The sequence below is a fragment of the Peromyscus eremicus genome, chromosome 10, assembly GCF_949786415.1.
Source record: "Peromyscus eremicus chromosome 10, PerEre_H2_v1, whole genome shotgun sequence".
Taxonomy (NCBI): domain Eukaryota; kingdom Metazoa; phylum Chordata; class Mammalia; order Rodentia; family Cricetidae; genus Peromyscus; species Peromyscus eremicus.
The window spans coordinates 38,283,132-38,427,310 of NC_081426.1; the positions used below are offsets into that span (position 1 = coordinate 38,283,132).

The 144,179-nt window shown below is 42.1% G+C and overlaps 1 protein-coding gene and 1 pseudogene across 1 annotated transcript; one reads left to right on the forward strand and one right to left on the reverse strand.

The window, feature by feature from the left end:
* Positions 1 to 18,847: 18,847 nt before the first annotated feature.
* Positions 18,848 to 70,278, reverse strand: Tapt1 (transmembrane anterior posterior transformation 1). Its single transcript, XM_059275838.1, is given in 15 exon segments — positions 18,848 to 19,562; positions 21,142 to 21,302; positions 25,222 to 25,298; positions 27,236 to 27,256; positions 27,259 to 27,309; positions 27,654 to 27,713; positions 29,173 to 29,282; positions 31,868 to 31,948; positions 36,914 to 36,983; positions 37,153 to 37,250; positions 38,359 to 38,494; positions 39,221 to 39,383; positions 48,458 to 48,576; positions 61,896 to 62,026; positions 70,089 to 70,278. Coding segments are annotated over 15 exon segments (1,698 nt in total). The 3' UTR covers positions 18,848 to 19,332.
* Positions 70,279 to 90,390: 20,112 nt separating this feature from the next.
* LOC131920390 (peptidyl-prolyl cis-trans isomerase A-like) lies at positions 90,391 to 90,864 on the forward strand (annotated as a pseudogene).
* The last annotated feature ends 53,315 nt before the right edge of the window (positions 90,865 to 144,179 follow it).

A 144,179-nucleotide genomic window follows, 5' to 3' on the forward strand; every position in this document is an offset into this window, starting at 1 on the left:
TTTCACCAAAATCTTTGCATCCAGATTGGCCTCTTCAGGAGGTAAATATTCAGCTTCTAGAGATTGAAACTTTACCTCAGATAGATTGAGTGAATAGGACTAGAAGGACAGACAGGAAAATTAAAGCTATACCTGTCTGACATAGCAATGAACTTAATGGGGGTGTGATTTGTTGCAGCAATGGAAAATACAGATTAACATTCCTCCAGCCTCAGAAACAAACTATAAAATAAAGAATACTGCTGAGAAAATTATTAAAAGGTATTATCAACAACAGTCACAGACTGATTTTTTACAAAGATTGACTTCAGCTCTATATAGAATAGTATCAGATACAGATGTCAGACAGACAAATATTAATTGAATCTTTGGCTTTTGAAAATGTTAATTCAGAATGTAAAAGGGTGATTTGTAGTGATATTTTATTTGTGCTGAAATGTGATATTTTATTTGTATATTAATAAAGTTTGCTTGGAGATCAGAGGTCATAGCGAGCCATAAACAGAAGTCAGGCAGTGGTGGTACATGCCCTTAATCAGATCACATGGCAGGCAGAGTCACTGTGTGTTCAAGGATACAGCCAAGTGTGGTGACACACACCTTTAATCCCAGTACCAACCATACAGACCTGGAGGTCTGTATAGACAGGCAATGACAAGGAAGTGATGTGGCTGGGCTTAGAGCCAATGAGAAGGCAGAACAGCAAGGCAATAAAAGCACAAGTTAGACAGGAAGAAGCTCTCTCTTGGGAAGCTATGGCGGGGTGGTAAGCTAAGGTTAGTCAGTGGCTATTCGCTATTTCTCTGATCTCTTTGGCTATTGCCCCTGTATTTGGCTCTGTGTTTCTTATTTAATATGACTGTTTAGAAATTCGTCTACAGTGATTAGGCCTTTAAAGACAAAATCTGCACCAATAGATGAATGGATTAAAAATATGGATGATATTGGATCTCATACTTATGCTGATAGTTAGATAGCAGGGCACAACAGCTGTTGGTCTTTCAAAGGTACCAATAGCCCTACCTTTAAAATGATTAACTGACAAACCTGTGTGGGTAGAACAGTGGATTTTGACATCAGAAAAATTTGCAGGCACTGGAATAGCTGATACAGGAAGGAGCAGCTAAATGTTCAACATATTGAAGAATTGACCAGTCCTTGGAATTCTACATTTGTTATTAAAAAGAAATCTGGAAAATTGAGAATGGTAATAGATCTGAGAGCTATTAATAAGGTGATCCAGCCAATGAGCTCTTTATAGTCTGGAATTCCCTTGCCTTTTTTTTTTTTATTACCAAAGGGGTGGTATAATGTTGTGATTGATTTAAAAGACTGATTTTATACTATACCTTTACAAGAATAGGATAGAGAAAAATTTTCCTTTACAGTGTCCACGTATAATAATTATTAACCTGTTAGAAGATACCAGTGGAGGGTCTTGCCACAAGGAATGTCAAACAGCCCCAACTTGTATCACTATTTTGTACAACTGCCATTAGAAATAATTCATAAACAGTTTCCTCAACCTATAATTTACCATTATATGGGTAATACCTTACTGGCTTATTCAGAAACAGATACCTTAGAAAAAAATGTTTAATAAAGAGATTTTTGCCTTGCTAGGATTATAAATTGCTTCTGAAAAAATACAAAGAGGATATTTTATTAATTGCCTAGGATATAAGATAAGTTTACAGAAAATTCAACAACAGAAAGTACAAATCAGCAGATATCAATAATGAACTCGTAATGATTTTCCAAAATTGTTGGGAGATATTAACTGGCTATGGCCCATAATAGGATTAACCACTTAAGAACAAGTAATGTATTTCAAACCTACAAGGTGCTAAGGAGTTGAATAGTCTAAGAAAATTATCAGCCAAGGCAGAGAGAGAATTGGCTCTGGTAGAAAAGAAATTAGAGGTTGCACATGTGGATTGCTTGGATTCAGAGCTTGTATTTAGGTTATTTAACCTTCTATGCATTCTCCCATAGAAATTCTAATCCACAGAGAATATGTTATCTTAGAATGTATATTTTTACCACACAAACAGAGTAAAAAGTTAAAGACCCATGTAGAACAAGTTTCTGAAGTGATTCTGAAAGGAAAATTGAGACTTGGCCTGTTAACAGGAATAGACTCAACAGAAATTGTAGTACCTTTTATTAATGCATAAATTGCCTGTTATGGGCAGAAAATGAACATTTGCAAAGAGTTTGCAATAATTTTTTTTTGTAAATATTAGCAACAATTAGCAAGAGACATCAGTTTATGGAAAGAACTAATTGGATTCTCCCTCATATAATAAAGGAGACACAAATTTCTGAACACCCTACATTCCATACTGAAGCAAATAAATCAGGAAAGGCAGTTTATAAGTCAGGAAAAAAAATACAGTGCCTCAAATCCTTTATAATTTAGCTCAAAAATCAGCATTATATGCTGTTCTTATGGTATTATTAGATTTTTCCAGAATCTCTTAATGTGGTTACTGACTTTCAATATGCAGAAAAAATTGTTTTACACATTGAAACCATTGAATTTATTCCAGATGATTCAAAATTAATTTTTTATTAATTCAATTACAATTAATCAGAAATATAAATCATCCATTGTATATAACACATATCAGATCCCATATACCAGGTCCTCTAGCACAGGTAATAATGAAATTTACCAGCTATTGGTAGCAAATGTGCTGGAAGCCTCAGAATTTCATAAGAAACACCATGTTAATAGCAAAGGTTTGAAAAAAGACTTTTCTATCACTTGGCAACAAGCCAATGAAATTATAAAAAAATGTACTACTTGTTTTTGTATAACCAAACTCCGTTACCTGCAGGAAGTAACCCAAAAGGTACTCCAAGAAATTAAATTTGGCAAATGGGTGTGTTTCATTTTGCAGAGTTTGGAAAATTAAAATACATGCACCATACCATAGATACATATTCAGGATTTCAATGGCCAACTGCTTTCAGTTCTGAAAAGGCTGATTCTACAATTATACATTTATTAGAAGTCATAGTCATTATGAGGATACCCATACAAATTAAGCCTAACAATGCTCTACCATGTGTTTCTAGTAAAATGAAACAGGTTTTTTTTTTTTTTTTGCATATTACAGGTATACCACACAATCCTACAGGATAAGTAGTTATAGAAAGATCTAATTGAATTTTAAAAGATATGCTTAATAAATAGAAAGGGGTAATAAAGAACTCAAAAGATAGATTACATAGTGCTGTATAAACTTTAAAGGTTTTAAGTACTAATGAAAAAAGAATGACAGCTGCAGAGAGACATTGGATAGCAGAAAAAAACTGCTGAATTAAATCAGTCTATATATTTTAAAGGTGTGTTGACCTTAGAATGTAAACCATGATGTGTCTTAGGTTGGGGAAGAAGTTTTTCTTTTTTTTCCACAGAAGAAAAGCTATGGAGACCATCAACATTGATAAAGATTAGATTTGAACAGGAGAAACCTCCTGATTAAGGAGAGGTGATAGTTCATCAAATATCTTGGTCATTCCAATCCAAACTAACTTATAAGACTAACAAATGCCTTTCATTTGATCAGTTATGAAAAAAAAATAGGAACTCTCCAAAGTTAGGGTTGGGGCAGGGTTTTGTTTTTGCTTGTCCAGAGAATAAAAGCATCTAGTTAAAGGAATCCAGAGACCACTGGACAAATGAGACATCTGAAGAAGAAGGATGAATCATCAAGAGAAAATGTCCCAAGAAAAAGAGGAAATTGGCCTAATGGTTTAGCCCACCTCCAACAGAGTAGCATTTTATAAATCTTCCCAAATATTTGTGTTTGTTGTTCTCTACAAACATAAATGGCAATTTTTTTTAATGGTCCCAATTCAATTAAAGGTCAAAGTTGGCTTTGGAATTGGAGCATGGCTGTCTCCTTCTCTAAATCTAAGCATGCTTGTTAAAGAAAAACCCAAAATATCTGTATCATGTCAGAAGCGTTACCTGGTATGGAACAGAAGAAAATCAAAATTAAGGGGTAATTCTATTGCCACTAATTTCATAATCCTTTGGTTTTATTTTGACTCTTTAAAATTTTTATTAAAAATATAAATATTACCTCAAAATCTATAAAATTATTATATATATGTACACACATATATGTATATATATGTACACACATACACACACACACACACACACACATATATATATATATATATATATATATATATATATATATATATATATACTTTCTATCAGGATACTAGTAGCCATACAGAGTACTAACTAATTCTAGAAATAAGCTTTATCTAGCTTCCTGTATATGTTTTGGGTTTGAGTCTGAAGCAGGTAACTAGGAACTAAGTTTGTGTGATCTGGATGTACTTAATAGATTGTGGTCCTTTAACCTTTCAGCTATCCACTGTATATGACTTTTAAAATGTTTAAGTTTTCTGCAGTGATCTGTGACCATTTCTAACAGCTACCTTTGAAGTCTCCGAAAAGATGATGGGCCTCTGCAACAAAAAATCCATACAGACTGTGATAATGCCATCAAACTGACAAATACCACCCAAAGATCAATTTCAGACTACAAACTGCTCAAGACAACTTCAAAATGGTTAGCTAAGATTGTTCAGCCTCATAGACTACTCCAGCCAGGACTTCAGAAAAGCCCTGTGCTGTGGGATGTATGGCAAATGTGTTGCTAATTAATCAATAAAACACTGATTGGCCGTTGGCTAGGCAGGAAGTATAGGCAGGGCAAGGAGGAGAATAAAGCTGGGAAGTGGAAGTCTGAGTCAGAGAGACACTGCCAGCCACCACCATGACAAACAGCATGTGAAGATGCCGGTAAGCCACGAGCCATGTGGCAAGGTATAGATTAAAGGAAATGGATTAATTTAAGCTCTAAGAACAGTTAGCAAGAAGCCTGCCACAGCCATACAGTTTGTAACCAATATAAGTCTCTGTGTTTACTTGGTCAGGTCTGAGTGGCTGTGGGACTGGCAGGTGAGAGAGATTTGCCCTGACTGTGGGCCAGGCAGGAAAACTCTAGCTACAGCCCTGCATTTTCCATCATACAAAGACTGAACAACAAATGATACAGCTAGCTCTCCCAGGACTTGACCATTATCTCAATTTTCTCAGGGTCTCCTAAAGATGTCACCCCCAGACAACAGGAAGTAATTTTAAGAACACAACACCAGCATTCCAAAGAGGTGGGATGGGTGGTTTTGGTTGTTCAGTGGGTTATGGACTTTTGCCACTGTTGGGGGATTTAGTTGCAAGTTGTTATTGGTCATGGTCACAGAGGAAACTGAATAAAGGAGGTTGTATTACAATATTTCTTTCTTTCTTCCTTTTCCTTTCCTCTATCCTTCTTTCTCTCCTATCTAGAAAAAAAAGAAGAGGTAGGGAGGAAATATAGCAATGATAGGATAAAAAGGTAAATTGTTGAATCTACTAAAAAACAACTACTAGTCTCAAATATTTTACATTGGTATGGATTTTTGTATATTAATACAAATTTAAGATTATTTTTGTTACAACATACTATATGTATGTTTTTACTCTTGTTTAAGGTATTATACTTATTCTGTTCATTTAAAATTGTAAAGTTCTAGTCCTTGAAAGCTATTATTACAAACTGTTTAGTATAATTAAGAAATGCACATTAGTAGTTAGTCATCTATAACAATCAAACTTGTAGTCATGTTAGGTATGTTTTCAAGGTTAAACAAATATATTTTAGATAGGTGATCTTCAAACACTTCAGAGATCTATACAATATGGCATCTAAAATGTTTTAATAACATAAGGCTTTTGATGACAGTGAGACACAATGCTCCTAGTAGCACCAATCTGCTTCAGAGATGATGATAGGCATCAAATAACCTCCATATGAAGTTTACTTTCAGTGTAGCAAAGATAGCCACTGGGCAAGAAAATGCCATTGCCTCAACTGCTGACAGTATGCTGTCCTAATTGGACAAGCAGGACACAAAAGAAGGAGATGAACAAACTTTGCAAAGACAAGGTAGGCTAGTCCTTCAAAATTCCTGATTCACGTAAAAGTCTCTCAGCTATTCCAGGCCCATAGGCCAAAGGTGGATGCTCCAATGATGCAGAGGAACCTTGGGTTAACGGTCAAGGCAGCCAGCTGTCTCTGTCATTTCTGTAGTTTTGGAAGTTGTTTGCTTTGTACTTCCTATTTTCTTGGGTAATATTTTATCCTTCTCCAGTCTCTGATGGGGGTGAAGACTAAATTAGTTATAGTTTTACAGTTTTCCTTGTTACAAAATTCAGAAAAGAAATTTACAAAAGAGATGTAAAGTTTATAAAGGTTGAGAAACATAAAAGCTTAAGTTGTTTATCTAAGAGAATGTCTCAATGCCTAAAAGGATATTTTTAGGCTGGTAATACAAGTTATGATAGAAAGTGGTTTAGTGTAAAATTTTGAGCTAACCAAGATAGGATAGAGAATAGAGTACTTCCCCAGAATGTGCCAAATACTAATGGACTGGACATTGTAAATGTAATACTTATCTGATAATTGTTCTTATTGTATATAGTTTTACTGTACTAGAGTTAAAAGATTTCCTCTTTATTTAGACAAAAAGGAGAAAATGTTGTGGGATATTTGATTGCACTATGAACCTCCAAGATTGTATTAATAAAATCAACCTTGGATCAGGGGGCTGAGCCAGTGAGTAGTTGACAAGAATTAGCCTTAGAGAGAGTATGGAGGACCCAGCAATATGGATAGGGAGACACAGGAAGGAGCAGGTATTTAGAGATTCAGGTTTTGTTTGTTTGTTTGTTTGTTTCAAGACAGGGTTTCTCTGTGTAGTTTTGGTGCTTATCTGGATCTCACTCTCAGGCTAGTCTTGAACTCACAGAGATCCACCTGGCTCTGCCTCCCGAGTGCTGGGATTAAAGGTGTGTGCCACGACCGCCTGCCCGAGATTCAGGGTAAAAAACCCTGTTTTGGACAGTGTGGAGAGGCTTGCTCTCTTGTTGTGTCTCTGGTTAAAAAGGAAGGTCAGCTGGTTGCTTCTCAGCTTCTCTGATCTGACTCTTGAATCTTTATTGTTAAGTAGCACAACTTAGATAAAAACAATATTTGGCGACCACGGCCATGGCCTGGCTGGTGATGGCTCCAGGACTCTCATTAGAACCATTGTGAGGATGGGACACAGAAACCTGGTAGAGTATTGCTCCAAAGGAGTCTGGAAGATGCTGGCAAAGACAGCAGTTTCTCTACTCATGGGAGACTAAGCAAAGTCCCTCTTGGGGTGAGGATGCATGGCCATTTCACCTAACTCTTGTGTCTCAGGTCTAGTGGGGCAGCAACAGTGGAGGGAAATGAGAGGTGAGTACAACATTCAATGAGGCTGGGTTCAGGTCACTAACGTCTCAGTGAACCATGGTCATATTTTGGGAGTGTCATCAAAGTGATCCAGTTTCTACATGGCACAGTTGCTCCGAGCAATGTGGGGACACAGGCAGGTGGATGACTTTCAACAGAACTTTAGGGAGCAGCTTTGGTGACTGTGGTTAGGTAGACACCTAACTCATCCTACCAAGAAAAAGAAAGCCAGTGAGCTGCAGTGGAATGTATCTGAAGAAACCTGTGAGTCCTGGTAGAGAACCTGGAGTGGGCCAGCTTCCAACCTGTGGTTGTTAGAAGGCTGAATTCCAGGAGGGTGGGCCTCCAGGAATGGAGAAGCACCCTGTCTCAGGCTAATGCTCCCTGATGGGCCTCTGTCGCTTTGCTCTTGTTTTCTGAAGGTGTGTGTTGGCATATGTGTTCCTATGGGTATGCATGTTCATGAGCACAGAGGTCAGGGGTCAACGCTGGATGTCTTTCTTAATATCTCCTCTTTTTTTAAAAAAAATCTTTTTTAATATCTTACTTTTTTTTTTCTTTTTTGGTTTTTCGAGACAAGAGTTTCTCTGTGTAGCTCTGGCTGTCCTGGATCTCACTCTGTAGACTGGCCTCGAATTCATAAAGATCCACCTCTGCCTCTGCCTCCTTGAGTGCTGGGATTAAAGGCATATGTCACCACCGCCCAGCCCCACCTTACTTTCGAGCCAGGGTCTTTCACAGAATCTGAATCCCATCAATTTATCTAGACTGGCTGGCCAGCAAGTCTAGAGTCTCCTGTCTCTACTACCTCCTAAATGCTGAGATTACATGAAAATTCCCGTGTCCAGCTTTCATGTGGCTGCTGGGGATGGAACTCAGGTCCCCATGCTTGGGTCGCAAGCACTTCAGCAACTGAGTGCTCCCCCTAGCCCCTTCATAGCCCTTGGGTTCGTTTCTGAGACAGGATCTCACATAGCTCAAGCTGCCCTTGAATTTACTCTGTAAGCAAAGATAGCCTTGAATTCTTCATCCTCCTGCCCCTACCTCCCTGCAGGATTTCAGGGCGATTGACAGGGCTTTCCTGCAGCAGCCCAAGGCCCACTGTGGAGGGCAGGGCCTAACCAGTTTTCCAGTCGCATCTTCAGACACTCCAGAGTGCAGCTGGCCTGGCACTGGACATGCAGCTGGCCTGCCTTTACTCATAGCACCTTCACAGATGCACACACTGCCGCCTTCTGCTGTTTCCTGTCTCTTCCTGATAGCTGCCTCCCTTAGAGTCTTTGCTAATGGTCCCTGGTGACATTTAGGGCCAACATGTTCCAGGTGGATTATGCTTGGGATAAGTGAACGTTTTCTGAACTATGAGATATACTCCATTACCAAAATATGAAATCAATTTAGCGTATTAAGGCCAGCATTGAAAAACTATAACAGAAAACAATTAAATAAGAGTAAAGGCAAGTGTTCTATCTTGGTTTACTTCTTTCTAGATATAATCACGCATGTATACTCGGGCTTTCAATGAAAATCTTATTTCTTATTATGGATTTCAGTCCACATTCTTAAAAAATGTTGCTTTAGTCAATCACGGGTCTGAGGTCCAATTTCCCAGCTTCACTAATTAAGGTTGCCATAGGATTTCTAGCTAGTGTGAGCAATGTTTCCAGCTGCAGAGAAAGCATCTGGGGAGCTGCTGCCTTCCTGATTAGAGGACAGACATGGAAGGAGCATGTCATCTGCTTCTTCCTGCTTTCCTGTCTTTAACACAAGTGTGATGCTTTGAAATGCAGCAGCCACCTTGAGACCAACAGGGGAAAATGGACTTGACCCTGTCAGCTCTGTACCCAGCATTGCCAGACAGCCATGCTGCTGAAGGGTCTCACCATGTGAAACACACGGCCCCAACTGGCCCCTTGCTAAAAACTGCTGGTGTTTGCTCACCTACCACTTGTGGTTGTGTGAGAATTCAGTTTTAAATGCTTCCCCACCCACCCAGGGTTTAGCCCAGTGTGTCCCTGCCCTAGACACACCCTCACACTTACTCTCTCTATGTTTGAAGGTTCTTCTGTCATGACTCTGTACCCACAGTCATACTGACATATTTGATTTATCTTTGTAGCTCCTAATCACTTCCCATAAAAACACAGAGTTCAGTGGGAGTCTCTAAACTCTGAGGCAAGTTATTAAGTGGGTGGGGAAGGGCAGAGAATGACAAAATGGGAGAATCCTCACGTTAGCTAACTCGTTAGGTATGGGAGCATCTATGCTCACTGTGAAAGCAGAGAAAGCAAGGTTTAATATAGCCAGGGAGTCCTCCAGTACTTTCCATTTTTGCTTCCCCAGAATTCTTTTTTTAATCCTCTTCCTTAATCCAGAGCTCTTGCATATGATTTGCTCTTTTCCACCCAGGCAGTCTGTCTCATAGACATGTCACATGAGAGATGCTTCATGAATCCACTTTGAAGCTTCCTCCCAAAGCCCTTGAATTTAACATGTTAAAACCTTTTCCTTTTCCTTTTTTTTTTTTTTTTTTGTAAGTAGCTTATTTCAAGAGTACACATTCAAGAGGGCCTAGCCTATGTTGGGTGGGACAAGTAATTTCTACCTCTGTGAATTCATTTCGATGCCCTAAGAGTTGGGTTGAACCTTCATCATTTTTTGTTTTTGTTTTTGTTTTTGTTTTTTGAGACAGGGTTTCTCTGTGTAGCTTTGCGCCTTTTCCTGAACTCACTTGGTAGCCCAGGCTGGCCTTGAACTCACAGAGATCGGCCTGGCTCTGCCTCCCGAGTGCTGGGATTAAAGGCGTGTGCCACCACCGCCCGGCTCATCATTTTTTTTTTAAATGATCAAGAAAAATGTTAACACCAAAAGAAAAATGTACAGTATGAAGATGGGGGCTAGAGAGACGGCTCTACAGTTAAGAGCATTTTGCTGTTCTTGTAGAGGACCAGAGTTTGGTTTGCAGCACCCACATTATACCTCCAAATCTGGTTCTGACACCCTCTTCCGCCTCAGCAGACACCTGTGTACACGTGCTTATACATGCACACACTCATACACACAAATAAAAACCATAAAAATCTTTTTAAAAAAGTATAATAACACTATTTTTTTCCCTTCCCCGTATAATGACACTATTAAGTGAGGTACAAGAAATTAAAAAGTATCTACTATACATATCACATACATTAAAATATTTAAGCATACCGCTCGAGCCAGGTCTCCTGTTCCCAAGGCTGCTGAGAATGTGGCCTCCAGGCATGCTCAGACCCTTGCTGCTTGTGTCGGAACTTCCTGGTAGAAGGAATTCCAGATCCAGGAAAGGACTCCAAGGAAATAATCAGACAAATGTCCAAAGTAAAGGAACGCTTCAAACAAATTATGATCTGGCCGTACATGGAATTCCACACTGTTGAAATTCGACACAGCTGTTGAAAATATTTTAAATTATTGACATGGATGAATGCTCACCACATGTAAAATAAGGGGAACATACTCTACGCCGGCATATATGATAGGCTCCTGTTGAGATGTATTTACATGTGGACACCTGGACCTGTTTCTGATAGTTTAAATGTAATTGGCCCCCATAATCTCATAGGGGGTGGCACTATTAGAAGGTAAGGCTTTGTTGGAGTGGGTATGGCCTTGTTGGAGGAAGTGTGTCACTGTGTGGGTGGGCTTTGAGGTTTCCTATGCTCAGGATACTGCCAGTGTCTCAGTTGACTTCTTGTTGCCTGCAAGATGTAGGACTCTTAGCTACGTCCGCGTGTATGCTGACATGCTCCCCACCATGATGATGACGGACTGAACCTCTGAACTGTAAACGAGTCACTTTAATTAAACGTTTTTCCTTTTTAAGAGTTGCCATGGTCACGTTGTCTTTTCACAGCAATAGAAACCCTAATTAAGGCACTGTTCATGTATTACCAGTAGCAGTTGGAAGGAACAGATGCTAAGCTAGATGGTGAAGCTATAGGTATTCTTTTCACTGTCTCCACATTTCTTATGTATTTATTTGTGTGTGTGTGTGTGTGTGTGTGTGTGTGTGTGTGTGTGTGTGCAGGTGAGTGCAGGTGCCTATAGAGGCCAGGAGAGGGCATCAGATCCCCCAGAACTGGAGGTACAGATGGTTGTGAGCCACCTGACATGTGTGCTCAGAACCAAACTTGGGTCCTTCGGTCCTCTGGTAGACCAACAGATACTTTTAACAACGGAACTATCTATTCACCCTATTTTTTTTAATGGTCTTAGGTCTTTTCTATAGTAAATCAGTATTACTTGAGGATCTAAACTAATAACCCTTTAGAATGTTTGATATTTGCTTGAGTTAGAAGGGGCTTGCTCTCTGCACATCTTCCCAGCATGGAGACAGCAGTGCTGAGCATATTCTGCCCATGAACCAGATGCTCTTGATAGTAAGCAGTACCAGGCTCTTATGGGGCTCCTCCTGCCCAGGCCTGACTTAGCACCTATTGGAAATCCATGGCCTCAGCTGATGTGGACATTATTATCATCAGCCCTATTGTACACAGCCTGCAGTGTCAATGAGAAGTCAAGGAGAGACCACTTGAAAAACACTAGACATCACATAAATCCATGCTGTTCTGCCCCCTACTTAATGACTCCTTCAAGAGAAAAAAAGATACTTCAATTGCATAAGCAAGGTAACCAGAACAATCCATTCCTAATCCAACTCTAAAAATAACACTTTGCAAAGCCTATCTATGGAGAATTTGAATCATGTGAGAATCTGGAAAATGTAAACTGACAGGAGAGTATAAGGAACAGAAAACCACTTATCTGGGCATACTTTTGTTGGACAATGATTTGTGTGTGCTGGGGACAGTTCTCACACAGACTCTTGCCCAGGGCTGTCCTAAGGTGGTCTGTAGCCCACTCTGTAAGCAGACAGACCCTGTGAAATCTTGGCCCCCTACCTCTGTGGTTTAGTTGAAAAAAGGGTGTTCTTTGCCTCAGCTTCCACATCTGCAAAATGGGAGATTTGCAGAGACATAGTGCAGATCGAATGAGGGAATGCATTAAAAGAGCTTTGCATGGTGGCTTGTGGTAGAAGTTCAGTAAGTATTGGTTTAAACATCATTGTCAATACTACAAGACAAAGTTAGCTGGCAACTGATCAGAGGAACTGAGGAGACATTCACTTGGGGGAAGAGGTTGAATGAATGCCTTGTTAGAGCCACTTTAAAGGTGAACTTCCATCAGCTCAAAGCTGACATCATCTCTAAGCTTATGTTTGAATGCAAAATGAATCATGTTTTTATAGCCATTATGATTGCGAGGGAAGGGGTTGGGGATTTAGCTCAGTGGTAGAGCGCTTGCCTAGCAAGCACAAGGCCCTGGGTTCACTCCTCAGCTCCGGGGGGGGGGGGGAAGATGATTGCGAGGGAAGGAAGACTACATTCTTTTGTGTTCTTCAATACCATATGGTGCTATACTCTGACTCTTTCTTTTTGTTTTTTCGAGACAGGGTTTCTCTGTGTAGTTTTGGTGCCTGTCCTGGATCTCGCTTTGTAGACCAGGCTGGCCTCGAACTCACAGAGATCCACCTGGCTCTGCGTCCCAAGTGCTGGGATTAAAGGGATGCACCACCACCGCCCAGCAATATACTCTGACTCTTAAACATCCCTCAAAGGCCTGTGTCAAAGCTTTGGTCCCCAGCTGGTGCTGTTGAGGGGACCTGCAGAATGCGCGGCTTTGTGGGAGGTGCTGAGTATTTTGGAGACAGGTCCCAGAAAGGGATTGTGAGACTCACATACCCTGCTCTCTGGATTTTTGCTCTCTGGTTGTTAGGTAAGCAACAGGGACAATTGACCATGGACTGGAACATGTATAATTGAAGCCAAAGTAAACCTTTGCATGTACGACTGAGGTAAATAATGGTAGTCAGTTGCCCATGCTGGGTGGAGTCTGAACTGGCACAGCTTTATATCATCTCACCAAGGCTTTAGGAACCTGTCCTGCCCCACAGGAGAGAGCTTAGCTCATTATAGTGCTCTGCATGGGGTTCACAGACCAATGTCCCCTTCCTTGATCTCATAGAAATGTTTGTCTTCCACCTAGGGCCCATGATCAAGGCCAGTCTGACTCTGGGAGTCACTCCTGCAGAGCGACAGATTTGAAGAGGGTTCATCACGTGATCATCCAATGAGAAAGAAAATCAGCTTTGCCTACCAGCTGGTGTCAGCACTAAAGCAAATGAACCAAGTCTGGGTTCAGAATCCTCTGTCTAGGTCTGGATCACCAAAGGATATTGGAAGGTACCTTCAGGACAGTCTGGAGTCTTGGCACTGCCCTAACGTGACCCCAGGTCTGTGTGAGCCCATTGCATTCCACACAGTTAACTCTCGAGCCTCCCTGATCCCATGGCAGCTGAACTAGGTCCCTGGACCAACCGTATCTTAAGCTTCTCTGGTTCTTACTCTGGTGTGAATAGCCCCAATGGCCTCCTAACAGGATCTCCTTTCCCCAATTCTTCTCTTGCTGATGGCACAGGTCAGGACTGCAGCAAGGGCCTTAATGTTCTGCTCTGCTACCTGTGTGGTGGGCACACGTGACTCTTCCTTTCTAGGTTGTTTCTAGTGGTAGGACAGGACAACAGCATGCACTCCATAGGGGGATGAAAATGAATTAAATGGTGTGGAAGACAAGTACAGCACTGTGCCTTTACACAAAAACTCTAAAAGCTATTAGGTACCAGTCCTTCAGGAGGCCAGCAGCCTGCCTTGAACAGATTAATCTGATAACAATGCTCTATAATTTACAAAGTAGCCTCTTCACCTACCCTATGTATAACAACCCAGCTTAAAATCCCACATGAGCCCCCCTCTCCCCATCCTGCACCTGGGGTCAGGTGCAGGATCCTCAGCAAGGCATTAAGAGCTCTCAAGTCCTGTCTCCATCTGGAGTGTCCTCTTTGTGCTCTCAGCAGAGGCTGGCTCTCAACAGGCACAGTGTGTGTGTGTGTGTGTGTGTGTGTGTGTGTAGGGACTGAGGCTGTCGTGCAGACGTACTGTGTGCTCTTCCTCCTCCAGTGATAACTGCCTCGCCCCACCCCCCTTACCCTAAGTCCTATTCTTTCAAGCACCCTAAGTGCACATCTGGCTCCTTTTTAGTTCTCCCAACAAATACTTCTCGCCACCTCGGTCAGAAGATGAGTGTGCTAGGGCTGCAGCACTCTATGTGGCAGAGCCTGTCTGAAGAAGGTGGTCTCCTGTGACCAGTGCCTGTGTGACAGGAACACTTGCTACTGTGTGCATTTAGCTCGTACCTCCCACACCCACTAAACTACTACACCCACCTCCCCACCCCTGTGAGCATACAGCATAACTTTTTCATTTTCGTGCCTCAAAGGGACTGGGAAATTGATGCCTATGTGTTTTCTTGTCTGCATTTCCCTGTTCTGGTTAACTGTAACGTGGCACGCATCTCTGATCTTCCCAGTATTTACTTTCCTGTGAAGATATAGTTAAAACAGGAATATACTTATTCAGAATAATAGCTGTTTACAAATTTGCTGTCCACTTTGCACCTTGATCACTCTGCAAGTTTGTTCTGCATTTTCCTAATCTAATTCCTTAAAAAAGATGTCAGCTAGCTGGCTAGCTCCATGAGAGAGCCTACCTCAATGAATTAAGTGGACATCAGCTTCAGCCTTCCACACAGATGCATACCAGCACACATGTGCACTCCTACACAGAACACCCACATGCACATGCGTGCACACCACACACAGACACAGATAGCCAGGTGTACCCTCAAAACTGTTTGGTTTCCTTAGTACTAGATGAGATTGTATGTTCAAAGCAAAACTCTACAGATTGATGCCCACTTTTCTTTTTCATGACTTCAGCTACATCTCAAGTGTGGCCTCACCAGACAGCAGAAAGTCCTGCCTCTCACTACCCTGCTCATAGTTCCTTTTCTTATTGAACTTTAGAGCAGTCATGGCCTGCTTGCTCAGCAACCCCTGGGCATTCAGTTCCATACCTGTGAAGCAAATGTTTGGGGATCACTAAAACCTCCTCAGTGCGCCCACTTCTTATGAGGAATTCCTCCCCATCACTGACACTCTTTCCCTGCTTAGGTGTTTTACTGGAAAACACTAAGCCAGTGGCTCTCAACCTGTGGGTCACGAGCCCTTTGAGGGTCAAACGACCCTTTCACAGGGGTCACATATCAGATATCCTGCACATCAGATATTTACATTATGATTGATAACAGCAGCAAAATTAGTTATGAAGAAGCAACAAAAATAATTTTATGGTTGGGGGTCACCACAACATGAGAAGCTGTATTAAAGGGTTGAAGCATTAGGAAGGTTGAGAACCACTGCTCTAAACCGTCCCGGATGTCTGAGGCATTTAATGAATACCACATACCACATTGAACTGTACCACAGAGCTAACTTCAACAAACACTGGAATGGTATCCTTGACCTTGAGATTTTCACTGCTCTTTTGGCTCATTAATTTTCTTTCTACTTCTTGCAGTTAGGCTGTACTTACGAGCAGCTTTTCTGAACTTTATTCTGTGTGCATGGGCATGCTTCTGTATATGTAAGGCAGAGAACAACTTGTGCAAGTTGTTTCTCTTCTTCCATAAAGTGGGTTCTAGGATCGAACTCATGTTGTCGGACTTGGCGGCAAGTGCCTTTGCTTTCTGAGCCCTCTTGCTGGTTCTTTATAAGCAAACCCTTACACACTTTTCTGAGATAAGGGGCAAAAAATACCTGCTCAATAACAAGGCATGCAGGGCATCATCTCTGAAAATGTAGGGAGTAATGAACCTTACTGTTTCCGTTACTGACAACTCACAGTGAACAGGGGACCTGCAGGGAGTGTTTCAGGAGCCTGAGTTTCAGAGATAAGTCTGACTCTTACTTCCTGTTATCTAATGCTGTCTTAACAGATCTTCTTGGACTTGTGGCAGCACAGACCTGCCCATCCCAGGCTGAGAACAGAGGCCTTTCCTGAGCTTGTTTCCCTTTCAAGACAGCCTGATTTTTCTAAGCTGATCAGCAATTTTGCTTTTCAGAGGCATCCTGGGCCTCAGTTCCTTCATCATGACCCTGCCACTCTGGGGTGTGGTGCAACATACCTACGGTTGGGGCCAGCCATCCACTTCGCTGGGTACCAGCTGGCAGGAAGGGGACAGAGGTGAAGGGGACTCGCAGCACTGTGTGTGTCGACCTGAAAATGACATATTCCCTTCTCCTGCATCTGCCTTTGGCGCTTGGGCTCATACCATGAAGCTTGGCTAGTCCTCTGCACAGCATGCAGGAAGGCCAGGTTCTGGCAAGTTAACTAGCAGTATGTGGTGAAAAATCATTTCCTTTCTCTCTCTCTCTCTCTCTCTCTCTCTCTCTCTCTCTCTCTCTCTCTCTCTCAGCTCTGGGAAACTGCCATCAGATGACCTTAAGTAGAAGGAACAGGGAAAGAGCAGCTTGATGCCACAACGTCAACTTTGCTATCCTTGGCTGCCATAAACCTGACAGGGCACTTGGTCACTGGCCAGCTGTGGCCAGCAGACATGTAAAAAAAAAAAAAAAAAAGAAACCCACACATATCTGAGACATATGAAAATACAGTAATTTGAAACAACCGTGAACTTATCTCTGTTGAGCTAACAGATGTGGCAGGGCAGCTGCTAACAGATGTGGCAGGGCAGATGCTGAGGAGTCAGTTCTAACATGCTTCTTTCAAATGCCTGCACAAGACCACACAGGGAGCCAGGGTAAATTCATCAATAGTGTCTACAGGAAAAGCTAAAATGGGTCTGACATATGTCGCACCTTAACTAGACTATTTAAAAACCAAAGTACCGTCTTGAATGTGATTCTCATATAAGACAAGTACATACTGACACTGTGACATCAAGATCCCTGTTAAATGCAAACATCGTCATGTAGAAAGATACTAAATGGTCTATGATCAACATGCAGGCTATTCTTGCAAAAATAAAATCGCAACTTTTTTTTCTTTTATCATTTAGGACAAGAGTAACTAAACATAATTAACACAGCCCTAGTATTTGTAAACTAGAAATAAGTTTTGCACAATGAGACATCTATTCCATCAAATATAATAGTAATTGTTACTAAAAGAAATTCATTGACCTTTTTAAAAAAGATTACAAAATTGAATTTATTGAGTTTCACACAAGATGCACTTATAAAATTAGTACTGAATGCCGTTAGGACAGAAGTGAGTGTTATCCCCACTCCCACCAGCATCTGCAAAGGAAATGCATTCTTCAGAAAACAACACAGAAACAGAAAATTCAAGCGGAACTGAGGAGACATCTAGGCCATGTTCTTGTTCTGAGAGGGCTGAGTCTGGCAAAGCTTTCTCCACACTGCTCCTAGCTGAAATGGACACTTTCTTGTTGGTAAAAAGAATAGTTTAAAAACGGGGCCCCAGTGAAACAAACATACACCAAAGAATGAACATGTTCATTTTAAACTTAAAACTGCTTCCTGGTTTCACAAGGCATATACATCATTTCCAACAGCTATCTTTAGATTCTGTTAGTGCAAATCATTAGAAACTCTCCTTTATTTCAAGTGCATAAGCCAAAGCATCAAAACTAGTTTTACATTTATCCAGGATACAGGAAAACCATCTAAAACTTGCCATCTGTGCCCGAAATGTTTGAATAAGAGCCGAGTTTCATAAGTGATACAGCAAGGGAAATCATCTTCCAGATAGTTCAGAAATCAGATACGGTCAATTTTCTTTTAAGAGAAGTGCAGAAAAGGTTCTCAAGATAAAAATGGGGTGGTGAGAACTTGCCCCTGGATGCCACCAACTAGTAATGAAGCAGGAACAGCATCTTTATCTCAAAGAAAAACCCCGAAGCACCCTTTGGTTGCTATTCCCAGTATCCAACTGTAGTATCCTCTTGTGTCTGAAACACCCTTTTACCGTCATGGAGGGCCTCTCCCAGCAAAGGCACCCACTGTCCCTTTCCCACACAGAACACAGAGCAATGGAAGGACATGTGCAGTCTACAAGCCCGGCAAGGTGACGCTGCTCAACCCGCTGTGAACACTTTAAAACGGCTACTCAAAACAGAACAAAAACCAACAAACCAGCCTGTCGATGGCAACCACTTTGATTTTGTGTATCAACAGCTTTTCAACAATTCAACACCAAATCTACTGACTTGTAATAACTGATGCAGCTTTAAAGTGAAACTGGAGAAAATGTCTACAGTTGACATTGCTCTGTGCTCTCACTGTAACTGCCTTTTACTGGGTCACTGCCATTAAGAACCACACAGTTCACACTGCTGAGAGTAACTGAGAGAGCAGGAAGCATTTCTCAGTGACACATGACCTTCATGAAGGAAGAGAATGAAAGGGCCGAGAGCTGTGTTTCCTCTAAGATGCTGTTAGTCATCACGTGTTTAAGTAGCCTTTTATTTTGCTTAGTTTAGATGTATTGCCAAGTATGACTCTGGTGGTAAGAACATTTATCTGGACTTATATTTAATAATTTTTTTAATGCTTTGGCAGATGGGAGTCAAGTTTGGAAAGAGTTTGTGAAAACTGTATGAGACTAGAAAGGTATTCATGGTAAAAGCTTCACAGTTTCCCAGGTATGTCCTTATACTGAAGAGGCTTGGAGGAAAATCCAACATTCTGGAAGCCCAGGCTGACAACGCATAGGAACTCTTGCAGTGCTCTGGCTGGGTGCCGGAAGTGCCGCTGCTGTTGGCCAAGCAGGAGGAAATGTTCACCCTCCACCAGCATCCCAGAGTCAAGGCCAGAGGCCGGCGCTGTCCCATGGTCTGCCCTGACAGGCCACAGTACTGGAGGAAAGATACTAAGATTTGCTTGCCATTAATAATTTAAGTTTTTAAATAAATATTTAAGTGCCATTTTTAGCAAGTGTGTCTTGGCGGACCAGCATCTGTGGTCCCAGGGCCCGGCATCTTCACCTCATTGGCCACAAACTCAGTCAATCCGGTTCCCACAGATTGTGAACCTGTCTATCTCTAGCAAATCTTTCTTTGAGGATCTGTGTTTTAATTCAGAATTTTCCTGTGTTATGTCCTTCTCATCGCCATCTGGGGTTGTCAGAAACTGATCAGAATTGCTGGTCACAAGTAAGGGTATGACGTTTTCTTTCTGATGAACAGGCTGGCTGGTGATGGAAGTGGACAGGTTTTCTTCCGTGGAAAGGCCTGTGGGAAAGCAGATCCACTGGATTAGGAAACCATTTCCCTTTGGTTACAGTAAATACTTATCAAACACCATGTTTTCAGGGGTGATGAAAAGTATCCATTCTTTCCTCTTAGATAAAACAAATGAAAACTAAAAGCATACTTGTGTACACTGTAATTTACAATAAAATTCAGGGGCTAGTCATACTCTGTTCATCCAAAATTTTACTCACCCTCATAGGTAATACTACCACTTGATTCTGGAAAGATCCTCTCTCTATCTTCACAGTTCCCTCTTACATGCCCACAAACCATGGCTTGAGTGGAAAACAGCCCTTGCTCTGCACTCAGGACTCCCTCCGGAAGGGCTAAGTAGACTTGAAGGTGCTCCATCTCCTGTCTGTACACTTCAGCTAGTCTCAGACCACCTGCAGGAAGCCCACTTCTGAAGGAAGGCCCCAGCCCAGGAATCTAGGAGGCTGGCTTTGGAGGCAGCTGAGTGAGACTAGGACCCACTGACCTCTGAGTTATAAATTCACTCCCTTCCCCTTTCCTTCTCCATTTCCTGCCCCAAGGTGCTGGGGCCTGGACCCAGGGCTTCATGCTTGCTAGGTTAAATGCTCAACCACTGAGCTAACATCCTCAACTCCATTCAACACCCCCCCCCCCCATTTGATCTTTTTAAGGAAGCTTTAAACCAGAGTGAGCTTTACATAAACTGCCACTAAGATGCAACCTGATGATTCTGCCACGTGTGCAGTCCTGCTGAGACCCTGCAGTCTTCTGTGACTCTGAGAAGGTGAAGAGCTAACACTGTCTTCAGTGTTGACTTCTACCCTCTTCAGGGCCTCACTTCAACAACCTCCTGAATCATCTCTAGCTTGTAGTCTCTTGATCTCTAGGGCATCCTTCACAGACACTCCTCTTACATGCATGTAACCTGCGTGTGACCTGCCATGACCCTTCATCCGATGGCCATCCTCCATTAGACCGGCTCCACATTTACTAACTTCTTCATGTAAGTCAGAGGACACATGCTGATGCACTTTTGATCTTTCGCATCACGAAGAACAAACAGCACTCACACGTTCTTACAGTGACTGCCATCTAAAACCTTAGCTCCCACTTTAGCTTCTGAGAAGACCCACAGGAGCATGACCTGGGTTCAGACCCTGGAGCAGCTGGTCTCCTTTGCTCTGTCTGGAACAAGCTTTACCATCTCCAGCATAGCTGGGCCCTGTCAGGATGCACTGGCCTCCTCTCCCTTTCAAGTCTAAGGCAATGACCTCTGGAGAGTGACAGGCCCCTGGGTTCTGGGGAGGGACATCAGTCCTGTTATTCTTCCAACACCGAAGTCCTTTCACTGACTGTGTGTGCAGCGCTTCCTGTCCCTGACAGCACTCACTGCGGCCTGACACACACTCTACTTACTGTTCTTCCTCTCCTCCCAACAGTCCAGATGCGCTTCTGTCCTAGAACAGAACTCTTCAAGGACCCAACAGTGAGGCAGAATGAAGCGCATCTCTAAGCATCATTTCACCATGGCTGAGTACTGATTTACTAGGAAGAATTCAGAAGATGAACTCTGGAGCAAACATACCTTGAGAGGACTTGCACTTGCTCTGGGATTTACTGGAGGGTTTCCCGGGAGTGCTAGCTGGGGGAGGATTAAATAGCTTCTCTTCCATTTTGGCTTCCTTCACATATTGACATGACTTCCCCAACAGCACAATGCTATTAAGTATTTTCAGGGAGATCAACCTTAGACAGAGAACAGAGTTGTGGGAATTCATGTAAACCAATGTGAGCCGACCTCTTAGCCTGCTTCTGAGATGCAGGCCAGGGTGAGGGGATAGTCCCAGGAGTCAGAGGACCTGTGCTGGTGGAACCTGAGTTCCCTGCACAAAGCTTGAGTTTCCCAAGGTTCTTTATCCAGAGGAAGACTTCTGATATGTTCTAATTCATGAGAAACTCTATCAGCCAGCAGCTTTCCTAGTATAGATAATCCAACATGTATTCTTTTACCATAAAACAGGTAGATGCAGATGAGCAAGAAAGAAAAGACAATTTCTAATTCCCTATGTGGTATCCAGTATATTATCAGCCATTTGCTCTATGTACATCGTCTGTATCTTCTTACTCTGCAGAAATGGGGTCTATTTACAAGGTTGTGGTGGAGCCAAAGTGGGAGCAAGAAGAGGAATCTGGGCTCAGTGTGTGAGTAGAGTCCTTTATGGACCCAGGCAAGATCCTCCACAACTGATCAGAAAGGAGAGGACTGGGAGAGCTCAGGGCCATGCTCAGCACAGGAAAGTTAAGTCTGTTCCTTATTACTCTGCTGTTGTTACATACGTAACCCCCCCCCCCCCCACACACACACACATTATATATATACTGTACAAATGTTCTTCCAAGTCCGTTAATGTTCCTATGTGATCTCAAGAACGCTTTGTGGTATGGGCTACAGAACAAAACTCATTTGTAATAGCTCCCATTTCTGGATATCTGGATTATTTCTAACATTTTGCTTCTATTAAAAAGTTTGTAATTGGCAAAATGATTTAGAGATCGCAGCACCCATTCATATCTTCTCACATACTGTGGGCTGTGACTGACAGCTTTAGCATGAGTGAACAAGTAGGTTGCTGTTTTTGTGTCTGAGATGAAACACTGTCAGTAACACGGAATTACAAGCCAGTGAGAATCACCAGCGGCTTAACATGTGAGTCAACATGTAAAATGGATGAGGATTCCTGTCTGGTCCTCAGGCCTTTCACACAGGGTTTCAGAACACGGCACAGATGGTCCCACAGGCCCACAGGAGCGAATCCACTGCCAGTTGTGGGGCTCCCCGCACCATTCCCTCACTCCTTCCTTCCTTCCTCGCTTCTGTGGTTCTGCCTAAGAGAATCCAAACTCACCAAAGTAATCCCCGATTCCAGATTCCAATCACCCTTTTCTCAGGCCCTCATCTCTCCACTCCTAAATGTTCCCTCTGCCACAAGCTTCTGTCATGGTAAGTGACTGTTCTATTCCCTTCTCTGCTGAAGCCCAGGTTCTCGAAGCACACTTGAAGCCGTTCCTGTGTATTTCCTGTACAAGCCATGTGCATGCAGCGGACAAGTGCAACCCTCCAGTACTAGCACTTGCATTGCAGCCTTGCAGCTTTTCCTGGCAGGCACTGCTTCCTGACTCACTGTTCCTGCTGCACTCGGCCCGTCCGTCCTCCACACAGGAGTTGAAGGGCTCTTCCAAAAAGCCCTCTGGGAGAATCTGGAGCTATCTCCCTGTCAGCGACCTTCTTACAGCCCACCCTCTAGGCTTATTTATACCCTGTATTCCCTGGGTCAACCAGGCTTTCTGCTCACAACTGAAGCAGTCCTCCCGTCCCTCTCCAGCTCTCCCACTCACCCACAGTTTTGCTCACTATGCTTACTACAACTATCTCTTCAGAATGTGTCTCCTGTCAGTCCCTTTGCACACTACAATTTTAGTGACACTGGGGGACAGAATTTGTCTGTCTTTTTTTTGGCTGACCCTTAGAACAGCATGAACCCTGGCAGCCAAGATTGCTGAATGGATGAGGAAGATGTGCTGGTCACATCTTCCCTCCACAGCTGACAAGCACACATCAAAACTGAGTTCTGATGACTTTGCCCAAAGGGAAATCTGGGAAACCCAGAGCTGAGCTGGCTTATGTGGGTGCATGGGCACAAGTGCTGGAGAATGCCATCTGTGGGACAGTACAGCCTGAGCACTCGAGAGGAAAAGGTTGTGGGCAGATAAGCAGAGCAGGAATGATTTCGGACCTAACTTCCCACAGAGTCTGGTTTCCAAAGACATCTGTGATGGCCCAGGTTCATGTCTGAGTGTTCTGTATATCCTCCTGGTCCCGTGTAATACCTGGCATGTGACGGGTTTTCAAGTATGCTATATTCAAGTCTACTTTCCTGATTTATGATCAAACTATGAGAGCAATTAGCTTTAAACAAAGATGGGCACAAGTAGGAACAGGAAACTATGCTAAGAACACCAACGGCAGGGTGTGGGAACCTGCACTACAAAGAAACATGATTTTTTTCTATTTTTAAGAAATATTTTAGTATCTATTGTTATGCAGTCTAAGTACAAAGAAATCTCCTTAAATATTAATCCTCAAAAATAGTATAAAGTTTAAAGTCTTGACATCGTCTTCAGTGTGCAGTTGAACACCTTTGGCATATTAGTAAAAGAAAAGAAGAGAGAGAGAAAAGGCCAGTGTGATTATGGTCAAAGGAAGAAACAGCTCAGGGAAAATATGGAAAAAAAGATGGGAAGAGTCCAGAACATGAAAATAAAAGTCAATTTTCTAGGCTAGAAATCTTAACTCTTACCTGGAAAAGAAAGTATACAGTAAAATTTCTAATATTGTATAATTTCATGTAAAAAACTTAATGTCAAATAACTTAAGAGAGCTGGGTATGGTGGCACGTTGTCAGTAATCCCAGAACTCAGGAGCAGAGGAAGGAGAAACAGGAGTTCACAACCAGCCTTTGGTAAGTAGCGAGCTCAAGGCCAGCCTGGGCTAAGTGAGATCCTGTCTCAAGAACAACAAAAAAGTGTGTTCTGGAGACATAGTTCAGTTAGCAGAGCATATACTTAGCATGCACAAAGCCCTGAACTCAATGTCCAGCACAGCATAAACCAAGTATGGTGGTACACACCTTCAATCACAGCACTCAATCAGAGTTATTTCTGGTGTCACTGCAATTAGTCACCTCACCCAGACACAGCTCTGAAGGAGGAGGGCTAAGACAGGCACTGGGAAGCACTTACAATGAGTGAGGGATCTTAAGTGTAGCCCACAGGAGTGACCATGTCTGAGCTGTTTGGACAGTCTTGGGTACCTGTCATGTTCCAGGCAGTATGTGGATACCGTCACATGCCAGGTATTACATGGGACCAGGAGGATATACAAAACACTCAGACATGAAGCTGGGCCATCACAGATGTCTTTGGAAACCAGACTCTGTGGGAAGTTAGGGCCGAAATCATTCCTGCTCTGCTTATCTGCCCACAACCTTTTCCTCTCGAGTGCTCAGGCTGTACTGTGCCACAGGTGGCATTCTCCAACACTTGTGCCCATGCACCCACATAAGCCAGCTCAGCTCTGGGTTTCCCAGATTTCCCTTTGGGCAAAGTCATCAGAACTCAGGTGGGCTATTTTAGTTCACTTCTTGAAAAATCAAACAGTGGCAAAATAACATTTGACATCATCATTTTCTTATTACCATTTATGATTAGTATAAACTCAACTGTTTACCTCCTGCCTGTGTTTCCCAACCAGAAATGTAAGCTAGTTGGGATCAACAAATTCACAGAAGATTCAGTTGGCATTATTAGGTGGATGTGACACATGCCCAGTGTGCTGAATATTAAGCTTGGCAAGCACACAGAAAAATTAAAGGTGTTTCTAAATATGAAAAAATGAATGCGATGAAAGACTTTCCTCCAAAATAAAGTATGGGTGGAATATAAATCTTGAACAAAAAGACCTTATTGTAAACTTTTGGTTAACAATTCAAACTTAAGCACATAGAAGAGGAGAAATATTTTTGGGTGCAATTAGCTTCTATTACATCTTGCAGTTATACACACTTTACTGTAAAGTCAAAACATAATCAAGAACAGTCAATCTTACCCAAAATAGAAGAGTATGACACAGGCATAGGACAGGATTCCTTGCACTTTAATTGAGCTTGTTACAACTCTGATGAGCTAGCCAGAACAAACCAAAACACAAAAACACACAGACAAAACACAACCATAGAGTTATTAGTTAATATTTAAAAATATTTTTTTCTTCCTTACTTTAACATTTTAGAGTATACTTGCATCTAAGTCCAGGAGGCTGGGTCTAGACTTTCCAGTTCATTGCCGATCTGCCGGCTTGGGTTGGCACAGGCAGACCCAGCGCGCAGGCAGCTGCCACAGACTCTCAGAAGTCTGCTGTGGCCTACTTCACCGATGGGGCTTTACTTACATCTAGCAGAGGTGCAGAAACTCAACCTACAAGGTCTGTCTGGAGGAAGCTCATCTAGTTGTTGCTAGAGATAATCCTGGTTGGGCATTTTCTTCACTTTTCTGTCACTGTTCAAACTCTTTAAGAACCCCCAATAACTTGCAGGGAACATAGAGCAAAGGCAGACTTACGTTGTTTAAGAAACTAAGCACACAATCACTCAAAAGCCATGTGGCTCTGTCTCTTTGGTTAGTCATGGCTAACACCTAGCTTCTTATGAAAGGGAAACCTAGACACAGAAGTATTATCCCTAGAAGCCTGTGGAATGAATCTGGTGGGAGCAGCTGAGAGGAAACATTTACACATTACAGGTCCAGGTCCTGGGAGCAGCCATGAAAATGAAGCAGTGATAACTGGCCTCACCCAGTGATGTCAAGATTCTATCGTGATGCCTTAAATAGAATTCAAATGCTACACACGAAAAGAACAACAGAAATGAGACATGGGATGGGCTGTCACATGTCCAATCTAGTTTCACTGTGAGAAAAGCACCATGGAGCCCTCACCTGTGCCACGGCCTCTAGCAGAGAAAGGGTTGCTACTACCATTCAACTAACCCCTTTATTAAAAAACAGCTGCACAATCTAGATTTACCCTCAGGACTGAATATATCATGTTTCTTTTTTTTTTTTTTTTTTTTTTTTTTTGGTTTTTCGAGACAGGGTTTCTCTGTGTAGCTTTGCGCCTTTCCTGGAACTCACTTGCTTGGTAGCCCAGGCTGGCCTCGAACTCACAGAGATCCGCCTGGCTCTGCCTCCCGAGTGCTGGGATTAAAGGCGTGCGCCACCACCGCCCGGCTATATCATGTTTCTAATACCAGGAAATACACATAGAAAAATTCAACATGCTATTTTTTTCAATTTCTTTAACTTTTACTAAATAACCTTTAAAATCTGAGTTTCTCCGAAATTCGTTTTTCTGAAGTAAAAGAATTTTGTATTACTATATCATAAGCAATTAAAACCATAACATGTTTAGGGTATGGTTATCTGTTAAGCTGTTGAAATTTAACATGAAACCTGTCATCACCCACCATCTAAAAACGTGGGGTAAAATCTAAATACAGCTGCTACGACTTCCAGCTTTCTTGTACATCTGTCAGCTGACCTGCACACAGCTGCTTTCAGGTCATGTTCTGATGCTGGATCCAGGAGTGTAGAAGGGGTAAGCACACTGCAGGGCTCAGCCCTGCTCACCACTCACTACGCATTCTGCGTTTATTTCCTCAGCATATGTTCCCAGCACTGGATTGATGGCATCTAGCACCTCACTATCAAAGTGCCCGCTAGAAACAGGACGAGCTATGCAGTCACCTCCGTGCTCCAGCAGACACAGCAACGCCCACCTCCGGGTGTATCCATTAGAGAGAAAATTCTTTACTCAATGGATAAGCAAAAGAATAACCTCATTGTTAGGAAAGCTATTTGGATAAGCAGTCCCCATGATGTCACTTTTCTGCTGATAGCTCAAAATCCAAAGGAATAATGAATTTAGAATTTAAGACAAACTTCTTTTGGGTTAATTACCATTTTTTGAAATACAAAGACCTGTTGAAACAGACTTACTGATAATACATACTGATGTTTTATGATGATGGCCATCTCATTATGAAAACAGAAAAGCATGAACTTACTAAGACAGCTAGCGGGAGAGGAGAGGAATAAATCCCATTCTCCGTGCTACCGAGTCACTGTAGTCTGTATATGCCTGCAGAGAAAGGAGAAAAGGACTCACTCAGTTTAATTAGCATCTAGAAAGTACAATTCACTCATCAGCAAAAGCTCTGAACAGGTGTGGTATGAACTGAAGAGAACGCAGCACCTGCCCCATAACTGAGCAGAAGGATGCAGGAACCTAAGTGGTCACCACACATTTCAAATAAGAAGTTATATCATTGCTACAATGTTGCAGAAACATACAGCATTTAATGTTATTGCTGTATAAATATTTAATGTCTAGAAAAAGACAAGTTCAAGTCTATAGTTTTATCTGTAGTACATTTAACCACTGGGGAGTTAATTTCGGACAACACCTTTAAATGAAATGCTCACATTTTTCTGTCGGCTGCTGACAAGGTCAAATGCAAGGCTGGCTCTATACTCACTGTAGACCTGAAGGCAAAAAAAAAAAAAAAAAAAAAAAAAAAAGAAAAGGTAAGATGCAGTCTACAACATACACACAGTGGAAAGGTTTAGGCTTTGTAGATAAAAATGCTTCCTACCTGAGGGGCAGCTACCCACCAACCCCACAGTTCCCCAGAGTTTTCTTGAGTGAGAGTAGCAGGAAATATTAGATAGAAGGATTTAGAATAAGAAGATAAACAGATAGAAAATACAGGATAGCCTCCAAGAAGGCCTGGAACCTATTCCAACGAGCCCTGACTGTCTCTGCCCTAAGGTATTTATAGAAACGCCAAGTGGTGGAGCAAAAGACCTCCCCGTAGCACAGCCAAGTGCAGACCATCTCAGACACCAGCACTCAGGCCCGTGGTCCAATCATCCTCTCTATGCAGACCTGCTGGGTAAAGCCACGAGGAACCCGAGAACGGGCTCCCACACCTACTTACTCAGGGAAAGATGCTAATGAGCAACAAGACATCTACAGCTTGAGGAATACGGTCAGCTTCCCTGCTACATTTTAAAGGTTTTGCTCTAAAGAGGAATAACAGCCAATGACTACAGTTCCCAGAGTTTGGACTTTAGAGAGAAGTGGCCATTTTAAGCAGCACTCTATCGAAAAAATAATTCTGGAATTTTGAGTGCACAGTTAAGTATTATAACCATGTATTTAACCACAACAATAACACCTTTCCAAAAAAAGATGCTGATAGTGAGTGAGACAGAAATGGGCTGGACCTTATCAGAGCCATTGTAGCAGCCTCTAGGGAGCGTGACAATTGTATTCCCACTAAAAATGGCATGAACTACCTGAATCAAACCTTTAATTTTAATTTCAGGTACTGAGAAAATACCCTATAAAAAAGAGAATCATCTGTATTGACAAAGCCAAGAGAGAAAATGGTGAATTCAGTTTTGATTTCTGCTTTGCTGAAAGGACAGAAACATGCTTCAAGCATTTAGAAAACCAGAAACAGGATTTTGCAACTGGTACTGCATTCACTTTTGAGCTGAATAAATAAGTTGTCAAATATGATTGTCAAAAATATAACTCAAGAAAATCAAGGAAGCTGCTGAGCCAATTCTCTCTGTTTGGAACTAAGGCTGAGGCTCTGACATGACGTTCTCCACCTCCATGTACCTGTGTACTGATTTATAGCCGCAGAGCTATTTCTAAAGGTACTAGAGAAAATGGTTACAACATAAGCAAATCCCCCAAAGCTTCCTCAAGTGAGTTCACAAGTAAAATGTACAGCTGGTCTCCTAGGACTTAGGTACCTGATTATATTCACAGAAAAAAACAAAACCCAATTTCTAAATAGGAAATATTTTGATGGTTCTATTTTAAAATAGATCCAGTATGATTTTAATAATAAATACAATAAACCAAAGGTTACCTTATGATAATAATGAGTCAAGGAAACACTAAATAGGAATTGCTAGAAATACATACATCTGCAGTGATGTCATTGAATTTGGTGATAAAGGCGTGCTTTACAATATCCACAGCAATTTCTGACGCGATCACCATACAGACATCGGGAAACAACACCCAGAGATGATCTATAAAGCAGGTAAGAAACAGACAATTAGACTTCTTCATAGAAACAGAACCTGTACCTCAAGCTCCTAGCAGCCTGGAACCTCCAACAGGGCACACTCCAGTATTTTCAATGAATGACGGAGAACTAGCATTCTATTAATCATAACCTTCACTGCCAGAGTAACGTTTTACCAAGTTAAAGGATAATTAATGTTTATCCAGTGTCCTAGCACCACTTCACATGCAGGCCAGCATCCAGAGGCCCTTCCTATGAGGAAACCACACACTGGAGAGATGACTAGGTAAGTGGGTCCTTAGAACACCTAGTGGATGTGTTGAAGCCCTTTCCTCCCTGATCACCATGGCTTAAAGAGCTGGTTGTTTTATTTCACAGCACATAGACATAACTTACTATATCTGCTTATTTTAGTACTACACAACTGATAAACCCATCCACAGGCATCCTCCCCAGGCCCCAAACAAGAACCGAAGAAGTGCAAAGCAAAGATGTTTGGAGATGCTGGCTGGGGCTTACAGAAACTCAGCATGGACTACTGGAGGGCAGGGTTGCCTACATGGACAACAGAGGGAAGCTTTTCTGAGTCTAGCAACTCGCTGAAGCTATGAGACTCCTAGGACTCTTAATACCAAATGCTGCCATCTCCTGCTATGCTCCTGGGCAAATTTTCTAAGTATCTAAGTCCTAGTTTCCTCATCTACAAAATGAGACTAATAGAATGTTTACATTTCATTACTGTAAGATTTAACTGAGATACTGGAATGCAGCAATGTGCTTTCCATACAAAATAGTATTTTTGCTGTTAGGTACCCTGGGCACAAAGGGAAAGCAATTATAAAACAAAACCGAAGTATGAAAGCACAATGTCCAAACCAGTGAAAGCATCAAAGCATGGTGTTCCCTTGTCACTGCACAGTGGTGGGAAAGGAGGTTTAAGGTATGATTATGGGAATTCACACATCCAGTTCTCAGACAGATCGATCGGGCCTTCCTTTGGCATAACAATTCTGTTCCTTTGGGACTAATTCCGTCTGGGCTCCTGGGGCCAGCCACACATGCCCACTCTGTCTTTTGTGGAAACTGTTAGCTGATCTTGTCAACACTATGCACCAAAAGCATCCAGGTAGGGGCCAGAGAAATGGCTCAGTGGTTAAAGGAACTTGCTGCCAAGCCTGACCACTTGAGTTCATGCCCCAGAGCTACCACTGTGGAAGGAGTGACGTGATTGTCCCAAGTTGTTATCTAACCTCTGCATGAGTGTGCAAGTGAGCATGTGTATCCACAGGCACGAGTTAGGACATGTGCACACACACATGAGTGTAAAGCTAATATTTTTGAAAGCACGTAGATAACGCGAAGTCAGGTGTGTAGCATGAGGGGCTTTCCCACCAGAGGTCAAGTGGCCTTTGGATCTATTCAGATTAGAGCTGTTAAGATCTACAATTTGGCCATACAGGTTCTGTAAGAAAGTAACCCCTGGAAATGTATTTCCAAACTCAGTATCACTTTATGTGTGGTTCTAATTCTTCAAATATCCCTGAAAACAAGCCACAAGTCAAGGTAGCAAGAGGCTTCAGAGGCTTAGGACATCCACAATGTTGGAAGTCACACAAGAACTATGAAACATTGTCTGTTCCATTAAGAACGAACTGTACATTAATAAAAAGCCTGCAAATGACCTGAGCTATCAGAACAAATTCTGTGCTACAGTCACCTCCTACCCCATCAGCTTGCAAGTTCTGCAAACTCCTCAGCACTTTGACAGCTGTCCTGGGCTGAGCCATTTGCCTGGGACGCAGCATAGCAGTGCCTGGCTGCTAACTGAACAGGTGAACATTTGTAGAATTCTGACAACTTCTTGTCAGCCAGATTCAGGAATGAATATAAGCAACACAATTTATTGACTTTTATTCTATTTCTAAAATTTACCCTCATAAAAAACATGGTAAATGTGAGGAAGAGCAAAGGCTCTAACCTAATGGGAACCAGAGTAACCACAATAGCTACAGCTCCAAGAGGGCCCTGAGCTGCTGCACTTGGAGTATGCTTAGCCACATGAACATCTGCAGAGACACAGGTCTTATGAGAAATGACAGCATCCAACTCCACAGAGTATGATACATCCATTCCCCCGGAAGAGCCATTTCAAATACACAAACATCAGTACAGATAGGCACTTCAGCACTGACTTTACTCCATGTGAGTAAAGTTTTTTAAGTTTTTTGAAAACTAAAAAAGATATGGTTTCTCTGTGTAGTCCTGCTGTCCTAGAACTTGCTCTGTAGACCAGGCTGGCCTCAAACTCGGAGATCTGCCTGCCTCTGTGTCCCAAGTACTGGGATTAAAGGCACATGGCACCACTACCCAGCCTTGATTTGTCTTAAGAGTAAACTTAGCCAGGCGGTGGTGGCACACGCCTTTAATCCCAGCACTTGGGAGGCAGAGACAAGTGGATCTCTGAGTTCAAGGCTAGCCTGGTCTACAGAGCTAGTTCCAAACTCTGTCTCAAAAAAGAAAAAACAACAACAAAAACAAAAAAAAAGAGTAAATTTAAAGGACACCATATTTGATTCAAGAGGCACTTACCTGGATTCCAAGAAAACTGTTCCATGTTTCTTAAGCACACTATTAGCAAAAGCACATAATTTGTGAATCGTTCCTTAATATCTTAAAAAAAAAGGGAGAGAATTGAACATTAAGTGCTAAAATGTATTAAATAGGGAAATAATTAAATAATTCTATTAAAACATCTGTAAAAAAATAGTGACTTTTGGAACCCATGGGGTTCCCTTTTAGATACCAAAATTCACAGTGCTCAGGTCTCTCATACCACACACTGCACTATCTATCTGTACATAACCTATCACCTTCTGTCATATGCTCTAAGTCATCTTTGTATCTTAAGTTGTATCAAATACAATGTACATAGTTGTTATGATGCATTATGTAGGGAGTGGTGACAAGGAAAGTCTTCACATGTTCAATGAGGATGTGACTTTGGTTTAGAATATTTCCTATAGCCATAGAGGACTCATAGCTAACTCTGTGTGTGTGTGTGCGCGCGTACACATATACTCATGCATGCAAGCCATTACTTCGTTTCCAATATATTACCAGTATGGGATTTAAAAAAATTAAAATGTTCAAACTGGGTCATTAAATGCCTCCAACAGTCTTTGGGAATATATGACAAGTGTTTTCATTTTTATAGAAGAATAAAAATAAAATAGAATCATAGAGTAAAATACAAGACTTTGTTCTCCCTTTCTGTAGGAGACCATGGTAAATGAAGACCACATGAGAATAGGAAGAAGCAAAGTGCTAGAGAGGCCCACAGAAATCCACAAAGATACCCCCACAACAGACAGCTGGCAATGGTCGAGAGACAGTCCGAACTGACCTACTCTGGTGATGGGATGGCCAAACACTCTAATTGTCATGCTAGAAACCTCATCCAACTACTGAGGGATCTGGATGCAGAGATCCATGACTAGGCCCCGGGTGGATCTCTGGGAGTCCAATTAGCGAGAATGAGGAGGGTTTGTATGAGTGAGAATTGTTGAGACCAAGGTTGGATAAAGCACAGAGACAAATAGCCAAACGTACGGAAACACATGAAATATGAACCAATGGCTGAGGGGTCACCAACTGGATCAGGCCCTCTGAGTGGGTGAGACAGTTGATTGGCCTGATCTGTTTGGGAGGCATCCAGGCAGTGGGACTGGGTCCTGTGCTCATTGCATGAGTCGGCTGTTTGAAACCTGGGGCCTATGCAGGGTCCCTTGGCTCGGCCTAGGAGGAGGGGACTGGACCTACCTGGACTGAGTCTACCAGGTTGATCTCAGTCTGTGGGGAAGGCTTTGCCCTGGAGGAGATGGGAATGGGGGGTGGACTGGGGGGAAGGTGAAGGGGGTGGGAGGGGGGAGAACAAGGGAATCTATGGCTGATATGTAGAACTGAATTGTATTGCAAAATAAAAATTAAAAAAAAAATACAAGACTTTGGGTAAAATAAATTTGTGTGCTTCCAGGAAATATCTAACCTGGTAACAAATGTGTATGTAATTTCTTACTTAAGAGAATACTTGCATTGTAATAGCGTTGCTTGGTGGTAGCCAGAGGATTTCTTTTGTGTGTGTGTTTATAAAGAATTAGGTTTCATAGTGGTGTTTGCCCTAAGTTAATAACTGGTTGATTAATTGGAATGAATTTAATGAAAATAAAGAACTGACTTCTTGTCAGAGACAATTTATATATTTAATTTTTTTCAGCTGTTTTCTTCTTAGGAGCCCAAGATACCACGTAGTCAAGAAATAAGTACCTGTGACAGTGAGTGTGTACTATGCATGTGTCTGTGTAAGCCTGGGCGCTGTGGCTAGAAACTGTCACTCACGTAGCACAGCTTCCATCCCACCTGACTGTGACACTGCCTGATCGGAACCCTGCACCACCACGTCACCTCACTGTCCTCTGTGGGACCGTTCTTCTTCTCCATTCCCCACTGCTGTTGATCCACACCACGACTGGATTTCCCTCCATTGCAAATCCTCTCAGGTGAGCTACCTTTACTGTCTGTGCCTTCCCCAAATTCTTAAACTCTTCCAGTCAGAGCCCGTACCTTCGTTCCAGAGCCGCCAAGCTTCTCACTTGTGGGTCTGAACTGACCTTTAACCCTTGAGCTCAGTGGACACACATGCTGTGCAATCCATGACACCAGAGTGTGAATTCTTACACAATACCAGTTGCAAGGTATAGATAGCAATGAGTTTTGAGGTTCAGAGTACAGATACACCCCCTGTGAAATGCATAACAGAACTGGAAAAGCATATGCGGGGTTTTCAAGTGCTCATTCTGACTAGCTCACAACACAGTGCATACTCTTTCGGATGATTTCACGGGGATGTAACTTAAAGTCTGTCCTAGCATAGTTCTTAGCCAAATCAGTTCAAAGGGAGGAAATACTCTCTGTGCTTCCTTAGAGGTGGATCTGAATTCATGGGGGTGCTTTTCTTAATGGACCTTTAACTGGAATTCTATACAGTTATTCACAGATCTGTCTCTGTATGTATGTTAAATTCTTTCTAACTTTCCCTAACAAAGTTAACAAAGCAATGTACTCATTTTAACTGTCCCACTAAGAATGGCTGTATAAGACAAACTTGGTTCTCAACCCAGTTATCTGGAAGGAAACTGAGCATATCATTTGAAGCAAGCCAAGCAGACTTCTGAGCAAATGGAGTCCGAGCAAGAGCAGTATTTAGGCTTGTATCCACTCTCGCCCATAGAAGCTGTGACACACAACCCCCATAGCCATTTCAGCTGGGAGAGCACCTAGGGGAGGGGAAAACTCTCTTCAGGGGCTCTTGAAGAAAACAGTTCAGAAAACAGGTGATTCAAACTATGAGAAAATGAATAAAAACCAACCATTTGACGGATAAATACAAGCTTATAATATGAAAAATGGAGATTTTAATATTATGTAAAGTTGACAAGATAAAAATTTTTATTTCAAAAATCTACCAACCTAAGTATGTAAATGAAACTATGGAATATTAAAATGAAGTTTTATTCTGGTACTTCCTACTTTTTTTTACATTTTAATGTTTTACATACATCTTGAAGCCAAGGCTTTATTTACTTAAACTGTGAGCTTTACTAAAACATAACTCAAATCTTTAAAAAGTTTTTTTCATAGTAAAGCAAAATCTCATATAAATGACGCTGTGGCTCAGAGCTTTCAGATTCATCATGGACAGCCTCACAGAATTGTCTAGACCTTATTCATTTTCCATTTGTTCTTCTTATTCCTTGAAAAGTTCTCAAATCTACAATTCTAAACCGTTTGCTTTAATTTATTCATACATCATCATTTTTGTCATGAATTTCCATACAATGAAATGCACAGATCTTGAGTACATAGGTTGGAAATGTCTGGTGCCATTTTAACTAGAAATGGAAGAGTTCTACCATCAAGAAAGTTCCTCTGACCCTTCCTCCAGTTATGTTCCATTCCCAACAAGTAACCACTCTCCTTTCTGTCATCATAAATTAATTCTGTCTGATCGCAGACCTCAGACAAACGAAATTCAATCGTACTTTCTGAGGCTGGTGTTTGTTGCTGTGATGTACACAGCAGGATATATCAGTAATTCATTTTCCCCTTCATTTTAACTTGTTTGGTGTTGTGTGAATGTGTTGATGTCTGGACAGTGTATGTGGGGGCCACAAGTGTTGTTCCTCAGGATCCATACACCTCTCTTTTGACAGGACTTTCACTGTGCTGGGGGTCACTGAGTAGGTCAGGTTGGCTGCTAGCAGCCTCGGGGAGGGGTGTGCTACCACACCCAGCTTTATATGTGTTCTCACAATAAAGCTGGGTATTCAGGCTTGGGCGGCAAAGCACTTTAGCAACCAGGCTACTTCCCCAGCCTCCGTTTTCCTTTATTTGCTGAGCAGTATTACATGGCTTATACGTACGACCATTTATTTATGTTCCTGTTCATCCTGGGTTGTTTCCACTTCGGGGCTACTCTGAGTAGAGCTGCCACAATAACTCCCAGTGCTGAATTACAGGGTAGTAAACGCCAAAAAAGAGGCTACCCCAAAGCTTTCCAGAGTAGTTGCAATGTTCATACTGAAACTCACCACCAAAGCACAGAGAGCTAGTTAGTCCCTATCTTCCCAATTTGGCACTGTCAGCCTACAAGAGCATTCTGGTGGCCATGCAGTGATGTCTCATTTGATTTTCCTTTGCATTTCCCTAGTGATACTTTCCCTAATGATGCTAGGCACCTGCGTGTGAACGTACTGGCCATTCATATTTTCATTTTCTAGATCCAAGTCTTTTGCTATTCTAAATCAGATCACTCTTTTATAATTAATTGGCAGAATTTGCAACACATATTCAGGGATGATAAAGTCCTTTTTCAGATACATATATAACCTCAACTTTTTTCTTTTAACATAACTCTGATCTGCCTTTTCATTTTTTAAAAATGCTTTTCCTTCATTTTCATTTTGTGTGTATAAGTGTTTTACCTGCAAGTATGTCTGTGCTCCAGATACTTGCAGTACCCATGGAGACCAGAAGGGGCGTTAGATCTTCTGGGGCTGGAGTTACAGACACAGGTCTTCTCAGAGAGCAGCCAATGCTCTTAAGCTGTGTGAGCCATCTCTCCAGTCCTTGCCTTTTCATTTTTAATCAGCATATATGTATTTTTTTAATTTTGAAATTCAACTTATATATTGTCCTTATGGTTAGTAATTTTTTTGTGTAGTCTCTAAAAATGTTCCCCTATACAAAACTTGTGGATATAGTCTCCTACATTTTATTTTAGAAATTTTAAGATGTAGCATTTATGCTAATGGCAACAAACAGTTTTGAATTAACTTTTTTGGAGGAGGACAGGGGTCAAAGTTCTTTCATTTAATATTTATCCAGATGTTACCACTACTAGGTGAAAAATATCTCAGTAAATACTGATCTGTTTTAGAAACCACAATTTTTAAACCTTTAAAAAATGTTTTAAAATACAATTACTTTTCATTAAGATGTTATTCAACATTTGTTTATGGTAATGAGTCACCTTCAATGAATGTTAATTAGAGCCACAATCAGAATCTGACTACTTACCACTATTTGACATCTGAAAGAGATTGTTCTTTTCAAACTTCTTGAAAACACTTCCTTTAATTTCAACAAACTGAAATAGCAACAGAAATACCATCTTCGTCACTTTAACAGTTGTAAAAATTAATCTCTCCACAAAAAGCTTCTTAGGATAAGAGGAAACAAAGACTCTTTGTACATGCACAATATCAGTGTGACCGCCCTTCCTAAACTAACAATACAAAGTACAATTTTGCACTTACATTGTTGGACATCATGATGGTAAGCAGCGACTTGTTGTGAGAGTTAAAAGCCACATTGAGAGTCGTTGCTTGAACCATTATGAGAATTGCATGTAGAACTAAGAGTAAGTCAAGGAAAAAACTTGTTTTCAGAAAATTATTAACACAATATCAAAAATGGGAGAAATGATCTCATTTTTCTAGATCAAATCTGATTGACAAATATTTTCTTATTGTCACAATTTTCCTATTATCTATTTGATACAGATTTGGTAAGACATATGGACACCACGGGAAACAAGCAGAAGCAGAGGGAAATCTGTACATCCATTATTTAGAACTGAACCACTGGCACCTAGCACAATGCTTAAGAATTAAGCCCTCAAAAAGGTGCTGAATAAATTGAAGAAATTATGGTGAATGATGAAAGGAAAGAGTAAGATACACACATTCTGCATTATGATAATTCAAAGTTTTAAAAGTGAACACAAAAGTTAGTACAGAGTTGTTTTTCTTTGGTTACTCAAGTGATACAGAAGATTAAAATGGTAAAAAATGTCTCAGGTTGTTCTTCACGTCATGTAGAATTATATCCTATTGCCCACAGAATAATTTACCTTTGTTCCACTAAAATGGAACAAGCTCTGTCCCACTTTGTTCCCAAGTATTAATTTCTTCAATGTATCAGTGACGGTAAGGAAAAGATATGACAGAGTCCTGTGAATGAGTCCTGCTTTCATAGATATGCACATGTATGTAAACCTATGTGAGTGTAAACACAAGTATGCACACATGCACAGGCGCGCGCGCACACGCACGCGCACACACACACACACACACACACACGTTAGAAAGTACCTGTTCTCCAAAAGAAAAACTTGAAGCAAGAGACACATATGTGCACACAGACACACAAACACAATCTCCAAAACTGTATCATGCAAATTGCAACCTGAAAAAAACCTTGAGAGTCATACAGCTATGAATATTAACTACAGGCAGACATCAAAGTTTCCTTATAATCAATCAATCACAAGGAAAAGTAGTTGTGCATCCAGAAGGCCTTAAACTAATTTACAATGGATATTACAACCAATTTTTCAAAAGAAACCAGGAATTTCATTTTAATCTGCACACATACAGCATTTCATGCAGGAACAGGTAAACAAATAAAATAGGGCAGAATCACACAGGTGGCTGGAATGTTCACCACGTCTACAAGGATACAGACATAGAGAACAGCCATGAAAAAGTGAGGGATGACTCCGATGTGTGCTCTTTTTCTTTCTTTAGGCTCGGTGGCTGTCCAGTAGAGAGCATCTAAGATATCTTGTCCAAATGAAGAGAACAGACGATCGGCTACCTGCAGAGAGAAATAGCAGACACGTTTCCTAACTGCTCAGTTGAGTATTTCACCAGCCACCAGATGAAAAGCAAATATTGAACCTGATTTTACGATTCTGGAAGGGAAGCTGAAGAGGAGCAAAGCTTATAACTTCCTCCACTTACTCCTGGCTTATGCTGAGTACTCCATACATATGTGGAATCACAATTGGCTTAGTCAAATTAGCCATTTGTAAAAAACAAAAACAAACAAAAACCAAAACAAAACCAAAACTTTAAAAAATTGGGAAATTTGAAATAAAAAGTTCAAAACAATTTATGTTTAGTAAAGCAAGAACATAATTAACAGTCACTCAGACTCTTTAAAGTTCTTATAAGAAACAAAAAGCCAATAGGTAAGTGGGTTTGCAATAGATCTGCAATTTGATAGTGTATGTTCTCAGAACTGTGCAGGCAGTGGGAAGCTTTCCTCTAATTGGAGGAAACACCCATCTTTGAGGAGCTGCTCCCTTCAAGCATGATCCAGGACCAGTGGTTCAGGCGTCACCTCAATAAAAGCTTAGCTCCCAAGCCCCACTAAATCTGCACTGTCCCAAGATCCTCCAGTGAATGACGCCCCTTTCCCAGAAGCTACAGCAAACCTTCTTTGCCCACTTCCTCTATACTGTTAGACTTGACATCTTGAGGACTGGCCAGTCTGCAGGCAGCAGGACCAGAGCGAGCATGCAGGAGCAAGTGGCCTTACCTCTAGCATGTTGTAGATGATATAGAGCTTGATGACAGACTGCCCTCTTATCAGGTGGTACATCATGGAGTAGTCAACATAGTGCATCATAAAATAGCAGATTATCAAAATGACACCCTTCAAAATGTCACACACCTGTGCAGGCTGAAGCAAACGTCTGTCCCTGAAACACACAATGGAAACAGGGTTTTTACTCTTGGTGTTTTCAAAGCAAGTCATCTTTACTGGACAAACGACAGCATCCCAAGGTCACAGTGAAAATCAGCTGACGTTATAAATCTTAAAGAAGTGGATGAGGACTGAAGAGAGCAGACAGGCACCTGCTGCTGCTGGTACTTTAAAGCAGCAGCTCTCCGGGGGAGGCAACCTCACCGTACTTGTGACCGCTGGATCAGCCTGCACAGTCCAATGGGTGTTTTGTGCAAACCAATCTGCACCTTGTCCACAGTAGTCAGCAACAGCCCTGGCTGGCTACACAGAGAGTCTGAGGCCAATGCTGGGATTACAGCCATGCCTAGCTAGCTCCGGATTGTTCACAGTGGTTCGAAGGACCTCACATCTTTACCATAATGTAGGCGCCTCCCTGAACACATCCTATAATTTTTCCGGCCCATTCTTGACAAATTTCTCCTCTTTTTCAACTACATGCTAGCACAATGTACATGTCTCCTAAGTAAAAATGCATCTGCTTTATAAATCCTAAAATTTTAGGTGTAAAGTTGTATCACTTGATATTTTGGAGAGAAACAGCCAATGTGGCCTCTGTAGGGTTGTGTCAATTTACACTTCAATGCTAGCAGCATATTGAGAAGCCTGTGGTCTATGAGCTCCAAAACAACTCATGACCAACTTCTGAATTTTTGCCAGTTGCCCTGGTGAAAAACAGAACCCAATATAGTTCCAGTGTTACTTTACCTGAGGAGTAGAGTTGGTACCAGGTGAAGATCAAAACTTGCTCATGCTAATGAAGTGCTCTGCCACTGAACCATACCTCCATTTAAAATAATCTTAAACAATATTTTGAGACAAGTCTCATTAAGGTGTCCTGCAAGGCCTTGAACTTGCAATCTTCCTGCCCTGGCCTCCTAAACAGCTTGAATTATAAGCCTATGCTATCAGGTCTTGCTTTGAATGACTCATTTATATATTTAAGATTTATTTAAATTTCCAGTGAATCCTTTCCTCATCTTCTTTTCTTCTTTCTCTCCCCCTCCTCCTTTTTTGTACTGGTTTGAAGGACAATCTTTTACTGTAGAAGTTAGTTCTTTGTAAGATGACTTGAATTTTTCATAATTAAAAAATGAGTCGATCCTTCCTTCTGAGACCCAGATCTTAAAAATTAAGCCTAAGTTAAGGAAGGAACAACAAGATGGAGAAAACAAACAGGAAAGAAATTTAGGATTCCCCTTTACTGGACCTAACAGTCTCATGACAAGAATGAGTACATTTGAGTCCGCTGCAGGCTGACTCCTCTGGATCAAGGTTCAGACTTCTGTTTGGGCAGATTTCACCTGCAGCATACTCAACTGTAAGGAGCAAGTGCTTGCTTTAGGAGCTGTGGCCTCTTCATCTTCACCAACAGTGACGACTCTAAGCAACAGTGTGAGCTGAACTCATTTGCTCCTGGGCCCCTGACCTCTGAGCCACACACCGACCTCTTGGGAGTTTCTTGGCTATGTATTCTGCTCAGCTCTTCTCAGCCTGTCCATGAGCAGGGCTTTTCCAAAAGAACACACGAGTCTCTTAAACTGTTTCTGTAACTAGGATGCAGCACTGGCTCTGAAAGCAGCTGTCACAGACTGCATTTCCTGGGTTACCAGTAAGTTTGGACACAATATGGGACACTGCAGGTATGAAACAGACACATCCAGGAAGGGTTCTAAGCAGATAAGAAGACATTCTAGTGATCCTACATGGAGACAGACCTGGCTTTGTTAGTCGGATCACAGGTCCTCCAACAGATGTAGAAGTCTGACGGATTTTTCTTTGCAGCTCAGGTTAGAGCTCTGGGCAGAAATACACCGAGCACACAATCACCACCGTTACTTCTATCCCAAGTTTCCTTTCTCCAATGCTGATCTTCCCTCCTACAAAGATTGTGGCCTCATTCTCATGGGAAGCAGGGTATATTTTATCTTCAGCTTCTCACATACCCAACTTAGAGCACAGTTCTCTGCCAAGGACTAACTGATAATCCAGGAGATTTCATGCCCCACTCCACACAAGGCTAGGACTGGGAGCAGTGATTCTTCTGTCAAGAGCAAACACATTTCTACTTCAAATATCAAGAGGAGACATGGTGAACAGTCCTGCCTTCCTGGCCTATGGGTGGTTGTTGCTCCACTGACGGCCAGGGAACATACTGAGAGGCATCAATGCAGGCATGGCTCTTAACAACCACTGACTTTTGAGACTTTAAAAATGATCCTGCAAACTGATACAAATCAGCAATTCATTTCTACTTGTCAGTAAACTTATATAATTTATCATTTGGAAAAGTTATCGTGTTAAGAAACAAACACACCTCTCATTTTATTAATTTATAAAATACACAATAAGAAGAAAACAGGACAAAAGACACTGCACTGGTTCCTCAGCTATCTGTCACTGCCTGCCCTGGTGAACTCCTCCACTTCTAACTTAACTGCCTACCCTGGTGAACTCCTCCACTGCTAACTTAACTGCCTGCCCTGGTGAACTCCTCCACTGCTAACTTAACTGCCTGCCCTGGTGAACTCCTCCACTGCTAACTTAACTGCCTGCCCTGGTGAACTCCTCCACTGCTAACTTAACTGCCTGCCCTGGTGAACTCCTCCACTGCTAACTTAACTGCCTGCCCTGGTGAACTCCTCCACTGCTAACTTAACTGCCTGCCCTGGTGAACTCCTCCACTGCTAACTTAACTGCCTGCCCTGGTGATTGCAGGTTTTCAAAATTAAGGACTGCTACTCCAACACAACATAAAACTTGTTTCTCAGTCCCTGGAAACAAGGATCTTCTTTCCACATGTGCCTGTTAATAAAAAAGGAAAGCAGCAAAAACAAAACAAACCACTCCTCAAGTGGCATCTTACAAGATGCCTGTATGCATGACAGCTTCTCCAAGATCTAACCTCACAAATGAGTTTATCTAATTAAAACAACTTGAACCAATCACAGCATTTGCTCCTCTCTACCAGGATATTTTTAGACAACTATCAGTAAGCATTACAAACTCCATAAGAAGCTTATCTATAATGCTGCCAATCAATCTGGAATGGGCATCTGAATAATCTTTCAGGCTGATGTTCCAGTTACGATGGCTGTTAAAGAGCAGTTATGGGCAGCTCCTTTAGCAAATGCTGGAAATCTCAAGAGCATGCTGCACAAAGTAAAAAACAAAACAAAACAAAAAAATCACACTAATCTAATTTACCTTTGAATAATAGTTTGATTACATGTCATGGCATGACAAGATTAAATAAGATACCCAATAGAAATTAAAATAAAAATATTTAACACAATTTAAAAGATATTCAAGTTAAAACACCTATACAGAAAATAGATTCCCTGCATTCTGAAATTTCACCTTTTAATTCCTACAAATAATTCCACTATACTTTTGCAGTTACTACAAATGACAATTTCATGTAATACATTTTACATCTCTGAGCTGTTTAAAGTCTCATAGATCCATGGAAGTAGAATTTTATGGCAGAGAATGATGCTCACTGGGAGGCATCCTCACCCTTGATAGATATCTGCTATGAAAGTGAAACTGGTACCAGCAAGATCAAGAAGGAAGAGGCAATCATAAACCCAGCCCCCGGAGCCCTGCTGCCCAGTTCATTTCAAGCCATGGACAGAGGCCAGGTGTCGGCATGACTCACTTCACTGTAAAACACGTGTGTAACTGAAAGGGGAGAAGGACAAGTACTACTGAGATTTAAAACACTATGTATTTCATGTGGTTCACATTTTTTAAAAGAGAAGTCCCTTTATAATCTTAAAGTAAACTAGAATAAAGTACTAAAATCAAGATGCTTTCCTAACCTTGGAAACTGAATATTTTTGAAGTTTGACTGACACACAGCAAAAAAATAATCTCGTAGCATTTTATACTTGATGGCTAACATCTTTTCCTGTACCTTAAATTAATTATATTAGAATGAAGTAGCTGATTTATGAAGCTGTTTGTGTTTGGAATAACACAAAATAAAAAGGGTGCTTCTAGGAACAAGTGGCTGGGCTGAGCCCTGGGGCAAGGACTGAGGTGTTTGCTGCCACAGAGACCCACAGAGTCATTAGAGATAGGTGACAGGTGATTTTCATGGATGACAGTGTGGTCAAACACTGTGAGGATGTGTGGATAAAACTTAAGACCCAGTGAGGATGCTCCTGAAGTTAGGAATCACATTCCCTCAGTGCTTCCATCCTCAGATGGTTCTGTGGCCTGTGCTGGTGCTTTTGCTTTTGTGCGGAGGTTAATTTGGCCAAGAGTATAGAAGGAAAATCAGGGTTTACTCACCACAAGGAGTCCCTGTGCCACCACACTCCATCCTATAAAGGAAGTGAAAGTGCTCCTCCCTTCGGTCTGATTTACAAGAGAGAAAGAAAGAGAGAGGTTGTAATGTTGCTACGCTACTTAGAGCGTCATGCTGAAGAACATGGGGCGACAAAACCTGATGTTATGAAAGCTTTCTTGTAACAGTACACTGCTCTCCACTGGTGAACCACACCATCAGCCCTGGTAAGAGGGAATAATGGACGTACTTGTTTCCCCAACAAAGATACCAAGAGCTCTCCATACATGCTCTTGTGGTGGCATTAGTTACTCAGGCCAGAGTAAAGGCTTAATTTTGTATGGAAAGAGAAAAGCCTATTTATGCTGCACATATAATGTTAATTTGAGCACAACTATGTTGAATATGGTAAGGCACATAGAGGAAAGCCAACAGGTGAAGAAACTCAAGAATTTGAAATCCATAGTTCTTTTGGGAGATAAGAACTCTCCTATGGGGTCAACTCTCAAAAGAAAAGATACTCTCCTTTCCTAAAAGAAGAAAAAAAGAAGTCAATGAAGCCTTCAATAAGAGTCATGTCTAAAACAAAGACAAGGGATCAGAAAATTTGTTTGCCTGAATTTTATTAACTCTAATTGTAAAAGAAAAACACCCTCATATTCTCAAATCTAGTCAACTCATTTATCGCTGTATAACGTTCTGCAGAGTTTCCTTTACTAATAGCTGTCAGTTCTGGGCTCTAGATTTGACCATTTTCCTCTGCAATCTCATTCAACATTTAACTTAGTGTGACAAAATTCTAAAGCACAATATAATGGAAATTTTAGGAAGAGACAGTATTCCCACAGATACTCCATAAATTATACATATATTTGGTATTTTTAACGTATTTCACAAACTTGGAATATGTTAAACTTAGAAAGATAGTATTTGATAAGCCCAGATAACTCACATAATGTATCCTAACCCAATTCTGTTTCTATATCTTCAGTCACTGAAAACACACATCATCCTAATCTCTAAACTGAAGCTATCTTACCCTATCTAGGAAAGGAGAAAACTTGCTTCTCATGACCCCAGATGCATCTCTCTCTCTCTCATTCAACACTGGGTAGCAGTGGGTTAAGACTGTTAATTCATCAGAAGCAGATTCAACCAAGTCTTTCTAAGATCACTGAGAAGTGGTATAAACTTTCCACAGGAGCAGGGCAGCATCCTTTACAAGCAGCACACCCCACCGTAGACTCACAATAACACCCCAACAACATCCCCCAATGAACACAATTTTAACTGGTTGAGAGTTGGCAAAGCAGTCAAAAGGAAGGCTGAGTTACTGAACAGGCTACAAAATCTTCCTGGTTCTCACCCCTTGTTAAAGGCAATGCCTCTGTTCACTCAATTGTTATCAGTGGCAACAAAAACCCAAACCTCAAACCAAAGCCAAAAACCACATCAAGATAGCAGAAGATCTAGGAATGGGCTGAAAGCAGAAACTCTGGGTGAGGGCATCCTTTGCTTTAAAGTCTCTCACAGATGCTGACCAGCGAGAACTGCAGGCAGAGGAGGAGGAAACACTCACTCAAGGTAGCAATGTCAAAAGACATTGTCCAGCTATAGACTATTCTTGCCATGTTTGGATTTAATTAACAAACACAGCTTTCTTCTATTTTTAGAAAAAAATTAACAAAGAGACTAGGAAGATATTTTTTGACAAAATATCGAAACGGAAGAGATGAGAATGATAACAGCTGTGAACAAGCATCCAATCAACGTCTCTGTAGGTTTCCAGTCAGACTGAAGGAAAGAGCACTTTTTGTTTGCTGAAAAAGATGGAACATGAGACAGCTATAGGCAAAGCAAATGAAATAATCTTTAACAGAAGTACAGATATTGGAAGGGAGGCTGCAAGATAGAAAAATTTGGCTATTTCTAAATAATTCTGTAAAAATAAAATGTATTTGGGTATTCTAGGAATACTTGAAAGGTCATAGGCATAATATTAATGATAGTTATGTTCAGAGTCACTTTTCCCAGTATAATATGTTTTCAGTTCCATGCTTTAAAAAAATCAACAGAGACATTATTTTCACTGTTCAGAGAAAATAAACTGTGGCTCACACTACTCTAAACACACATTGTTTAACTCATATATAAAATATTGAAGGTACTAAGACATTTAAAGCAGTGCTTCTTCATATTTTCTGTGATCTTGCCTGCTCATATAGAAGTTTCAAGATGGCTAAAATTCTGCTACACAATTTTAACTGTATTTTTGTGTATCATTTATCATATAAATATGAGTGATAGCATGAAATGTAACTCTTCAGTTAACCTACACTGCAGACGGAGTATTAGAAATTGTTTATAATAGGCTGCCCCCTACAGTTCTCTTAGCTATAAAACCACGGAAAGAGAAAGTACTTTTTAAATGTGACTCAAGTTAATTTAGGCTGAAAAATGCTTCAAACTAAAATTTAAAGCTATCATTATGTGCCGAAAAACTTATACTACTATAAAAAGGCTGACTATAGGAAGCACCAATCACTTATGTGAAACAAACTCAAGTAGATGATTTAAGAATTCCCATTTGCTACATCACCTCTTACTATCCAGAACGGAAAGGCTATGCTAGATGCTACTTACATGTCCTGCTTCCCCAACTGCCAGAGAAACACAGAAATGACTTTGAGCAGAAAACAGTGTTAGATGCCTGAAGAACAAGGTATGTCTTCAAATAAGATGAGTTTCACCCTCGAGAGACTCTTGAGAACACTGACATGCCATTATCAGGCAGTGTACTTACATCACCCATGTGCTACCCACATAGAAAGGGAGGAACCAATCCACAAGAAAGAGTTGCTAGGTTATAAACTCTTTTAATGTGTCATCCAAGTGTGCCAACAGCTGACCAGAACATGCCATGGGTAGAATATGAACCTGTTTAACACTGCTGATCAAGGAATAAATAAGAAGTAATCTCACTCACAAAGTCCATGGGAAACCCCTGCAAGTTATTTTATGTCAGGTTGTTGCATTGGATTAATCTAATTTCCCTGTATCCACCCTCTTTATTCAGCCACACATGAAGATTTGCAATTGGTAGCATTTTATAGATTTTTTTTTTCCTTCAGAGAAGGTAGCTAATATGCCATGATCTCATCAAGCTCTCAATAGAAACCAGCAAATGAAGGTGAGGCTGTGAACAGTGAAGACCGTGCCACAAGGGTCTTCAAAGGCTTACTAATGAGAATAAGCATCCTTGAAAACTCTCCTCCAAGTAAAAGGAAATACTTGATAGATCCTAAACTGGTTCTTAAACTCCTCAGACAATCTCATCAAGTTAACTTATGGCTAATAAAGCGTGTGACATAATTCATATCATTCTGGAAGATGAGAAAGATTATAGACACAAAACAATAACTTCTATAGCACTGAGGTAAGCTGAACTCTTACAATGGTTTTATTCTCTGCAACCTTGTTAAGAGTAATTTTTACTCCTTTCACAACCTGATCATTATATTATTTCTATTTACATTAGAAGCATTTCTTCCTTATCAAAATGGATTAAGGATCATTCAAAAGGACTATATTTATTATTATTATTATTAAGTATAGGCTCATTTTCTACTTCAAAAGAAACTTCTTTGTGACTTAGTCTTTTAAACAAAAGTTACTGTTTTGACTATGTACTAGTAATTTCTTAACTCAACTTTGGTGGTTAAATTGTAATCCCAAGTATTATGCTCCATTAAATATTCACTATAATTAAATGGAGCTTCACAAATCATTGTCCATTTCAGCATTTTAAAATTTCAAACTGAAAGAGATTATTTTTAAAGTTACAAAGGTGACACTTGGTAGACTCTGCTAAAGCTAAGCAGTGATTTGTAAAGGATGACCTCACAGTAGAGTGGAGGCATGCTGTTTGGCTGTCAAGAAGGAAAACTATAAAACCAGACTTCCTACTCTCCTGAAGAACAAAAGCACCCAAGCTTCACACAGGCTCAACAGTCCACCTTTCTGTTTGGTGGAGCAGAAGTGAAAGCAACTGGCATTTACTCCTGGATGCTGTAGGCAGGCCCTCTGCTGGCATGCTTTCTCTATCTCCAGGTTTCTGGGGGCAGGTACTGAGCTCTCAATATCATCTTTGGACAGCTGGGAAACAACCTTAGCGGAGGCAGGCACTCACCATAACCCACTAGCGATCCAAGTTGGTTTGGGCTGCCTTGTCTTTCCTATCCGAGTGATGGCATCATAGAGTTCTCTACTGCCATCAACCCAGAGTCTGTGAGTAAGGATTCAAAGGGCACTAACACAGTGATTCTCAAGTGAACTAGAGGAGGAGGCCTGCAGTAAGGGCTCCTTAGGGGATTCTGATAGCCACCTCCCCAGACTAGAACCTGGACCTTTCTCTGATGAAGCCCAGGAGGCCTCATAACCCACATTCGGGAGGGTTAAGAACATGGCCAGTCAGTCTCTACTTGTAGTCCCGTTTCTCTTCTGCTCACCCACACAGCCCTCCACCTTAGTGTCAGTTTACTGGCTAAAGCAGTTCTAGTTCAAAATCTCTGGAAAAGAAGACATATATAATATTATATAATATAAATTGAACAGATAAGCAGTGTTTAAAGACCTGTGAATGAAACTATATGAGTCATCTTTATTCTAACAACCCTACAAGTTCTAAAAGTAAAGAAATTGTTTGCACACTAAAAATAGTAAAGAGCTAAACTTACCGTAGGCCATAGCAAGGCAGAGTGAAGAGCCTGAACAGCGCCAGGAAGACTCTTAAAGGAAGCAGGGTGAACACATACAGAAAGGCATCGAGGCACAGGAAGATTCCAAAAAACATGAGCTACATTGACAAAGGAGAGAAGGAAAAAAAGAGAGAAATATTCTTTAGTTGTAGATACAAAATTCAAACATTCAGGCTGTCTAAACTTTATGAAAAATTAATTCCTGATTATTTGGTTTAAGAAATAGCACAATGTTAGGCCCCAGTTGCCGGCCAGCAGGGAAAACTCCTGCAGGAAGCAACCTCACCCCCCCCCCCCCAAATCCCCCATCGGACCCTGCAATCTATCAGTTCCACACCCTGCCCCAATACCCATCTGCCTGTGACCCAAGTAACTGCCTGAGACACGGAAACCTAACTGCCAGCTCTCACCGGACCAAGAGGTGAGTGACTCTTCTCCCACCCCGAGAGTCCTGCCTCTAGGACCCAGGCCCTGGGACATGCTTTCATGACTCTTCTTAGTTCTCAGTTTACCGTCCACAGGAGCCAACTACTCAAAAGATGAGATGCTCAGACTCAACTGATGTGACTTTCTGGTTCTTCTTAAAATATTAGAGAGACTAAAGTCTTTCAGACAAGCTTCCTCCCTTTAGCCTTATTCTTCCCCGTTTGTCCATCAGGAGACTGGATAGCTACAGTTTTAATTTGAACAGTTTTTGTAAACTGGTTACTAAGTTTAGCATAATCTTGAATGCATGGATAGCTCCTGTACTTGGAAGGCCTTATTCTGACTAACTGCAGAAAATAGTTACTAATTTTTTAACCTCTCCCCTGTTTCTTATGGATTTATACTTTCTATTTTCACCCATTAAATTTAGCACAATACTTCCTAAGGGGAGGGTGAGGTCTTTTTGTAGCTTGAAGTAACTGAACCTAGTTTACCAAACTCTGCTTCTCAAACAGTGGTGACTTTCTGTATGCCTGACATACAAACATGGTCCGATGAATATGCTCTCACCACAAAAGTCTTCATAACTTCAGACAATAAACTGTCCGGCCTGCATGCGTTATTTAAATTCACCCTGCCATAAGCGGACGTTTCTCACAAAACTCATGAGAAAGTTCTAACTTCCAGGCATAGGATCTTTAAAGAGGTGATTCAAGTGAAAAGGTCGTTAGGACAGGTCCTGATCCAACATGACTGCTACTCTGGAGATGCCAGTTGTGTGCCTTAGCCTTTAATGGCTGAGGTAGCTCTCCAGCCCAGAGTGGGAATTGGGACACAGAAACAGAGAAATGACCATGTGAGGACCTTTGGAGAAGGTAGCTGCCCACAAGCCAAGGAGAAAGGCTGCAGGAGACACTAACTCTGTTGACTCCTCGTGTCAGGCTTCTCCTTCTGCATCCCTGTTGCTTAACTTATGCTTAACTTAACCAATGGGAATACTTTGTCATGGTAGTCTCGGCCAACAAATATATACATATTTAAATGAAAGTCAATATTTTATTAATTTTGACAAAATCCAAGAAATAAATACATTATCTATACTCCAGATTTCTTAATCTGAATATACAGCTTTCTTCAACAATCTAGACTCATGAACAATGAAAGCACAATGTTAACCTAAGTCATGTAGAAGTCTACCGTTTTAAGTCTTCCCTCTAGGAGAGTCACTCAGATGCCGTTACTGGTGTAAAGTGCTGGTTTTCATTCATGTTTTCGAGTTATGCAAAGGAGTACTACTGACTGAGTAGTGGTCCTTATTTATGACTCTCCTGCCCTTGAGAAGTCTTTCCTATCTGCAGATTCCAAGAAGAATGTCGGGTATGTCTACACAAGACACACAAAACACTAAGGAGTGTGTGCCTGTCTCATGAGCTCATGCTGAAATGAAGATGATATTCTTTCAGCCAACAGCCCTGAAATTGTGAATGTAGGTATGTAACATGCCCAGCCCAGTGGGCACAAAAACACCAGGAAGCTGAATGTGACTTTTAACTATCAGCAAGAGTAGCAGTCATGTTGGTGCAGGGCTAACCCAGCTGCTTGTGCAGGCGTAGGAAAGGTCTAATGGCCAAACCACCTTGGAGAGGTTTAGAAAAAGCCCTTAAATAACTTGTGAGGAGATGAGCATGTGCCACACATACAACATGAATTGGGCAGAAGACATGGCCTGGCATAAGGAGTAGGAAGAAAGCCTTCAGGGCCATGAGGAGGAGAAGAAGAAAACTCCTTTAGCAGCTGAGCAGATTTTGTGTTAGTAGCATCTATGGTGCATAGCAGTAGCAAAAGTCCAAAGGCCTGCCTTTCACATTGCCAAGTCTGTGCCTTAAACCAAATGGCTTGTCAATATCCTTCTTACACTGTGTAGGTCTTATACCTGGACCAACGGATCTGGCAAAAGATCTCATCACAAAAATAGAGGAGAACATGTGGCTGCAATTTAAAGCCATTTCAGCTGAGGATAAATGTCCACAAATGTGAGAATACAAAATGCAAAGGAAAAGCAACACAAAGCCCTTCAGCTTGGAAAGGCAGAAATAGAACAGTCCTTACCACTCTGGCATTACATTTTCTCCTAAGCAGCATTCTTCTATATTCGTTACAAATGTAAAGAAACTAGAAAGATGAGTGGAGCTGAGCCTAGCCCTGTCCCTCATCCACTTCATGGACACAGCGTCTCCGGCTGCTCTGGTCTCCTGCCAGTGTCTGCAGCGTTCCAGGCAAGCGTTGGTGTTCAGCTCCTGAGGAAATGATCACCTCTGCTTGACGTATTCGGAAGCCATGGATGTGAGGGCCGAATGCTGGCCCAAGGATGTGCATCCGCAAGGGAACTAGCAAGTCTGTCTAGTCAGATCAAAGGTCCTGTTCTTGCTGCTTCAAGCAATTCAAGCAGAGTTTCCACTATTTTTACTAGTCTTATGGGTTAGGTTGGGTTTTCTTTTGGCTAACTAACCTTGCAATCTGTTTACTATCTTTAAAAAACACAAGAATTTAATGAATCTCATATTGTGACTGGCTGCTAGCTTTAAAATATGTTATAAAAGTTTGAGAACACATCAACATAAATAATATGTACTTTCAAATCTTAGTGTGGTATCTCGGGCAGGCAGGTAATTTTTATTTCCTTTTTATTTAGACTAACTATAAATTACTTAGCCATTCATAAGTAACTGTGAATGAATTCCTTCTCCACATACAAGGTATGACTGTAAAGTAATGAATGACACCAGTGACATATGCAGCTTTTTTTCGGAGACACAAACATCTCCTGCCTTCCTTGAACAATTCATCCAAATTTCAAAACAAATGCAATGCTGTGACCACCACAAAACCAGCAGTGATTTTTTTTTTTCCTTGTTCTTTTGAGACAGGGCTTCCTCTGCGTATCCCTGGCTGTCCTGTCCTGGAACTCGCTTTGTAGACCAGGCTAGCCTCGAACTCAGAGAAATCCGCCTGCCTCTGCCTCCAAAGTGCTGGGATTAAAGGTGTACAGCACCACGGCCAGGCCTCCAGCAGTGGTTTTGAATATGCCTTTAGGTCACAGTCTGTCAGAACAGTGGATTGTCACAGGATGTACATCAAATTCTTGATCCTTGTCACTTTCTTCCCATGTTTCCTTCTTCAGCCCTGCTACTGCTGTCCATCTTCACCTTGCCCATCTTAAAGAACAGGGACTCTTACTTTACCTATGTCTCACCTTTACAGCAAAGATGTCATCTGCTTGCACTTGCTTTATAAGATAAAAAAGAAACTAAAAATACTGCAGAAAAAAGAACCCCCAAAGCAAAGTGTAAGGACAATATGTATAAAAGAGAACACATGCAGGAGTTTTGGGCTTTTAATTCTTTGTATTCAGTTGCTCACGTTTTCCCAGAAAGAAAGAGACAAAGGTGACACAGGTCTTAGGTGAACATCTTCCCTGGGCCTGGTCACTGCTTAGTTTATCCTTTCATCCTTCCTTAATTAAACACTGTAGAGCTTTGCCTAGGCAGAGATTTTGACGAATTAATCAAGTACATGCTCATAGCCAGGCACAGTAGTGCACACCTACAGCCAGCACGCAGGAGAGTGAGTGAGGAAGAAGGCACAAGACCAGCAGGGCTACATGCTGAATTCCAAGCCAGCTTGGGCTATATACAAGATCATGTCTTAAAAACAAAACAGCACCAAACAAAACAAAGACAAAAACACCTAAATATTTCCACCAGCAAATGCAAACAAAACAAAAAACAAAAGAGCAAGCAAACAAATAACAAACAAACTAAAAACATGTTTATTGCTTTAAGAAGGTCAAAGTTGGGGCTGGAGAGATGGCTCAGCTGTTAAGAGCACAGGCTTCTCTTTCAGAGGAACAGCGTTCCATTCCCAGTACCCATATAAATGCTCACAACCATCTGTAATTCCAGTTCCAGGTTATGACACCGTCTTTTAGTCTCTACAGGCACCAGGCATGCAAGTAGTACACAGGCATATATCCAGTCAAAGCACCCATACATGTAAAGTAAAACTGAAACGTGTTCTCAGTGAGCCCATGAACCACTCATCAATGCTGGCTCGGTGTCAAACTCAGCCTACGACGGTAGGCAAGTTAAAGTCTGGCTCCTTCTGGAGCAGACACTGCAGGCATGGAGGCAGTGGGCCGCTGCTGAGAGCAGTGCTGGAACACAGGGGAAGTTCTTACAAAGGTCAATTACAAGTCACAAACTGCAGACACTCCATTTTCACATAATCTCTTCAATTTTATTCTTAGAGCCCAGATTGATCAACTGTGGGTTTAAAAAATAAAAAAAAAACTTCAAAAGCAATTGTGGGCTTAATTAGTGAGCTGGCCCCTGCAATTCCTTGAGTGAAAGCAGTCAAAGGACAGGTGTGTTTGCTGGTCTGACTCTAGAGATCTTGTCCCTCAGGCCCATTGAACCTCTCCAGGTGTAGCCCCGTCTCGCCACCTCTGCAGGCAGGCTACAGCACCTAACTCTGCAGTGATGCTAAGGATACATTCTTTGAGCAGCAGGGGCATGGCAAAGATGGTGGCCAGTCTGCAGGAAACTGCACCATGGTCTATGCTCAAACTCACTGCTGAAGTCCTAGTCTCCTACACTAAAAAAAAACATTCACTGTAGGCTTTGAACACCCAATATTCTATGTTGAGGACATTATAGAGCGGTAATGTTCCTGCAACACTGTTGGGCAATAAACATTAAATATTGAATGTGAAAAGTTCTACAGCTGCTCTTAAGCATTTACACAGAACTTACTAACATTACTCTTAGTCATTTGAAAAATACTCATCTGAAAACAATAAAAGCATAGCTTCTATCCATGGGGATTTTTTTTAAGTTCAAAATAAAAATCTCCAGGGCTCCTCCCTTAATGCCATTTGAAATTTCAAAATAAATAAAACTATGGCTAGGAAGAAGCAAAACCAGTTGTGGAATGTATTTTTTCAGAGCTCCTGTGAATTCTGAGCACTGTCTCCTCTACTGAGGCCAGCAAACATCATCATACTATGTCAGTGGGTTGAAGTCTGGAGTGCTAGCTGGAGAAGAGGGTAAAGAGCCTGGAAGAGCTCCCTCTCTAGCCCCAAATGCCACTTTTTCTAAAAATCTGGTCCTACACTTGGGGTAAAGAGATCCTTGGGACAGACACTCCACAGGGTGTTAATGGAATACAGCAATAGTCAACAGCATAGTGAGAGAGGCCAGAAATCCTCAGGACCACTCTCTAGGCATATCCTTTCTACAAATTCAGTACTAAAGTAACTATTTTGGAAACCCTGGGGAAGAATCTGGTTTGTGTGGCGTTTGTGTTGGAAGTGGTGGGGGCATTGAGTCATATGCACAAGACAGTCAGGAAAGCTTTCCACAGAGGGGGCAACCCAGAGACTAGACCTTGCCAGACAGAGTCAAGAGGACCAGAATTCCACACACAAAAAAATGTGCTTCATGCAATGTGGGGTGTAGGCTGTGGGTGCAGTTATATAAGAGGGATAATACTATCTTCAGTTAATAGCTAAGGAGCTCAACTTCTTATCCAGAAGTTCTTTAAAAAAACCCACATGTAGGGATCTGACTTTGAAAGCAATTGCTGCACATTTAAGGACATCTCCAGAGTAAGTAATTTTCATGTCCCTAAGAAGTCTATACTCAGATGGTCAACAAAAGGACTGCTGAGTCAGGTTCATATGTGATGGGCAAGTTTATATACACATCTGTAAACCCAGAAAGCAACAGAATCTCAATCAATGCATCACAGTCATCATAATCTACATCTGGTACACACTTAACAGTAGACATATTTTATATAAGGTAAATAAACTGAAGAATTTCATCTGTAGAAAGGTTTTTGCACAATGAATGACCCTACTATTTTCTGGCCTCTCTTATTTGATAGTATGTCCTAGGCACTCCACTTATGCTAAATTAGTTAGAATTTTCATAATACACAAGGCAGAATTACTACTTATTACTGTTAATGGGACAGACAGGACAGAGAGGGTCTTGCTGAGAGGCTGGCCAGATGCAGGACAGTCAGAGTGCCCTTAAAGCTACAATAGGATGAAAGGTACCCAAATACTTGAGTCCTTCACAGCTCCTGCAGATGAAGGCAGCTGACGCAAGATGACAATGCATCTTTTAGGCTCAGATCTACTTTTAGGAAGAGATCAGCTTTGTTAGGCTGGCAATACATAGTCAAGGCAGTTGAATCAAGATGGCCTGAATAAGGGACCAAAATGGCATCATATAAGGTGTCCAAAGCCAACAAGACAAGAAGAAGTTCCTGACCAATAGCCCATAAGTTGTAAGTTTACAAGCAGTCATCTTTTAATTTGCTGGATGGTCTTATGTGCCCAGCAGGTAACAGCAACTTCACAATGAGGTAGCTGGGAATTCACTGTCTGCTGTCCCATCATATCAAGCCTTACTTCTGAGGGGGCTGGTGGTGTTGTCATCATTGCCTCAGACAGGGATGATACACCCCGCAAAGAAGAGGAGGAAGGTCTACCAAAATGCTAAGGTCCAGTTGGCCTGTACTAGCCTTCTATCTTCACAGTAGCTCCATAAATGGGGATCTGGGCAAGAGTGTGTCCCAGACAAAGGAAGGCTGCATCCCAACATGGATTTAGAAGGATGTTTCTATAAATGCACTATCATGGAATGAGAAACCAAGAGGATGACCAAGAAGTAACTGACACAAACAGGGGTCTGAGTAAGGAGTATATCAGTTTCACAATGAAATCGAGAGCTGTTTCACTAAAATAAAGTGAACCGATAGCTACTACTAAGTTTTCTTTATATATGTCTTATGATGAAACAAAAACAGCTTTACATGATGTCAAATTAAGTTTATTACTATGAAATGAACTTCTGAATTATTCTGTTAAATGTTAACCTTGCTTACTCTCAAAAAAGTGCAAGAATTAGGTTCTCCTAATAGATAATGAAATCTTCTCTTTCTTGGAATTTTTCTGTTACCATCTATTTTTCCTGTTTCTCAGAAGCAAACTCTAAGAGTCTGTGGTGTTTCAAATGAGAATGGCCCCTTAGGCTCATGTATTTGAATGCTCGGTTCCTAGTTGGTGGAACTGTTTTGGGAAGGATTAGGAGGTGTGGCCTTGTTGGAGGACGTGAATCATTGGGGATGAGATTTGAAGTTTCAAAAGTCCACACCAGGCCCAGTCTCTGTCTCTGCTTTGAACTTGCAAGTAATATATAAGGTCTCAGCTACTGCTCTAGCACTATACCTGCCCACCTGCTGCCATGCTCCCCACCATGATGGTCATGGACTAACCCTCTGAAACTGTAAACAAGCCCCCAACAAAATGCTTTCTTTCATAAGTTGCCTTGGTAATGGTGTCTTTTCAAAGCAGTAGAAAAGTAACTAAGACAGGTTCATATACTATTAGACCTCTTGAGATGACGCTGTCCATCTTTTCATCTTAGAAGAAGAAAGTAAAGTCCTAAGGAGACTCAGAGGAGCAGGCGGTTGATGGTGGATCACCTGCTTCTGGTGTTCTGGGAACCCCTCTCCCTTCTTGTTAACACTCCATGCTTAGTAATAATACAACTCCATGCCTCTTGTGGATGAATATGAAGGGTCTACAACAGTTTCATGTGTTAGATCATTTGGTTCCCAGGTGATGCTACTATTTTGGGAGATCCTGAGACCCTGGGAGATGGAGCCTAGGAAGGAGGTAGGTTATGGAAGGTTTATCCTTAAATAAACCTGTATTCTATCCTGGACACCTTTCTGTTCTTTCTCTCAGCTTCCTGTTTGCTCCTGACACCCACTCCCATCACTAGGTTCTGGCTCACCAGTAGCTGAGAAGCAAGAGTCAAGGTCTATGTACTTGTACTTCTGAAATAATTTGAACCAAGTAAATTTTGTCTCCCCTTAGTTGTTTATGTCAGTGTCAAAATCTGACCAACACACAAATATCATTTTTAACCTTCAACCTGATAAATTTAAGGCTCATAAAAACTTGTGATATTTGCTAGAGGGTAGAAAAATCTCAATTTGGAGGTGGGTCTAGGATATAATTTAGTGATATCTGTTTTCAAATGACAAAAACAGGACTGGGGTGCTTCAGTGGTAGGGCACTTGCCTCAGCACACCTCCCTCTGCTTAATCCTTAGTATGACAAAATAAATAAGTAATAATGAATAAACAGGTGATTGATAAATCGGTAGCTGTATTTAAAACTGAACAGTGGAGCTTAGTTTGCATTAAGATGTATTTAAAAACTGTAATGTACAAAGTATGGTAACTGTGAAATAAATGACTGCCCAAAGCATGCATTTACAAGGTAAAAATATACTTTCATTTTAGTCTAACTTTTCATAACAGGTAAGGTTCATAAACAAGTAATTTTTGTAAAAGTTTCACAATAATTATTGTAACGTATATCTGATATATGTCCAACATGAGAAATAAAGAACATAAGAGGTAGATAAATCAATTGTAGATAATGGTATATAAAAAGATATGTAATTAAGGAAGGGTTGTGAGCTTTCTATGCTCACTTCCAGTCCACACCGACTGTTGCTGTCCTAGTTTTTCAGAAGCAGAGCTCCGAGGCTAACTCAGTAACTGTTCTTAATCCTTTCCTCTGTTGCTAAAACCCAACATTCATCATCCTAGTCCCCCATACAGTTGGGGGTGGCCATGTGCTTATTTAGCCAACAAGGCACAAGTGGAATGTTGGGAGTTCAGGGAAAGCTTTCATCAAAAGGTGGCAGGCAGTACCAGCCCTTCCTTTTTCTTTTCTGATTATAATGCAGATTTAATAGCTTGTTGTCATCAACTTTCTGTTTAAGATCAAGAAGCAGGAAGATCAAAAGCTAAGTAAGGAAGACTGGGTGAAACAAGGTCCTGGAGCTGTTGCAGGTCACTAGCCTGCTGAACCAACTGAGACCTCCTCTGACTACATTTGCGCAAAGGAAAGGAGAGAAAGTGTGTTGAGTAAGTCTCTACCAACCTGACTTTCTGTTACACAGCTAGAGCACTCCTAAGGAATACATCTTGGTAGTCTCCTCCTGAAGCTACATTCTAAACACTAAGGCAAAATCTAGATGAAGCCCATCTTCTAGTTCTTGGTGGCTCCTTGTTCACACCCATGTGCCCATCTCTGCCTCCTTCCAGCACCTTCACCCATACCACCTGGTGCATGCATACATACCCTATGATGCTTGTTCACAACCTACCTCTTTCTCTTCCTAGCTTTGCCACACAAATTTCCTTCCCAGGCTCTGCCTCAGTCTTCTTCTGCAGCTCACCTTCTAAGCAAACTTTCCCTTCTTGAAATTCCTGAAAGCAGCATTTTACTTATACAGCTTAACGGCACTTACCATTCTATATCTTCAATTATAATTACTTCTGTATACAATATTTCCCACCATGCTAAAATATGAGTTTTATATTTATCTATTTACTTCCATGCTACAAATGCCTAGGATATACTATAAGTACTTAAGAGGGAACAAATTAATCAATAACTATGTGGTCTTTATCTCCTTAAATTAGTCAGGGAATTTTAGAAAATGCTATGATGGGCAGTTTTTTTTGAATTTTATTTTTTGCCAAATTTTAATTTTTGCAAAATTATTTATTACAATTTTAGGTTCAAAGAGACGACAAAATTGGCCCTTGGACAGAGATAATTGCATATGTGACACACAGCCAATCATTCCCTAGCACTTGCTCCTAACAAAATATGGGTGCATGAACTCAGTTTGCAAGTCAGCACAGGAACTGCCACATAGGGCAGAAGACACGGGGCTCTGTCCTCAACTAGTCTCCAGTTGTATCAAAAGCTGTGAACTATGAACTAGCTACAGGCCATGTTATCTAATGTGCCTGTCTGGTAAATCCTTCATGAACAAGATCAGGTTTACCCCAAGAGAGCCTGCCTAAAAGGAAAGCAGGAACATCCGGCTTTCCCTAGGTTCTCTTTCTATACGTGGTTAGCAATCTGAGAAAGGCTGACAGACAATCACTCTTGCACGGCTGGAAAGTCATGTTTAATGAAAGCAAAGCAGGAGATAAAGAAGGGGCCTAGGGGTGCCTTGGAACCAGGGCTCTCCCAAGCACCTCCCGCTGTGTCCTGAAAGCTTAGAATGAAACCTGTGGATGAAGAAATTCATCTTGTTCCACAGCAGGGCACTCCTAGAAAGGACTGGTAAAAAACTGAAAACACTTCTATAAGGTTCAATATGTCACTGATCCAGAAGCAGGAAAGCCAGGCACAGGAAGGTGAGGGAATACCCCAGGAGTCACAGCTAGAAGCTGTGGGGCTGGGATCTGAAGCCAGTGTGGCAGCCTGGCTGGAGAGCCACTGCACTATTCTGCCTCTTGCTTTTTCTCGCAGAGAATGCCAGTCTCCTCAGTTTTATGGGACACAGAACGACACTCCCAAAGTAGACCAGAAGCACTCAGGAGCGGACCTCAGAAGAGTCCCAAAGCTGGGCAGGACTGGGAGGCTCGGGTAAAAAAAAAAAAAAAAAAAAGAAGAAAGAGAGAGAGTGACAGAGACAGAGACAGACAGACAAACAGACAGACAGAGAAAAAGAAATTCACCCCCACCCAGACCAAAAAGTACTCTAAAATGTCTGGGCCTTGTCCCAGGGGAAGAAGTTTGAAAAGGAGTGTTAATGAAAAGTTGGAAGCACTGTTTCAAACAGAGGATGTCAAGTGTAAAGTTGTTCATCTGCTGACATATCATGCAGTTTCTGGGATTATTTTGTTCCACATTAGTTCACAGGTTTGGTAAAAGATACTGAGCTGATTTCCCTTGGCCTTAAAGCATGAACAGTAATGTTTTACACTCCTTGCAGACTTCAGAGAAGCACAGAGCTCTCTAATTGCAAAGTATCGCTTCCAGATGTTATTTGAAAAATACAGCATTTACCAAGAAAATGGCCAATAAGTATTATATGTTGGTACAGACAATGTTAACTAAAAGGGAGGAAATCATTTAGATTAACCTGAATGCCAAACAGTCTCCCAGGCTTTAAGTGAGGTCCCATTTTTATATTAGCAGTCAAAGAGACATGTACTCAACTGAAAAATATGACCCTCTTCTGAAGCATTCCTCATGTTCCTAAAAGACCTACAGCCAGCAGTCCTGTTCGTGGAAGGCAAAACCACTGAGAAATGAATGGTAATTCAAGTTTGGGATATTATACATTTAACCTTCATACAAATATATGCAGTTTTATGAACAATACTAACTCCTGGTACAGATTCTTTCTTTAAAAAGGCAAATCCTGATGACAACACACCTCATTCATTACTTAACCCAACAGTGGTCTCACAGTGGATCCTAGTTTAAGATACTTGCTTGTATTAAGTCTTATCTCTTCTGGCAAATTTTATTAGGGTACATAATATATCACCACATGTGGGCATTTTCTCACCATGAAACATGACATCTGCTTGCTATGAAGGAAAATGATGTGTACACTATGCTTGCTCTGATGAAGAAAAGAATTAATGGATGTTATAACAAAGGGATCAGAGACATAGGGACCCACTGTAAGGAAGACCGTGGATGCATTTATGAAGTTTGCCTGTGTTTGCAGATAAATCCCTCCTAGTTTTTTTCCAGAGAAAAACTGTGTCCAGGACTGCTCACTGAGAGAAAAACTTTCCCCACACAGAGGCCTAAGGCTAGATGAGTATATGTTGGTCCTATCCCAGGCAAACTAGATGTCAACAGACTGCCTTCCCTCTGCCTCTGCACTGTGTCCAAACACTTCTAGCCTACGGTTTATCATTGGAAAAGAGAAACAGTGAGGTCTAAAAGGCAACCAACAGAAGAACTGGTTTCATGTTCTACTTTCTTCTGTCTCACCTTGCCAGCCCCAGACACAATTCTAGCCGAATCCCCAAACAGAAAATGCAGCTACTCTGGTGCTGAGGAAGGGATGCTGCAGAGTCCTCCCACCCCCCTCATCCATCAGTCTCTTGGGCTCCTCCATGGGATCCTTCATCCTCCTTAGAAAGAAAACAATGTGTTGATCACTAGGCATGCATAGGGCCACTGCCTCCTCCTCAGCAGTCTTCTAGATCTTGTCCCAGGACTGACTCCCTCAAACCTCAGCAGGTGGTACTCTACCAAGAGCCTATACAAAGCAAAGTTGCTGAAACTGGCTATCTACACTCGCTTCTTCGCCTCAGCCATAGTGGCTGGCTGGTGGCTTCCCACTGCCTGCCATACCTCTTGCTTCACAGTGCACCGAGCGAGCAAGCTGGGAAGCACAGTTCTGAGGAAGCAGCTAGACCCGACAAGCCTTCTGTTACTATAAAAACCCATGAATTAGTTCATACATCTTGCGTTGTAATAAGATCTAGAATCTCTCAGGACTCCTAACGCCAGCAGCATAGAGGTAAAGGGCTTTCCTGTCCGCTGACTGACCTCACAACAAGCTACTGAAGACTTAGTGCTGTTTTTCGGTATCTCTTTAGCAGGACGCTTTCTGTGACAAGGCTTAAACAAGTCATCTTTTCCTTTGAAGGTCTGTCACTTCTGTGTTCAAACATGTGGCTATTCTAAGAGATTGGAACCTCAGAGAAGGCTGAAATCAAATACCTTAAGTGGAAAAAAAAGAAAGTGCTATTCTAGAAACACACAACTGAAGGGAGCTGAAGAACAGCTCAGAGAAAGAGAGTAAATCCTGGGCTAAAGCTGCTTGGACAAGATGAAAATGTGGGAAGTTTAGTAACTAGCAAAATGAAGGTGTGGAGAGATTCAGTGATGTTCCCCTCATACTAAAACCAGCTGTCATAAGCTGCTCTCTACAAGCAATCCTATATCCCCAAACACATTCAATTACTTACCATGTTACTTCCAATATTTTAAAAACTCAACAGACGTTCTTCACAATTTTTTTTTCATAATTAAAACTTTCAAATGATGTTTGGAAATGAAAAAAAGTACCTTTTCCAATTCTCTTGGTATTCGCATACAAGTGTACACTCTTTCTCTTCGCTCTGTATACTTGGCCTCGTTATGTTCGAGGAAGTACCCTCTTGTTAGTTCAGCACTGAGGAACCTCAATAATGAAAGTTCTACAGAAAAAAGAAAATGACACAAAACAAAAAGAACAGTGTTTATCAAGGAACTCACAGGTGAGCTGGGGCCATAGGTAATACACATAGAACAAAAGGAGAATGCTACAGTCGATAGGTCTGTGCCTAGAAGAGGGACACCCAAATGACTGGAGGGTGCTGTTGGGGAATGATTGCTGTTGCATAAACTGAAAATGCCAGAGGAGCATGGAAGGGATGGTTACTAAGAGCCACAAGTCAGAACATCTTTCCAACCAGTCCTGGCTCTCATGGTGTTACAGGCCGGGATGGTAGAGACACAGAAGAAAGAGTAGCATTCCAGTAGCATTCCAGAGCCCTGGATGACACTGCTATCAGCCCATCACTATGCCAGGGCAGCCATGCAGACCCAGGTCAGCTGTCTCCTGCTCAGGTGAACCCCGAGATCATGCAGAAGAGGGCCAACAGCAGCACTCCTCTCCATGAAGGCTATGTGAAAACTTCCCACTGCCTTGAAGTCAATAGCTACACAAATCGGAACCTTCCTTTCCTAGGGTTGGCCGCCTTGTCCATGTTTCCTTTGCTCCTCCAACACAGAGTCATCTAGTTTATATCAGTAGAGGAAGGCAAGGTCAAAGTAGCTGAAATATGTTCCGCTCTGCTGGATTTCAGGTAAGCAGTTGAGATGGAGATGCCCGACCCCATTCTTTCTGGTGTGCCATGCTTCCATGGCACCTCAACAATCTCTCCAAACCCCTAACCTGACCATCACTGTCTCAGCTCTACAGGAGGCCAAACTTTCTTCCAGGATAGGAAAAGTTTTCAAATCATCTCTGAGCCTACTCTGTGATCTAACAGACGTAGTACTGAAGCACTGGCAAGTGGGGACAGTCAAATGTGTCTCAAAAGGCCCTGCAATGACAGAAGCAGGTCTAGCTGAGGTTCCGAATAGTAGCCTTAAAGAGTTTACTTCAGTCAGCACTGGAACGAATCCCTAGCTCCAGGAGTTCCACATCACATGCCTGGCTTGTTTTGCTTAAGTGGTATGTTCTATGTAAGTGTACACACACACACACACACACACACACACACACACACACACACCTCTAAACATAAAACTAATAATGTATTTGCAGAATTGGTGATACACTGAGAAGTATCTGGGCTTGAAATAGGGAGGTTAAGAGTTCATGGGAAGAAATGCCACCATTTCCCCATAGCTACTTGGTACAGGGCAGGCAGGGTCACTGTGCACCCCAGGCATCCTGCTTTCCTTTCTCGGGGTATTGCAGTTAAGTCACTGGGTGAAGTAGACACAAGATACAATGTTTCTGCTTATATTAGCAGATGCTCTGATTTAAAGGTACCATATAACCTCATTCATACAGGATAACTGTAGACTAGAAACTTTCTAGAACTATAGAAAAATCTTAAGAGAAAAAGAAAGCCCTATGTGCTGCTGCTATACAAGAGAAATGCTAACACTGTAAGGCTATGCTTATACAGAGTTCAGTGCCAACTTTGGTACTTTCCATCTCGTCTTATTTAACACTGATTTACTTAAGATGACCTATATAAGCACAAAAGTAGGATTGATCCAAATGCCCAACATTGGTGGAACTTAATAAATATCAATGATACACTTTTAAAAGACAATCAACTCAGAAGTGGAAAGACGAGAATACAAGTCCCCAGAAGAGAAGAGCTGCTGGGTGCTAGGGCTGGCACCGTTCTGAGTTGGCAGGGAGTGGGCAGGGAGCAAAGGCTCTCCAGCCTCAGCTGTGGTCCTCTGCGATCATGATTATAAATGACAGCCCAATGGGCCTGGGCCTAACCCCTGAGAGCAGTGCCAAGGTCCCATCACAGGGATGGGAGGCTTCCTGTCTCCAACAAGAGACAGAAGCTGGGCATACCAGGAGTCTGTCATCTGTGTGAAAGAGACACACAGACAGGTCATTATACTTTACCTTTTAAAGGGGCAAACTGAACAAAGAGGGTTGGATATACCTGTTTATTGGGGAAATTCTCTGCCAGAGTGGTGTCTTCCTTAGTGACTGCAGAGGTTAGTTCTTGACATATTTAGTGTTTTGTTGTGGTCCATAAAAAGAATGTGGGGTCAGCTGGAGAAGGGGCTCCAGCACCAGCTCTCCCACATTTGAGGCCCACGACAGTCAAGTCACGGATCTCAAGTTCTCAAATGAGAAAACAGCCTACCGCCAGCTCTGTACTACCTGTTTCTGTCTTGCCTTCCACACAGATCTCTGAGGCACTTGACAGTGTTTGTGTGAAAGCAGATGAAAACCACAAGGCATGATGCAGTGTCATGAACTACAATTCCTTTCTATATATTAACTGTAATATTAACCATTTCTGGTGTGGTTGCTACCTAATATCTATTAATGCTATTTCTGTAGTCCTGGTTCTATGGTGAAAAATATCACTAGTACATTTAACAAACAATATAACCTAAATTAATTAGATTTCATAAACAGGCTATGAAATAAACAAAAGAAGTTTCAACTCTATTATAAATACAAAAGAGGACATGTGAGTAATCTACCTCTAGAAATATAAGAATCTTAGTGCTAAGCATCAAGTTAGATTCTATAATGCTAAAACACTAAACACTAGCGAGCACGCTTTAGTTACAAGCATTCAAAACTGTAAAAGCAGTTCTACAGCTATGGCTGCCTTGCAGATGACAAAACCAAGGCACAGAGAAGCAAAGGACATCTCCAAAGTTACACCCAAACCAAGTAACAGACCAGATTCAGAGTTCTGGCCACGGGGGGGGGGGGGGGGGGGGGTGTACTGCTCTCTCTTGGGAGACAGGGACTTGCTATAGCTGGCTGGTCTAGAACTCACATACAGACCAGGCTGGCCTCAAACTTGCAGTGATCCTCCTGCTTCTGTTTCCACATTACTAGAATTATAGACATGAGACACCATGCCCAGCTCTCAAGTGCTTTTTAAAACAGACACCTGTACTCCTTCTGAAAGATCTAGTACCCCATCAGTCCCCATTCTTTGTACTTCCACAGAACCTGAGTTCACATCTGTGCAGCTACACTAAGCCAGTGTACCATATTTTTCTAATGTCCATCCTGAGCAAGTTCTAAATGTAACAGTCTCTGCACACAACCCATACCGTGTAATAGGCTGGAGAATGGTTTTCAAAGGTAGGTACAGTAAAATAACACTAAAAACTAAAAACCAAAGATTCACGGTATAAAATATCTTAAAGGCCTTATCTTGCCTCTTTATCAACAATTAAGAGATAAGACCCTGTTTAAAGGGATGGGATCCTTCCACTCTGAGGCAGCTTAAAAAGGTCTGTGTTCAACGCTTCATATAATTCTTACATCAATTATAACTAAAAAGGGAAGATAACAGTATCCACATAATACAAATGAAGACACTGAGAAAATTAACAGACCTATCGACTCACTTGAAAAACAATTGTGAGAGCGAAGCCCAGAACTCTGACCTGCAAATGCAGCATGCTCTCTCTTCTCACCATGATTACAGTCAACCACCCAGTTATTTGAGAGAAAAAGACCTGGCCAGAATCTGCTTTTGATCCATGACAAAGGAAGGGGCCTCCCCTGCCTTGGACCTGATCTGTTACGTTGGCCATGCTGCTTGTACGGCACTGTTCCCCCCTCACTCCCTGGAGAGGTCGTACTTCCTCCTGAGATGTTCAGCACCCTAGTGCACTGTGGCTTTGCTAAACTTGCTTTAGCGTTCAACAGACCTAGCTGAGCCTACTTGTACTATAACTTAGGGTACAGTCTTTTGAAAATAGAGCTATTTTACTATTTAATCATGTGTGTCTATATTAGAAGATTGTAAATATTAATAAAAGTAAAATAACACCAAAGTCCAAATCAATGCCACCAGTGTATTTTAATGAATATTCACCTCCTATCACAGAAATGCTCTGTAATCCTGTACTTTAAATTGAGAAATAAATGTTCTAATTCTTTTCCTCACTCCTGAAACACCAACTATTAATCTTCCTCACCAGAGACAGCTTGCTTTAGAAACTAGAAGCTAAGATAAAAAGTATTTATTAAAAGTAATGAGTAATCATACATATATTTATATGTTCAGCAATATGTCTAAATATATCTTCCTTAAAATAGCACTGCACATGAAAAAGGCAAATTGGAAAGGAATACTGGCTGATTGTTATGAAACTATGGAACACGCATGTCTCCAGCCTTAAGAAAAGGAAGTGTTTATAAAGTTTAAACACATACCTGAAATATTAAACATACTTTTCTTACACGCAGGCATACTTTTGTACAGGGAAACTAGGAATCAACTTTTCTAGGAGACAATAAAATAGGAGTGTTGCCCACCTGAGCCAAATGTAAGAAAAAGAACCATTTGCATACTATATTCAAGTTCTTGTTTGTTTGTTTGTTTGTTTGTTTGTTTTGAAGGCATGGGTACTCCATGTAACCCAGGCTGGACTTGAACTCCGGATCTTACTTCTGCCTCCCACCCTTTAAAAAATGTTTATGGTCTCATTTAGGACAGTAAAGAGAAGAGCAGTCATATGTCTAGAGATAGAAAAAGGTATAAAAATGAAAGCAACATCTTAACACTAACAAAGCAAAGGATTAAAAGTGTGAGAAGTGTATCAATAATCCTGCAGCCAGCTTAAATTTTCAGGTCACAAACAATAGGATGCAGGGAATATGAATTGTTTGAATCCCATTGACAATCTCTGTGGGAAACTTGTAACAGAAAACCAGTTGGCTTTTCTGTTTCAGTTTTCTTTCTTTTTGTGGAGCTCCAGCAATATGTGTGAAGGTGAGGAGGGGAAACAATGACAAAGGTGAGCTCCCTAAGTCACCATTACAGAGAGAACACTGTCACAGCACTGTTCCATCACAAACAACACTGCTGACCACACCTGACAGCAGGTGTCTCACTTTACAAGCTATGCTTATCTGCTCACCTCCTACACTTGCCTTATTGGGAACTGTTCCATGCTCCTGGGCAGGTGTCATGTTTATCTTACACCAAACTTCTGTTAAGTCTCCATGGAGAGTAAGACAACTAAGTTAGATACGATTTGGTAGTGGCTTGATGAAGCACAGCCAAGTGGATTAAGCAAGCAGTCTAAACAAAAGCAATCCAACAACTGAACCAAGCTAAGAACACAGATTGCCTAATTTTTAGTCCAAAGTTGACTTGCTGGGCATTCATTCCGAAAGGGCAAGTACAGCTACATAGACTCTCTCTCTCGTCTAGAACTGCAGATGAGTCAAACGGGGAACAACACAGAAACAGAATGATACATACTACTTACTATCTGTCTATGTCCAAAAGTATAACATGAAATGGCAAAATTTTAAGAATATGGAAAAGAAACAAGGTGAGACTACAGTTCTTGGTGATCACTATTCCCAGAGTTCAAAGTCAGTGTCCACATACAGGAATGGTGAGTAGGGTATCCATTTCTAACTGTGTTAAGGTGTAAATACTAGTATCTGTTAGACAATGCATGTGTGTGTGTGTGTGTGTATGTGTGTGTGTATATATATAAAATACAGATGCTGCTGAGAATAAAATAATAGCAGAGTCTGCAAAGAAACACAAAGAAAACATAACTGACAGATAAATGCATGCCATATTTATAGCTGTATATACTCAAACTAATATAAATATACATATACATATATATTTTCCTCAACAGATGATTAGGAAGGGCAGGAATACAATAACAAAACAAACCTTGACCACTGTACTTCACTTTATTTTATTCAAAGTATGAATAAGCACCTTAACTGGATATTCATTTAAACAGAATCCTAGACTGTTAGGACCGACCAACAAATGTCTTATAAAGAAGCCCCGAATTCCTTGGGGAAAATGATAAAGGGGACATTGGAACTAAGTGATGGTTGGGGCCATCAAGACCCCAAGATTATGACTTTCAAAAGGAACAGCAAAGACTGCCCTGGCTTGCAGAGGGAGGACAGGGCAAGTCCACAGAAGCCTTTCCAGAGAACAGGCAAGTAACGCTTCAGTATGAGCACCTAGTCTTAGGAGACTGACCTGGGGAGAGATGTTTCCAGCTTGACACTAGGTGGTGCCCTCTGGCCTAGACAGTAAGTTTCCTATATTTTGGAAAGGAGGCAAAAAAAGATAACAGAGCAGTGGAAGAAAGGAGCGCTGGAGGTGAACAAAGAAAGAATGCCTAGATTTCTACTCTGGTGGAGATGCCGTCGCCAAATGAAGCACCAGTCACAGGTGGGCAGGCATCAGCAACAGTGAGGGCTGTTTGAATCTGAGAACACAGACACCAGGGGACTGAAGGGGGTGGTTCACACAGAACCCACACAGGAAAACCACTGACTGGTGTCTCTAACTGAAATGTTCCTGGGATGCTTGCCTAGATCCCTAATGTCACCTACCAAAACAGGAGGAACCACTATCTCCTCCCTTATACAAGACTGATGGGACTGAGGGAGAAGAAGGGCCATCCCAATAGCTAAGGCTGTGTGTCTCCTTAGGAAGGACTTTCTGCCACTAGAGGTTGAAAACTCCAGCTTTTAACCCATTAAGCATACACTCTGCTCAGCGTACCACCTTGGTGAAGAACAACGTGTGCTATGATGTCAAGCTTATGTAAGTCCAAGTATCCAGCTCCATCCCAGAAAAGTCCACTTCTTCAGAGGTTTAAGGTCTGTGTTCACCAAAGGCTCTTTACAGCTTCATATTTTTTTTTCCCTTCACTCAAACAATGTAAGGTTTCAATAGTAACGGCTTTCTCGGAGCTCAAAACTGTTTCAAAGAAACTGTCCCGAAACCTGGTCACATTTGCTTGCAGTACTCAAGTAGTCTTAGTAAACAAGCAGCTGAGAGATGGAAGACTCTGTCTTACTTAGGTCCTGCCAATTCAGAAAGCAAATACTCTTGCAGGCCAGTGTTTAACTGACAACTAAACCAAATAAAGAATGCTGGAAAAAATTTAAGTGGCTAATCGAAAAAGACCAAACAAGGCACAGCCTGCGCTCGAGTTTTCAAAGACATGGAGACCCATGCAAAACTCTACATCCATTTCTGAGAAGCAGCAACTCTATCAGGATCTATCCACCAATCTTTGGTATTCCTATAATTTCAACACCCACAGTGAATGGTAACTTGAATGTGTGTTTATATAAGCTGCAAGACCTAGAGGCTAACACAGTCTTTATTCCACTGTATTGGCTTGGAATCAGTTGGAAGAAATGCCATCAAGTTGCTGTCCAAGATCTTGGACTTACTATGTAAGAATTAAAATGTAATCACTCATATACCCAATGAAATAGACACATCAAAATCTTCCCTTTTTCTTTCGGGCTTACTACGAAGCTTCAGTATGAACACCAAAGCTATTAAAAATTCTTTAGTAAGACCCGAGAACACACAGGATTCCTAATACTTTAACAGTACGCTTTAAAGTGTTTATGGACGGTGGGACTCAAAAGTGGTACATATTTTCTTGTGTGGCAAAACTATTTCTTCTGGCTTAAGTTTCAGTTTTAGGAAAAGTCCACATGTAACATTTTAAGGGGTGCCGCACGTCTCTGAGCCGGAGAAAACTACTGAACTTCACGGTCACGGCCACACTGTCAGCTGAGTATGAAAAATGTACTCAGAGGGCAAGTTAACAGGTTTCCGAGGCTCAACTTCGCATAAAACAACAGGGGAGGGAAAAAGTCACCTTGTCATGGACATCATCTAGAAAGCCCTGCGCTTCCCATTTTTTGACCTCTTTCGGAGGTGGGAGACGCCTGTCACTGTTGAGACCGGCCGGGAGCAGACCAGGGACAGTGGAGCTCCAGGGCGCACCTGGCTCGGGGATGGCCGCGGGAGCGTCGGGCCGCGCGCACCAGCCGCCGGGGGAGCTGTCACCGGCCGCGGGGACTTGGGAGCCACAGGAGCCGCGGCCGCTCCGCGCGCCCACTGGAGACTGCGGCGTCCCCGCCACCTCAATCCCGCGTCGGCCCCTGGGCAGCCGGCCGCGGCCTAGCGCCGCCCGTCCGCCCGCCCGCTCGCCCGCTCGCTCGCCCGCCTGCCTCACCTGCGCGGCCGCGGCGCTTTTCCCGCCGCCGGTCGCTCTCGTAGAAGCCCAGCGTCTCGGTGTGCTGAGGCGCGGGCCCGTGGCCGCCACCGCCCGGCTGCTCCGCCTCGCCGCGGCCCGTCCGCTCGGTGCCGTCCGCGCCGCCACCGCCGCCTTCTCCCGGGGCGGCCGCGTCGCAGACGCCCGCCATGTTCCGAGCGCCACACACTGTCCCCGCCACCTCCCTCCAGCCGCCCGCCGGGCCTCCGCCTCCCGCCGGCCCCCTCGCCGCCTCGCCCCGCCCCTCGCCCGAGCCCGGGCCGCCGCCATCCGCAGCCCGCCGGCCGGCGCGCGCCATTGGCGTCAGCGGCGCGTGGGAGGCCGCGGTGGCCGCCGCTACGGCCGCCGCCATCTTCTTCCTGCCGTCGCCGTGGCGCGCGGCGGGCTCCGCGGGTCGGGCCGCCGCGCCGGGCTCCATGCTGCCGCCGGCTTGCGCGGTGGGGGACGGCGGGCGGCGGCGGGGCTCGGCGTGGCTGTCCGCGCGACCCGAGCCCCTGGGGCCACTGCGGTGGCCCGAGTGCGCCGGCGCGACCCGCCTGGCTTTGGCAGCGCGGCGACTGAGGCCGGGCTCCAGCTCCGTGGCTCCCGCCGGCGCCGGCCCGGTGGCTCTGCTGGCTTGGCTGCATCTCTCCTGCATATTTATGATCGTCTGTCACATTCCCTGTCCGTGGACAGTGTCCAAAGCCTAGCTCGGGGGAGCGTGCCAACAGGTGGGGGACTCGGGCCGACGGGCAGTGTGCTGGATGCGCCTAACGCGCCGCGGACATTCTGGGCTGCTTTTCGGGAATCGGGTTGTGTGACGGCGGTGGCAGCCAAGGTGGCCTGGTTCTGTCACCTGGCCACCGCTTTCCTTGGGGGCTGTGACCATAACCCTTCACTGATAGCCGCCCTGAGATCACCCGCTGCGGGCTGGGTGACCATGAATCCGGCTCAGCCTGGGAGACCTTCACCCGGGCTTCCCGCGTGATTGCTGTGCGCTCCAGTAACCGGCACACGGGTGGCCCCTCCATTGCCTTCTTGCCCACTTTGGAATTTACCTGTATCGTTGCAACTTTTTAATGAGCAGAAGCATAACAAATCCCTCTCCACGTACTAATCTGCCCTACACTTAAGCCGAGAACCGATGGAACAGGTCATGGTCCATCAAGGAGATCCTGAGGGATAGCCAGATACCCGATTGTAAACTCCCAGTCTGCAGGGCTATGCGCAGCAGGGTAGGATGTGGGGAGAGGAAGGGTTAAAGAGGACTTGGTAAAGTCCAAGAAATGCCAATGCTAATAATCCATTGTAAGCTTTACATTGTGGAAACCCGAACAATGCAGAAAATATTTTTTAAGTCCGTTTTGGCTTTATTTGGTCAAATTTGAATCTCAAAGACAGTGCCCTTCACAAATCTTCAGAATCATGAAAATCAAAAGACACAAAGTTTTATAGCCTGTAAGGTTCCTTCCAACCTAGATTGTATTATTCTCTGATACTGTGCAAACAACCCTCTGTTTTATTGGCTGATTGTTAAGAAGGCAGCCGATTTCATTGCTTGCTTGTGCCAGTGTCTGTGTCCCGCATCTATCTGCTTATTGCCCCTGCCATTCACTTATATTCTAGAAGGGAAAAAATCCCAAATTTCATTTGCTAAAGGAGCGTTTGTAGGAATGGGTTTCTCTCATTTTGTGTCTCAGTTTTGAGGAAAGACGCTATGTTCCGAAGGCTGTTCCTAATCTTAAATAGTCAAAGAGGGAGAGACGGGCCCTGTCAGGGAATTAAGCCCTGTCTCAGAAGTGAAGCACATGAGAAATTTAAGGGCTTTCTTTCTACTAGGTTTGCATTATTGTATCTGACATGTGAAACTGCGTGATTTCAAACTCACTGTACACACAAAAATGCTTTAAATTCAAACAGCATTCCTCCTTTGTATAGGTATCGATAATTAAATCAAGTACCTGTTGTATATTCAAAGTATTTTATTCATTTCATTTTATTTCTGATTTTTTTTGTGGGGGGGGGAAGCTGTTTGTTCGTTCTTAATAGGGTTTCATTACATAGCTCTGGTTGCCCTGGAACTCACTATCCTGACCAGGCTGGCCTCAAACTCACGGATAACTGCCTGTCTCTGTCTCTCCAGTGCTGGGCTAAAGGTATACACCAACACCCAGCTCCCCCCCCCCCCCCCATTTTAAAGTTAATTTGACCTATTGCAGTTTATTCAGAATCCAGGAAATAGTGCTTCTATCATACACTTAGCAGCCAGATGTGGTGGTACACACCTGTACTAGCACTCAAGGTCAAGGCAAGAAGATTAGCAACTGGAAGCTAAACCTAGATGGCATGAGACCCTCTCCTTCCAAACCCCCAGATAATTAATAAGCACCCAGAACCCTCAAAATTGGGTTACAAAGAACCTTAAGATACGAATAGCTTACATAGTACACAACCAGGAAATCTCTGAGGAACGTTTAAGTAGTAACTAAACATAATCTTTATAGAAGAAAGACATAGGCTTAGGTTTACAACACTATCATTTAAAAACAAGAGTTTAAATAGCAACCCTCTCCAATAAAGAATCAAGTATTTTGCATTGAGTTATAGGTCTAGACTGGGATGATAATGGGCTACAGTAAATTTAATTCTGCAGGCAAGAAGCATGCTGCTGACTAGGTGTTAATGAAAGGCATTTCCCAGCCAGGCTTGGTGGTGCAGGCCTTTAATCCCAGCATCTGGAGGCAGAGGCAGAGGTAGGCAGATCTCAAGAGTTGGAAGCCAGTCTGGTCTACATAGTGAGTTCCAGGACAACCAGAGCTACATACATAGTGTGACTCTGTCTCAAAACAATAATAAAAAAAAAATCAAGAAAGGAATTTTCTATTTGTGTGAAGTAATTTTAATAGATTGGAGGGAAATTGAGAAGTTGGGAAGAGTATTATTATATCCATTCTGTGGCTATTGTATTTTGAAAATGGCAAGACAGAAAACCACTTTTTATTTATTTTTATTGTATGTGTTTGAGTATTTTGCTTGCATGTATGTTTTGCCTGCATGTATATATACATACCACATGCATGCCTGGTGCCCATGAAGAGGACATCTCGTCACCTAGAGTTGGAGTTACAGGTAGTTGTGAGTCCACATGTGAGTGCTGGAAACCAAACCTGGGCCCTCTGCAAGAACAGCAAGTGCTCTTAACCATTAACCATTGAACCATCTCTCTAGCTCCAACTTTCCTTTTTTTTTTTGTTCAACAGTTAGGAGCACTTGCTGTTTTTCCAGAAGACCTGGGTTTGATTTCCAGCAACCACATAGGGGCTCACAACAGTCCAAACCCCCAGTTTCAAGGGATCCAACACCCTCTAAAGCTCTAAGTGGGCACCAAGCATGCATGTTGTGCATAGTTATACATGCAAGCAAAATACCCATATACAAAAAAAGAAAAAAAATTAGAAAAATGGAAATTTAGTAAGATGTATACAGTTTTCAGAATAAGTTGCCTAATTCCATATTTCAGTTAAGATTGAGTAGTTATGATTTTATGATTAGAAAATACATAGACCCTACTGTTTAAGAACCATGAGTTAAAGAAAGTCACAATATCTCTTAAATCCTTACTGCTTTGTGTACAAACCAGATCCTTAGAATTTGCTTGCATGTATGCTTTACCTGCAGGTCTGTATGTGCACTATATGCATGCTTGGTGCCCATGAAAGCCAGAAGAAGGCATCTGATCACCTGGAACTGGAGTTACAGGGAATTGTAAGCCAACATGTGGGTGTTGGGAACCGAATCTGGGTTCCCAGATCTGCAAGAGAACCATGATTCCCTAGAATGATGCTTCAGTGTAAGTGATTTCTCAGTGCATTAGTTCCTTCAAGGAATAGTATGGCAATGAGTATGCTGCTTGTGGTTACAGGACTTGGGACTGACACTATTGCAGTTACACATTTAGTTGTGTGACCTTGGAATTAACATAGAAGGCAAAAGAGTACTATTTCCCTTTTGTGATAACTCCTTTATGATGTTTTCAGTTTTCAACTGTAAAGTGGTTTCATTTCCTGATAGCACATCCAGCATATCTTTTGCCCCTAAATGGCTTGACATGAGTTCTTTACACTTTTCCTAAGTGAAAAAAAAATCTTTAATGAAAACAACCCTAATAATGGAAAGGCCTGGACTCTCTGATTCTAACTGGAGTGTTTGACCAAGTGAGAAGGGGTAGCCCCTCTGCTCCATTTTTCTTACTATGAAATCACACTTGGGCAAGACGGCAAGGTCTCTTAAAACATCAAAACTATGCCACAGTCTATGTATCTCCTCTGGTTTAGATCCTTGTGCAACTTGGTTAAAAAAATGTAGATTGCCCTGTTGATGATACCAATATTTGTAGGAAAGTAAGAAATCTTTAACTAGCCGGGCGGTGGTGGCGCACGCCTTTAATCCTAGCACTCGGGGGAGGCAGGCCTGGGCTACCAAGTGAGTTCCAGGAGAGGCGCAAAGCTATACAGAGAAACCCTGTCTCGAAAAACCAAAAAAAAAAAAAAAAGAAATCTTTAACTAGATTCACTTTGTTCTTGGTCTAAAATTTAAATGAAAGGAATTAAAATACAGTAACTATACGGATAAAATATCAAAGATTCCTGTATCTTTATGTGCCTTCTTCATGTTCTGCGCACTACTTCCTTATTCCTTGATCTGGGACACATAACTGGTGGATGCAGACTGCTCTGCCTGGCTCTAAGGCTGTGGTTTGCTTCTTCAGCCTCAGGTTCCCTAACTACCAAGGAACACCAGGAGCAAGTTTCTAAGATTATTCCAATGAGTGTTCCAGGAAACAGTGCTCTAAGGCGGCATTTTGGAGTGGCTAAAATGGTACTTAACATGTTTACTGTAGTGCATTCCAGTCATGTAGATGCAAAGACAAATTAGAATTTACATGTATAGTGATGTCTGTCTTTACTAGGAATCCACTTTGACAATACATGGCTTCTAGATCTGGAACCATGAAAGCCAATATTTAGTTTTTAAACTATAGCCCTGAATTTAATTCATTTGCTATTTTATCTGCAGAGAGAAAGTTTTTTTTCAAGATTTATTTTATGTGTGTATGGATGTTTTGCCCTTGTGCATGTATGTGTACCTCGAGTGTGCCTGGAGCCTGCAAAGACCAGGAGAGGGCATTGGATCCCCCACAACTGGAGTTACAGATGGTTGTGAGCCATCATGTGGGTGCTGGGAACTGAACCCAGATAGTCTGCAAGAGCAGCAAGAGCTCTTAACTGCTGAGCCATCTCCCCAGCTCCCGATTGCTTTGGAAGTAGAGTTTCATGTAGCCTAGGCTGGCCTTAAAGTTAATGATCTTCCAACCTCAGCCTCCTAAGTGCTGGTATTACAGATGTGCTCCACCATGCCTAGCTTAAGAGTTGAGGTTTTGTTTTGTTTTAATCGAAACAGCTTTGCCGTAAGGTTAGAAATGAAAATAGACTGTTGGGTCTCTAGTAAGTCTTTGAGCTAAATTGAGGTGATTTTATTATATCTCTGAGTTTCAGTAATATTTTCTACCTTTGAAATGTTCCCTCTTCCCATGATTGATTCTCATGTTTTTATCCTCTCTGGGTTTGTTCCATAGAAATTAACTTAATTTGTTTCTAGAAGAAGTAACCACACTGAATAATACGCCTTTTAATTGTAATGTACCCATTACAACTTAACAGTAACCAGCAGAATTTTATCCCTAGGTATTTCTTTAGCATGAGAATATGTGACTGAGAACACAATAATTCGAACTCTGAAAATTACACAAAATATTCTTCTCTAATAACCCCTCAGCTAAAAGGGGTATTTGGCCAAAGATACCAAGTTCTGAAGACTGAAAAGCAGGTTCTGTTCATGTGTTAAAAGTGTGAACATAATCCATGCTCTGCTAGACGAGAGAATTTTAAATTTTTAATCAGTATGGTTCTGTATATGCAGAATTAAATTTTTAGAAAATTCTAAAATACTGATGAAAGGGACCTAGGTAATAATGACTTAGCAAGTTCCTAGTTCCAGGTTTCTATCTTTGAGACAAAAAAAGTATTTCTCATCACAATTTAAAAAAATAGACATGTTGTGTTTAGACCTGTTTTAATCACTTAGTTAAGTAAGATCTATTTACAGAAGAAACTCAAATCTTCCCTTATATTTGTTTTTATTTTGTTTTGTTTTAATTCTAGCAAGCAAAGGCTTTCCTTTTAAGATTCAGGAGGCAGAGAGGCCTTAACTTATCTCCTAGTTTGAGTTGTTAGCTTTTCAGGGTGCTTCATTATTCCTCAGGCATGAGTTATTTATTGCTTCCTTGGGCCACTCATCAGACAGTACCTGGTAATCAGCAGACTTCATATACTATCTCGGACAAGTATTTCACCGTTTCCTAGTGTTTCTAATGGAAGTGCCGGGTTAGGAACTGAGTAATTGTTCTCTTCTCTCCCTGTAAAGTTCTTTGGTCTCTGATCCTGCTCTTGTAACTACCTCTCATTCTGTTCATTCATCAGTGTGTCCCTTATACTGTCTGTTCATGTCTCCCCTGGCTTCTGAGGTCCTGAAGGGAATGTGCTCTGGTTCACTCTACAATGTCACCTGTTCTTATGGGAACCCAACTATTCATCTCCCACTTTTGTCTTGATTACCACAAATCATTACAAATACACAATAAAATTACTGATTTTCAAAGCAATCCTTTTAGTTTGTGCCTTCCTAGTTTCAGAGACCCATCTGCTCTCCAGTTGACCTTTTACTCATATCTCTTCTAGCTCTTTTCTGGGGTTGAGCTTCTATTCGTAAAATGCTTCTGCTCCTGACATTTCTTGTTCTGTCCACTTTCAAGTAATGAACAACTTACTTGGCTTTCATACAGTAACCTAGGAGGGTAGTCTCACAGAAGAGAACAGTGTAGTGGTTAAGTTTTTAAAACAGCAATAAAAACAAAACATCTATTGTGGCTTTAGCCAAACAGTGTTTGAGGACAACTTGTATTCTTTATTATGCTTTGCCTAAGGTGATACAAAAATCAATTTCCATCCGCTTGAGCACGTGTCCTCTCATGGCAGATGCATTTGAGGTTAAAAATATGGCACATATAGTTCCCACATAAGAAAGTTAAAGCTAAGCTAGACACGGACCATTATTCATCTTCTTAGTGCTCACTCTGACCTTCCATTTGTATATTTAGCTAAATACATGGCACCACTACATATGTAAATAGAGATGTACCTACAGTGCTGCAAACCATTTTTAAATATTTAATTTTGATGTTCATTATGGTGTTGGTGTTTATGATCTGACAGCTGGCTAGACACTCCTTTCCAGAACAATTCTGTTTTATGAAATTTGGTTTTTACTTTTATAAGCTTGATAGAAACATTGCATCTAGTTTATCTTACTGTCACCATAAAAGTCAGTCTCATGCGGAGTTAAAGGCACTAAAATAAATTGATTCCATTGGCTTTAAAACTGAATGGAACTTGATGTTTTCCTTCGATCTGCATTTTTTCCTAACATTTAATCATGCCTCATGGAAAGAGCTCCCTGGTGTGATTAACTGTGGCATCTTGTAGGTTGTATAACCGGTTTCTCCCTTGCAAATAAATACTTTCTTTGGTATTAGGAGTATTTTGCTTTAAAAGTCGCTAATTACACGTGTTTTACTGGGGCATCATCCGTTAGTCCTTCAGGGATTTGAGTAAACACAGGTGGACTCACCCATGCAAGCATATGTTTTTTAGCTAACAGATGGTTTCTCAAAACAAACCCTGTTTCTTTCTTTCTTTTTTTTTTTTCTGTGTCAAAGTGAGTAAAATAGTTGTTTGAGACTAGAACATAGGCTGGGATTTTCAGTAGTGACAAGAAATGTTCTCCAGAAAGTTGATGGAATATGGCAGGGGAAACTTCTAACTTGGGGCTGGGAGACTGGGTAGGAGGCTGGCTACTTGTAGTCATGAGACATGCCATGTGCTTGTTGGCCTTATTTTCCTAATTCAGGTAGCAAAGGACAAACTAGATTCTCAAGAAATTTCCTTCTATCCAAAACTATGTGATTGCAGCTACTTGCATTATTTTAGGCTGTCACTTTTAATATTAGTTTTGCTTGTATTGGACCATTCTCAGCTGTAATGTTTATCTTGAACGGCCTACCTTCAGTCAACAGACTGTAGTGCTCTTTTCCAGCGAACACTGTTGATTTTTTTTTTTTTTAATGTGGTAGATATTGTACAAAGCCCTAGCCTGACAAGATAAATGAGAGGCACGTTCCACCCTTAAGTAAATACTAGAAATAGATGTAGAATTTACTTAACACACACACACACACACACACACACACACACACACACCGAGTAGGGGGATGAGCAGTAGATGAGGTGTCGTGGTAGTGCAAAGGAGAGACTGACTTATTGTACTTTGAGGGAAGCCAGAATGACTTAAAGGAAATGGCCATTGACTGGCTTTGCAAAGATGAGTTTGTCAAGCAGAAAACAGGGAGGGCCAAGGAAGGCATCCAGAGGGCCTACAGAAGAGGTAGACAAATGTGCAGAGTGAGATAGGAAGATACAACAGTCTTGGAGTTGAACTCGGAGACAAAGTTTCAGTGTCCAGATAATCCTAAAGAATGTTCTATGAGGCATTGGCTAGGTGGAAGAATGGGCAAGAATGGCCGGGAATCAAGTTGAGGAATTGGGAGATTTTAAAAGGCTGCCAACACTGCCCTCACCTTCACAAGCTGAAGAATATTCACAGGATATTTTGGAACTCTTACTTACTGGGATTTGTCCACAACAGCTGGGTGGGACAAGCTGAGTATTAGCCTGTGTTTATTAAGCACAAGCTAATTATTAGTGGTGTTCTAAGTCTTATTCTCAATATCAAGTTAGGAAAATTTACCAGTGTCTGGCTTCTTTTTTCTTCATGAAAAGTTAGGGCAACATTTGTGGGATAAACATTTTAAAGATTGTCTTTGTATGGCTGTACGATAGTCACTAATTAAGGAGGGAATTTTTCGAGGGATTCAGATACATTTTCCTAACAGGCAATGTGATCATCACATGCATAACAGCACCTTTCCTTCAGAGTTCTACATCAAACCATTTTAGTCATTGAAAAGGTAGAACGGGATGATGGCTTAGGAAGCCACTTTTTGTAAATTTTGAAATTCTAGAAGATCTTGAATAATTCTAAATTCCAAGAGGTGAAGTCCGCTATCTGATTTTCTGTCTCAGTGTCAGCCCTCTCCCCAGACAGTTACGTGGGTGGGGTGAGGAGTATATGTCAGCTTGGAATGAGACTCTATTTGATCCATTTAATTTAGACACTTGTTATAATGTAAGTGCTTTTGCTTTTACTTTGGCAATTGGCGTGCAATTTTAATTAGCACCTGGAACACAGTAGAATGAGTTGATGAGGCACAAGACATGAAGAAATACGTTCATAATGGCCTGCTTGAGGACTCTGGCAGCATCCAAAAGAGACACTGTCTGTGTAATGCACAAGCTTCTGAGAATTCACCCTGGCTGGCATCTACACTCTTGAACATTAATCATCTCAATGTTTTCAGATGTCAAAATATTGGCATACAAAGTGTTGTCATCTATGCTACACTGAGAATATTAATTTCTTACTTGTTTTGATAAAGTGGCTGATGTATAAGGAAACTATGTATTTTCTTCATGTCCCCAGGATTGTCCCCAACTTTGCCCTTCTAGCTCTTCCTAAATCTTTAAGCGCCTCATAGCCATCTTTCACCGCCATTTCCTCTCTGGCCATCTCTCTCTTCTGTTTCTAACTACTTTTCATCCTTCTACAACTTCAGACTGCACTGCATAGCATTTTGTTAAAAGTGCTTCCTCAGCTGGGCAGTGGTGGTGCCCACCTTTAATCCCAGCACTCGGGAGGCAGAACCAGGTAGATCTCTGTGAGTTCGAGGCCAGCCTGGTCTACAGAGCAAGATCCAGGACAGGTACCAAAACTGCACAGAGAAGCCCTGTCTTGAATAAATACATAAATAAATGCTTCCTCTTCTGTTGACCTTTCTGGTAGCTAATATTGTCAACTTGACAGGACCTAGAGTCACCTAGGAGAAAAACCTTTGAGCACGTCTTCAAGGTGGTTTCTGGATCGGGTTAATTAATGTGGAAGACCCATTCTGTATGTGGACAGCGTCCTTCCATGGTCTGGGGTCCTAGAATGAATGGAAAGGAGAAAACCAGCTGAACACCAGCATTCAATGCTCTCTGCTTCTGGACTGCTGATGCAATTTGAGCAGTTGCCTCAAACTCCTGACGCCAGGCCGTCACTACCCTCAAACTGGGAGCCAAAGTGAACCCTGCCAATAAAGCTCTTCAGTCCGATGTTTTGCCACAGCGGTGAGAAAAATAGCCAACGAAGTTCTCAACGCCACCTTTGTAGGATCCCTGTCCCCGTATCTGTTTTTTGTTTTGTTTTTTAATGGAATTCAGCTGAAAGGTGCAAAACAATGGAATAGAAAACGCACGCGTGCACACACACACACACACACACACACACACACACACACACCATAATTGCACTGATAGAGGATGTATCGTTCTCCTTACCTGCCCTGGGGTCTGGAACCAATTAACTTCTTTGAGCTTCCTTAAATGAGGATAATAATACCTGTTATGCAGGATTGTGGTCAAGATTAAATAACTTCCATCAGCTCAACATGTATAGAGAGCCCTATTACTCATTGGCAATTATAAGTATTATTTACTACACTTGGTGAGAAGAACATGAAGGTGAATAGGCCATGACCTTGTCCTAAAGACTTTATGAGGAGGGACAGACAAGAAAATAGACAACTGCAAAAGTAATTATTGATGAATGAGCAGGATTTGTGAGAACAAGGGTTCTAGGCATTGGAGTGAGGGCATCAGAAAGTGGAATAGAGAGCGAAGTTCTCAGACTACATCAGTCAGAGCAGTGCAAATTCGAAACAGGGAGAGCTGCAACGTCTCTGTGATGGTGTGACTCAGTTGGAGCTGTAAAGATCAGGAGAGGCCAGTAAGCCAGAACCTGTGAAGGGCACAGGATCTGATTTGTGTTTTAGGAAGATCTCTTTCCTTGGCAAGGTGTGGAGTACTTTGGAAGAGTTCAGTGAACCAGTATGACCAGTTAAGAGGCTGCAGTTAGACCAGAGTGAAAGTAGCACAGGCAGCGTGGGAATGGGGAAGACACAAACCCACTGAGAAACTTAAGGAGCCAAAAAAGCATGGAGGAGGGGGTCACAGAGAGGGAATAAGGAAAGGAGGAGAAACTTTAAGGAAGATGATAGGATTTTGACTTGGGCTGATGGTCTACTCTGCAACATAGCAAATACAAGATGGATATTTTATAAGCTACAGTTGGTTGCTATGTCTTAAATGTGCCTTCCAAGAAGTCATGCTGGAGTTTAATTGCCATAGTAAGCCTTAGAGCAGGGCCTTATGTAGTGATTAGGATTTTGGGGCTGTGCTCTCATATCTGGGTTCATGCCTTTACCACGGGAGTGGGCCCTGTCGTGGACACTCCACCCTCCTTTCCTCTCTGTCTCTTTCAGTCTCCCTTTCATGAGCATGTGAACATGCATGAACATACTTTCTCACCATGTTATGATTCAGTTGAAAGTAAGTCTTCCCAGCTGTGATGGTTAATACTGACTGTCAGCTCGGAAGGGTCTGGAATGACCTAGGAGAAAAAGCTCCTGGCATGCCTATAAGGGAGTCAATACATTGTGTTAATGGAGGAGGAAAGACACCTCCCCCCTTCTTCCCCAAACATAGGCACCAGCATTCCCTGGATTGAGGACCTGGGATGAATCAAAATAGGAAAGCAAGCTGAGCATGAGCAACCACTGCTTTCTGCTTTACTGCTGATGCAATGTGAACAGCTGCCTCACGCTCCTGATGCCATGCCTTCTCTGCCATGATAGACAATACCCTGGAACTGTGAGCCACAATAAACCCTCTGTAATGGTTATCTTGGTTAACACAACCTAGAGTCACCTTGGAAGATAGTCTCAGTGAGGTGTTGTCTATACTGGGTTAGCCTGTGGGCATACTTGTGGGTATTAAATTAATTGATAGGAGAGGGCCTATCCGACTGTGAGTGGTACCATTCCCTAGGAAGAAGATCCTGAAATATGTATGAGTACAAAATTTAAGCTGAGCACAGGCAAGCAAGCATGCATGTGTTTATTTCTTTCTGCTCTTGATGGGATGGGATGTGACTAGCTGCTTCAAGATTCTGCCACCAATTAAAGACTGTAACCTGACATTGAGAGCTAAAGTAAACCCTTTTTTCCCTAGTTTTTTTTTTAATTAAGATATTCTTTCACAGCAACAGAAATGAGCTAGAGTACCCTCCTTTCTTTAAGTTGCTTTTTGTCAGATATTTTATAACAGTGGGAAAGTACCTAATGCGTCAACCTTTCAAACCATAGCCAAACAAATTTCTGTTGTTTGTAATTAATCCAGTCTGTGGGGTTTTGTCAAGGCAACAGAAAAAGAAAACTAAGAATGTGAGGGTTATAAAATGAGTCTGATATGGAAATTAGGATTTGGGGTTACCTTTTGGAGAGAGTAGGGCATTTTTGGCTTCGTTATTTTGAGCTCCCTATGTATTATGTCCCTGATTCTTTTCTTACTGCACATGAAGACTCTATCATCATATGGCATATCAAACACTGATGGACTGTGGCAAAGATTTGTTCTGGGAGAACTCCTCCATTACACCATTTAAATTCTTTCTTCCATTTCCTATATGGCAGATTTAAATGCTGTCCTCTTGGATTTTTATTGTACCAATATTATTCGCACCAGGACAGAATCTTTCTCATGTGCATTTTACAATGAAGTCTTGATATATCAACTTCCTTTTCTTTGTCTTTCAAATATCTTCAGTTTAACCTTTTTCTATGCTAAATCTCATTGGAAGTTATATAACTGCTTTTATTGTGTCAAATTTACAGCATCAATTTAGACATCTAAACTTTCATCAGATTATTTTGATTTTTCATCAAGTTGCAAGTAATAATTTTTTTTGTCTTTTTAGTTTTGCTATTTTCAGACGTATTTGACTTTAACTTAAAGCCTAATATCTTCTTCAGATAACTATTTCAGTGTTGGAATTTACCCATGGCAAGTGATTTTTTTCTTTCTTTTTAAATTGCATCTATTTATTTATTTATTTATGTGTGAATGCACAATGGAAGTCAGAGGATAACTTGTAGAAGTGGGCTCTCCCCTTGTACAATGTAGGAACTGGGGATGGAGCTCAGGTCACGTGGTCAGGCTGGGCTGCAAGTGCCTTTAGCCTCTCTGCCATCTTTCTGGCCTGTGATAGGTGACTGTGAAGCCTCCTTGCTGTCTATAGGAAGTTTTGCTATGTGTAGTTTGACCCTTATGGGTTTCATGTTAGTCCCTCAGATCAAAACTGCCCCTATGAGCATCAGTATGGTAGATGCACTCTGGGATAGCCCAGAGGGGATGTCCAGGAAAGAGGTGTATGACACAAGACTGGAGACTTGATAAAAGATCTGGGAAGTAGATCTGGGCCCTGTGTCATTTTCATTTGTGTCTGAAACTCCAGAGAATGAATTACATCTCGGAAAGGGGAACACATCATGAGAAAAGATCACCCTCCAAACCCAGTAGGGTCAATATTATTGTAGTATGAAATAGATAGAGAAGGAATATAACAGAAAGGAAAGGCTACAGAGAGACTCACAAGAGGGAGGAGTCTAATCAAGGAAGAGGAAGTGGTCACTGAGGTTGGCTGCTGGGAAGAGGATACATACAGAAGTGTGCTGTTCAGACTTAGCAACAACAGCGAGAATGCCCCTGTCCTCACTGAAAGCTATCTCACGAGTGGAGAAAGATGTATCTGCAGCATGTACACGAGTTGGGGGTGGGGATCAAAGTGGAGATAATTAAACTGGTAACACTTGCCTGCAAAGAGGGAAGTGTGCTTATTTCTTGACTGGTCTATTTGTTTCCCTTTGATGTGGAGGAGACTTGAGCATAGTGGGGTCTTAAAGGGCTGGAAGGAAGAGGATGAGAGTTGGATTTCCTGACGAACATAGTAAGTACCTAGTGTCCTCCATAGGGTGGATCTTATATTTGTCTACCTGCCTGCATCTCCATGGCTGGGGACCCTTCAGCAGCCTGTGCCCAACGTCATCCACTGGGCTCATCTAATTATACTTCTACACTGATTTCCCCTTGAGCCTCTGAGTCTTTCTATGGACCAATTATTAGCCAAATCCTAGTTGCTTAACACTTAAAATATTCAGTGGGCTGGAGAGTTGGCTCAGTCCATAAAGTGCAGGTTACACAAGCATGAGTTCAGATCCTCAGCATCCACACTGAAGTACAGGCACATAGTGTATGCATATATTTAACACACATCTATCTCACTGAAGGAATCTCGTCCTAACCCACAGTCCTGTCACTGCCCTTCAGAACTACCGCTGTCCCATAATGCCTTCACATCAGAAAGGATTTTCTGTGCGTGCTGTCTAGCTATGGGCTGAGTGCATAATTACCACATGTGTGGAGGCCCATCACACACTGGTGGGATAAAACAAAACCAAGTCCTCTGCTATGACCTTGCCACCATCATTCTCGTTTTTTTTTCCCCATGGCTGTGCAAATTACAGCAAAATGTATGCTGCCTCACACAAACTGGACAGTGGTCAACATATACATCATTTGTGTTCATCAAGCAAGACTCATTCACCCATATCTTCACTGATTATTGGGCATTTCCTAATGCCAGGCACTTTGGTGAGCCGGGGAGCTCACACCATGAAGAAACACAAACCTAGCCCTCAGGGAGCTTCATGGCTAACAGATAGCTCAGTTCATTTTGCTGTGCTGCATGAAAAGATTGGCAAAGAACCAGTTAGTTTAGGTTAATCAATGCTGGTAAACTCTTTCCTCATCCTTGTCCTCCCCACTTCTTCCTATTCCTTCACTCCCTCGCCCTCCCTTCACTCCCCCCTCTTTTTTTTCTCCCTCCCCCATGGAATCTACTGACAAACAGATGAGTTCTATCAAACATGAAATGCACTCTTCTTACCCAGCCTCTCCCCTGCCAGATTACACAACCTCAAAGGTTAACTTTGTCCCTGAGGCTGGCCAGGTTCCAGGACTCTATGTAGCTTAAAGGAAACTTGTCTGCTTATATAGACGGGCTGACGGATCTCCAGGACATTGAAGGAAGGGCATTCTCTTTGAGTCCCTTTGTGTTTTCAGTTAGCATCCCCCTTCCATCCTGCTTGGACACTGTGTTTGTTCTTGTCATTTTGCCTTCGGGACAAAGGGCAGGACGCCTCTGTTGGCTGATCTTGAGTCTTGCATGCTGACCTGACTTCTGCCAACCTGAGTTCCTGGCATGAGGATTTTTTTTTTTTTAAAGTGGACTGACTTGTCACCATCTGCAATCTTCACTGACAAGTTCTCAAGCCTCTTTTTTTTTTTTTTTTTGCTGGCTCTGAGGTAACCTCAGTCCCGACTTATCACCGTTTCTGGGCTTCTAGTGTTGGCACTTGTCAATGCAAAAACAAAACAACAACAAAAAAAAAAACCCAGCAACAACAAAAAACAAAAAAAACCCACAGCTCTCAGCTCTTTTGCTTAAGCAAGTTGAAATGGAGACCAGACCTGAAATTTCTCTAGCTAACAAAGCCAGTTCTACCTTGAAAATAAGCTTGCTGAGACAGAAAACATGATCAAGACATAGCTTGGGCTTATGATTTGTAAATGCTCATGGTAGAGAAAAACCAGACTTACGCTCAACCAGTCTGAAGTAGCAGTCTGACATACACTTAGCAATCTTAGGACTCTATATAGGGATGGACAAAGTAAGACAGCTGTGGGACTGCAACCAACCAGAGTGGTTATTTAATTCCATGCTCACTCTGTAGAAGCATGTCCCCTGGGCTTCTCTGCTGGAGCCCCAAGCCTCTTCCGGTTTTGTACTTCCGAATCTGTGAACTATTGTTTGCTCAAACTCTTGAGCATTTAAAAATTATGTCTCTATTTAAATAAGAACAACCAGGAGTGAAGGTGGGATGGGGGTAGGGATAAATCCTTTGGACAGCACTTCTGAAAGAAGACCTGGATGCTGTGGCAGAGCTAGTGGCTGTTCTCAGGGTTCTCTGTTCCCTATGGCCTTTGTGCTCTGTGGGAAGACTTAGAGAACTGCTCTAATCCAGCCCACAGCTATTGAGTCCTTGGAAGACCAGCCCGATCTGCTGACCTCTTCCTCTGTGGAGATTTGTCTGGGGAGGTGAGGGACTACCTTGCTTAATTAAGCAAGCAGGATCTTTATGGGTTCCATGAAGCCTCTTTACATTGTGCTCTTAAATTCCTTTTAGTGTGTGTGTGTGTGTGTGTGTGCCCTCAGAGGCCAAAGCGTATCAGATTCCCTGGAGCTAGAGTTACAGGTGGTTCTGAGCTGTCTGACATGGATTCTAGGAACCAAATTCTAGTCCCCTACAAGAGCAGCAAGTGTTGTGAAGTGCTGAGTGTCTCTTCAGGCGCCTCCATCGTATTCTTTTAATTTTCACTAAGTCCTTCAGCACGGCATAAAGCCTCTTGTTTCGTATGAGAGCCACACAGTACAAAAGAACTCAGTGGCACTACTGTGGGAAGATCTGTACCAAACACTTTCTTTCGAGCAGACAGTGATCCAGCAAAGGGCTGACACTGCTCGTGATGGAGAGGAGGGAGGGCAAGGCTGGCAGTCCAGGAAAGCATTTCTAGAACCTGCATAAGGATGTCTCTCACTCTGCACAGTTAGAAAGCATCAAAGGACATGACGCTGCTGCTCTTTCTGTCACGGGTTCTAATTCCCTTCCCTGGTCCTTGGAAACTAACCTGTTATCTTATCTCTTGCCTTAACTACAAGCACCTTAAAAGTGCAGTTAGTTTCATTCCCTTTCTCCATAGCAGTTACTACTGCTCTGTTGTGCCCCACAACATATCTTTGACTGGTTCCGGAAAAAGAGAATAGAACAATCTGTAGACAGAGGAGCCAGATGCCTAGTTTTATCCCATTGCTCGGTACTCATCAGCTTGGCCTCCCCAAATTGAGGTCTCCTGTGCTTTGGTTTTCTCCTGTCAGCTCAGGTGCACAAGAGCTTTTATCACATCACAGTGAGGATTAAGTGAAATAATGTGTGTAAAGAGATTGGAACAGCGGCCGGTGTGCATGGTGGGCACAGTAAGCTGCAGGCACCGTTAAAAAAGCCTCCTAACTGGTCTTTCTGCCTTCTTCTTTCCCTGCTTTGCTTCTTACACGGAAGATTTGGTCTTTGTAGAATATGTTAACAAAGCACTTCCTGCTGGAACAATTCCCATGATCCACTGCACCTTCTGGAGTTGGCCTTGGATATTTCCTAGCCTCTTCTCCCTGCAGGCAATCTATGCTTTCTTGGTGTTCACATGTCTAACATGTGCACATGCAGCTCTGGGCCTCTGGGATCCCTGCCTATAATATCTCTTTTCGCCTTTTCTCCGTGTGTACTGGCCAGTCTGTCAACTTGACACAAGCTAGGGTGATCTGGGAAGAGGAGAATCCCTATTGGGAAAATGCTTCCATCACATTGGCCTGTAGGCACATCTATGGAGTATTTTCTTGATTAATGTTTGATTTGATGTGGGAGGGCCCAGCCCATTAAGGGCAGTGCCACCTCTGGGCAAGAAGTCATGAGATGTATAAAAAAGAGGGCTGATAGACAGGTAGTGGTGGCACTCTTGGTAGGCAAAAGGAGGCAGGTCTATGGTTGGACCTTATTGGACTCTCTTTGGACTGCCAGCCCCCAAATAATGACATGGAGACTTATTATTAAGTATATAACCTTGGTCTTTAGCTTAGGCTTGTTTCCAACTAGCTCTTATAACTTAAATTAACCTGTTTTTATTAATCTACATTCTGTCACATGGCTTTTTACCTCTCTGTTCTGTATATCCAACTTCCTCCATGTCTTGCTGGTATCTTCTGCCACACCAGATTCCAACCCTGAGTTCCTCTCTCCCTGAAAGTCCTGCCTATTCTCTCCTGCCTAGCTATTGGCCACTTGGTTCTTTATTAAACCAATCAGGTGCCTTAGGCAGGTGAGGCAAAACATAGACACATCTTCACACAGTGTAAACAAATATCCTGCAACACAGATCTCTGAATTTAAGGCCACTTTGTCTACAGAGGGAGTTCCAGGACAGCCACAGCAGTAGGGAACCTCAAAGACACCCCAAGACCAAGTTCTCAGCACCAAGGAGATGCATTTGCTCCTGAGGGGCAAAGGGCAGGGAATAAGAGACAAAGACTGGAGATAAATGATGAGGGAGAAGGGGACAAGGGAGAGAGGGACAAAGGACTGCCTCTGCGTAGGGAGGAGACAGATGTGACCCAGAGGCAAATGGTGGTGTATAAAGGTAAAAGGGGAATGCCCTGATAGGATGAGGTGTTTAATTTTAATTGGGTATATTAATTAGGTGAGCCGAAGGGGACTTTTGATTGCTGGACTTCAATACTCTGACAGGTGGACCTTGGTAGTCAATCTCAGGAGGAAGAAGGGGCCAAATAAGGGAATAGACCTTGGGGGCTAGCTTTGGGAATGTAATCTAATGGTTTTTAGCAAGGCAGAGGGAATCAGGGAGAAGGGCAAGGCCTGCCAGAGCCATGTCTGCCAGGCCTGGGCTGGCTAGGATCCCTTCAGGGGCTACACAGAGAAATCCTGTCTCAGAGAAGAGAAAAAAAGAAAAGAAAAGAGAAAAAAGGGAAGGGAAGGGGAGGGGAGGGGAGAGAGGAAAGGGCGAGTGAGCAAGCCGGTAAGCAGTGCTCCTCCATGCTCTCCTCAGTTCTTGCCTCCAGGTTCTTGCCCTGAGTTACTGCCCTGACTTCCCTCAGTGATGAACTGTTTTCTGGAACCCTAGGATGAAATAAACGCTTTCATCCCCAAGCTGCTTTTTGGCCGTGGTGTTTATCACAGCAGCAGAAAGTAAACTAAGACAGCTTGGCGATCCGTTTCTGCTTCTCTTGCTCGCAGCTCAGATCTGCTATGCTTAGTGGAAACTGCCAAGTGTCCGTCCTCACCACCAAGTCTGCCCCTGGTTTCTTTCACTCTCATTTCTTGGTATGTGTCCTACACTTAGCCACCTACCGTGTCACAGGCAGCTTGTATGACACCCCGTGACCCACGCTCCATAGATGGGAAGCCACCATTGCCTGTTTTGCAGCGTGGGCTCCTAGAGCACTTCTTTGTGCTCAGAGCTCTTCCTCCACTCCCCAGATGACATCACATAACCTTCCTGTGAACTCTTAGCACAATCTCTAAAAGAGAGGAGCAAAGTCCAGCTGTCTCGCCAGCTTCTGAAAGTGGTTGAAAAGGAGCAAGAGGGATGCGATGGGTGTGTGTGTGAAGCTGTAAGAGTGGAATTGGCTTGTTTCCATTACGTGTGTCTCAACAGCTTTCAGAGACGTTGGTGCAAGTGTCAGACTCTAGGAGATTCCTACACCAGGGATTGCTGTTTACTTTTGGTGCTTACTTCTCTCTCGGGGAGGCTGTTAAGATAGGGCCTGGTTAATGACTCTGAAGCAGTGAGATAAATATTCTTCCTCCTTGGGTTACAGAACTTCAGATAGAAGACTTTCTGCCCTGCAGTTGGTCACACTGCTGCTGCTTTTTCTTGAGGTGTTTAGGGGATGATGACCTTGTTATCTTGTTATATAATGGATCTTGTTAGGGGAAACAACAAACACCTGGTTTGGGGATCTTCTAACTTGGACTTAATATCATTGGCGATTTTACATCTTTATTTTTGTTCAGAAGCTGATAATTATTTGATATATAAATATATATGCATGGCTTTTCAAGACAGGGTTTCTCTGTATAACAGCCCTGACTATTCTGGAACTTGCTCTGCAGACCAGGCTGGCCTCGAACTCAAGAGATCCAACTATCTCGGCCTCCTGAGTGCTGGGATTAAAGGCATGTACCACCACGCCTGGCTGTACTTTCTGCTTAACTTACTCAGTTGGAATTTCCTCTGCCTTTGTGAATTCATCCATACAAAGAAGGTGATACTTGAAGTAAATGCTGCTAGCACTCACCTGAAGGCCAGGTTTGCAGAAAGCTAACGCAAGGGGTGGAGCTTAAACACTGGGTTACAGGCTCTTACTTGAAATAGAAAAGAAACCCTAGCTTTGCAGGTGCCACTGTCCCCTGTCGCCACTTGCTGCAGCCATGGTCAACCCCACTGTGTTCTTCGACATCTTGGCCGATGGCGAGCCCTTGGGCTGCGTCTCCTTTGAGTTACTTGCAGACAGAGTTCCAAAGACAGCAGAAAACTTCCATGCTCTCAGCACTGGAGAGAAAGAATTTGGATATAAGGCTTATTCCAGGATTCATGTGCCAGGGTGGTGACTTCACACGCCATAATGGCACTGGCAGCAGATGCATCTCCGGAGAGAAATTTGAGGATGAGGACTTTATCCTGAAGCATACAGGTCCGTGGCAAATGCTGGACCAGACACAAATGGTTCCCAGTGTTTTATCTGCACTGCCAAGACTGAGTGGTTGGATGGCAAACATGTGGTCTTTGGGAAGGTGAAAGAAGGCATGGACATTGTGGAAGCCATGGAGCGCTTTGGGTCCAGGAATGGCAAGACCAGCAAGAAGATCACGATTTCTGACTGTGGACAATTCTCATTCTTTTGACTTGTGGGCTTCTTACCCACCAGACCATTCCTTCTGTAGCTCAGGAGAGCACCCTCACCCCATCTGCTCACAATACCCTGTAATCTCTGCTCTCGCTGAAGTTCTTCAGGTTCCAGATTCTCCTCATTCTTCTCCAAGTCTAGCTGGATTGCACAGTTAAGTTTATGATAATGAATAGAAACTAAGTAAGAAAAGAAAAGAAACTCTAAAGTGAAGAAAAACCTAAACCTTTCTTTTTGTTGTTGTTTCTATTTTTAATTGTGTGTGTGTGTGTGTGTGTGTGTGTGTGTGTGTGTGTGTGTCTAAGTGTGGGTTTGTATGCATGAGTTAATGCCAGTGGAGGATAGAAGAGAACATCTGAACCATATGCCCCGGACCTGGAGTTATAGGCAATTGTAAGCCACCCTACATGGGTGCTGGGATCCAAACTAATGTCCTCTGCAAGAACACTATGCTCTTAATCACTGGGCGATCTCTCCAGCCACTAAACCTTTCTTAATCTCTGTATAAACAATCTCAAAACAAGTGGCCAGAGCTACTCTAGTGGGCTTCACTGTGCTCAGCTAGATAGCTTCCAAATATGACTCCCTGACTCTCTCAGAGATTCCAGAACCTCCTAATATCTCATATAAGCTCCCAGTCTGTTTCAGCTTGGACTTCTGCAGAATAGAAATCTCATAAATCCAGAGGACTTGACAGCATACACATGGTAAAACCTCCCCATATTAAAGGCCTCTGGAAAGATCCACTGTGTTTTTGAAGATGTTTAGTGTCCTGCTATCAGAGTACCCAGCATTCTACTCCTGAAGGTGTCTTCTGTCTCTTCAGGGGAGATTTTTTTTATCTCTGAGACTGCTGTATCCTGGATGCCTGAGTAAAATCTTCCAGAAGTAGCTTTACACATGATGAAAAGTCTCAACTGAGTTTGACAATCTTGCTTTACAAATGATTGGTAGGAATTTCTTGGTGTGTGAGAAGAGATCTGCAGATGCTGTTTCAGTGGCCCCTGCAAACAGTCTGTAACAAATATACCGGTAACCAAGAGTTTTCCTCCTTCTTTTAGAAATCTACCACAGGGGGGAAAAGAAACAAAAATCAGTTAGTTGAGTGGTCTCATTCATTTGGGTTCTGATTAAAGTCAGAGAAGGTCCTGATCTCAGTGCTTTACCCACGGAAAGACCTGTAAGGCCTCCTACAAAATAGCAATGCCATTATTAAAGGGAGCTGTCTGGAAAGCCATTTTCTAAGCGGAGATGTGAAGCTTGAGATGTAGGTGTGCTCATAGTGAGCTGGAATTTTATACAAATCCAATTATGTGGGTGTAATAGCATGCCTGCTGGGTGGAAATTTTTATGAAGAGATGAACACAGAGGACGGGTGGGATGGATGGCTCAGTGCATAAAGGCTCCTGTCACCAAGCCTGATGACACCAGTTCAATCCCCGGATCCCATGTGATGCAAGGAGAGAACTGACTCCAACAAGTTGTCTCCTGACCTCCACACATGTGCCATGGCATGCGCAAGCCCCCTCCCCATCACTTACACACACAAATCTAATAAATACATGTAATGACAGTTAAAAGAAATCATTTTTAAAAAAGCAATGAACATAGAAAATCAGTCCAGAGCCAGAATTCTCTAAGAGGCATATCTTGACAAAAGAAAAGATACAATTAACTTTTGAACAAAAACTTCAGTGGTTCAGGGTTGGTAAAGTGTTTGCCGTACAAGCCTGAGGACCTGAGTTCCATGCCAAGCACTGGTCTGAAAAAGATGGATGAGGTGCCAAGATATTGTAATCCCAACACTGGAGGGCAGAGATAGGAGATAGGTGGATCTGACTGCCTGGCCTCCAGCTTGAGGGGATTGGCAAATACCAGATCCCCGAGAGAGATCTTGTGAAAGGCATCTGAGACGCAACACAAGAGGTTGACTTCTGGCCTCTATATGTGCATAAGTAACCCACTCACACCCAAATCTTCCAAAACTGAGATTCCGTGAGTCCATCCATGAGACCATACAACGTCCACAAAGGGACAAAATGGTTAAGACTGGAAATCTTGCTACAGTGGACTATGGTGGTCCTGATCAATGGGGCAGTGACAGAAGACAGCAGTCAGGTTCCAAAGAGAAAGTCACCACCGCAGAGAGCAGAGTCTGGCAATGATCCAAACTCCATGAAACAACCTCAACTCAAGGTAAATAAGCTGGACTTGGTACACTTGAGCCTTAATTCCTAAGACTCATAGGTACCGTGGCAGAAACTAACCATCATTCTTACTACAATGAAGAGTCTAGACATCCCATGGCTTTGTTTCTGTACTAGTAAACTGGTTATAATGGCTGACACAGAGGATATATTTAGGAGGAACAAACAGAGAAAGAGAGGATAAAATGTGTTTTCTTAGGATTTCTATTGCTGCAACAAAACACCATGACTAAAAAGCAAGTTGGGAACAGAAGAGTTTATTCAGCGTATCCTTCCACATTGTTGCTCATCACCAAAGGAAGTCAGGACAGAAACTCAAGCAGGGAAGGAATCTGGAGGCAAGAGCTGATGCAGAGGCCATGGAGGAGTGCTGCCTACTGACTTGCTTCACATGGCTTACTCAGCCTGCTTTCTAACAGAACCTAGGACCACCAGCCCAGGGATGATATCACCCAAAATGGGCTGGACCCTCTCCTATTAATGACTAATTGAAAAAATGCCTTACAGCTGGATCTCATGAAGGCCATTTCCTCAAGTGAGGCTCCTTCCTCTATTGTGGCTCCTTCCTCTCTGATGACTCTAGCTTGTGTCAAGTTGATACACAAAACCAGCCAGTACAGAGGTAAAGGAGATGTTGTGACGGTTCAGAGGAGAAAAGAGGAGGGCTGGAGGTGACAGTGATGGAGACTCAAGGAGCAGGAAGTGAATGTATCCTAACGTGGTAATTGATCAGCTCCTGGGGAGCAGTGGTTCATTTGTTTGCTGTTTGTGTTATTGCTATCATAAATGGCAAGGGTTAGATCAAGTGGACAATTATTATTCCCTCCTCGGTGCCACTTGTCCCAGCTGTTGGTGTCTAAGAAGAAAATTATGAAGATGGAGCCTCGATTAGCTTCACTGACTCTCAGAATGACTGTGGTTATCATTCTGAGTTTATCGAGTGGAGTCATTGTTTTAATTTGCATTAAGTGGCTTTTGGCTATGCAAAGATCCAATTACATTAAAAGCTAGATACCAATTGGTATAGGAAAACAATTATCTAGAGATGGCTATGACATTAAAAAGAACAAATGTCTGACTGAGAGTTTGCCAAAATTTCCATTGAGTTAATTCTGACTGCCAAAGAACTGGGGAGGGGGTACATAAAAAATAAGAAATATAGACAGCCTTGGCCAAGTGATATATCCATAGATTTAAAAGACTAGAGGACATCTCTCTTTGTTTTATTTTGTTTTTAAGCTATAATGCTCCAAATTAGAAAAAAAAAACTAAAAAAAAAACAAAAAAAAAAAAACCAAGAAGCACTAGTACTATCCATTACAATAATGTATTGTATTTATGTACATGGTAAAAGCAGATAGTACCCCCAACTGTCACCTCTCACTAGGCAGCACTCTATTGGTCACCGTCATTAACAGATTGGTGGGGATTTTACCAATGCTCTCCTTAAAGAGATCCTGTCCATGGTATGGGATACATGACAACACATTGTATCCTCTCTTTCTATTCCATCTCTTATAATGTCTTATAAATGTTGATAACTTAGAGCATAGCTTACCAGTTAGTTAAATGCTAGAATTGTGGCTGGCAAGAGATGTGGCCACACACTGAGCCGGTAGGCAGTAGCAATAAAAACAACAACAAAACAAAACAACAGGACAGAATTCTAGGAGCATGTAGAGGGGTGCAGAAGGCAGATGCTAGCCAGGAAGATGGGAAGGCTTGGCAGCAAAGGCTTGGCAGTCCACTCACTTGGTAGCCCACTTTCACTGCTCTTACATTTCCATGCTCACCACATTTGCCCTACCCATTATTGACTCCTTCTCCCAAAGGTCACCAGCTATCTCAGTTAGGGTTTCTGTCGTGATGATAAACACCATGACCAAAAGGCACCTTGTGGGGAGGAAAGGGTTTGTTTCACTCCCACCTTCACATTATTGTCCATCATCAAAGGAAACCAAAGCAGAAACTGAAGCAGAAGCCACAGAGAAAGGCTGCTTACTGGCTTGTTCCTCCTGGCCTTCTCAGTCTGTTTTCTTATAGGACCCAGGACCACCAGCCCAGGGGTAGCACTGCCCCCCAGTAGACTGAGTCCTCCCATATCAATCATCAATCAAGAAAACACTTGACAGCCTTGCCCACAGGTCAGTCTGTTGGGGTCATTTTCTCAGTTGAGGTTCTCTCTTCCCCAATGACCCTAGATTGTGTCAAGTAGACATAAAACTAACCAGCACATCAGGGGACAACTATGTGGTATGACATTTAATAGCTTCTTTTTATTTTACTGTCTTTAATGGCTCTTGGTGTCTGGCATTGCCAGCCAGTCTGCTTCATGAGCCTTCTTTGTGGGGCTGGGCGAAAAGACACTCCAGTTCTTGCCCTGAATTCCACACTGACTCCCTCAGTGAATTTTGGACATTGCGGACATTGCCAATGGCTCTTGTTTTTTCTGTTCCTCTTTGCTGTGCACTTTCTAGTTCTTGGATAATTGATTCACCTTTAGGGCTTCCACAGTGCTCATTATGAGGGGGACTTTGAAACACATAGATATTTAGAGACACAAATAAATATATGAATCCGGGCCCAGCTTTCTCTTTAGTTTTATCTTTCAATCCCTGCAGCCTGCCTTCTGGATGTGTCCTCTCTGTGCTTCATAGTTAGTGCATTGGTAGCTCTTCATTGCCAAGTCATCTGGACACATGTCTCTGCATGTCTATGAAGGTGTTTTCAGAGAGACTGTACTGAAGAGGAAAGACCCACTCTGAAAGTGGTGACACCATTCCGCCAACTGGGAGCCTGGATTCTGGACTGTGTACAAGGAAAGGGAAGGAGAAAACACTGACCCCCTACATTCAGCTCTGCTTCCAGACTTTGGGCACAATGTGACTAGTTGCCTCACATTGCTGTCTTCCCAGCTGTGATGACTGCCCTCAAACTGTTAACCAACATAAACCCTTTCTCACAACAGTGAGAAAGTAGCTGATGTACATGACATTGCTAAAATGGAACTTGCTTTTTTTCCCCATCCATTTCCTTAGCTACCTAAGGGAGAACTTTCCAAATATGTTCTCTTCCTGCCTTTTCAGTCCCTTCTTCCAATAGGAAAGTAACTGTAGTTTTCTAAACTACTTGATATCACACGCCTCTACGCTATTAAAACCACACTCTCTTCCCCTGAGTCTTTCTTTTGGGCCCTAAGTTCCCCTGCCTCACAGGAGACTCTTTTTACTCCATGCTTCAAAACTGGCCTTGAGTGTGACTTTCCTTAGGAAGTCCTCTTTAGGAAGGTCTGGTTCCCCTCTGCTGTTTCCTAGAAACTGTGCACAGAATTCATCATTTTGTAGGTAACTGGCTTGTACCCCATCTGGATTGTGAGTCTTCAGGAGAGGACTATGGTTTTGATCTCTGCACCTCCAAGCACTACAGGTAGACAGGCGTGTCCAGGTTTTTTCCTCTTATCCAAAGAGTTGAAAACAGGTTCACAGAGATATGAAAAAGAAGCAAGTGTATAGTTATAGAGGTATATACTGTCAAGATTGACAATGGGCCACACAAGTGTGAATATTCAAGGGCCCCAATTATTGTTCCTATTTGGGGTATCTTTTTGTGGGGTTCAAGTGAAGGAGGATTGGTTATGAAGTGGGTAGCCTTAGTGGTTCTCTGGTTTGCTTGATAGATTAGGTCATACCATCATTTTTCTACACCATGTGTCCCTTCCCATAATGTATCTAATTTTAATCATATACATACCCAATTATGCATAGGTATAAGATGGTTAATGGGAGATTCCTCCTAAAATTTTGCACTCCAAAACCAGTTCAGGCCAGGTCAGCTCTTCTATTTTTCATAACTGGAAATGTTGGGAATATATTTAAATAGAAACCATCTAAATTTGATTGTTACCAGGAGTGAAGAAGTGTATACTATTGTTTAGAGATAGTGTGTGGCTGTATGCATGGAGTAGTTGAGCAGATCCTGAGATTGGTAAGTGCATTGTTTAGAGAAAGATGGGTTTGCATAGTGCATACATGTGAAGGTTGTAGGCTGTCAAATGCTGTATTGCAAGGAGAGTGTGTGCATAACCTCAAACTCAGTGAAGGTCTCAAGAAGACTGTCTCTTATGCTTGCCTGTCTCATAAGGATTAGCAACGGGTTTACACATAGCAAGTGCCAAACGGGTACTGAATTGCTTTTTCCTCCTGGCTTTTTGGCTTATTTTGTCTTCTTTATTAAGAGATTTAGTTGTGCAATATCGCCAAGGCTGGCCTCAGATTCCTGGGTTCAAACAATTTTCCTGCCTCAACTATGCAAGTGCTGCACTTGTAGATGGTACACTATATCCTCATTTAAAAATGTTCAGTGGAAAACTGTTTTTATGGTGTGTGTGTGTGTGTGTGTGTGTGTGTGCACATGCACTTGTGAGTGTATGCATGCATCTGGAGGTCAGAGAACAAACTGGTCCTTACCTCTCATCACATGATTCCTGGGGATCAAACTCAGGTGCTCGGTTTGGGAAGAGTGCTTACTGGCTGGGCCATCTTGCCAGACTCCTCAGGGTTTTGTTTGTTTGTTTGTTTGTTTTGTTTTTTGTTTTAATAATGGTAAACCATGTCAATTTTGTGGCCCTAACCCCAACCCTGACTTCTCCTCTTACTTCCAGATTCATGTCTTTCCTTCACAGTATCATATGATGCTTAGCAGGCTTAGCACAGGTGGTTAACTTCTCAGCAAGGGTCTGGATTCCTTGGCCTGCCATTGTCTACCTCAGGGCTCTGTCACTCACCCATCTGCCCACAGCACAAACATCAGAAGCTTCCTTAATTTGTCTTTTTATTCTATTCCACATTGTCTTAGTTAGGGTTTCTATTGCTTTGAGGGACACCATGACCACAGCAATTCATAAAGGAAAGTGTTTAATTGGGGCTTTCTTATAATTCAGAGGTTTAGTCCATTGTCATCATGGTAGGGAAGTATGGTGGCATGCAGGCAGACACGGTGCTGGAGAACAGCTGAGATTTCTACATCTAGATTGTAGGCAGCAGGCAGAGGACAGACACTGGGCCGGGCTTGAGCATTTGAAAACCCAAAGCCCACCCCGCAGTGAGACACTTCCTCCAACAAAGGCCATACAGACTCCAAGAGGGCTATACCTCCTAATCCCCGTCAAGTAGTGGCCATTCCCTAATTACCAAGCATTCAACTCTATGGGGGCCATTCCTATTCAAACCACCACACACATCAAACTAAGTAAAAGTATCCTAAAGGCTTCACCTTATCATGTGTGTGAAACCTAGGCATTTTCCAACTTCTCTGTCTATCCACATCGGGCCAAGTCATTGTCTGTTCTCGCTAGACTTTGGGTGTCTTCTCTCTGACTGCTACGTGTCCATGTTGCCCCTCCATGGTCAGTCCTTCCATAGAGTCCAACTCCTTAACCAAACTTACCACACCCTTCAGCAGTTTTTCTGTACATTTTCTATCATCTTCCTTCATGACTGGACTCTGTCTGCACAGCTCCATTTCCTGCACTCACCAGAGAGGCACCTTGGCAGGGCTTTCATTGGTTGTTATGTCTGCTCTGAACACTCTTCTGGAAATTTCTATGGTCATTGTATCGCTTCCTTTCAATCTCTTTGAAGTAGTCACTTCTGAAAAGAAGACTAATGACCAACTTGATGAGATCTACCATCATTTGGGATACCTACCCCTGGGCTGTGGGGATTATTTTGATTAGGTTCATTAAGGAAGGACCCACCCACTGTGTGGTTCACTGCTCTCTGCTTCCTGACTGTGGAAGCAATGGAGACCAACTGCCTCAAGCTTCTGCTGCTATGACTTTCCTGCCTTGATGGACTGTACTGTTGAACTATAAGCCCTTGAACTGTCAGCCCAGAGGAACTCCTCCTTTACCTTGTCTTTTTGCAGGGGTATTTTATCACAGCAATAGGAAATGTAACTAAGACATGCTTTAAACAAATTCCCGAATGACTCCCTGCTCACCTCCCCTGTTTAGTTTTTCCTGTACTGCATGAGCTTTAACATTTGTATGCATTTATCAAGCATCTCTTCTCCTTAGTATATAAGCTCCCTAGGGATCAGGTTTTTGTTCATCATGGTCTTTCCCCCCTCTACAATGGCAACATCTGGAATAGCTCCTGGAATATAGTAAATCTCTTTGAGTATTTGAATGAATTTGAATTGTTCTCAGTCCTGAAGGTGATTCACCCTCAACTCCACAGTTGAGCCCCTTATGTGGAGTCACTAAGCCCTTTGGAGTCAGCTTTGTGTTTATTCACTTAACATTTACTGAGTGCAAACTGCCTTACAGTGTGTTTATCACTGGGCTGCTTACTTCCCACAAGTGCTATATCCAACCAGATAAGTGATACAGCATGAACTCTGTAAGCTCTAAGGCACCACACAGATGTCACTTGTCTCCCAGCACAGTGACACTAATTAATGTTGCTTCTACGTCTAGTTCCAATGGGAGCTTCTAACTAATCTTCATGCTTTCACATTCTCTCTAGATAATATATTCTGCACTCTGCCCATTTAATCTTCTTAACGCATTGCTGCAATTATGTTCTCTTCCTTTTTAAAAAACATTGATTGCCTTCCAATTTCTGACCAAATAGTCCACAATCTCCATGGCTTGCATCTAAGACCTTCTTCAACCTGGCTCTTCACTGCCTCCACTGTTGCTAATCAAAACCTTTGATTTTCCATCAAACATATGGCCTACTTGTCTTTCCCTGAGCATTCTTGGCTTTCCCCTTCTGTATTCCATGCACGTTTTTTCTATAATTGATGTTTCTTGAATCGCTTTATGCTCATGCAAAGGATATAAAGCTACCATCCCTGGGTTTTTCTACTTGTTTATTTGAGACAGGACCTCGTGTAATTGAGGCTGGCCATCTCCTGAGCACTGGGATTGCAGGTGTGAGCCACCATGCTTGGCTCTGGGATTTTTCACTTTCAGGTGATCTTTCTGAACTCTACTTTTAAGGCATTTCCTTCCTTCTGAGAGAATAGTCTTCTCTTCCCTCTGTAGATGAATGTCTAAACAGTCTTATTAAATAAAAAACATGGAGCCAAATATAGCAGTGAAAGCCTTAGAGATCAGGGAAGTAGTGAGAGCCACAAATCACCTTACCTCACCAGCTCTGTAACTTCCCAAATGCCAGATAAATTTATTGGGGTGCACAATATATCAACCACATCCCTCCTTTCTTTCCTTAATATGGAAAGAAACGAAAGAGGTGCAAATGACATGTTTGGTTGTGTCCATCCCATCTTTTACCATCCTGAGTTGGAGGGTGGGGCAAGTCTGGCATCTGCTTGTCCAAGTGTCTCTAATTGTTTATTCGCCATTCACAATAGGCCATGTAGATCTCTCTGAGATCCCCTGTCCAACAGTCTATATTCATGGCTCCCACCTCCAAGTGTGATGGTTAGTTTTGATATACCATTGTGACAGGATCAAGAGTCACCTAGGAGATACACTTCTAGCAGCACAGGTGAAAGAGTTTCTAGATTGGTTAGTTAAAGTGAGACTACCCACCCTAAATGTGGATGGCACCATTCTATGAGCTGGCATCCTGGACTGAATGAAAATGAGAAAGCCAGCAGAGCATCAGCTTTCCCGTGTCTGCTTCCTAGTTGTGGATGCAATGGGACCAGCTATGTCACAATCCTGCCACCATGACTTCCCAGCCACACTCTCGTCCAGGATTAGCTGGATGAAAGTACTCCAGTACCATACCCTTTTTCTGTGTTTAGTTTTGTGCTTCCCACAGTTGGTAATTATTCCTATTTTATTTATTAGATCCATTCATCCTTGCCTCCCTTCTACAACTAGAATGTAAGGAGTCTGAGGAGCAGTGGTGATTACCTCCTTGTTCTTCACAGTGGTCCCAGAGTCTAGCATATTGCTTGGTGTATAGCAGGTGCTTAGTTAAATATCTGGGAATAAGCGAACAGCTATTCTAGTAAGGGTTTGTTGTTCGAAAGTATAAAAAGAGAACCAAATGTCAGGGGCCATGCACTGCACGTGCAGATTGTTAACCTGGGAGAAGTATGCCGTGGGGGTTACTGCACACAGTTATGACGTTTAGGAAAGGGCGTGCAAACAACACCACTCATTTGGCATAGAGTATCTTAGAGGTTCATGAAAATCTTTTAATGTTGAGTGTCCTGATAGTTGCATGACTATAAGCAATGCTATAAATCAATGAATTGTTTATAAAAAGTAGATGAACTATATCCTATGTGGACAATATAATAAAAGAATGATAGAGAGTAAAAAAAAATAGGAGTCTGAAATAAAAATTTCAGGAGACAAAAAAAAAAAAATGACTAAACAGTACCATTTCACTGATGCCTAATTTTGGTTGTCAGCTTGACACAACTTAGAGGTGGGAACCCCACATTGAGAAAGTGCCTCCATCAGGTTAGCCTGTAGGCATGGATGTGGAAATGTTTTCTTGATTGTTAATTGATACAGGAGGGCCCAGCCCACTGTGGGTGGTACCATCCCTAGGCAGGCAGGCCTATGCTATGCAAGAAAGGTAGCTGAGTGTGACCCTGGGAGCAAACCAGTAAGCAGCATTTCTTCATGGTTTCTGCTTCAGGTCCTGTTTGAATTCCTGCCCTGATTTCCTTCTGTGATGGATTCTGACCAGGAAAAATAAGCCGAATAAAATTTTTCCTCCCACAATCTGCTTTTAGTCACAATGTTTTATCATTACCACAGGGGGGGAAAAAAAAACTAGAACAATCCCTCCACCATGCATATTCCCATACTCAAACAGTATTTATTTATTTAAATTTTTAATTATATTTACTTACTTTTTTGTGGTGTGGGTGTGGAGCTCAGGAGACAACTTTTCAACTGGGAGTTGTTTCTCTCCCTTCACCACGTGAGACCCAAGGTTTGAACCTGAATTGTCAAGCTTGGTGGTAAGCATCTTTTTTTTTTTTCTTTCCTTGAACCATTTTGCCATCCCTAGAGTAATATTGATTATTGTCTCATGTGTTAGGCACAAGGTCAGTGACAAGGGATAAAATAAGGAATCCATGGTCTCTAATCTTAAATTTTCATGTCTACCATTCTCCACTGAACAAGAACAGAGAAAAGTGAGGCAGAGGCGAGGACCAGGGAAAGTTTCCAGTCAACTCTGTAATAACCCCAGAAAGGTGAAGTCTTGATATTTAAACATTAAAAACAATCTGTAAGGAGAACACAGAAAACATCTCCGTGGCGATCAAAGTGCCCTTCCTTTAAAGAGGAGAATTACCACAGAGAAATCAGAGTACAGTTCCCATCAATCAGTTGGTTTCCAGTATGAGTTTCTGACGTGGGAGATGTAAGATGCCAACACTAAGAGCACAGGGAATGTTTTCCATTTAGAAATTGCAGCAGGCCAGTTCTTCAACGCTCTGCCAAAAGCTGCTCCCAGCACAAGAGGACATGAACAATGGAACAATCATTGGGGACACTGGAGTTAGAAGACTGGATTAAACACTCTTGCCCTGCTCCTACCAGCTCCAACTTCACCTCTTGCAGTACCTCTCATCCCCCATCTATTGGAGACAAAAGTCCATATCTCATGGCATTATAGATTGAATCAGTTAGTCACTGCAAAGTACCTCATCTTTCAGAACTTGTCTTTACCATCTAGGATACAGACTAATGTTAGCCATCAATAATTGTGGGGGGCCAAAGAGGCTGTAAGGCCTTACTCAAGATCAGAAAGTCTGAGCTTGCTTTACCCAGCAGGGCTGCATAATGGGATGATTTGGCCAAAGGTGTGGTTAACAAGTGTTTTGAAGGGTCTACACTTGGTTATACATTGTGCTTTGCTCTTAAAAGGGGGAGGTCTTTTGCCTCTCCCCTTGTTCGTGTATAAAAAGCCCATTAGAAATAAACTCGTGGCTGCTGGGTATTGACCCAGGGCCCTCCCAAAGCTGTCTTGTGTCTCTGTCTTTCTCTCCATCTAAGTCTTTATTTCTTCCTAGCATGTCTCAATTCTTCACTCCCCTCTTCAAGGGACCCTTCAGTAGGTTTGGGCTGAATCCCAACACTGGGCCCTGACAAACCATGTGGTGGTTGGTAAAACTGGTTATGTATCATCTAAGTCACAGTATTGTCATAAGGAATAAATAATGTACATGTGTACATGTGTAAGAGTTATGAATATTCATGTCCCCTTCCAAATTCATGTTGAAAGTTAATCCCCACTCAATGACATTAAAAGATGTGGTCTGTCTGTGGGAGATGGTCAGCTCCCTTTTTATAATACAAGGTCTCTGAGCTAAAGGAGGCACTTTCTTGCCACAAATGCTTTTCCTTCCATCATGTGAAGACACAGCATCTGTTTCTTCTGGAGGATTCAAAAGGCAGGCTCCCACAGACACCACTTCACTGTCACCCTGACCTTGACCTTCCTGGCTTCCAGAGGCTTGATAAATGAATGTGCATTGCTGATAAATTGTCCAACTTGTGTGTTACAGAAGCACAAATAGCCTGGAAGAAAGAAAGAGAGAGTGAGTAAGAGAGAGAGAAAGAGAGAGAGAGAGAGAGAGAGAGAGAGAGAGAGAGAGAGAGAGAGAGAGAGAGAGAGAGCTTAAAACATTGTAGGGCTTAAACAAGTAATTATTGATAGATACAAAGTGTATCTTGCTATAAAAAAACCCTCAGGCTCTTATTTTACTAGTAATTTCCCCAACAAGTTATATTATTAAAAGAGTCTGTGTTCTAAGTAAGGATGTCTCAGACTTTCCAGATCAATATTTATGGTGTCAATCTTGAGCTATTGGTGAAGCTCAGTGCTGACCAAACAGGATGGATGGATGCTGCCAGTAACTACACCTGACTCTGCCACACATGTCTGTTTAGTGAGAAATTGTTTGTAGTCTTGGAGGGACCCTGTGCAGTTAGTTTGTTTTTCTTTGCTTTTCTTTCTTCTTATTTCCTTCCTTCCTTCCTTCCTTCCTTCCTTCCTTCCTTCCTTCCTTCCTTCCTCCCTCCCTCCCTCCCTCCCCCCTCTTTCTCTTTCTTTTTTTTCCGTTTTGTCAACTTAACACAAACTAGGGGTTTGGGAAGAGAGAACCTCAACTGAGAAAATGGCTCCATCATGTTGCCTGTAGGCAAGTCTGTGTAGGCATAGCTTTGATTAATGATTGACATAACAGGGGGCCCAGCCCAGTATAGGTGGTCCCACCTATGAGTAAGTGGTCCTGGGTTATATAATAAAGCAAACTGAGTAAGTCGTGGGGAGCAAGCCAGTAAGCAGCATCCCTCTTTGGTCTCTGCTTCAGTTCGTGCCTTCAGATTTCTGCCCTGACTTCCCTTCAGGATGGACTACAAGCTGTAAGTTGCAATAAACCTCTTCCTCCTCAAGTTGCTTTGGGTTATGGTCTTTATCACAGCAATAGAATCAAACTAAGGCAAACCCCAAGGAGGGAAACGAGAAGAGGCAGACAAGTGTGAATGGAAGGATTTGCATAGCGGTAGCAGCCACTTCCCAACAAGTATCATCCTAAAAGGCTAGCTGTGTTGGTTCAAAGTATCTGGAGACACCCACCAAAAAAGATCCTATATAACCAGAGCTGCAAAGAGAGAGAGAGAGAGAGAGAGAGAGAGAGAGAGAGAGAGAGAGCGAGCAGCTGACATAGCCTCTTGCCAATGCCTCCCATCCAAGACAAAATTAAAAAATAGTTTGCCAGAAAGTATTGACCAGCCAAGAAACTGGGTCATAGAAAAGACCCTGGCAACTCAGCATGAAGAGAAGGTGGCCAGTGTGACATCATGGATCTATAAAAGGCACAGGCTGTTTTGGGGAGTATGTGGGTGAATTGTAAATTGCATCAGCCTAGCTATTATTGCTCTTGACAATACACGATTAGTCATCTTGGTTCCAGCGGACGGCACAGCATTCCCAAAACCACTTTGTAGTAATTATGGTATGTTAGAAACCCCACACTGTTGGAGAAACTTTCTGAAAGATCAGTGGGTAAGTTTCAGAGCAAACTAGCCTGGGTCATTAGTTGTGGTGGCTAATCTTGGTTGTCATCTTGACATACCTAGGAAGAGGAAACCTAAAGTTGAAGAATTGCCTCTGTCAGATTGGCCTGTGGGGGCATTTTCTTGATTAATGATGGTTATAAGAGGGCCCAGCCCACTGTGAGCAGCACCATTCCTAGGCAGAGTGGGCCTGGCTATGTAAAAAAGCTAGCAGAGAGTACCTGGGAGCAATCTGGTTAGTGGTGTTCCATGATGCTCTGCTTCAGTTCCTGCCTCCAGTTACTTCTTGAGCCCCTGTCCTGACTTCCCTCAATAATGGACCATAACCTGAAAACTGAAACAAACCCTTTCTTCCCCAAGCTGCCTTTGGTCAGAATGCTTTATCATAGCAACAGAGAAGAAAACCAGAATAGGAATGAGTTAGTTCCTGGTCATTAGTTAGCCTTAAAATGGCTGATAATGAATTGGGACTTAACTTATCGCTCTGTAACTCTTCCGTCCCTTGTGGATATATTGCAGAAAGTCTGATGGCTTGTTTAGGGCAAGGAATTTGGAGACTACAACTAGTGAAGAGAAATGGGAGAGGGATTGCACAAATTTATGCCGTTTCCAAGAGAAAGAAGACTGAACTGGCAGCAGGAATTGACTAGTGGAAGTGGCTTCTGTGATCCATTTCCTGGGGAGTTTCAATGAAAACCTTTTCAATAACTCTGAGTCCTAGTACACTCTGTGCTACTGTAACAGAATACCTCCAGCTAGGTAATTTATAAAGAACAGAAACACTTTGGCTCGTATTTCTGGAGACTGACTAGCCCGCTATCAAAGTGCTAGATTTTAGCAAGGACTTCTGTAATGCACCATGGCAAACTCACTCTTGTGAGACTGTTTATAAAGGCATGGACCTGTTCAAGAGAATAGAGCCCTCCTGGCATAGGTCCCTCTCTTTAGGCATCACCTCCCAGCTCAGTCACATTAGGGATTAAGTTTTCAACATTCAGATTCTGGGAGTGCACCTTCAAACAACAGCAGTGTATTAGTCAGAGTTCTCCAGAAAAACAGAAAAGCAGGATCATAGATCCTTAAATATTAATGCCTATGATTTTATGGATATGATTTATCACATGACAGCCTGCCTGCTTGCCTGCCTGCTTGTCTAACCTATCATTTATCTATCTACTTTCCCTTGTGGGATGGTTGTGGAGGATTACTGGCCAAAACTTGTATAGGCCAAATATTGTCTAGTCCACCAGGTTGAAAGCCTAGGGAGGAGTTGCAGTTGAGTCCAAAGGCCATCTGCTGGCAGAATTCTGTCCTATTTGTTGAAGATCAGACTTTGTTTTAGTAAGCCTCTGGCTGATTGGGTGAGGCTAACTCATATTACAGACAGACAGCAACTACTGTATCCAAACTCTACTCATACTCAAATATTAGTCTCATCCAGAAAACACCTTCACACAAACTTCTGGAATAAGAAGATAGACACTTTAGTAACTATTACATAAAGGAATGTGAAACATTATGCTAGTGGTTGTTGATGCTGTTATTCATATCTGAGAAAAAGCTGCCAAGATAGCCAAACAGCTGAAGGATGGAGATAGATTAAGATATTAAATGAGGAAGGGTGTGAGGAATGGAAAGGTATCACCTCTCACACACAGAGGTCTACAAAATCAATCTCTCTCTCTCTCTCTCTCTCTCTCTCTCTCTCTCTCTCTCTCTCTCTCTCTCTCTCCTCTCCTCTCCTCTCCTCCTCTCCCCTCCCCTCCACTCCTCTCCCCTCCCCTCCTCTCCAGAACATTCAAGGAAGAAGGCAGAATCAGGCCTTTCATATGAGACACACTGAACTCCAGATTGACTGTTGTCTTCTGACCACAGCTGGTCCAGAGCAGGCTCAGCCTGGCTTTTCTGTCAGTATTCCCAGTTCTCCACAGTGGTTGTCACAAATTTCTCTCAGTTCCTTGCAGCTCCAGCTTTGCCCAGTCCAGCTTACCTACCAGTATGCAGGTGTACAAAGCCTCCAGGTCTGTAGCATTGCTCTCAAAACTCCTGCATATGCATCCTTTCTTTACTCCTATTGTGTTGAGCTGCTCTTGGATTTTGCCACGGCCAGCTCCCTGGCTTACATACTTAGTCCTGTCTTTTCTATCTTCCTGTCTCTGTAGGAGTCCTGGTGTCTGCAGTAAATGTATTTGAGCAATTATACATTAGAGTCCCAATTCTGCTCTGCTAGGCTCATGCCTGATAAGTCTGATTATTGCTAAGATTTTTGTAACTCAGGCAAAATAAAATTAAAAAAGAACCCACCTCTCTCTCTCTCTCTCTCTCTCTCTCTCTCTCTCTCTCTCTCTCTCTCTCTCTCTCTCTCTGTGTGTGTGTGTGTGTCTGTGTGTGTGTAAAATCTCACACTGGTACATTTGTACTGCTAAGGTAGCCATGATGACAGAAAGAAAACGAGTGCATGAAGTGCAGACTATTTATTGACTGAAAACATGAAGTACTTGTTGGCGAAGAGACAGAATTCTTTGCTGTCTGTATTAACCATTCTTATTCGTGAAGCTCAGGAGGCCAGGGCAACCAGAATCATACGTATCCCCTATCAAATGCAGGGTGTAGACAGAAGCCACACTGGCGAGATGATGTTTTCCTTTTGTATCTTCATTGTCTCTCTGCTGGGCCTACTGTCTTGTCCATTTTTACTATTGTACAGTTTTGTGAGTTTTGGATGAGATACTTGCTTATGTAATTACCAGCACAATTATGATATAGTTTTGCATCACTTAAAACATTCTTTCTTGCCCCTTTGCAATTAATATCCCCAGTCCCCAGACTCAGGAATCTGTACCTCTATGTTCTCTTGGTATAGACTAATACTGAATTTTCTACTGTGGAGTCACATACTGTTCATTTGAATGCTTTTGTGCAGTACATGCTGTTTTGTTCTTGGCTTCTTTCCCTCAATATAGTATTTTTGAGATCTATCCATTGTGTTGCATAGATCAGTAATTTGTTCCCCAATGGTACTCCTTGTACCAGCCATTGCTAACGATACAGGAAAAATCAAAGAAAACACTAAGGACATTTCACACTTATTTACACTGGATATTTACGTTGTATGCACATTGCAAGAAAACTATGTGCCACAACCAAACCACACAGTGGGTTGTTTCCAACAGTTGGTCATTATGCATAAAATTGCTATGAACATTCATGCACACAAACATAGTTTAATTTATTTTTATTGTATCTGTACTTCTTTACTCAGGAGTGAGATGGAATGCAAATTTATGAGAAACTGCCAACCTGTTTTTCACAGCAAAGTTGCTTCATGGCTTCCCCAACACTCGATAATGCAAGCCTATTTGATTTTTATCCATTCTATAAGAAGTAGAGTTTTATTTTGGTTTTAATTGAATTTTTGCGAGTTGGTTGCCTATCCATATATCTTCACTGTGAAGTATTTAAATCTTTGTGCACATTTTAAATGTGTGTTTACCATCTTGCTGTAGAGTTGTAGAGTTCCTCTTGTATTCTGAAGAAAAGTACTATGCCAGATATATGTGTTGAGAATATTTTCTTCAAGTCTGTAGCTTGTCAGTTTTTGGTGTGTATGTACATGGTGTATGTGCATGGTGTACCTGCATGTACGTATGTATGTTCACATAATTATGGGCTCATGTGTGTGTGCAGTTGTGTGTGTACATGTGTATATAAGCTAAGGTTGATGGTGGGTGGCATCCTTCATCTTTCTCCATCTTATATCTGGAGGCAAGGTCTCTCATTTGAAACCACAACTCACTCATTTGATTAGCTTAGCCAGCCAGCTTGCCTCAGGGATCCCCATCTCTGCTTCCCTAACAATGGGATTACACACAGTTGACACACCTACCCAGCACTTATGTGGGTGCCGGGGAGCCAAACTCTGGTCCTCATGCATGTGAGACAAGCTCTTTACCTCACTGAGCTATCACCCCAGCCCACTGTGGCTTGTCTTTGCATTTTTTATAGTGTCTTTTAAAAAGAATAAGTATTACATTTTGACCAAATCCAGCTAGTCAATTTTTGTTTTGTAGTGCGTCTTTTGTGTTCTAACCTAAGAAATCTTTGACTAGCTTCAAGGCTACCAGAATGCTTTTCATATTTTCCTAGAAAAAAAAGCATTAGAAGATCCCCTTCCCTTCTTTATGGAAACATAAAAGCAGCTCACAGATGTTTTATAGTTACAATATTGTCTTTAGGTCTCATAAAGTGTGAGCTACTTTTATTATATGACATGAACTAAAAATGTAGGTCAAGTATTTCAGGAATGACACTTCTGTTGCCCAATCCAGTCATTAAAAATGGCTATTCCCAAAACCTTGGCACTTTTCAGCAAAGTCAATGAACAATGTATGTTTTTTATCTGGGTCTAAACTCCTTATTCTCCTGCCTTGAGGCGTCTGTCTTTGCACCCATATCACACTGTCTTGGTTGCTTATAGCTTTAGAGTATGTTTTAAAAAATCATAATGGTAAATATATAATAATAGTTATCAATAATAAATACTAAATACCAAGAGAGTAATACAGCTGGGCAGTGGTGGCACACACTTTTAATCCCAGCACTCAGGAAGAGGCAGGTGGGTCTCTGAGTTCCAGGACAGCCAGGGACACACAGAGAAACCCTGTCTCAAAAAACCAAAAAACAAAACAAACAAAAATAAAACCATACAACTTTGGTTTGTGTGTTTGTTGTAATTCTGTCTTTTGGATCTTTTGTGAATCTTTATTTATTCTGTCTGTAGGATCTTTTGTGTTTTATGAATCTTTGCAGAATGCCTGCTGGAATTCTTACTGGATAGAGCTGCCTCTTCACGGTGTTGATTCTTCCAGTCTGTGAATGGAATTCTCTATCAATTTACCTCTTCTTTAATTTGTTTTTGAATGAAACAAATTAAAGTTCTAATTTAAGCATGAACAGTTTTTTTTTCTTTAACCTAAATAAATAGATCCATTCCTTGACTGTAGAGTGCCAGTTTGCTACCTGTGACCTTAAATTTCTTAGCTACCTGGGGAGTATTCCCCTATAGCTAAAATGTTGGTTTTCTATCTGGACACAATGGTATAGACTTGGAACCCCAGTACTCAGGAGATGGAGACAAGAGGATCAGAAACTTCAGGTCATCCTTGGATATATAAGGAATTCAGGGCCAGCCTGGTTACATGAGACCCTATCTCAGAAATCTCTCCCCACTCCAAATTAGTTTTCTTTTTAAGTGAAACCAAAGAAGGACTAACTCTCCTTTGATTGTGTTAGCACCTTCGCGAGGATGACAGTTGCTCTTGGAGCTTTTGACCGAGCTCCAGTCTCCCTATATCTTATTGCATGCTGCCATCTAGTGAGAGCCATGGGCTTGCGGGAAGGAGAGCTGTGCTGGTGAGTGCACATGTGTGAGTTCTGTGTCTGAATTTTGCTGAAGTTTGTGAGTCCTTCAAGTAAAGTAATATTTTAGGGTGAAAACACAGATATATTTAAGATTTTTGGGCCAACAGAAGGCCTATAGAATATGTATTTTTAGTTACTAGCATATAGAAATCTATGCTTTTAGAGTTTCGGAAAATTCAAACACCCAAGTTTTGAAGATGTTGTCTCCTTATGCATAGTCTGCTCTGTTTTGAAAATTGTTATCATTCTCAGAGAGGGGGAAATTCAGAAGAACGGGAATTTTCTGGAAAAAAAAAAAAGCTGTCATTCATGCTCTTGCTCCTCCAGGTCCCAGTGAATATTTTCCGTCACCAATGTCACCTCTGTTTCCCCCATTTCCCCCTCCCATATTTGTCTGTCTAATTCTGGAAATTTATTTAATTTCCCAGCAATGTCTTTAGAATTTGAAATTCTCACTCATAGAAAGTAGAGTCACCTAATACAAGCAGATCCCGGATTCCTCACTACATGACCCCAGAATTCTATAAGACATACTTCCTTTACATCACAGAGCAAGCACACACTTAGAGGGCCTTGTGGTGTTCCTGTTTCAGAACTGAGACTAAGCTCAAGTGTCTGCATGGCTGTAGAAGCTCCAGACACTAGGATATGCCCTTGTCCTGGGTCGGAGAGATTGAGAAGGATGAACTGGGGTGGACAAGAGCTGCCATTCAGCAGGAGAAAGATACTGTGAAGGTGGCCTCTGCAGGAGCATGTAAAGTGGTCCATAGCCAATGAAGAAGTGTCCATCCACAAAGTTTTATCTACCCAACCTTGTGGGGGAGAGGAGTTAAGGTGTCTGGTCAGGGTGTGCAGGACAAAGAGAAACAAGATTAAAATTATAGGGCACAGTCTACTCTCCCTCTCTTGGCATAAATAGAGATGCCCAACTCATGGGCCCCACAGCCTCACCATCCTCCAGGATTCTAGAACCAAGGAGTTTCCTATGCAAGCCTCCTTTAGTAACTTCTGCACTATGGCAACAAAAAACCTAACTAAAGCAAATTAAGGAAGGAATGCCTTAGTTTGGCTTACAGTTTTAGGGGATCATTCTATCATGGCTGGGAAGTCATGATGGCAGGAGCTAGAGGCTGGCTGGTCACATTGCATCTGCACTGTATAAACTGGAAGTGAGATTGTGCTGTTAAATCCCAAAGCCTGGCCCTAGTGACTCCTAGTGACCTCCAGCATGGTGCCACCTCCTAAAGGTTCCATAACTTTCTCAAACAATGTCCTTAGCTGGAAGACAGGTGTTCAAACACAAGAGCCTATGGGGAATATTCAACACCCAAATCACTACCACGCTTTGTGATCCAAAACTGTGATAGCAATTTTCATATTGGCTAAATTATTGCTGTTAGTGATTAATTATTAATATCAGCCAAATATTAGTCTTTCATAGCAGCACAAGACAAGAAACAAATAGTTCTGAATTTACCTCTACCTAGTACCCTTATCTTTCAAAATGTGTAAGCAAATACTTAAAAAATTTCAAGGAGACATCGATACATTCTCTTCAATAATGATAGAATTTATCTGGCTTTTTCAAATTTTGATGAAACAAATATTTTAAAGAATTTAGAAAATTTTGTTTTTAGTGTAACATTTTTATTATTTGAAAATTTCATATAATGTGTTTTGATCATATTTATCTCTTACCTCACTCCTCTCCTTAACTCCCTCTGGATCTATCCCCCATCTCCTCTATTTTTTTAAATTTAGAATACAACAAAATAAGCATAAGGGAACTCTGATTTTTTCATTAGAGAATGAAAATACAATGACTAGAAATAGGTCTGAGCAATAGTCTAAAAACAAATATACCACAGAGCAAGGTGTCTGACAAGCTAAATTAGAAATGCTGAAAAAGAATGCCCATATTTTCATAACTTAAGTAATCAACAGTTTTCAATTAAAAATGTATATCCCAAGAAGAAATCAAAATAAAATATATGAAATATCAAGCTGAGTAACACTACAAATAAAAACTAATAGAATTCAGCGATCACAATAATTTAAATTTATGACTTTAATACAAAAGTATCTAAAATTCCCAAACCAAAACAACAAATCCTACTTTGTCTAAGAGGTTAGGAAGGAAATGGCAGAGTAAGCTTAAAATAGAAAAAGCAGCTATGGACTAAATAGGAAACAAACTAACAAACAAAGCATTCGTTAAAACTAGTCTTTGGAAAGACCAAGAAAAGCTTCCAGCAATGGCTATTAACATTGGTAATGGCAAAGGAGAATTAGCAGTAGCAGGAAAAAAGGAATCCCTGCTGCAGAGATTAAAGATATCATCAATAAGTGCAAGGCAGTGCAAGGCATGGTTCCTAGCACTCAGATACTGCATTGGCCTTTACCTTTGTAGGGGCAAAGCGCCAATCTCAGTATTTTCTTTCTCGCCTTAGTTCCTTTTGATTTACTCTCCTTCCCTCCTGCCTTTCTGTCAAGATTTCCTGGTTTGGAGTCCTATATTCTCCTCTCTTTACAGTTTTTTCTTTGACTATTATGAACTTGCTTCTGTCTGTATTGGTCAATGGATTCTCTTTTTTTCCTTATTAAGAATTTTTTTTTATTCATTTTACATACCATCCACAGATCCCCCTCTCTTCCCTCCTCCCACTTCTTCCCAGCCCTCCCCCCCCAACCCGCCCCCCCCATTTCCTCATCTGAAAAGGTGAGGCCTCCCATGGGGAGTCAGCAAAGCCTGGTACATTCAGGTGAGGCAGGTCCAACCCCTCCCCCTGCTTTTACTCTTTTGCTATAGATTGATTTGTTGCACTTTTCCTGACATGTTGGACTCTGTTCTCAATAGCAGAATTATTTTGATTTTTCTACTTACTCAATTGCATGTAGCTATGAAATTAAAACTCGTGGGCAAAATTATGCCATAAACTCAATTAGAAAAAGTAGTACAGTTTGATTCTATTTGTTACAGAAATAAATACAAGTTAAAAAAATAAAAAACAACTAGGTTGGGATCCTGAGTCAGTCAGTAGAGGATATACTAGCATGGAGCCCTGAATTTAATCATTAGCAGCATTTAAATTGGGTGTGATGTTATTTACCTGTATTCTCAGAACATAAGAAGTAGAGACAGGAGGATCATAGGTATATAAAGGTCATTCAGTAAAAACAAAAAAGATACTATCAAAAGATATCACGAACTATTTTGTGCCCCTAAATTTGGAAGTAGTTTTTTAAGTTTGCCGAAATATATAAAGTACAAAAGGATTTTTGAGAACATAGAAAAATCTAAAAAGTCCTGTTAGCCTTAAAGAAATAGAATCCTAGCTGGGCATGGTGGCACATGCCTTTAATCCCAGAACCTGGGAGGCAGAGACAGAGTTTGAGGTTAGCCTGGTTTACAAAGAAAGTTCCAGGACAGCTATACAGGTACTCAGACAAATCCCCTCTTTTAAAATAACAAACAAACAAACAAATAATAAATAAATAGGATCCCAATATTGCTAGCTTTGTGCAACAATTTCCTCTTAATCGAAATCTTCTATCCAGGAAGGAGGTTCCTAAAGCTTAGGAACTTCTAAAGGGAGACTCATTCAGACTCGGGAAGTCAACAACTCACAAGTGTTGTTGTAGGACCATGAGAGGTGGGACCAGCTCTCCTGCTGCAGTGGCCAGTGAGGGGCAGGGCCAGCTCTCCCAGAGCCAGTATAGGGCAGTGTTGGCTCAGCATGGCCTTCGTATATCAACATGCATGATTTCTATGGTCCTCTGTGGTATCTTGGGCCACAGAGATCAGCACAGACCTCAGCTGCAGCACGACCATTGTAGGTAGAATTTTCCTGCCTACCAGCCCGCTGTCAAATAACCATACAGAGACTCAAAGTCTGTCTTTGTGTTGTCCACACTCCTGTAGGTAACCACAACAAACTTATTGGTTTGCCAAGTTGGACTTTGGTTGCATTGTTACTTTTGGTCTGTAGTTGGTTCCCTACCTGTGAGAGGACAGGGAAGCCTTGTGGGATGGAGTTCTTCCTGATCCCCCTGAACCTGTCAGGGACACTCAGGAAACATAGGTCTTGGACTTGAGATTGTCTTTCCAGATGATTCTTGGAGATGAGCCATGGGAAATGGTTACCCCAAAGGGAACAGAGAGTCACAGCTCTTCACTTTTGAAATTTCCTGAAGCATGAGCAAGGCATGAGACACAGAAGCGGGAATGATCACACACACACACACACACACACACACACACACACACACACACACACTTTCTTGAGACATGGTCTCACCATATAGCTCTGGTTGTTCTGGAACTCATCTGTAGAGCAGGGTGGCCTTAAACTCAGAGATTCATCTGCTTCTGCATCTCAAGTACTGGGATTAAAGGTGTGCTACACTACATCTGGCTATGTAGTCTACTTTAATTAGTGCTTTCTTTTGTGTTTAATAATTATCTCATTTTAGATGGAACAAGGGCAGTCATACCTAGGTATGCAGGCTCTAAGTAAAGATCAGAAGGAGAAATTTTGTAAAAAAAGATCCTGGAAAATGGCAACATCTTGGGAATATTTGTAGCCCATGTGGACTTTATTGGATGCTACATAATTGCTTGAGTACAGACGTCATGTAAGTTTATTGAACTGTTACTTAAACTATCTGATTTTCTTACCCAAATAAGCTCCTTTTCTGAATTCTTTAAGAGTATTATTCTCTCTCTCTCTCTCTCTCTCTCTCTCTCTCTCTCTCTCTCTCCCTCTGGTATAAGGAAGCTAGAGTAAGACATTGGATGGTCTGCTCTATCACTTTCCATTATATTCACTGAAATCACAGTCTCTTACGGAACCTGAAGCTAGGCCACTGACTAGCAAGTCCTAGTGACACTGTTATCTCTATTCCCAACAGTGGTGGTATTACAGGCATGTGTGGCCCTGGTTGGCTTTTTCTATGGGTTTGGGGAATTGAACTAAGGTCCTCTTGCTGTTCAGTAAGTGCTCTTATCCCCCGAGTCATCTCTTCAGTCCCCAGAAGTCTTAATCATCCTACATTCCATGCTTACATATGCCCACTAGAATCAGGCTTTGTGCTATGGATTCTACATGTGGCTTATTCATGCTTACAGCCATGCCCAGAGAAGCATTCTTACACTCTCTATTTGACTTTTGTGCAAACAGTCCAAAGTCATACAACTATGGAGTACAGAGTGAGGGTCAAACCTTCATCAGATCTGATTTGACTCTTTTTGAGATGGGTTCTCATGTATGTTTTATAACTGGCCTTAAATGTTTTATAAAACTGACATTGGTCCTTTTGTGGCTACCCCTGAATTCTGGGGTTACAGGTCTACTTCACCATTCCTGGTTTATGTAGTGCTGTGGATCAAACCCAGTCCTTATATATTCTACACGAGTGCTCAACCATCTGAACTACATCCCATCCCTAGAGCTTGGTTCTTATTTACTATCTCCACTGCATCTAACTATGGATGTTTTCATTTTTTTTTTTTTTTTTTTTTGGTTTTTCAAGACAGGGTTTCTCTTTGTAGCTTTGGAGCCTGTCCTGGAACTCACTCTGTAGCCCAGGCTGGCCTTGAACTCACAGAGATCCGCCTGCCTCTGCCTCCCGAGTACTGGGATTAAAGGCGTGCACCACCACCGCCTGGTGGATGTTTTCAAATTTAAAATGACTTTAAACAATCTTTAGAAACAGTCTCCATTCACCAGATAACCAGGATGTTTTCCATTCTTCTCACCTAAAGCTAGATGTAGCTTTGATTTCTTAGGGCAAATGAGTGGGTTGGGGTTCTTCTTTGGAAAGCCAATAAAATGAATCTGGCTGAAGTCAGAGAAAGGGAATTTGTTAGAGGAATGTTGCATGGATAAATGAATGGAGAGATTGTGGAAAACTTGGCTGGGATAGGGGAGTCAATACAACTATTGGCTATTGGCTAGCTGTGGGTACATAAGCGTTAGGAACTCTTCAAAATTAAGAGCAGTGCTCCTGGGGCAATCCACTTCAATGGCAGATTGAATCTGCATGGCCTAGTTGAGATGACCTGTTTTCCCTTACGCTGTACAGAGGGGTGAGAAGGCAGGTTCTGGTGAAAGGAGCTTCTGGGTATTCTACCTAAAGGAATGAAGTAGTAGGAAATTGGCAGTGGCTTGGAAGAGCCACATGTTTACTTCTGGTGTGAGAGAATGGGGAGGAATGCATATGGATGAGTAAAAGGAAGGAATGAGAAGGAGATGGACTTGCACACTACTGAAACAGATCAAGTAGGTGGTAACAGAGATTCAAGCTGGGGTAAGGGAGGAGGGTGAGAAGGGAGCAGGACTTAAGAGGAAACTCACCAGCAATTTCCTTTCTCTTTCTCTCCTTATTTTTTAGGGGTTTTAAAGGATTATTTCCTGCTCAGGTTCATTTCAGCTTCTTTGGGAATCAGAGTTGGTTATTTCCATATCTATCTTCAACTACTGACTCTGCTTTCAAGACCTAAATCTTATCTCTATGTAATTTCAGTTCCCAGTATTTATTTTTTCAGAAAAGATTTATTTATTCATGTATTTTATGTATATGAGTGCTCTGTCTTTCATGCACACCAGAAAAGGGAATCAGATCCCATTACAGATGGTTGTGAGCCACCATGTGGTTGAGAATTGAACTCAGGACCTCTGGAAGAGCAGTCAAGTGCTCTTAACTACCTACCTCCCCTGAGCCATCTCTCCAATCCCCTGGCTCCCAGTAATTTCAATCCAAATCATTTTACTTTTGATAGAGACTGAAGCAAGTATGGTTTGTGCTTTGTAATGGAAACATAATTTTAGCAGTAGGCCATTCCCCTTGACCATAAGTAAAACCAAACCTCATATTAGCTTGGATTTATTTTACTGTTAATATTATTTATTCTTTGAAAATGGACTAATCCTAATTAACATGTGAATTGTCTGCTCTGGAATGACCAGATATTACATCCTATTACATTATTGAAATCATTTGCATGGTAATTATGGCTTAGCTGTACTGGTAATTGGAATTGTTTGCTTTATGGTAATGTTGTACAATGGTTGCTCATTAATCACAGGAAAACTTTGCCAGATGGCAGTGTTAAGGAAGTAGGGTACACACTTCTAGTAAATGTGTTGTTGCTGTAGTTCCTAAACCAATGATCCATTCCTAAACCAATGTCATCTTCCTTCTGATGTTGAGTTTCCAAATCATTGATGCATCAGAAAAAACGATCCAGATAACAGATGTGTCTTGCCTGAGGAAATTGTATTAAAAAATGTAAGGGGTGACGGCTCAGTGGACAAAGTGCTCATGTGTAAGTGTGAGAATGGTAGTTTGGGTACTCAACACTCACTTAAATTCTGCTGGGTAGTTTTATGTCAACTTGGCACAAGCTAGAATCATCAGAGAAGAGGGGACCTTCATTGAGAAAATGCTTCCATAAGATCAGGCTGTAGGCAAGCATTTTCTTAATTAGTGATTGATGTGGGTGGGCTCACCCTATTGTGGGTGGTGCCACTCTAGGCTGGTGGTCCTGGGTTCTATAAGAAAGCAGTCTGAGCAAGTATCTTAGTTAGGGTTCCTATTGCTGCAATGAAACACCATGACCAAAGAGCAAGTTGGAGACAAAAGGGGTTTATTTAGCTTACACTTCCACATTGTTGTTCAGCACCAAAGGAAGTCTGGACAGGAACTCAAACAGGTCAGGAACCTGGAGTCAAGAGCTAATGAAGAGTCCATGGAGGAATGCTGTCTACTGACTTGCTTCACATGGCTTGCTCAGCCTGCTTTTTTATAGACCCAGGATCTCCAGCCCAGGGATGACAGATACCACCCATAATGGGCTAGACCCTTCACTGATCACTAATTTTAAAAAATGCCTTACAGCTGGATCTTATGGAGGATCAAGTGAGGCTCCTTCCTCTCTGATGACTCTAGCTTGTATCAAGTTGATATAAAACCAGCCAGTATAACAAGTCAGTAGGCAGCACTCCTCCATGGCCTCTGCATCTGCTTCTGCTTCCAGGCTCATGCCCTATTTGAATTCTTGTCCTGACTTCCTTCAATGATGAACAGTTTTTTGGAAGCATAAGCCAAGTAAACCCTTTCCTCCCCAAGCTGCTTTGATCAAGGTGTCTCATCACTAAGACAGTGGACATTGATAGGAATTCCAGCCACTCCCCCATGATCATGCACGCCTTGGCGAGACACTTAGTCATTTCTGCCTAGTCATTTCCGGGTCATACGTCCTATGTAATCCACGTGCTGCAGTGTGACCATGTGATCTATGCGCAAGTGTGGAGTAGCCACGTGAGCCCATGTGCGCATGTACAGGGTGGTTGTTAAAAGGCAGATCCCATGTCCCCCCTCCCCCTCCTCTTTGTGTGTCTTTCCAGCAGGCCTGATCACACCCTGTCCTTTTCCTATTAGTGGGTTTTGTTGTGTTCCTTGATTTTTCCTCGCAGGGTAAGAGCACTGCTAAAAACAAGAGACATGACAACCCTTCTGTAATTCTAGCCTAGAAAGTCAGAGACAGCAAGCAGGCTAGCTAGACTACTCAGGTATCATCAAGCTCTGGGTTCAGTTGCAAAGCGCTGCCTCAGTAAATAAGGTGGAGAGCAATTGAGGAAAACTCCAGTGTCCACTTCTGGTCACCACACACATGCACACATATTTGTGCCCACATGTATTTGAACACCCATGCCCATGCACACCACACACAAATATACATGAAAAAACTTCAACAGTGCAAATTACTCACTTTGTCACCCTCCTTTCTTCTATTTTTTTTTCCTTCCTCCAATTTGATAAAGTAAACCTGAAAGCAAGCCCAGGCTTTCAGAGTGATTGTGGCACATTTGTGTTTGCACATGTAGTCAGTTGTTAAGTACACCAAATACAATATAAGGAAATCTGTTAAGAAGAAAACCAAAGCAAACAGTGCAGTAGCCTTCACTTTTTTTCTTAAATCTATTTCTTTTTTCTTTTTTTCTCCCATTTTCCATACCAACCACAGTTCCCCCTCCCTCCCTCCCCTCCTCCTGCTCCCCCCCTCACCTTCCCCGAACCCCCACCCACCATCCACTCCTCAGAGAGGGTAAGGCCTCCCATGGGGAGTCAACAAAGTCTGGCATATCAAGTTGAGGCAGGACCAAGCCCCTCCCCCCAGCATCAAGGCTGAGCTCAGTATCCCTCCATAGGGAATGGACTCCAAAAAGCCAGTTTATGCACTAAGGATACATCCTGGTCCCACTGCCAGTGGCCCCACAAACTGCCCAAGCCACACAACTGTTTCCCACATTCAGAGGGCCTAGCTTGGTCCCATGCAGGTTCCCCAGCTGACAGTCCAGAGTCCATGAGCTCCAACTAGCTCTGGTCAGCTGTCTCTGTGGGTTTCCCCATCATGATCTTGACCCTTTTGCTCATATAATCCCTCCTCCTGGGACTCCTGGGACTCCTGGGAGCTCCACCCAGTGCTTCGCTGTGGATCTCTGCATCTGCTTCCATCAGTTACTGGATGAAGGTTCTATGATGACAGGGCAGTCATCAATCTGATTTCAGGGGAAGGCCACTATTGCTTGGAGTCTTAGCTGGGGTTGTCCTTTACAAGATTTTTTAACTTCAATGTGCCATGACGCAAAGAAAATATTTAGTGTTTATAATTTTCTTCAGAAAGGCTCATTCAACAAAATCATCAAAGTTATATGATAGTTGGAGCTAGGAGATTGACTCAGCAGTTAAGAGCACTTGTTGCTCTTGCAAAGGACCTGGGTTTGATTCCCAGCACTCACATGGTGGCCATCTGTAACTCCAGTCCCAGGGGATATGATTCCCTCTTCTGATCACTGTGGACCCAGGCACACACATAGGGCACATCCATATGTGCTGGCCAAACATTCATACACATAAAATATATGGTAGCTTTGTTCTCTGCTGTCTTGAATTGGTGCCTTCCATGTCAAAGCACTTAAAAATGATTTTTGTAATGGTGATGGAAGAACATTTGAAAGGTGATTATCTCTCAAATCCCCAAATATAAATGAGACAACCACTCTTTTCACTTGGGATCCCCTGATTTTTCAAGATACACCTTTTCCCATCCCAGCTACAGCCTGGTAGTCTGCTTCATTTCTCCCTGGTTGTTTGGGTACCATAATAAAGATGGTTTCTTATTCTTAGCCTTTTCTCTCTCCCAGAACTCCCCCTGGCATGCCCCACTTAGCGGATGCAGGCAGTGGACCTCTGACTTGTCTGAATCATATTCTCTTGCCCCCTTAATTCAGGTCCACATCTAAGATCCAATGCTAAGAAGAATGGATTATGAGTTATTTAGGCATATAGAATTGCAGGTATTAACTTGAACACATATTACTTTAAACTGGAATGCTTAGTAAATTCAAAATTTCCTTATTACATTTTGAGTGTAGTATTATAGTGAAGACAAGCATTAAAAAGAATAAAGCAATTTTCCCTGATTAAGTCTAGCAATCCAAGCTATTCGCTAACACTTTTATAGTGTACTTATTTTATTTTTTCTTAGACAGACAGTGTATTTGAAGAGCATATATTTGAACAACCAGAATATAGAATTATAATTATATTCTTGAAACATTCTCATTTGCCTATGTGTCTTAGGTTGTTTAATTATAGGACTTTCCTTCAGAGAAGTTGGGTATTTATTGAAGCAAGACACCTAGGATGACATCTTTGGTAAAGATACATTTTCTTTGGCCCTGTAACTACCGTAAATATCTTGATTCTTGAGATGATTTTCAATATAGCATAAATAAAACATTATATATAAATATTATACATATATATGTATAATAGTGGCATGGATGTTATCAGGAAAACCAACTGCTTTCAAATTGAATTGAAGGGCTGCTTGACAGGAGGAAAGACATGGCTGGTACTACAAATCCTGTCCAAGAACACATGAATGGGAAGTTTACAGTCCTGGAGAGGGAGCCTACTACTATTATTTTGCTAAATGGACATAGAATCAAATTGCTCCCTAAATGAACATCTCTCTACCTGTAGATTTGTGTAATGGTCACACCTCATTATAGAAGTTTCTTTGTGCCATGGGTGCTGGCTAGTGAAGAAAGTCACACTGGTTGAAATGCAGAGGATAAGTAACAGTGAACTGCTCAGCCACAATGGGACATCAATATCATAGCCCTTCCCAAAGGTTGAGGAACTATTACTGAAGAGGGGCTTGAAAAGACTGTAGGAGCCAGAAGTTGGGGAAGACTGGAGCAAAGCAAAACCCTGTTTTCTGAACACAGCGGGACTGCTGCACGCACACTGTGTATGGTCGCTTGCATTAATCAAACCAGTCAGCATGCTAGCATGGGGGAGGAGCCCTCATCCCTAACTGAGGAACTTCAGACAGCTAAGGGCTTCTGGGGAAGGAAGAGTCAATCTTCTTTAAGGGTGTGGCTCCTGGTAGGCCCACCATGCTCCAGTTTATGGCTCCACATTTAAAAGTATATGGACAGCACACATTGGAGTGAACAGATTATTTTTTTAAAAAAATACAACCCAAAATTAGAGGACATAAAATTGGGAGGGGTAGGGAGGTGAGGGCAGATCTGTGAATAGTTAGGTGAGGAGTTGAGGGTGAATATCATCAAAACACATTTTATAAAACACCCCAAGAATTAACAAATACATTTAAAAAATATTGTAAATAATTTTTATAAAAATTTCAAATATAAAACATATTCATTAATATCAATAATTATATGATATTATTTATATAATAGAATATTTATGCATTATATTTTATGTATTATAAATATAAATTATAAATATATAAATTATATTGATATAAATATATTAGCATAAATAAATATATCAATTATTTAATATAGTAATTAAATATGATAGTGACTATTCAAATGATTGATGCTCAACCTTTTATATAAAAAACTTCTGATGATTGACTGTACAATGACATTTTAAAACTCTTGTAATTTAATAGAGAAGAATATTTGATATTATCCCTGAGTGCACAGAGCACAATGTCAATATGTCTCCTTATAGACGCTGTTGCTAGTTTAAATATCAAACTGCCTTTCCTTCCCATGAAATTGTGACATTCAACATGCATTGATGTAAGGATTTCTGCTTTGCACCTACCACCATAAAGTAACTTAGACCATCTCTGAAATTTCTTATTAAAGAATTAATATAGCAATGTTGTATATCTAGGTGTTGATATTTCAAGTTTTTCCTTCCCAATCCCATTTTCTTAATTTTTAATCGAACTATCAATTGACATCTTTTCCCCACAAATGAGCATATTTTCACATTGAACAAGGTAGTTGAGATAGAACAAATGCAATTTAAAAAGCCTACCATATACTGTGAAAGCTGGACACAAAAGACCATGGAAGGCCATCAAAGCCCACACCATGAGGCCATCAAAGCCCACACTATGCTACATGAAATGTCATTATTGGCATAGGTAATTTGATCTAGAACACAAGCCCACCTTCTCAAATGTGATTATTTCCTTAGGAACTGTAAGTTAGGAATGACGTTGCCCAATAATGTTTTAGAATCTACTAGAAAAGTAAAACATTAGTTATTCATAGTTAAAGGTCTCTTTGATAATGTCCTTCTTAACAATTCTTTATGGAGCTTAAAAAAAACCAAAACCAAAACCAAAAACAAAAAAAAAATCACTACAGCAATCTTACTACATATGCAGTGCTTTCAAACCGTAAGGACTCCGGTGTTTGAACACTTGGTCTGCAGCTGGGCATGGGCCTTGAAGTGGGGCCCTAGCTGGAGGATGTTGGTTACGGGTGGTAGCTAAGCCTCCATCCTTCTTAGTTTAGCCTCACTTCCTGTTGTTTTCTCTCTTTCTGGCTGCAGACACAATGTGATCATCTCTTCACTGTCCTGTAGCCATGCCTTCTGCACTGTGATGAGCTTTGAACTGTGAACTGAAAGAAATCCTCTTCCCCAAGGTTGTTGCTTGTTCGGTATTTGAACACAGCAATGAGAGAAGTAATGGACATATTTCCACTCTCCAAAATGGCGTCTGGGTTGCAGAGTACGTCTGGGTGAAGGGTTTTCGTCAGGAGAGGGGATTCCTGTGGGGGAAAAAAAAATTGGTAGTGTCAAACCAGCACACACACACACACACACACACACACACACACACACACACACACACACACACACACACACGGGGTGGGGGCAGGAGAGCGAGAGTGAGAGCAAGAGCGACGACTTAGCTGAAACGTGCAGAATGCAAATGTGACTAGCTTTTTTCTGCTCCTAATGCTAACACAGAGCCACTAGAAGTTTTTCTAAACATGGGCTTCCTTGGAGATTTCCTTCTTATTTAAATCAGCGGAAGTCTGAGGCCTCACTTTGAGACGGTGTCTAAACAGACTAAGTGATACAACCTCCAAGTGACAGAGCTACTGCAATCTCAGACTCTGCCTGTGTGATTCACCACACCGTCGTCTCCCGATGTCCCCTCTCTCTTAGTCCTTTTACCCTTTGTTTATACATTCAGAGTCCTCATTTTCTGCTACTCAGAAGCTAGGCGAATGACACCTTTGCTTCCCACCGCATTAATGACCAGCTATATTTCTAGACTACACTGTTCTTTGTGCAGTGGTGCTCTTTATTCTGGCGAGTTCTCAACCATAGAGGACTGTCTTCTTCCAAACCTGCTCCTCCTCTGATGTTCCTCACCTCTGTAACTGACTCAAATCAGTTCCTTAGGCCAGAAATATGCCATCATCTTTCCTTCCTTATCTCTCTCCAAACATGTAATCATCAGTCAAACGGAGGTGCCTCCTCACTACCTATTCCCGCCAGCATCCCTGTTCTGCATTATCGCAGTCTCTCCCTATGCACGGTCACAATCCTTCCTGCCTCATTTCTTGACTTCTGTCATCCCTCCCGTATCAGTTTCCCAGGGCTGCTATATAAATTATGCAAACCGAGTGTCTTTAAGCAGTAGAACTTTAGTCTACCATCGTTCTGGAGACCAGGAATCTAAAATCAAGGTATTGTCATGGCCACATGCTCTTTGAAGCATCCAGAGGAGGCTCTTTTCTCTCCTCTTCTCACATCCTGTAGCCTCAGGTGTTCTTTGGTTTCTGGTTGTATTACTCTGTCGTTCTGACGTCTGCCTGCTTTGTCACCAGGCCAGCCCTTTACTTTTTGTTTCTGTTGTTATTAAGACATATATTCTCATCTATGAAGGGACACTAGCCAGCTTGCAAGCATGGCTCTGGCAGGCCTTGCCCTTCTCCCCATTCCCCCTGCCTTGCTAAAACCCATTAGCTTACATTCCTAAAGCTAGTCCCCAAGGTCTATTCCCTTATTTGGCTATTTCCTCCTCCTAAGGCTGACTACCAAGATTCAGCTATCCAAGTATTGAAGTCCAGCAATCAAAAGTCCCCTTTGGCACATCTAATTTACATGTCCAATTAAAACTAAACACCTCATCCTAACACAGGGTTTCCCCTTGTACCTTTATAAACTGCTGTCTTCCTATGGGCCACATCTGTCTCCTCTCTATCCAGAGGCAGTCCTTTGTCCCACAGGACAAATACCCCCAGCCCCTCTCCCTTGTTCTCTTCCCCTTCTCTCTCATCCTCTATCTCCTGTCTTTGTCTCTTCTTTCATAACCTTTGTCCCTCTGGGGCAAATAAATCTCTTTTGTTCTGAGGACTTGGCCTGGAGTGGGGGTGGGGCACTGAGCCAATACTAATCTCTTTCAATCTATGTGTCTTCTTTTTTTTCCTTTAAAAAATTAAAAAAATAAACCCTTTTAAATGATATATACATGTATGTGTCTCTGTGTGAGTCTGTGTACATGAATGCAGGTGCCCTTAGAGGTCAGAAGTATAAGATCCACCTCCAGCTGGATTTATAGGCAGGTGCTAGTGTGCTGCTTGGGTGCTGGGAACCAAATACAGGTCCTCTGACAGAATAGCACGCTATTAACCATTGAGCCATCTCACCAGCTTTTCAATTTTTTCTTTTCTACAAAGACATCAGTCCTATTGGACATGGAACCATCCTGCTTGAAAATGACCAAATCTTCAGTTGATTATATTGTCAAAGACTTTATTTTCAAATAAGGTCATATTCAAAGGAATTCACTAAATGTAGGAACTGAACAAGACTTTTCATGGGACACTGTTTAGCAAATTATCATTTCCATTGCCATTGTTTATTCTGAAAACTAAAAGACATAATTCAGCAAAGTGAATGAGAGAAGTAAGAAGAAATACAGAGAAAACACAAAATAGTGTAGAGAGTGTCAGTTGTATGCTGAATACAGGAAAACATATTATCTTAATCATTGTTCTACGGCTGTGAAGAGACACTATGGCCAAGGTGCTCATAAAAGAAAGCGTTTAACTGTGGGCTGGCTTACAGTTTCATAGGGTTAGTCCATGATCATCATGGCAGCGAGCATGGAGGGCAGGCAGACAGGGACTTGGAACAGTAGCTGAGAACTTACATCTTATCCACAAGATGGAGGCAGAGAGCAAGACTGGGCCTGGTGTAGGCCATTGAAACTTCCAAACTCATCCCCAGCGACACACCTTCTCCAACAAGGCCACCCCCAGTAATGTGTCCTAAACAGTCCACCAACTAGGGACCTAGCATTCAAATGCAAGAGCCTATGGGGGCCATTCTCATTCAAACCACACACAGATGTCCACATTGACTCAAGTCTAGGATCTTGTCTATGGTTCTATCATCTACTGATGTCCGAACTGTTAATGAGAAATAGCAAAAAGAGCAGACAACTAGGATAGCTGAGGTGATTGTTGGCTAATAGACGGCTCTCTTAAGGTGTGCACAGAATTGAAGAGAAAGACAATTCATTTATCTTTTGTGGGTCTAAAATTTATTAGACATTTATTAGCTTCAAAGTGATTTATATATTGTGTGGTAGTTTGAATAAAAATGACCCCCATAGGTCCATAGGGAGTGGCACTATTAGGAAGGGTGGCCTTGTTGGAGTAGGTGTGGCTTTGTTGGAGGAAGTATGTGGGCTTTGAGGTCTCAGAAGCTCAAGCCAGACCCAGTGGCTCACTGTCTCTTCCTGCTGTCTGTGAGTCCAGATGTAGAACTCTCAGCTACCTCTCCAGCACCATGTCAGCCTACATGATGGATACCATGTTTCCTGCCATGATAATGGACTAAACCTCTGAAACTGTAAGCCAGCCCCAATGAAATGCTTTCCTTTATAAGAGTTGCCATGGTCATGGTGTCCCTTCAACAGCACTAAAACCCAAACTGAGACTTATTGTATCTTATTAGATCCTTTTTTTGAATATCCCTATGAATTTGGTACTCTAATTTTGCAAATAGTGAATTGGTTATTTCACTTAACAGTGCTCATAACCTTGAAAGACTGACAAAAATGGATAGACTAGTAGAGATTAGAATTTTCTCTCACAGTCTGCTATTAACTGAGGTGCTCCACAGCATCAAAACTGACATTGATAACGTTCCTTTGACTTTTTCTTCATGGTTGAAGGATGGCTGTGACAACTACTTCTGTCACCATGCCTGAATTAAGAAAAAGACATGGCTGGAAATGTATTTGTCTTTTTTTAAAGAAATTGTCATTGGAGAAAGAAGAGCATTGACCAGAGCTCTCTCCCAGGTCTAGAAGACTCCAGGTCACATGCTGAAGCATTGTCACATGGCTACATGTAACATTACATGTTACATTAATGCACAGCTGTAGTAAACTGAAAGGGACGCTAGAAACATATTTGCTGTTCCACACTTGTAATGGGTATAAAAGGAAATAGATGAAAATGCATCTGGAGCTAGAGCTGGCTGTAGGAAGGACAAGCTGCCAGCTCGCTCCCTTGTTGGTATATTGCAGAACCTGCAGGTGTCTGATACTGCACCAAGGCAGAGTGGAAATTGGCTGGAAGTCCTTGGAAGAACATAACGTGACTTGGAGGTACATATCAGAGGATTACACCAGCCCCCAATGTCCTGGCCTCTACGTTGCTGGGGGTGAGAGGTCAGCTAGAGCCTTTTGTGCCAGCAGGGAAGGTCTGCTCTGCAGTTCCCTATAACTTGGAGGAGAAGATGAGGGAACCCACCTTCCCAAGGGAATGACCCAGAAGATGCAAAAGATAGTTCCACAGCCCATGAGTCTACATGTAAAGGAAACACAAGGTGGAGGAACAAGCAGGAGTGGGGTGGTTTCACTAAGTCTCTGTTGAAGTCAGAGATAGCTTTCTCAGACAGTGAGATGGTGAGAAGTCCACTGACAGGGCCCCAAGGAACTATGGGTACTCGCTGATGATGCCCTCCCAGCTGGAGATAGTCAGGATGGACTCCCTAGGGGAAAAAAATCAGCTTCTCTACAAGCGGGTTGTCCCTATCATGCCACAGGGTGCATAGGAAAGCATCCTTCATGTACCGCCTTCTCTAGGAAGTCACCAACCGGGGGGGGGGGGCACAGAAAACAAAGCTAACTGCCCGCAGATTACCCCATCACCTTCTAAATTTAAAAGGTCAGAGTAGATGATCTAGAGGGAGCTCATGCCCTGAACTTCCATCCCAATCCTTTATGCAACCAGTAGTTTCTGAATTTGGGCAGTGTCAATGAGGTGTGGCCAAAAAACGAGACTTAATGTTTTAAATCTCAAGTTTTGAATGGATCAGGACTTTTGATAAAATGTTTGGAAAGTTATGGGACCTGCCAACGATGACATTAAAAGGCTTCCTAAATAGTCTAAGTGAAGGCAGTGATTACTGACAAGCAAATGCTTTTATGTTTTATGTTTACACACCATTAGCATCATGCAACTTGCTTGGATCGTATTGAGATGGCGCAAAACCAAGAACCACCTCTAGGTGGCGCCGAAACCCTTCCTAGAACTGGATCTTTTGAATAGTGAGGGAAGTTGGTGCAATAGATGTTATACTTGGTTGGGTGCCTTTTAGTTTGCTTGCTGAGGATGTAAAAGTATGGAATTTTGGGCAACTGGATCTTAGAGATGCCAATCCAGGAGGTCTGTAGTGGTCCTGGTGTCAGGGATACAGGCAAATGCTGTGTTGGAAAATCACAATGTGAGAACACTATACTTACACTCAGTGGCCACGCCCACCCCAACGCAGCCAGACACAAATCTGGCCAAGAATGTCCTCTTCCTCCCCGAGAAGCTGCATCTGTTACTGGTTTCTGTTTATGACATCAACCACTCCTCTTAAAAACCCAATGGGTCAGTTTTAAGATTCTAGTAATTGGGACTCTTCGATAGAACCACAATATTGGTGTTTCAGGTAACAAAAACCTGTTAGAGACTAAAGATGGTCACATTTACTTCTTGTTGAATTAAACTAAGTTATTAATCTGACCCATTCTTGCCTTCACCTGGAGGGGAGTGCTAGATGAGGAAGAAAATACTCTCATGTTTCTGCATGATTAAGGCTTTCAGAGCAAAGATATCTGATTAGACTCGCACTACTGGACAAGTGTGGAAGCTAAAGGGTGGTTTAAAGCCAGGAGGCCTCACTGAGTCCCTGCAACCACATTACAAAGGCAGGCACAGAACCCTTATTGTCAATTCTAGTTTGTCTTGAGAAATGAGCCATTTATTTACACTCTAAAGGACAAGAATCCAGACCCCTTCCTGTTTCACCCCAAGAGGAATTCAGGCAACCTCAGCAGGTGAGAATCCCCTCTTTGAAGAAGGGGAGTGAAAGGGGCAGCATGTACATCATTTGAATTCTTGGTCCCAGGTTGGTGGTCCTGCTTGGGAGGCTTAGGAGATGCAGTTTTGCTAGAGAAAGCATGTCATATTTGCGGGGCTCCTCTCCAGTGGTACCAGAAATTCTCAGTATGTGCAGGTGTGGCTCCGACTGTCACCTTAGGAGAGGTAGCGTTGGGACAGTGGGGATGAGGTGCAGTCATTGCAATAATCGAGTAATAACCATTGCTTTGAACTGGAAACTTCATGCGTGTACTGAGGATGAGTTAAGTACAGATACTGAAAACTTCTCAGCTGAGGGTCCAAAGAGGTATGGCAATAGAGGTGATACATTTGACTCATTGATGGAGGTAAAAGGCACCTGGGCTGTCTAGACTCACCAGTGTCACATGACAAGGATGTGGCCCAAAGACAGGGACCGCAGGGCCCACTTGCTGGAAGAGTTGCAGAGATCTGGAAGACTTATGGTCCCAACACCCAAGTCTCAGGAGCTGTAACACTACTTCCCCTTAAAGGAAAAGGGTTCCAATACTCAGGGCTTGGAAGCTGTCACATTAGCTGCCACTGATTGCCGCAGTCATCAGCCCCTTGTAAGAGCTGAGGATTCCAAGAGCTGCCACGGGCTGGGCCTCTGACAACCAAAGCCCAGACAATAAACTGCCAGGCTGTGCATCTGAAGCTACATATCTAAGGCTTCTAAACCTCCAGTTCTCAGAGATTAGAGCTCCAAGCCTCTGTCTGTCATTCTAGCCCCTAAGCCTTTGGTGTCCAAGGCTCCAGGACTGCTATGACTGCAAGAGATACTCCCCATCCTCTCCCAAAGATCCCAGTCCACTGCTTGTAGCGTATACTTTGCTTGTTAAGTATGCTGTTCTCATGACAGCCCAAGGGCTGCCTGGACTCACAACCGAGTTGCCTCCTTCACAACGGTATATATCTGATGCAGGAGGGAGATGGCAGAGCAGGGAAACTGACCTTATTTTCCATTCCAATCAGAAAAGAAATAGAGGCCATGCTGCCAGTCTAATCACTACCTTCCTTTGCCTTTTGTAACACCCCGTGCTTATCTAGCATGCACATGATACAGGGTATGCAGGCGTTTGTTTTCCAAGGAGGTCTTCGGTGCTGTGTGTCTATGTGTATGGGAGCCACTGTGTCTAGTGTTTGCCAATGTCTGTGATATAAATTCTCCTGCCAAAATTATACAAAGTAGTAGAATACCGAATAGTTTGCAAGAAGAATAGATTGTTTCAAGATAATGTGAGCTGAACCACTGGCATGTGGTTAAAAGAAACACAAGAAAACAAAATAAAATGGAACAGATCATCTCTCTAAAAAGGACAATGGATAAAGAATAATTTCAACACAGGCATATACATACAAACTATATATCCTGATTTCTAAGAATTGGAGGTTAATTTCTACCCCACTTGGGAGTAGCTACGCTTAGTAACATCTTCCAGAGGTTAGCAGGGGACACGAAAAATGGCACCTTTACAGCAGAGACCCCTGGCAGATACTGCCTCAACCAGGTGATAAAAGTTAATTCCACCAGGGATGCTGGAAAAACATCACATACTCAGTTATTTAATATGATGAGAAAGGTAATTTATGTGTGTAATGTTCTTTAAATCTTGAGGAAAACCTCAGATGAGCTCATAATAGGACATTCTATAGAATACTTGGGCCCCAAGACTCATCATCGGGAAGGACTGACTGAGAAATGTTTCTCACTCAAGGAGACTGGGAAGACAGAGCAACTGGGTACATAGCGTGGTGCTCTGGACTCGATCCTGCAATAAACAAGGGATACTGTTGGAAATCAGATAAAACAGGACTAAAGCACGGAGCTCTGGTAGTGGCACCTCAGCAGTGCCAGTTTCAAAGGGGAAATAGTATTCCACATGGGTTTCATGGGCATGGTGAAACTGGGCCTAGAATGAATTTCCCTAGAGCGCCATGTGTAGAAGGCTTGGCTCCCAGCCCACCGATTCAGAGACGGTGGAATGTTAAAGATGTGACACTTAGGGAAGGTCTTTGCATCACTGGTGCTGTTCCCTTGAAGGGAAGTGGCCGAGTCTCCCAGCACCTTTTCCATTGGGTGAGTCGACCTGCTCTTAGTCTGTGTGGATTCTACCACAAACCATAAAGAAACAGGACTTACTAATCATGGGCTCAAAATCCCTAGCCTGCGAGCCCAAATAAACCTTTATTTTAGAAGTATTTGTTGCAGTGATGGTGAGCTAACATGGGGGGGGGGCAGGTTCATTGCAAAGGATAGATCAACAAGAGAAATCAGTTTATTAAAATGCTGGTTTTGTAACACGAGAGACACTCAGAGCATGAGTATCTCTCAAGGGGGTGGGGCTGAATTCCAGCCAAGAACACTGAAGATTTAGAAAGTGGGAAAGGAAAAGGAATTGAAGTCTCTTTGGTTGCAATTTGAGGGGACCTCTAACAACTGTTAGATACAGGTCACTTAGTAAATAACATCAATTTCCGGAGAGTAGAGGTCTTCAGTGGAGAACTTCGGTTCTCGATGATGGGGTGGGCTTTTTCTCCTGTCAACCTGCACCCTGATTTAAGCTGACTGAGCAAGGACAGAGAGCCATCCTTCCTCCATCTCCTCCTGGTGGCATCCGTTTGTGACTGTACTTCAGGGAAACATCTTCTAGTCACCACAAGATAGCACGAATGTAAGCTATTCTCACTGGGGGAACTGATTAGATGGATCTAGTAGTACATTTCTGAAAAAGTTTTGAAGATCTAAAATTATTTTCAGATGTATTGAGATTAAAAAAAGAGAAAGAGAGAACAAAAAACCCAACCAACCAACCAGCTGCGGTGGCCCATACCTTTAATCTCATCACTCAGAAGACAGAGACAAACAGATCTCTGTGTGTTCAATGCCAACCTGATCTTCATAGCAAGTTCTGGGCCATCTAGGATTACACACTGAGACTGTGCCTTAAAAACAAAAACAAGGCAGCCCCAGTTGCAGGTTAGCAGGCAGGACTCCCGCAGAAAGGCCCGACTACCACCATCCCCAACTGGACCCTGTAATCTACAAGCCCCAGTCCACCCTCCAAACCTATCCATCCTCTGAGAGCACAGCTGTTCCTGGAAACACAGACCCCACCAGCTCCGACTGGACCAAGTGGTGAGTCTTGTTTTCCTAGCTGATCACCACAGCCTTTAGGTTCAGGGGCAAAAACAGTGCCCTCATACTTCACCCATTGCAGCCCCAGTTGCAGGCAAGCCTGACTACCACCATCCCCAACTGGACCCTGAAACCTACAGGCCCCAATCCCCCCCTCAAACCCACCCATCATCCGAGACTGCAGCTGCTTCCTGAGACACAGACTCCACCAGCTCCGGTTGGACCAAGAGTTCTGATTGGACCAAGAGTTGCTCTTTGAGACACAGATATCATTTGCACCAATTGGAGGAAGAGATGGGTAGATGCCAGTGTAAGAATACATTCAACAACATAAAGAGCAATATGGCACCACCAGAACCAGAACCAGAGAAAATAGATTCATCAGTCAAAGAAAACACTAAAGCCAAAAAATTCATAACACAAAATGTCCAGGAAATCTGGGACACCATGAAAAACCAAACCTAAGAATAATAGGTATAGAAGGAGAATAATACCAACTCAAAGGCACAGAAAATATATTCAATGAAATCATAGGAGAAAACTTTTTCAACTTAAAGAAGGAAATGCCTATGAAGATACAAGAAGCTTACAGAACACTAAATAGACTGGACCCAAAAAAGAAGTCCTCTCACCACATAATAATCAAACCACTAAACACACAGAATAAAGAAAAATATTAAGAGCTGCAAAGGAAAAAGGCCAAGTAACATATAAAGGCAGACCCATCAGAATAACACCTGACTTCTCACTGGAGAGACTCTGAAAGCCAGAAGGTCCTGGATAGATGTTATACAGACACTAAGTGACCATGGATGCCAGCCCAGACAATTATATCCAGCAAAATTCTTAATCACTATAGATGGAGTAAACAAAATATTCCATGATAAACCAGATTTAAACATACCTATCCACAAATCCAGTCCTGCAGAAAGCACTAGAAGGAAAAATTCAACCCAAGGAAGTTAGAAGTTAGATGCACCCATAAAAACACAGGCAATAGATAATCCCACACCAACAAATCCCAAAGCAGGAAAACACACAACAGTACCACCAAAAAATAACAGGAATTAACAATCACTGGTCATTAATATGCCTTAATATCAAGGGACTCAATTCGCCTATAGAAAGACACAGGCTAACAGAATGGATATGAAAACAGAATTCAAGCCAGGCACCTTTAATCCCAGCACTCAGGAGGCAGAGGCAGGCAGATCTCTGTGAGTTTGAGGCCAGCCTGGTCTACAAAGTGAGTTCCAGGAAAGGCGCAAAGCTACATAGAGAAACCCTGTCTTAAAAAACCAAAAAAAAAAAAAAAAAAAAAAAAAAAGCCGGGCGGTGGTGGTGCATGCCTTTAATCCCAGCACTCGGGAGGCAGAGACAGGCGGATCTCTGTGAGTTCGAGGCCAGCCTGGTCTCCAAAGCGAGTTCCAGGAAAGGCGCAAAGCTACACAGAGAAACCCTGTCTCGAAAAACCAAAAAAAAAAAAAAAGAATCCATCCTTCTGTTGCATACAAGAAACACACCCCAACTTCAAACACAGACACCACCTCAGAGTAAAGGACTGGGAAAAGTCTTTTCAGTCAAATGGACTTAAGAAGCAAGCTGGTGTTGCTATCCTAATATCTAACAAAATAGACTTCAAACTAAAATTAATCAAAAGATCAAGAAGGACATTGCATATTCACCACAGGAAAAATCCATCAAGATGAAGTCTCAATTCTGAACATTTATACTTCAAGTACAAGGGCACCCACATATGTAAAAGAAACATTTTTAAGTAAAGCTTAAACTGCACATCAAACTCCACATACTAATACTGGGAGACTTCAACTCCCCACTCTCAACAATGGACAGATCTGCCAGACAGAAACTTAACAGAGAAATAAGGGTACTAACAGACATTATGACTCAAATGGATTTAATAGACATCTACAGAACATTCCATCCAAACACAAGAGAATATACCTTTTTCTCAGCACCCCATTGAACTTTCTCTAAAATTGACTCTAAAATTGTGACTCAGTCACAAAGCGAATCTCAACAGATACAAAAAAATTGGAATGTCTCCTGTATTTTATTGGACCACCATGCTTTAAAGTTAGAATTCAACAACAACACAAATTACAGAAAGCCTACAAACTCATGGAAACTGAATAATGCTCAACTGAATCACCACTGAGTCAAGGAAGAAATAAAGAAAGAAATTAAACACTTCCTAGGATTCAATGAAAATGAATGTACAACACACTCAAACTTATGGGACACTATGAAAACAGTACTAAGAGGAAAATTCATATTGCTAAATGCCTACATAAAGAAATTGGAGAAATCTCATACTAGCAACTTAACAGCATACCTGAAAGCTCTAGAAGAAAAAGAAGCAAACTCACCCAGGAGGAGTAAACACCAGGAAATAATAAAATTGAGGGTAGAAATCAATAAAATAGAAACAAAGAGAACAGTACAAAGAATCAATGAAACAAAGAGTTGGTTCTTTGAGAAAATCAGCAAGATAAACAAGCCCTTATCCAAACTAACTAAAAGATGGGGAGACAATATCCAAATCAACAAAATCAGAAACGAAAAGGGAGACATAACAACCGACAATGAGGAAATCCAGAGAATCATCAGTCATACTTCAAAAACTTGTACTCCACAAAATTGGAAAATCTAAAAGAAATGGATAATTTTCTGGATAGGTACCATATACCCAAATTAAATCAAAACCAGATAAACAATTTTAATAGACCTATAACTCCTATGGAAATAGAAGCAGTCATTAAAAATCTCCCAACAGAAAAAAAAAAAAAAAAAGCCCAGGGCCAGATCCAGATGGTTTCAGTGCAGAATTCTAACAGAATTTCAAAGAAGAGCTAATACCAATACTCCTCAAATTGTTCCACACAATAGAAACAGAAGGAACTTTGCCAAACTCTTTCTACGAGACTACAGTTACTCTAATACCCAAACCACATAAAGACGCAACAAAGAAAGAATTACAGGCCAATCTTCCTCATGAACATCAACGTAAAAATACTCAATAAATACTGGCAAACAGAATCCAAGAACACATCAAATAAAATCATCCACAAAAAAAAAAAAAAATCATCCACCATGATCAAGTAAGCTTCATCCCAGAGAAGCAGGGATGGTTCAACATACAAAAATCTGTCAATGTAATCCATCATATAAACAAACTGAGAGAAAAAAAAATCACTTGATCATCTCATTAGATGCTTTTGACAAAATCAAACACCCCTTCATGATAAAGGTCCTGGAGAGATCAGGAATACAAAGAAAATACATAAACATAATAAAGGCAATTTACACCAAGCCAACAGTCGACATCAAATTAAATGGAGAGAAATTCAAAGCAATTCCACTAAAATCAGGAATAAGATGAGGCTGTCCACTCTCCCCATATCTATTCAGTATAGTACATGAAGTTCTAGCTAGAGCAACAAGACAATAAGAGGAGATCAAGGGGATACAAATTGGAAAGGAAGAAGTCAAACTTTTGCTATTTGCAGATGATATGATATTCTACATAAGTGACCTCAAAAATTCTACCAGGGATCTCCTACAACTAATAAACACCTTCAGTAATGTGACAGGATACAAACATTAACTCAAAAAAAAAATCAGTAGCCCTCCTATACACAAATGATAAATAGGCTGAGAAAGAAATCAGAGAAACATCACCCTTTACAGTAGTCACAAATAATATAAAATACCTTGGGGTAATTCTAACCCAACAAGTGAAAAACCTGTGTGACAAGAAGTTTAAGTCCTTGAAGAAAGAAATTTAAGAAGATATCAGAAAATGGAAAGATTGCCTATGCTCATGGATAGGTAGAACCAACATAATAAAATGGTAATCTCACCAAAAGAAATCTACAGATTCAATGCAATCCCCATCAAAATCTCAACACAATTCTTCACATACCTGGAAAAACAAAAAACCTAGGGTATCTAAAACAACCCTTTACAATAAAGCAATTTCTGGAGGCATTTCCACCTTTGACTTCAAGCTCTACTATAGAGCTAGAGTAATAAAAACAGCTTGGTACTGGCATAAAAACTGACATGTGGACCAATGGAATCGAATTGAAGATCCTGACATTAATCCATGCACCTATGAATACCTGATTTTTGACAAAGAAACCAAAACTGTACAATGGAACAAAAGGAAATATCTTCAGCAAATGGTGCTGGCATTACTGGATGTCAACATGTAGAAGATTGCAAATAGATTCATATCTATCACCATGCACAAAACTCAAATCCAAGTGGATCAAAGATCTCAACATAAATCCAGCTACATTGAACCTGATAGAGGAGAAAGTAGGAAGTAGCCTAGAAAGCACTGGCACAGGAGACCACTTCCTAAGTATAACACCAGTAGCACAGACACTGAGAGCAACACTTAATAAATAGGACCTCCTCAAAATGAGACGTTTCTGTAAGGCAAAGGACACAGTAAACAAGACAAAAGGAGAGCCTACAGAATGGAAAAAGATCTTCACCAACCCCTCATCTGACAGAGGGCTGATCTCCAAAATACATAAAGAACTAAAGAAACTAGATAGCCAAATACCAAACAATCCAATTTAAAAATGGGCTACAGAGCTAAACAGAGAATTCTCGACAGAAGAATCCCAAATGGTCAAAAGACATTTAAGGAATTGCTCAACATCCTTAATCATCAGGGAAATGCAAATCAAAATGACTCTGAGATACCATCTTACACCTGTCAGAATGGCTAAGATCAAAAACACTGAGGACAGCTTATGTTGAGGAGGATGTGAAACAAGGGGAACACTCCTCCACTGTTGGTGGGAGTGCAAACTTGTACAGCTACTTTGGAAATCAGTATGGTGTTTTCTCAGATAATTGGGAATCAATCTACCTCAAGACCCAATGCTACCACTCTTGGGCATATACTCAAGGTATACTCAATCATACAACAAGGACACTTGCTCAACTATGTTCATAGCAGCACTATTTGTAATAGCCAGAACCTGGAAGCGACCTAGATGCCCGTCAACCAAAGAATGGATACAGAAAATGTGGCACGTATACACAATGGAGTACTACTCAGCAGTAGAAAACAATACTATCATGAAATTTGCAGGCAAATGGATGGAACTAGAAAATATCATCCTGAGTGAGGTAACCCAGACTCAGAAGGACAAACATGGTATGTACTCACTCATAAGTGGATACTAGATGTAAAGCAAAGGATAATCAGACTACAACCCACAGCTCCAGAGAAGTTAGGAAACGAGGACCCTAAGAGGGATGTATGGATTACCTTGGGAAGGGGAAACAGAGGAGATCCTGATGAGTAAACTGGGGATGGGGGGTAATAGAGGGTAGGTGATGGGGGATGAGAACATGAGGGAACAGTATCGTCGAGCTGGGGGAGGGATAGAGTGGGAGAGCAATGAAAGAGATATGTTGATAGAGGGAGACATTTGGGGGTAAGGGAGAAACCTGGTGCCAGGGAAATTCCCAGGAATCCACAAGGATGACCCCAGATTAGATTACTAGCAGTAGTGGTGAGGGTGTCTGAACTGGTCTACCCTGGTAATCAGATTGGTGAATACCCTAACTGTCATCATAGAGCCTTCATCCAGTAACTGATGGAAGCAAATTCAGAGATCCACAACCAAGCACTAGACTGAGCTCCAGGAGTCCAGTAGAAGAGATGGAAGAGGGATTGTAATGAGTAAGGGAGGGGATGTCAAGATTATGATGGGGAAATCTACAGAGAAAACTGAACCAAGCTCAAAGGAACTCATGAAATTTAGACCAACAGCTGTGGATTCTGCATGGGACTGGACTAGACCCTCTGCATACAGGAGACAGTTGTGTAGCTTAGTCTGTTTGAGGAGCTCCTGGCAGTGAGATCAGGATCTAACCCTGGTGCATGAGCCAGCTTTCTGGATTCCATTACCTATGTTTGCACACCTTGCTCACTCCTGATAAAGTGGGGAGGGGCTTGGTCCTACATCAACTAAATGTACAGGCTTAGCTGTACCCCCATGGTAGAACTTACTCTCTGGGAGGAGAGAATGAGGGGTGGGGGGGCGGGGCTGGGGGGGAGGCGCCGGTGGGGGGAGGTGCGGGATCTGTGGTTGGTATGTAAATTGAATAAAAAAAAACACAAAAAATCAAACCCAAACAAAACCAACAAAAAACAACCCCCAAAATAAAAAGAAAACATAAAACCTATGACTCTCAGTGGTAGGTCAAGCCCTAGTAGGAAGCACACGGTAGACTTTTAGGACAATAAGACAATTCTGTGTACCTTTATAATGATTGGCACATGACATTACTCACATGTCCAAATCCATAGATGGTTGAGCAGAAAGAATTCTGATAGTAGGGGAGGACATTTGGGAGGAGGTACAGGTATAGATGAGAAACTTTCATCATCTCAAAAACCGTTATGAAAAAGTCTTTCTGTTTCTGTCTGTCTCTGTCTGCCTCTATGTCTCTGTCTGTCTCTCTGTGTCTCTGTATCTCTCTGTCTCTGTCTCTGTCTCTCTGACTCTGTCTCTCTCTGTCTCTGTCTGTCTCTCTCTCTCTCTGTGGTGTGTGTGTGTGTGTGTGTGTGTGTGTGTGTGTGTGTGTGTGTGTATGTATGTGTGTGTGTGTTTGTACTTACCCTCAGGAGTGGCTTAGGGGAGAGAGGCTACCTGAGGGGAGGGAAGCACAAAATGAGATCCTTGCGGATGCAGGGTTGAAGGTCCCTGTGGATGCATGGCTGAATCACCTTTTCTTCATCTTTCTAGCTGTCATTTTACCTCTTCCTTGATTCTTATCCTCTTCCTTTCTTTCTTGCATTTTTAATTATTTCTTTGAGAGCATAAAGAGCTAAATGTGCACGAATTTTCGTGGTATTACTTTTGTGTTTATTTAGCTCATAGATAGAAGGGATGATGTATCTGGACTGAGTTTGAAGTTGAGATGATGAACTTGGACTAGAATATTTCCTTTGTTACCTGGACTCTTCTCATTCAGAGCTGCAAAGATGGTGACTTACTAGGCTGTCTTACCTATGTCTACCACAGAAACATTTCCCTGTGGTGGAGAAAGAAGGGTATTGGGATTATATTGCTAGCAATCCACAGAGCCTATTTAATGAGCAAAGGAATTTATTTGGGGGTTAACTCACAAGACAGAATGAAGGAATTTGTTGCAGGACCTTGGAAGGGTGTGGCATGGTCCAATGCTGTTCTTTGATGAGCTCTGCCATAGTCTATTTCAGCACCCCAAACCACGAGGTAGCAAAGAGAGAGTGCATTCGTGCATCCCAGGTCTTAAGGGTCCCCAAGTGGCCACATCTCAGGGGCATGTACCTCAAAGTCATAAGCAGGTATGACAGTTACCTGCTACCTCACTAGGGGCGGTACTTCAGAGCATGACTTAAACAGCCACTCACTGCAGAAGGGAGCAAGGTATATAGAAATATGACATGTCAACAGGTGTTCATGAGGCAGTCAGTGACTTCAGGGTTCTATGCCTCTGTCTAATTGATACATGGAAGTAATATATGTGATATCAGAAACTGCCATAGTCCTTGATATTGGAGGATGTGGAACATGTTGAATGTCTGTTGGGGCTGTTGGGGTTCTCAGAGGTGATTCTGGGCCCCACAACGAATGTCCAGTCTTGCCAGACATGTAGGCTATAGCCTGTGATGTGTCTACACATTCCTCTAGTAGCACCCTTTGATGGAGGCTGGCATTGTGGGCGTGACTCAATTGTGGATGCACACATTACATTTGGGACTGGTAGTTTCCTCATGAACAATGGCAGGAGGCTAAATATGTCATGATGACAGGTCTTAGGCAATTCTCATGTATATGGATGATTGTATGAGTTGTGGGTTCACATGAATGCTTTTCTTAAGGAGCAAAGGTTTATGGGTACTCCATCATGGCAGGACATTCATAACACCAAGTATGAGGCAGCTAGTATAAGCAAAGGAAGGTGTGTTGGCCACCACGGTTCATTGAGGCATTATTTTAATATGAAACACAAACGTTAATGTTTCTGTAGTTCTCCAACATGAAATTCCTAAATAAATTCCTCTCATCAGGGTCCAGGAATTCCCACTCTGCTGGAGAGAAAGCAGTCACTATATCCTGGAATGACATTTGTTCCTGGGAACCAGTCATTTCCTCTTCTCTCTATTCTGAAGAGGTTATCTCCACAGTGCAAATCTGAATCTTGAAAACCTATGTTCGTGGTGATGCTCTAACGGGATGGTCATCTGGCTGGGGCAGGTGAGGCTTGAAGCTGCAGGGTCCCTTGGCATGGCTGGTTTTGGGTTTAGTCCCTGGATTCTTCAGAAGCTGATCTCTTGATTGGAAACCCCATCATTTTTATAGTGCAAGAACATGGTCAAGGTGACTTCCCCATCTCAGAATGTATTAATTTTTTATCCAATTAAAACTTTAGACACCAGGGTCAAATTATATGTTTATAATTTCGTATAATCATTATCTCAACATCAGATTCAGTCTAGATATATCATCCCTTCTATCTACAAGCTAAATAAACACAGAAATAAATATAATAAAAGTTCAGGGCCATTAAGCTCTTTATGTTCTCAAACAAACAGGGATGCAAGACACACTCATCTCAAGTCTGTGACATGCAAATGCTGTTTCATAGAACGTTAGATTTGGCACAGATTCAGACAGGATGGGGGGTTTGCCTCCTTCGACAGAATAAAACCTGTTCAAGGTCATCTGATAGATAGTAAACACAACACAAGCACCCGGAGCCCTTGGCTGTCACCTCTGGGTGCTTGCCATGTCATGCACACATTAAAAAAGCGCTAGAACTTGAGGAAAAGCCATCACAGAGGACTCATTGAAAACACTGCAATGAAAAATGAATGTATTTACGGCCCTTTAACCAACGTCCTTTTGTTTTGAACAATAATCCATGTCTAGAAACCATCATTTATCAACGTCCTAACTTTTTCTATAGATGCTTAGTTTTCTTGAGCAAAAATCTTTAACTTTGAAATATACTGTAAAACTTTGCTTTTAGCGTTAATTGCCTGTGTGGTGCCTTCATTGTGGGGGCCGCGAACCCCCTTCCTTTTCCTCCCAAATGAGAAATTGCTGATGAACTCCAGGTTGGTTGAAGACTGATGTGTTTAGAAAAGAATTCTCAGGCAAAGGATGATCCCAACCCGATATTAAATTAACACAGACTAGGCCTTCTGTCTGTGTGAGTGGCCTTTGAAATGCCACAGAAGCTAGAGAGAAAGCGATAGGTCAGAGAACGTGAATAAAAATTGTGAAACATCAACAACAATAAACAAACAAACCAAGAAACACTATCCATGGAGAAGACAGGTCAGGTAGCAATGTGGAGGAGAAACAGGAGCTCAAGAAGACAGACAGACGCATGGTGCAGCAGACAGGAAGCTCTTCCTCCTTCCCCTCCCCTTCCTTCCTCTTGTTTTCCTCTACTCAGTACTTTGTGTCAACACAAACTAGAAAAGAAAAGCAGAATCTCAGGCCATTGATCTCCGAGACACACTGTCCCTGTGTGTGAGGCTGAGGTGGAAAACTAGCAGAAGGTAAGGACAGGCCTTCTCTCTATTCCTCCCTGTGGGGCAAGAGTGAGATGCATAGATTATAAACTGTAGCGCTCAGGCAGGAGGCATAGAAAGCATTTCCAAGGCTGTGATGGGTTCAGTTAGTCACTCAAAATTCTTGTCTTTCCCCCTCTTTTACTAAAAATAGACTTTTTAGCCTGTGTGGTGCCACCAGTGCATGCTTTTAATCCCAGTACTCAGAGGTGGAGTTCGAAGCCAGCCTGATCTACAAAGCCAGTTTCCAGATAGCCAGGGCGACAAAGGGAAACTCTCTGTTGAAAAACAAAATCAAAGACAACAGCAGCAAAAAAAGAAAATGGATTTGTTCCTCACATAATATATCTTGATTATAGGTTCCCCTCTCTCTTCCGCTCCCAGTTCCTCCCCACCTCCTCTCCCATCCGAATCTACTTCTGTCTCCCGTTAGAAAACAAGCAGGCTTCTACAGGATAACAATAAGATAAAATTTAATGAGACAAAAGAAAAACTAATGCATCAGAATAGGACAAAACAAATAAGCATAAGGGAAACAGCCCAAGAGGAGGCAGAAGAAACAGAGACCCACTTGTTTATACATTAGGAATCCCATATGAACACCAACCTGCAAACTATTTCATATATATATATATATATATATGCAAAGGATCAGCAGGGTAAAAAGAGAGAAGAAAAAATATAAATAAAATGAGATAAAATATTTTGAAAAAGGAAAAACCATGACAGATGTTCTGAGACAAGGAACTTCCAAAGATGCTGTTGTTTCTTTTCCATTGGCCAACTACTGTGGTACATTCAGCTTACCCTTAAAAGTAGTTTGTTTCCCCAGCGAGACTCCCTTGAGGAAACTAAATTTTCATTTTCAAGGGGTTATCCTATGAAGATTGTTTCTGGGTTAGGGATGGGGGCATGCGTCCACTTCTCTTTTCTGCTCTAGCATCCCATCAGGTGCAGACCTATGCAGGCCCTGTGCACGCTGACTCAGTCTCTATGAGTTCATGTGTTCATTGCTCCTAGTTGACTCCATCTTTGTGAGATCACATGTGCATTGGTCCTATTGATTTAGAGGGCCTTGCTGTCCTGCATCCACTCTGGCTGTTATACCCTTCTTTATTCCTCTTCTATGGGGATTTCCTGAACCCTGAGAGGAAGTATTTGATGGAGACATCTTGTTTAGAGCTGAGTTTTCCAAGGTCTCCCACTCTCTGCATAATGCCTGGTGATTGATCTCTGTATTTGTTCCCATCTACTGCAGGAGGAAACTTCTCTGATGATGGCTGAACAAGGCACTGATCTATGAGTATAGCAGAATGTCATTAGGAGTAATTTTATTGCTACATTTAAAACATAATTTTAGAACAGTAGTACTCGGTTTTTCTCTAGATTCCTGGGCTATCTAGTCTCAGGTTCTTGTTCACCCTAGCTGTGTTGGGTATGGGTTCCATCTCATGCTGCGGGCCTTAAGTCAAATCAGATATTGGTTGGTTACTCATACAAGCTTTGTGCCACCATTCCCTAGCATATCTAGCAAGGAGGACACCATTGTAGAGCAAAGGGTTTGGGCCGAGCTGTTTATATTTCTACTTTGGTATCATGCAGAGTATTTTAGTGTACCAAAGACACTAGCATGTAGGGCGAAGGCTCTGTGTAGGTACCAGGTCAACTTCTCCATGTTCAATGAATTGTGTAGGTGGTGTCTTCAGCAATGAAGCCTTGCTATCAGTGTGTGGAGAACAACCTATAGTCTTGGCAACAGCCCAGACTGTTTGGCCAACGACTCAATTAGAAGTAACCCAATCCCACTACTGGAAGCTTTATTTGGTGTCAAGAAATGTCCAGTTGTGGATCTATTTCCCCCATTACTTGGTGGTTTCATTTAGATCTCCTTGATATATGTATATATTATAGGAAGCTTCTACTGTGTTAGGTTTCCATATTAACCCTCTAATAGTCTTTAATTTTAGCTTCCTCTTCCCATATTCCTTTCTTCTTTCCACTTGATCAACCCATTTCAGTTCCCACATCCATGCATAACTAACTATTCTATTTTCCTTTCTGAGGGAGCTATGTCTGCTCCCTCCCCGTCAGTCCCTTACTTTATACCTATCCTCTGTGTTTCTACAGATTTT